The sequence below is a fragment of the Cydia amplana genome, chromosome 6 (genome assembly GCF_948474715.1).
Source record: "Cydia amplana chromosome 6, ilCydAmpl1.1, whole genome shotgun sequence".
Taxonomy (NCBI): Eukaryota; Metazoa; Arthropoda; class Insecta; order Lepidoptera; family Tortricidae; genus Cydia; species Cydia amplana.
In genome coordinates, this window is record NC_086074.1 from 10,196,856 (window position 1) to 10,309,312 (window position 112,457).

The 112,457-nt window shown below is 39.7% G+C and overlaps 9 protein-coding genes across 12 annotated transcripts; 6 read left to right on the plus strand and 3 right to left on the minus strand.

The window, feature by feature from the left end:
- Window positions 1-1,857: 1,857 nt before the first annotated feature.
- LOC134648787 (protein RER1) lies at window positions 1,858-4,560 on the plus strand. Its single transcript, XM_063503343.1, has 5 exons — window positions 1,858-2,153; window positions 2,354-2,458; window positions 2,878-2,974; window positions 3,466-3,689; window positions 4,362-4,560. Exons 1-5 carry the CDS (start codon window positions 2,076-2,078, stop codon window positions 4,443-4,445), a joined length of 588 nt encoding a protein of 195 aa, XP_063359413.1. The 5' UTR covers window positions 1,858-2,075; the 3' UTR covers window positions 4,446-4,560.
- Window positions 4,561-10,829: 6,269 nt separating this feature from the next.
- LOC134648788 (serine/threonine-protein phosphatase 2B catalytic subunit 3-like) lies at window positions 10,830-13,828 on the plus strand. Its single transcript, XM_063503344.1, has one exon. The coding sequence runs from the start codon at window positions 11,047-11,049 to the stop codon at window positions 12,532-12,534; it is 1,488 nt and encodes a 495-aa protein (XP_063359414.1). The 5' UTR covers window positions 10,830-11,046; the 3' UTR covers window positions 12,535-13,828.
- Window positions 13,829-18,911: 5,083 nt separating this feature from the next.
- Window positions 18,912-20,490, minus strand: LOC134648789 (phosphatidylinositol N-acetylglucosaminyltransferase subunit P). Its single transcript, XM_063503345.1, has 3 exons — window positions 20,375-20,490; window positions 19,790-19,918; window positions 18,912-19,672 (listed from the first exon to the last, which is right to left on the minus strand). Exon 3 carries the CDS (start codon window positions 19,553-19,555, stop codon window positions 19,082-19,084), a length of 474 nt encoding a protein of 157 aa, XP_063359415.1. The 5' UTR covers window positions 19,556-19,672; window positions 19,790-19,918; window positions 20,375-20,490; the 3' UTR covers window positions 18,912-19,081.
- Window positions 20,491-24,567: 4,077 nt separating this feature from the next.
- On the minus strand, window positions 24,568-61,830 carry LOC134648820 (vigilin). Of its 2 annotated transcripts, XM_063503385.1 has the most exons (18): window positions 61,759-61,830; window positions 61,620-61,683; window positions 58,778-59,041; window positions 57,481-57,696; window positions 55,557-55,763; window positions 54,608-54,823; window positions 53,624-53,807; window positions 52,316-52,446; window positions 51,609-51,792; window positions 50,642-51,375; window positions 49,882-50,104; window positions 48,393-48,679; window positions 47,221-47,463; window positions 33,060-33,197; window positions 30,786-30,880; window positions 28,032-28,245; window positions 25,884-26,096; window positions 24,568-24,846 (listed from the first exon to the last, which is right to left on the minus strand). In XM_063503385.1, the coding sequence occupies exons 3-18, from the start codon at window positions 58,991-58,993 to the stop codon at window positions 24,568-24,570; spliced, it is 3,780 nt and encodes a 1,259-aa protein (XP_063359455.1). In that variant the 5' UTR covers window positions 58,994-59,041; window positions 61,620-61,683; window positions 61,759-61,830. The 2 variants fall into 2 exon arrangements, with proteins under 2 accessions (XP_063359455.1, XP_063359456.1); XM_063503386.1 differs by lacking the exon at window positions 61,759-61,830 and having other exon boundaries at window positions 58,778-59,039; window positions 61,617-61,752.
- A 153-nt stretch (window positions 61,831-61,983) lies between these two features.
- Window positions 61,984-79,531, plus strand: LOC134648790 (splicing factor 3B subunit 1). The gene is made up of 21 exons (XM_063503346.1): window positions 61,984-62,143; window positions 62,563-62,834; window positions 63,486-63,612; window positions 63,821-63,900; window positions 63,979-64,170; window positions 64,532-64,724; window positions 65,343-65,593; window positions 65,968-66,157; window positions 66,846-67,129; window positions 68,387-68,590; window positions 69,067-69,265; window positions 69,841-69,999; window positions 71,142-71,434; window positions 72,128-72,286; window positions 72,867-73,055; window positions 73,536-73,718; window positions 74,526-74,704; window positions 76,517-76,762; window positions 77,590-77,802; window positions 78,192-78,408; window positions 79,299-79,531. The coding sequence occupies exons 1-21, from the start codon at window positions 62,116-62,118 to the stop codon at window positions 79,455-79,457; spliced, it is 4,017 nt and encodes a 1,338-aa protein (XP_063359416.1). The 5' UTR covers window positions 61,984-62,115; the 3' UTR covers window positions 79,458-79,531.
- Window positions 79,532-81,280: 1,749 nt separating this feature from the next.
- Window positions 81,281-88,259, minus strand: LOC134648791 (tectonin beta-propeller repeat-containing protein). 2 transcript variants are annotated; one of them, XM_063503347.1, is made up of 7 exons: window positions 85,237-88,259; window positions 84,925-85,121; window positions 83,660-83,869; window positions 83,101-83,187; window positions 82,423-82,744; window positions 82,174-82,248; window positions 81,281-81,824 (listed from the first exon to the last, which is right to left on the minus strand). In XM_063503347.1, the coding sequence occupies exons 1-7, from the start codon at window positions 88,040-88,042 to the stop codon at window positions 81,640-81,642; spliced, it is 3,882 nt and encodes a 1,293-aa protein (XP_063359417.1). In that variant the 5' UTR covers window positions 88,043-88,259; the 3' UTR covers window positions 81,281-81,639. The 2 variants fall into 2 exon arrangements, with proteins under 2 accessions (XP_063359417.1, XP_063359418.1); XM_063503348.1 differs by lacking the exon at window positions 82,174-82,248.
- A 625-nt stretch (window positions 88,260-88,884) lies between these two features.
- Window positions 88,885-91,853, plus strand: LOC134649233 (mpv17-like protein). The gene is made up of 4 exons (XM_063503951.1): window positions 88,885-89,220; window positions 89,383-89,516; window positions 90,070-90,201; window positions 91,341-91,853. The coding sequence occupies exons 1-4, from the start codon at window positions 89,094-89,096 to the stop codon at window positions 91,533-91,535; spliced, it is 588 nt and encodes a 195-aa protein (XP_063360021.1). The 5' UTR covers window positions 88,885-89,093; the 3' UTR covers window positions 91,536-91,853.
- A 1,549-nt stretch (window positions 91,854-93,402) lies between these two features.
- LOC134648792 (VPS35 endosomal protein-sorting factor-like) lies at window positions 93,403-104,071 on the plus strand. 2 transcript variants are annotated; one of them, XM_063503349.1, is made up of 18 exons: window positions 93,403-93,533; window positions 93,688-93,778; window positions 94,020-94,124; window positions 94,688-94,829; window positions 95,079-95,248; window positions 95,684-95,856; window positions 96,059-96,401; window positions 96,782-96,972; window positions 97,307-97,410; window positions 97,785-97,966; window positions 98,246-98,392; window positions 98,771-98,940; window positions 99,721-99,880; window positions 100,546-100,717; window positions 101,043-101,182; window positions 101,994-102,162; window positions 102,770-103,035; window positions 103,955-104,071. In XM_063503349.1, exons 1-18 carry the CDS (start codon window positions 93,514-93,516, stop codon window positions 104,033-104,035), a joined length of 2,826 nt encoding a protein of 941 aa, XP_063359419.1. In that variant the 5' UTR covers window positions 93,403-93,513; the 3' UTR covers window positions 104,036-104,071. The 2 variants fall into 2 exon arrangements, with proteins under 2 accessions (XP_063359419.1, XP_063359420.1); XM_063503350.1 differs by having other exon boundaries at window positions 95,094-95,248.
- Window positions 104,072-107,150: 3,079 nt separating this feature from the next.
- Window positions 107,151-110,749, plus strand: LOC134648794 (uncharacterized). Its single transcript, XM_063503351.1, has 3 exons — window positions 107,151-107,442; window positions 107,523-107,628; window positions 108,568-110,749. Exons 1-3 carry the CDS (start codon window positions 107,422-107,424, stop codon window positions 110,469-110,471), a joined length of 2,031 nt encoding a protein of 676 aa, XP_063359421.1. The 5' UTR covers window positions 107,151-107,421; the 3' UTR covers window positions 110,472-110,749.
- Window positions 110,750-112,457: the final 1,708 nt, after the last annotated feature.

A 112,457-nucleotide genomic window follows, 5' to 3' on the forward strand; every position in this document is an offset into this window, starting at 1 on the left:
GTTATGGCGTCAGCCTTTTATGCTGGAGGCTGAAGGAGTGGTTCGAATCCGGCTACTGCTAGTATACAACATTAAGTTAAATGCTGCATTAAGCACATTAAGCTACTGCTAGTATACAAAAAAGTAGGTAGTTAACTTACCCATAATAACATAATATGAATAACCTTTACCTGATCTGTGTGCAAACGCATGAACCCTGAGTCGCGGCTTGTAATCTCTATTTGCCTCTCTTCCTAACACATTATTTAACTACATCTGTGCCATACAAGCATGTTACAGCAGTGATAAGCTGTTGTCGTAGCCTATATACCATATGCAAATCATGCAGCAATATTGTCAGCAGCAATAGTTGCTAAGCGGGCGAGGTGTTCAAAATAATCTTGACGCGACTTTATTGTTAAGAGAATAAGAGCGCGTCAAGGTAATTATGAACACCTCGCCGCCCGCTTAGCAACTTCGGCTGCTGACTGTACTATCGATATTCGGAGAAAGAGATGGGTTGTTAGAAAGAGGAGTTAGCCCTTTTCGTTTGGCATCTTGGAGGATACAACTAAACGGAGTAGCCCTTAACAGGCTTTCCCCTCTGTCGAAAATAGGCGGCCAACGGTCATACACAATGTATGGACTGACGTTTATCTGACATGGCTATTTTTACGTTACGCCAAATGTATGCGTTCCCCTCCCCCGCAAAAATCGGCAGACTGTTTTGTACAGAAAATTACAGACATGGCGTCTCCGTTTGATTATATCCTCCAAGTTTGGCATATTGAGAAGAGAGATGCGAATAGTGCAACTCATACAAGCGGTTTAGACTCTCGCGCGAGCCACGAGACGAGCCACGAGACGAGAGTGTAAGCGGTGGGCTCGTGGCTCACAAGCTCGTCGAGCTAATATAATTTAAACACTAACGGTACGGCATAAGGTTTATAACCGAATGACAAGCCGAACGCGAGTGTAAGCGGTGGACTCGCGTCTCGTGGCGCGGCTCGCGGCTCGTCTCGTGGCTCGCACGAGAGTCTAAATTGGCTATAAACTGCTTTTCAAATTGCAAAAAAAAGTTGAAGGCAAATTGTTAAGTGGAGTCCAGACGAGACAATTTTTCGCCAATCTGATGAAATTGTCCGATCAAATCAGGACGTGCGGACGCAAACTCCAATTTGGCTCGCCGAATTCGACCGCTGATTATGACCGATATTACCGATAAAATGGGGTGCGTCAATTTGTGACTCTAGTATTTTCGTTTTGGGGCATTTTTTTTACTTAAGGCCCCTGTACACTATGGGCCATCGCCGGCCAGTCCAAGGGACGCAGCCATGCGGTAGAATGAGATAGCAATATCACTTGCTCCCTCTAACGCATAAATGCGTCCCCCAGAATGGCCCACGCTGGCCCATTGTGTACTGGGGCCTTTAGAGGGCTTAAATATCACCATAAATCTTAAATTGGAGATTGGCGCCAATTACATTCCTGATCAAATCGGTCGATTTACCCAGCTCGTCTGGACACGGCTTTAAATCTGTATATCCCCTGTAGCATAGTGATTATAGAGGAGCTACGCCACGTAACCTTCTTTCAAAAAAAAACTTGATTGGTTATTTTCATAAATTAAATAAACTAAACGACCTCTGATTGGTCAAAAAATTGCTACTAGTGAAATTTGGAATCTTTCTTATACTGGGTCAACCAAATTTTGTCAGTAAATAGTAACAAAAAAAACTATACTCATCCTTTTCTTTTGGGTGCTAGTACTAGTGTTAGACAAAGATAGTATGATTCTCTCTGTCTATGTTTGAAATCAAACAGACCTTTGACACACTATATCTGTCACACTTGTGTCATGCATGTCATCATCATCATGGTTTTATCTGTGGGCCGAAGTCGGATTTCCTTCTTATAATATATATAATTTATTCGGCTAGGATATCAATTTATATTAATAAAAGTAATTAATTAATTAGTTCAGTGTACATGTTCTTTAATTATATTTCTAGTACAACAATTGTTAACTTTTAGTAATGTGTTTAAACTAGTCCAACAAGAATCTTAGATCCTTCTGCCAAGTGAAATTTGTCGATATGATGGATGGAAATGATTTAACGTCTGAAACGCCGCGGAAGGGCATAATTTCACAAGGATGGACGCGTATATCCCAGGTAATTAGATAGTTATTAAACATTTATATTCTCCTCTAGTCCTAGCAATGTATAATATGTTACTACAAGTATAATTTCGTAGACATGATACCTAACCTACTTGTGGAACGGTAATTAAATCAAATAACATTCGACCAATATCAATTATATAAAGTATACGTTACCTAGTTAGAAATTAACCACATCTTTTGTTTATTTAGATATACCAGGGCACACTAGATAGATGGACCCCATACACAAGAGGGAGATGGATTGGAACTATCCTTCTACTTGCAGTATTTATGCTTCGAATATTTGCTAAGCAAGTGAGTAATAACAATGTCATGTGGCACTTGTGTCTGATTTAGGAAATATTTTTTAAGCTACTGCAATAATTATGTCAAACAGAGCTTATCCCTATTTTCCTACATTTGACATTAAGTATGTATGGACTCTGAAGACTACCTATACTGAAGGTCAAAAAACTGGCTGGTGCTCTTTCCAAATACCTTATGTTTAATTAACATGGGGCTTAATTGTGTAAAACTTATGTTTATTTCATGTGATTAAGTCCCATGTTAGTTTTAAAATTATTAGTCAAAATCGTGTTAGTTTAAATCAATATACCTTATGTTTCGACTTGTATTTTGTACACTATCTTCGCAAAATCGTTTATGGGATAGTTACAGAGCTATATTGAACACTTAGAGCTAAGCAGGTACTTACTAATACATTATGTTCACAGGGTTGGTACATAGTAACATATGCACTTGGTATCTACCATTTAAATTTATTCATTGCATTCCTTACACCGAAGATTGATCCAGCTATGGATTTTGATGGTAAGTTAATAAATTTAGATTAAGGAACTATAGATATGCATTCCCATGTAGACTTGTACAGTTGTGTCAAAGTATTAATTTAGATATTAATAAAAGTATTTTTATTCATATATTATCTTTGCAAGGTTTATCAGTGGTATTATATATATCCTGCCTGTGACTGGTGTAATGACCAATATCTGTTTTATGTTCCTATGGAGGTTAATAAAAACTAACGGTTAGAGCTATAGGTACCTACATCCATGAGTAGCAATAATCCCCATCGCATTCATTTTAATTAGAAATGCACGCTTGTTTTTCCTCATCACATTTATTTTATTAAAAAATGCACTCTTGTTTTTTTGTCCCTACCTATACACAGATGATAATTAAATGTTTATTAAACTAAATCTCCCGATCAATATCTTCATTTTGATGGAAAGAATTACAACACAATAGATAAAAGTATATTACTACTCCAAACACATTAAAAAATGAATACATGATTTCAGGTGATGATGATAATGGGCCAGCCCTTCCAACACGATCTAGCGAGGAGTTCAGACCATTCATCAGGAGATTGCCTGAATTCAAATTCTGGCTGTCGGTCACCAAGAGTACAGTTATTGGATTCTTTTGCACTTTCATTGATGCTTTCAATGTTCCAGTATTCTGGCCTATTTTAGTCATGTATTTTATAACCCTATTTTGTATTACTATGAAGAGGCAAATTAAGGTAAGCTATTTTTATTTTTACACTTTTGAACAATCTTTTAATTTCAATAGTTTACTTGTGTTAAATTTACATCAAGAGTAATGTTAAAAATTCATGAGGCTGAGGCTTAGTATTGCAGTAAAAACATTGTAAATTACATATTTTTTAAATTCCACATTCAATTTCAATTTCAAAGCCTTTTATTATCGAACATACAGTTAATAATATTTAATACAATATTTATTTATGTGTTTGCAACAACCGTCGGCTCGACGTGTCCTTTTGACACAAAGGCCTCCTCCATTGCCTTCCATGCTTCTCTGTCTCTGGCTAGTCGGTTCCATAGTGGACCAGCAGTTTTCTTTAAATCATCTGACCATCTCTTGTATTGTCTGCCTTTTTTTCTTTTTTTGTCGTAGCGTGGGGTCCACTCAGTCAGTATGTTTGACCATTTCTGCTTTTCCCTGAGCATGTGGCCCGCCCACTTCCATTTTAGAGTTTTTGATTTTAGATTTTTAATTCCACATACTTAGTAACAAATATTCATAGAAAATTATAAACTTGGGGGGTGGGGTGCCCTCCAACTTGAGTTTGAACTTTTCCTATGCAAAATTGGACCACCCTATCGTACCCATACCTGTTTAGCTACACATATTTATTAGCTGCTTAATACAATTTTTTTTCTTGTTTCAGCATATGATCAAGTACCGGTATTTACCTTTTACCCACAGCAAGCCAAAGTACAAAACTATTGACCCAACAGTTTCTATAAACTGACGACAATATTTCATGTAAGCAAATATCTATGGATAACAACTGGGAAGATAGACAAATTTAATTAAAAACCATTGTATTCTATTATTTCAAAAAATACAGTTTTTATTATCATGTTTACACATTTTTAATTAATAGTGAATATTGAAACTCAAAGACCTTCAAACTGTGAGGTCATACCAATTTGTTGGGTGTTTAACTGGTACGAATGCAAAAACTAAAATATAATACAAGTATGTTAAGGATAAATTGAATCATCCATTTAAATATTTTTTCAAGTGGTTTTAGTATTTTTGATAATTTTTAAAGCAGTTTACTGAAATGAAACACAACAAAATTTATTGAAAAAAATTGGTTGTGTCATACATTTTGGCTGGTCTGATGTTGATATTTGTATGGGAGAGTCAATTTTTTTATCGCGATTTCGGTATTGGTTCCACAGTAAAAGTTGTAAATGATTGCAGGTGACTATAAAAACATCCTGTATTTATACTTTCTTTATTATTTTGGTGGTAACTAACTACTGGGAAAAAAATCCCATCTTTTACCAGTGGTAACTACTGGGAAAAATAATTCCCAATCCCAACCACAACTAGGTTTGGTGTCAACCTCCTGACACATCCTGATAACATCCTGAAGCCATTATTTTCACCTAGGATGTTTTATACCAAAGATAATTAATTTCGTTTTTTATCCTTTTCAGATTGAAATTTAGTGGATAATAAATCAGTGATGTGAACAAGCAATTTCATTACTTGATATATTATGTAATTGATATTTATTAGAAGAAACTATTTTAAGTAAGATCTTTACATACAGGATGTTTGGTACCTAATTAATATTATCTACCTAATACCGTAATAACTATCAACTATCCTCTTTCTACGAGTATTAATTTATTTTATTTTTATTATTTATTTATTCAAACATTACAGAGTATTACAGTGAGACACTAAGGCACTGTGGAATGCATACAATATCATTATTACTTATCCTAAAACGTTAACATAAAGTTGTGTTATACAATAACAATAATCTTAAATACTAACTGAAGACGGACGATCATCCATCGCCTCACATAACCTCTTACATTCGTCACATACCATCTTCCAACTACTGGCAAAAACATCGCAGTCGGGTGTTGACTTGAGAAGTGCGTTTAGGTATTGTAAGGCGCGAACTAATAGCGAGTTCTTATAACGCCACAGTGCGCGCTTTAGGAACTGCCAGTAAGTCGCGATTACGTGGCCTAAAATGAGTTTTGGATTGAAACAGAGGAGGCACAAGAAGGCGTACCAGTTGCGAGACCAGCTGTGGACAGTCTGAATCCTCACGTATTACTCGGCACGCCCCGGTCACGAGAGCATAATTACGCCTCACTTCCAGGGAGTTAAAGCCCAGGGTACCAAGCAGAAATTTAGTCGGGTAAAGGAAGGGAAAGTACCCATAGGTATGTATATGTAGGTACGTAGCAACAGACAGTACTAAGCCATTATGCCTGGGTTATAATGCGTGGCAAGCCTCGACATCGACAAGCCTCAAGGGACGCAGCAATGCGGTGGAATGAAATAGCAATATTGCTTGCACCCTCTAACGCATAACTGCGTCCCTGCAGCTTGCCTTGCCACGCATGTAAACCAGGCATTACGTGAATCCACACACACATCGTGGCCTCGCATTCGATGTCAACTTGTCATCGAGCGAGACATGTCTATGGATTATGGACCGAGCTGATTTGCACGGCCGCGGCAATTTTGTCGCGAGGTGACTTGTTGTGTAGGTAGAACTTCATGGCTCCTCTACACGATGGGCCAGCGCCGGCCACTCCAAGGGACGTATTTATGCGTTAGAGGGAGCAAGTGATATTACTATCTCATTCTACCGCATGGCTGCGTCCCTTGGAGACCTTCTAGACCAGCCTATAGCTATCATAATGATTTTCTGACGGTAGCGTATTATATTTAGTGATGGCAAGGCGACGAATAGGGATGAAAACCGGGGATGACATTTACGTAACAATATCTTAAAAACCGGCCAAGTGCGAGTCGGACTCGCGCACGGAGGGTTCCGCACCATCAACAAAAAATAGAGCAAAACAAGCAAAAAAACGGTCACCCATCCAAGTACTGACCCCGCCCGACGTTGCTTAACTTCGGTCAAAAATCACGTTTGTTGTATGGGAGCCCCACTTAAATCTTTATTTTATTCTGTTTTTAGTATTTGTTGTTATAGCGGCAACAGAAATACATCATCGGTGAAAATTTCAACTGTCTAGCTATCACGGTTCGTGAGATACAGCCTGATGAGCGCCTACCGCAAACCACGTTCGACGTGTTGCCTCTCTGTCGCACTTGTAAATTCGTACGTAAGTGTGACAGGGAGGTAACACGTCGAACGTGGTTCGCGGTAGGCCCTCTGGTGACAGACGGACGGACAGCAGAGTCTTAGTAATAGGGTCCCGTTTTTACCCTTTGGGTACGGAACCCTAAAAATGACTTACATAATTGTATCATGCGATTAAAAATAATACTAAATTTTGCATGATACAATTTGTATTGGTAGTTTTTACTTTTTAAGAAATTATCAGGTAAAACACTCCGATTAACTGTATATTAATAGCTCAATAAATAGTAGCGGAGGGCCGTTTTGTCAATAGAGTCTGTGCGGAAAGAGAAGAGTCGTGGAATGTAAGGGAGCCCATACATTCCACGACTCTTCTCTTTCCGCACAGACTCTATCTACTTACCGTCACAACATTTGCCGCAGGCGGGTGGCTCACTTACGAAGATCCGGAGTTCCAGTATCGCAAGTTATAGTCTGGCACGAGGCAGTGAAATTTTAATTGAGTACTTTGTTTGAATCAAATAACGAATTAGGAAATGTACGTACAACCCGCCCCAACTTATAGTAGGTATGTAAAGCCTGACCAGTAATATATGATCATTGTCAAGAGGGCGCTGTTATTCTCATGTATAGAGTGACAGTTCAGTATGAGTATAGTATGAAAAAATAGTTCCAGTGAAATTCCGTAACATGGCGCGTGATCATAATGTTACTGGTCAGGCTTTACCTACCTACTTCAAAAGTTCCAAAATATGGCAGGTACCTAAGTACTTCAAGCATCGGTAATTCGGTGCCAACTTTATTCGCGCACGAGTGTGGAGGGAGCTTAAACCTGGGACGTGGACATTAGGTATTACACAAATTGACTAAGCTCAATAAGGCTCGTGCTGCAACAAATATCAGCTCCCCACACAAATAAATGCTCGTACCAGGATTTGAACCCGGGACGATTGACTTCGTAGACAAGGTCACACCGACTAGGCCAAACAGGACGTCAACAATATAAGAGTAGGTACATAGTCTATTGGGTCCCTGTGTATTCCGTTCAAATTGTTGTTTCCAACAAAAGAGCAAAGTTATTTATGTTGCGAATGTTGTTTTTTAAATAGTCTAATCCAGCGGTTCTCAATCTTTTTTTTTCACGGAACCCTTTTGGAAAGCGAAATACTTGATGGAACCCTACAATAAAACAATAGTTTTTAGAAGTGTATTATTTTATTAATAAGCATAATAATTATGCATATTTTATTATTCTAAATTATTGCGGAACCCCTGCAGGGGTGTCGCGGAACCCTAGGGTTCCGCGGAACACACTTTGAGAATGGCTGGTCTAATCAAACGAAATATTCTACTTAATAATCATTGACGTATAATAAATTCACTAGCGTGGGGCTTTAAGGCATGAGTAGCTTCCAATTTCCGTTTACGTTCTCTTACACATTCGCATTCCGATCCCTAGACACCAGCTCCAGCCTAAGTCCAACTGCCTAGTGGTGGCGCCAGTCCCAGTCGGAATCTGATGAAAATTAGTATCGAAACCAAAACCATTATTTGAATAAATCCAAATATTTCAAATTGGTAATACATAATTATTAGTGTCCGACCGAAACATGTTATTTTGCCGAAACCGAAACCGAAACCGAATGTTCGGCTTTGGCTCTAGTTTCGGCCGAAACCGAAACCGAAACCGAAACTTTAGAAGACTTGTTAAAATCGTTGAAAAAATGTCATAAAACCGCTTTTAAACTCATATTAAGGGGCTGTCAACCCTAATGTCCTTGAAATTGATGTTACTTAAGGGGCTCCGCCACGCCAATGACCTTCGATCTGAATCCCTTAGTTTTCTTGTTTTTGTAGCTTATCATATTAACAGCAACGGCTTTAAGCAATATATAGTATTCCATATTTACTTCAAAGTTCATTGTCTTCGAGATATTTGGCATCAAATTTGAACAATTTTATGTGTCTGAAATTAAAATCAATTTGTCAAAACATTTACTTACTTATACCTAAACCGCTAACGAGTACCTAATATTACACAAATAATCCACATTTATTTTTATTTCAATAGTTTTCTTATAATTCGCTTGAGCGCTGGTGGCCTAGCGATAGCGGTGAGTAAGACCGTGCGACTTACAATCCAAAGGTCGCAGGTACAAATACTACAAACCCCGGCTCGTACACCAATGAGTTTTTCGGAACTTAAAAAAAAAACTTATGTACGAAATATCATTTGATATTTACCATTGAGGAAGCCGGACTAGCCCGATAAAGCCTAGTTTACCCTCTGGATTGGAAGGTCAGGGCAATGGCAGTCGCTTTCCTAAAAACTAGTGCCGACGCCAATTCTTGGGATTAGTTGTCAAGTGGACCCCATCCCCATGCTCCCATGAGCCGTGGCCAAAATGCTGGGATAACGCGAGGAAGATGATGAGTTTTCTTATTATTCCCTTGCCCAGGCCCAGTAACATGCGACAGTGCTATCTCATTTACTACGATACAATTAGACAGTGTGCGCGTTTTAGGTATTGACAGCCTCTTAAGACTGCGTCGACCGTTCAGTGGCCCCATGATTAGTGGAATTGTGTTTAATAATAAACCGATTAATTTCTGTGTACATAAATCAGTAGGTATATGTATTAATACTATTAATATTGTTGTCTTACTTGTTCCACAACTTTTATTAGTCTTTGTCACATAGTTTAGTTTCATAGAACGAAGTACCATTGCGTATGTTTCGGCTCGGCCGAAAGGTTCGGCCGTTTTTTGGCCGAAACCGAAACTACGGCCGAAACATTATTTTTTGGCCGAAACTGGCCGAAACCGAACCTTCGGTCGGACACTAATAATTATATTATACTCCACACTTTGAAATGCCAGTATAATTTTATCTCACGCTCGCAGTAAAATGTTATTTTAGTTATATTAAAGTATCGTAGCCCTCTTGTTCAAACAGTTGAGGTGAAAAGTATTCATCCCCACACCAGCTCGCAAAAGCTCTCTCTGTACTTCAAAAACTGATAAGAAAGTTGCATTTTATCCACATGTGTGGCAAAGGACTTACCTCATGTTATTTACCTCGCGTTAGTGTGGTGCAAGATTTTGTTTCACTCGGGAGTAGTTTGTGTATAACCCTCGTGCCTTGAAACCCTCGCAACGCTCAAGATTCCACTTTTCGAACCGCTCGCTACGCTCATGGTTCAATTTTTGAATCTTTCGCTTGCTCGGATATCAATATTAGCACGACGGGTTAAACAATAACTTCGCCTCCTTGTAAAACAAATTACTATTGCAGTTATTAACAAAAAAAACAACGATTAAATTCGAATCTTAAAATAAAATAAAATGAAATACAATAACTCGTTGGCTGTGAAAGTATCGATCTAATTTTGTGAAATCGAATTGAAAGTATAAAATCATCGATTCGGCTCCGCCTAGTTATTTTACACTAGCAACATAAAATGTAGCCGCATGCCTCATCTTTATTTCGCGAATAAAAAAAAGATGTTTATTAAACCGTTATTTATTTTACATAATGTTGATATGTTTGCGACTTTTAGCCATTTCATATTAAGTAGTATTATTTTTTTGTATCACCAAAAATTGCATAAACGGCGGACACGAGTAAAAAGTTACCTAATCATTTGTTTTTGAGTTGCCGCCGCTGCCGTACCAGTGTGGCTGGGATATACCTCGAAGAAATCTAATCTAATCTTAGACAACAGCTAGCTAGTTTCATTGAGAGCAGCTCGGGGAAAATTTAATGTATAGATAACGAATGAGAGTTAAATTTTAGCTAACTCCTACTTAACCTACCTTCTCAGCGATTAATTATCATAGATCTTATTAATTAAACGACTATGATTTTGCAAGTTATTTTAGGATCTCGTATATCTCATTTTTCTTGCCATATAAAAGAAGCGGCCAGAAATAAAATTATTTCTCAGTGATGTCTGGATTTTAGATAATAGTTTGATTTTTATGATAAAATGTCCTAAATTAGATTACGGTTTAGTCGTACTGGCAACTGTTTCTTCAAAACTCAGTGTTACTATTTAATGATATTTTCAAAAGTAATAAAACGCGCTCGATATCCCTGTTTATTTTATTGACCACTCGCCAGATGTTTGCGCATTGTTTTCCAGTGCGCAGTAGTTTCTCTGTCGTGAAATCGGGATTCTGTTTTAGTATTATATCTACTCTGCCATTTTGAAAATAGTGGAGTGTATGGATTAGACCTAGTGTTTTTTATGTGACAAATATGTCCGGGAGCAATGATAAAGTGTCGACTACGCAGCGTATGATCCAAAGTGTTGCTTTCCCTCCAAGCCACAAGCTCACTGTATCGGAAGTATTCGATGAGAAAACTGGACAGCCTCTGCCAGATGTACTGAAGCAACATTTTATCTTAGAAGGTCGAATCGAGGAAAATGCAGCTTTACGAATCATTCAAGATGGTGCCACCCTATTACGATCTGAGAAAACGATGATCGAGATTGATTCACCGGTGACTGTGTGCGGAGACGTCCATGGCCAGTTTTATGATTTGATGAAATTGTTCGAGGTGGGAGGCTCTCCCTCTTGCACCAAGTATTTATTCTTAGGCGATTATGTCGACCGAGGTTATTTCAGTATAGAATGTGTTCTTTACCTCTGGGCTTTGAAGTTGTGTTATCCGAAGACGTTATTCTTATTACGCGGCAACCATGAATGCCGACATTTGACAGAATATTTTACCTTCAAACAGGAATGTAAAATCAAGTATTCTGAGAAAGTGTATGATGCTTGCATGGATGCATTTGATTGCTTACCACTAGCTGCTCTTATGAACCAGCAGTTCCTATGTGTGCATGGAGGGCTCTCCCCGGAAATTAACAACTTAGATGATATCCGTAAACTAGATAGATTCAAAGAACCACCTGCATTTGGAGCTATGTGTGATCTACTGTGGTCTGATCCCCTTGAGGACTTTGGCAATGAAAAAAATGCAGAACATTTCTCGCACAACTCTGTCAGAGGTTGTTCATATTTCTATAGCTATGCAGCATGCTGTGATTTCCTGCAAAGGAACAACTTGTTGTCTATCATTCGCGCCCATGAAGCTCAAGATGCTGGCTACCGAATGTATCGTAAAAGTCAAACCACTGGTTTCCCAAGTCTTATTACTATTTTCTCCGCTCCAAACTACCTGGATGTCTACAACAACAAGGCGGCTGTCCTCAAGTATGAGAACAATGTCATGAACATCAGACAATTCAACTGCTCTCCCCACCCCTACTGGCTGCCCAACTTTATGGATGTTTTCACCTGGTCTCTTCCATTTGTGGGCGAGAAAGTCACAGAGATGCTGGTCAATGTCCTTAACATTTGTTCAGATGATGAGCTTATGACTGAGGGTGAGGATGCGTTGGAGGAAGCTAATCTCAGAAAAGAAGTCATCCGCAATAAAATCCGCGCCATTGGAAAAATGGCGCATGTGTTCTCTGTGCTTCGTGAGGAGAGTGAATCTGTTTTGCAGCTCAAGGGCCTGACCCCCACTGGAGCTCTGCCTCTGGGCGCTCTCTCAGGTGGCAAGACATCTCTCAAGAATGCCCTGCAAGGCTTCTCTCCCAACCATAAAATCACTTCATTTGCTGAAGCTAAGGGCTTGGATGCCATTAATGAGCGCATGCCCCCAAGGCGTGACGGGCAGCGCACACCTGATCCTCAGGACAAGAAACCTCATGTAAACAGCAATGCACACTCGTGAAGTGTTAGCTCCATCTTCTCTTCGATCCTTACTTTTTGATCCACATTATAGTGGTAGTGAAATATGTGTGAAGGAGACTCAGCTTTTGGAATGATAATATTTCACATTCATAATACTAGGTGGATTTGAAGGGAATTGTAATAGATACAAAATATTTTTAAATTTGGATTTAACTTTTTTTCAATAGTTGAAATTAAAATTTCTCTTAAGATATTACCTCTCGATATTTAAAGTATGTCAGATCTGCAGGCAACAAATTTATTTAGTCAATTAAATATTAAGGAATGCACATTTATTTATAATGCGCTGCACTGTTTAATTTTTGGTAATGTAATTTTAAATTTTTCATATGAAAAAGACATGATATTGTAATGTAAATTTATTCAGATTATCTACTTATACTCTACATTGTTATCTACATTAGTGAAAATTAGACATGTCTATAATTTTCAAAGCATAATTAGCTGTGATATTAAGCGATGATCAGTGTATTATTTAATAGCGATCCGCTAGTGGAGTACAGGCATGTTCATTGGCTAATCATGCATTGAAATATGTAAAGTAAGCAGAGAAGTTCTCGGCTTTGGGCGTGTCTTTATATTCTATTTAAGTAATAAAAATAATTATGTACTATAGTGTGCAGCACATGGTGTGTCGTTGCCGTGCGTGTGTGCTGTGTAAATATGCCTCGTGCGTACACACACGTTATTGCAGCTTTAACACTTGAGATAAATATTACTCTCTTTAATATCTTTGCTACAAGTTGTACTTAATTGTATTCTATTGTACAAAATATACTAAAATTACTATCTATGAACTATTACTTAAATTTAATTTATATTTGGGTGTATGCTGGCCCCTAGTTGCCTGCATGCAGCTGAACTTGTATGCTGGAACATCACATATTAAAGTTTCTTAGCCATAATGTTTCGGTATATAAGGTGTAGTGGCTAGTCTAATTGCAGATTTTCTTACAGCTTCTATTCCAAATTTCACTTATATAATAATATATGGTTAAATGACCTATGCACTGTTGGAAAATCTCTTTTGGTCTGCCAAATAATTATTAATCGATGCAATAAGTTCATATGTGAATACTAAAAGTGGCTTACATCATTTTCAAAGTCAGTACTAAGTATTTTATCTCAATTCAGTGTGTAGTCCTTCATATGTTCTGTACTTTTAAATAAATTTTACCTATGTAAAAAACTAACCATATATTTAATTTTATTTTGTACTAATCATGGGAAGTGTTGTTTTATCCTTATAAAATATATTAACATTGAGCTCCATACATTATGGTTTTAATAAATTAGTAGATATGTTTGGGGCAGGTATAACCTAAAAAGGAAGTTACGAATAGTATTCCGTTTGTTAGCAATCTACCTACCTACCCGGGTACTGCTGATCCTAAGTTAGTCAATAACTTTGACTAAAAAAAAACTAGCAAAAACAGTAATAACTAATAGAACAAGTCATGAAACCTAATAACATTTTCCCTGGGGCGTTAATCTTTGACTATTTCTAGATGAAAATGCCGACATTTGCTTATAGCCTTCGCTTCAATCATACCAGTATTGTATGACCTCGGGACCCGTAACCAGTATTCGAAGTGGGAGTTCACGATTACACTGGATTACTTATGGCGGGACGTAAAAGGAATGAAAGGCCAGCATCAACCCGACAAGTGTCTTTTTTGTCGCTGGGAATCTTGCAGTCCGTGTAATCGGTGTAATAGGTAACAGCAATGTGTAGTCTCTATTTTGTCAATGACTCATCGAACGGCAGGCACCATGTCGTAATAGTGTTGGCAGACTTGCAGGTAATTAATTTATTCGTGAGGTATGTATATATAGCACATTATTAAACACGCGCCCCTCGTAGCGTTACTTGTCTTATATCGCCAGTAGGCAATAAGTATGTAGGTATATTCGTATTACTATGCATTGTTACAATTTACGAATTAACTACCTACCTGCATTATCTGTAACTGCTTTGTTGGAATAGATTTAACGAGTTTGTTTACCATGCTGCGATTATGAAGCGACCTACAAAGTTTGCATGTCAGAAAAACATAGCGTGTAAAACAAAAGCTTTTAATAGCCGCTAGCTAGACCTAATACAACAACAATAAAGTTGAATATTTTTTCCTATATTCAGTTGCATTATAGGGAAAATGTCGGTAAGTATACAGACATTCAAATATGTACCTGCCTCCTACACCTGCTACTTACATTACACAAGCATTTAATTATAATAACGCGTAATTTTTCTTAAACTGTTATTGCACTAATTATACTTAAGTAGGTAAGGGTGGTATTCCACCTATCCATCCAAATTAATTTGTCCAATGTGTATTTGCGTGTCCCATTTTGCTTAATGAGAGAGTAAGGTAGCATGCAATTACTGTACTTACCTACTCTTTTTTGATTTAGGCAAAGGGCATGGCCTGTCCAGTAACGTTATTTTAAATCCTAACTACCGAGCTCTCATTATTGGATTTATCACTAGACTTGTAATCACGATCAAATGGTCTCAATTAATTAGGCAGGATAAAATAAAAACTTGTTTTTTTTTATCAATTAATTTGCACAATTGATTTTTAATGGAGTTTAGTTTTCCATTTCAAATATAGTTACCAACACGTGTCAGCGTCCAGGAAGAGAATACCTAATGTAGGAGGCTCTTCTCTAATCTCTAATAAAATAAAAAGATTTATCTGTCGGATATTTGTCTTTCCTGCCGAGATGCTGCCATCCTAGGCGCAGAACGTGAAGTTACATGTATATGGATAACTATATATTCCTAGTTGGTTTTATTGGTAGGTACCTAATGTTGGCCATAAAATTGATTATTACCCAAGTATATATACCTACAGTTTAAACTAAAATCTGAGACTTTGTAAGGTCGTCAAAGCTGCAAGTCATATTCGTTACTTGCTTCATCCAGCGCTAAAATGCACCAGAGGTCCCGAAGATCGAGTAAGTGTATAGTGTCCGACCCGAACATGTTTTTTTGCCGAAACCGAAGGTTCGGCTTTGGTTCTAGCTTCGGCCGAAACGAAACTTTTGTAGACTTGTTAAAATCGTTGAAAGAATCGATATTAAACTTACGTGAGACATATTTTAAACTGTTTCTAGACGACAACGGTTTCACTCACTTGAATTTTTAGTCGCTATTGGACAACACTCGAGCCTGAAGAAGGACCCCCGAAGGGCCCGAAACATGTCGCCAATAGCGACTAAAAATCAAGTGGGTGAAACCGTTAATGTCGTCTAAAGTTTAGACTAAACAGTCGTTGAAAAATGTCATGAAACCGCTTTTATAACAGGCTTATGGAACTCCGGATTTATGCCTACGAATCTCTCGCCGGCGGTACAAATACTAGCCACATTGCAGGGTTAGTCGTCATCTAACTGTAGGTACATGTAGGTACAGTCAGATGCAAAAAGATTTACTCACGCTGTTTAATGAATTCAAAAAACATATTGACCCCTACCTATTCTATAATATATACCCACTGATACTGACTGCTAGATTGTTTCACTTAAAACTGGAATTCCTTCTACCGATTATAATTCTGTGGCCCTATAGTGAGTAAGTGTACCTACAAGTCACGGGCAGCACAGTTGTAAAAAGGCGTAAGTTCCACGTAACACTTATGCCCTTTTAGATCTAAGCTGCACGAGACTTGTAGGTAGGTTTTTCACTAGGGCCACAGAATTTTAGTGCGATATATATACCTACCTACCTATTCGCGAATGAGTGAGTTGCTTACTACGCTCACCACGAAAACAATAGAATACAAAAAGTTAATTTAAAAGGCATTGAGCAGACTGTGTACCTCGGTCCCCCGTGAAGGTGCAAATTACCCGATCGAATCCGGGACCTCTTGGCGGCTCTTGCAGCACGTTGAGCAAGGTCAAGCACTGCGCCGCTTATCGAGCGAACGATTAGCAATTCAATCAATAATTTGCACGAGTAAGTATGTGGTCCTCATTCTAGCCAATGATAGTGCTAGCGGTTCGCCAAATACTTTTACTTGAAGCAAAAGTATTATACGGCATCTGTAATAATCAGTTTGACTGTATTGCTCTTAACAACAAACTCAGTTATAGAGTACCCAGTCGCAGTAGGCAGCGAGAGGCGCGCCCGCACCAGCTGTTTGTAACCGGCCGCTGCCGCACGCACGCTGGTGAGCGCGCTCCTCTACGCAGACTTGTCTATACTTAATTACTTACAATAAAAAATTTAATCACGTAGATATTTTTGGTTGTAGTTTAGGTGTTTATAAAAAACGTATTATTGATGTTTTAACAAACCCTACAATTTAAGTAGGTACTTCTTCTAGTTTCTTACTTATAATGTATTTCCAGTACCTACCAAATATATAAATATAACTAACCATTCTATGTTGTTGTTGACACCGGGAGCCCTTAAGACTAACGGTGATTAGTTTAGCTCTGAATGAACATTATTCATACTAATTAGTGGTAAGCGCCGTGGGCCACACATATGGTAGATATTATGGTAATTAGTGTAATAAGTATAACTTGTAGTGGCTGTTTGTTTATAAATGAAAAAAAAAAAAAAAAAAAAACGCTGCAAATTGTGTTAAAAGCATGAAAATCGGTACGATTTGAATCAATTTGATCCGACAACCAAAAAAAAGGGAGTTATGACGTCATATTTTTTGTATGGGATAAAAAAAATTGTTTAGAAACCTATATTGTGTAAAATTCAAGCGCTTACCTACCCTGTACAAATTGTACAAGTTTACTTTATTCGCGATTAAGCAAGGGAAAAATATATTTATTATTTATGTTTAACAAAGAGTATGACAAAGATGAACGGTATGCGAAAATTAATCCACATAAACAGATGCATTCGTAGGTAGTGAAACAAATATGGAAGTATTTTTGTACTTCTTATGTATGAGTATAACCTATGTAATAGTCTGGTTCTAGCGAGTTTCGGAAGAGCGTATGGAGGAGTATTGATAACTTGGTTGAGAGTGTAAATATAAAAGGTGTAGATAATAATGGGTATGAGTAATGACCTCGACTATGCTCTTATCGCGCGTTTTGGTGGCCATGTTAGCATAGTGGACAGTAAAGCTAACTAGTGTACATATTGCTACACTAATAATCATTAAGCTTACGACTGTCTTAATTAGTTGTCTACTTATAGGTTTACAACGCAAATACATATGAGATACGCAAGTAGGCAGGTAGGATCAGCTCACTCGCAAATCGCCAGTGTGGCCGCTCTCTAAGCTAAGATCCCACACAGATCACAACATTCACAACAGATCAGTGAAGATCGCCCTTACTTGAGATCCTCTATTAATAATATAGCGCAACGGTTTGAATGAAATACCTTCCTATAATATTTGGTTTGAGCTATAGGGAGTGGAAACATAAGGTGCCATTTTCAACCGAAAGGTAATTTATTGCCGGTTCTCAATAAGGTTTTACGTTACTCCCATTAGGACTTAATTATAAATCGCCCCCCGATGAAAAGTAGGTACAGTCAGCAGCAGAAGTTACTAAGCGGGCCAGGTGTTCAAAATGACCTTGACGCGGCTTTATTGTTAAGAAAATAAAAGCGTGTCAAGGTAATTTTGTACACCTCGCCCGCTTAGCAACTTCAGCTGCTGACTGTACCTTTACATTGTATAGATAGATGGTCAAGCAAATCTTGTCAGTAGAAAAAGGCGCGAAATTAAAATTTTCTATGGGATGATATCCCTTCGCGCCTACAATTTTCAAATTTGCCGCCTTTTTCTACTGACAAGATTTGCTTGACCATATATTATAATGTTGTCTTAAATCGTAAATCAAATTATTTGTTATAAGTGAGGGCCTACCTCAAGTTCGAAAGTTGTGAGCACCTTTCCCTTTTCCTCCAATTAAGGCGTAATTAGAGTGACAGAGAAGATGCCCCCAATTTGCTGTGTTAGTTGTAGGCCCTCTGAAATTCAGACTGGATTTATTATGCTATTCGCTTATAATACACTATTTGGCGTTTTGCAAATGCGCTATGATGCTATGCTATTAAATTTCAGAAAAGCTCCGTTCTCAATTGTTTTGATTAATCTAACTTTGTATTAGGTTAGCTAATTACTTATATAATTAATAATTAGGTATCTGATTAGTTATTACAGTGACAATAAGTGGCTTTGAAAAGACTAAAATTTAATTCTAGTAAAGCCCTCAGGTCATAACTAAGGCACAGACCAGGTATGTCATAGGAGTACAATAGGTATGGTACAATACGGCTTGGCCGTAGCGCAATGAATGACAGTGGAAACTAAACAAAAGTGTGATTTGCATTACAGCATAAATGTCAGAAGCATATAAATGAAACAATCAATTGTTCAACATAATAGGGTTATTCTCAGTACTTACTACCCCCAACCGGCAGTAAACCTTATGCCAATGGCATAGAGTTTCCTGGTTACTATTTAATATGATTGTATTTCTCAGTTATACCTGGGAATAACCCTACATTTATTTAACAATGCAACTTTATACATACTTACATATTACCTATTCAAATACAGTTTCTTGCAAACATACCGAATGTCCAGATCATGTAGGTGGGGCACAGAATTTTCTTTAATCTCACTATCAGTAACAATGTATCTGCTTTTGAAACAACTATCTTTTGCAGTACAAACACACGTGTCTGGCACTTTGAAATGAGTATCCATTTTTGTAACACAATAAATAGAATGGGGATCTGTTATAGTGTTTATGCAGTTTATGTTACTGGTCATGCACCAATTGATGCTGGGATATATAAAAAAAACGAATAATGTAAGGGTTAGTAAACATTGAATTGGAACTGCTGTGGCCCAATATTTTTGTGGGTAGTAGTAAATATTTAAATAATTAAGATACTCGTCAGGAACAAACGCCCATATACAATATATTGCAAGTACTGTTTTACTGAAAAAGTACATAAAAAAACCATATAAAGATCTTGCAGGTGTAGGAGCTGGAGTGTGTTCCGGCATTTTGGAACCTTTCACTGTTGTTCAAACTGGTTAAATGTTTTTGTTATAAGAATAACATTCTTAAGCATAGAATTAGCAGATACTCTCAGTCTTTTCAAATCTTGTCCATTTAAATTTCTGTAATAAAACAATGAGTAAAAATTACTGTGGATATTTGGTTTGTTTTCCATGATTATTCAGGTATCATGAACCATCTAAACATTTAATTAAAAAAATACTATCTAGCACACTTACATTAGAAGACTTTCACTATTTGTGGATATATCCCGTGAGACTCCACTCCCCTTCAATTCTTTGTCAACATTCAAAACATCACGAGCCAGTGTCGCATACTCGGCTGATTGAAACGGTATGGTCAAACATCTGAAATATTAAGATTAAATTGTATCTATTTCCTTAGGTCTCAGAGTTTATTCCTATTAAATAGTATCTATCCTCCTGATACCCAGAAGCAGTTGTTTCGTTTTTGAATTTGGAAGTTTGGAACTCTTAAGGTTTCCCCATAAAAGTTCAGAATAAACTGTGGAATATGTATGCAGGGTCTCAGGAGGCTAACATCAAAAATAATGTTGTATTAAGGTTAAGAGAACTCAGCTCAATATTAGCCTAAAGCTATTCAGTCAGTCCTCAAGAAGAGCAATGTGTATTTGATAATTTAAGATTGCACTTCGACATATTATGATTCGGTGTTTATGTTCGACCAGGCGCTTTGTGTTGTAGGATCGTTGGTCCAAACTCAAGAATTGTATAAAATATTTTAACTAAACAAAACTAACCTAATCATGATTTGTATTGGTTAAACTTTCAAGATATACGTACAAATTGATGTCAGGGCACTGTTCTTGCATTTTAACTCGTATTATTACTGTCCAAATCGATAGTTACAGAAAAATTTACATAGTCAAATTAATGAAATTAAACCATCAATAAACTTACAATTTACAAAATCAAATCCACGGGTCTTGAGGCCTTCTTACAATCAGTCAGAAATGTCAGTGTCATGCGTCTGTCATTTGCAATATTTTTTTTATATGGCAATATGGTGCATTTAAAGCCATCACACACTACCTTACCGCACCAAGGTCAAGTGGTCACTTGGAGGATATAATCAAACGGAGACGCCATGTCTGTAATTTTCTGTACAAAACAGTCTGCCGATTTTTGCGGGGGAGGGGAACGTCAAATGTATGCGTAACGTAAAAATAGCCATGTCAGATAAACGTCAGTCCATACATTGTGTATGACCGTTGGCCGCCTATTTTCGACAGAGGGGAAAGCCTGTCAATGGCTACTCCGTTTAGTTGTATCCTCCAAGAGTGGTCACGGTGCACCGCACCCATACGTGAGAGCGAGAAAGAGTTATATCTTTCTCAATTCAAGGTCCCGGTAGTGTGTTATTGCTATTACATCAAAGAATTTATAGTTTGTCAAAGGACTGTCTCATTTCAAACATAGACAGAGATAATCATACTATCTTTGTCTTACACTACTACTAGCACCCAAAAGAAAAGAATGAGGATAGTTTTTTTGGTTCTTTTCTTACAAATTGGTTTGACCAACTATACTTGCTCAAGCCTTAAGCCAACCTCAAGCTTAGCTCGGCAAGCACATAACTTTTGCATTAGAACGAGCCGGATATATGTGGTTCAGCTATTGGAGCATTGAAGTGTCTCATACTATCTTTTCCAAATGTTATACATATTCTCCTGCCATTAAGCTTTGGATTCCTCCGAAAACGGTGCCGTCATATTACGGCCGCTATATAGCGTTGACTGACGTCACTAGAACGTTGTCTATGTAAACAAGATGGCGCGGTTTCCTAGACGGCGTTACGTTACGTTGATTGTCAACGTAACGTAAGATGACGGCCGTCATGACCTTGTCGATAGTTTCGTGAACGTTTTATTAGATAGCGGTGACGCCATTTTGAATAAATGACACCAGATTTGAATAAATGATTCCGCACTACGATTATTTTCCTCTTCTGATGATATTTCATCCTCCAAGTAAATTATAGATGATCAAGCAAATCTTGTCAGTAGGAAAAGGCGCGAAATTCAAATTTTCTATGGGACGTTATCCCATCGCGCCTACATTTTTCAAATTTGCCGCTTTGACCTTGGTGGATGACGGTGTGTTATGACGCCGTGGTACTTTCCACATGTCGCCACCGTAAAGACGGCCGTCTTTTGCGGCCGCTATATGACGGCACCGTTTTCGGAGGAATCCAAAGCTTTACGGCGGTCGAGCGCTTATTCGGAACCATACAGGTTGGAGTGTGGGGTGAGGCAGGGAGGGGTGACCTCGCCCAAGCTCTTCAACCTGTATATCAATGCACTTTTAGAGGAGCTCAGCAGCACTATTATCGGATGCCACATTGGCGATACTTGTCTGAATAATATAAGCTATGCAGAATGCAGACGATATGGTGCTGCTGAGTGCCTCTCCTTGTGGTCTGGCGAAGCTAATAAATATATGTGAGAAATATGCACTCAGTCACGGTTTGACATATAATGTCAAAAAAAGTGAATGCATGGTCTTTCAAGTTAGAGGTAAAGAACTACCACCAGTACCACCTATTAAGTTAAACGGAACTCCACTGAATAGGGTGAACCGATTCAAATACCTTGGGCATGTGGTAACCTCTGACTTGAAAGATGATGCTGACATTGAAAGGGAGCGGAGAGCGTTGTGTGTTAGAGCGAATATGGTGGCCCGCAGATTTGTTAGTTGCTCCACTGAGGTGAAAAAGACTCTTTTCAGAGCATTCTGGACCTTTTACACTGCAAATCTGTGGGCGTGCTATACGCAAAAGCAGTACAACGCTCTTCGTATACAATATAACAACGCCTTCAGGGTGCTGATGGGACTACCTCGTTTTTGTAGTGCGTCGGGGATGTTCGCGGAGGCCAGGGTAGACTGTTTCTACACTACAATGAGGAAACGCTGTACATCCCTGGTGCGCAGAGTGCGGGCTAGTTCCAGCGGCATCTTGAGGGCGATCGCGGAGAGGTTTGACTGCCAGTACCTGAATCACTGTCATATGATTCACGTACTGGTGTCCAAGCCACTCTAAAGCTTTGTGTTAGAATAGGTAATATAATTGTTATATTTTAATTTATGTTAATGTAATTTAGTTTAGTTTATATTTAATTTTAATGTAATATGATCCTACGTTGGTCGAAATAAATGAATTATTATTATTATTATTACTTAACTTATAATTCAGTAACTGACGACAGGAGCGCTTCTTCGTACTCTTGCGTCCCTGTGTTCAAAATATTCAAAGCGCTGATGAGTCATACGGTAATCGTTGTGATGTTGTCGGTAGATATAACGTCTATATTTTTGAAAGGAAACACTAATTCAATTCTTGTAAAAGATTTATTAATATATTTCAAACACAATTTGCTATGTACAAATTACTTTGTAAAAATATTCATTCTCGAGTTTTATATTATTACTGATTCATTTTATTGTTATAGGCAACACTTACAAAACATAGTATAGAAAAAATAAGATATGAAAATTATTATGGAAAAAATAGACATTTTATTATAATTTTAAACAATAAGTACACAGAAACATTTAAATTATGTACTCAACTAGGACAAAACACGAAATGTATGGTAAGGATCCTCCGGAACGACGCGAGAAAGAAACTTATGGAATATTGTATGTGTATATAGACTATTGATAGGTTTAGATTAAATAGGAATAGCTTTTAATACCTTAAAATTATCCAACGTGTTATGAAAATAAGCCGTGTTAGTATATCGATAAGATAGCATAGATCAAGGCGGTTCAGAGGATTCTTAAAACAAAGCGGGTATATTTCGTATATATAGAGATATTAACAACTTAGTCAAATGGCATCTTCCATATTAACATTACATGGTATATTATAGTTCATTAAAAATAACATCATGCGTACACAAATACGTTAAAATAACTAATCGATCAGCCAATTTCGTTGCTAAAGTTCGGAACGAAAATGAATTATCGGAAAATGCAGCAATCTCACTGGACGCGTAAAAATAGATTGTCGCCTAAATAATGACAGCTAATCTATCTAATAAGTAAATCATCATGTCCCAGAGCGGCCGCGCAGTCGAAATAGGCCGACCGATCGCGTCGCGGCCCGCACACGTCGGGGAATCAAAAACCTGATTTCATAATAATCGATAATTAATAATAATAATCGTTCTATACTATGAACAAAAATACATAATTTTATGTAAATAGAATTATAACATTCGATTATATAAGTTACGCTCCTTTTTCGTGTAAATCTTTTTAGAACAAAAAATTCCCGCTCCCTCCGGCACAGACGCGGAGGCGGAACGCGCGCGCGAAACATAACCGCGCTACAATTTCGAGGAGGCCACAACCGCGACGGTCGTCCCCGCACGAGTCACCAGTGTAAAGCTTTGGATTCCTCTGAAAACGGTGCCGTCATATGACGGCCGTCACATAGCGGCCGCAAAAGACGGCCGTCTTTACGGTGGCGACATGTGGAAAGTACCACGGCGTCATAACACACCGTCATCCACCAAGGTCAAAGCGGCAAATTTGAAAAATGTAGGCGCGATGGGATAACGCCCCATAGAAAATTTGAATTTCGCGCCTTTTCCTACTGACAAGATTTGCTTGATCATCTATAATTTACTTGGAGGATGAAATATCATCAGAAGAGGAAAATAATCGTAGTACGGAATCATTTATTCAAATCTCGTGTCATTTATTCAAAATGGCGTCACCGCTATCTAATAAAACGTTCACGAAACTATCGACACCGTCATGACGGCCGTCATCTTACGTTACGTTGACAATCAACGTAACGTAACGCCGTCTAGGAAACCGCGCCATCTTGTTTACATAGACAACGTTCTAGTGACGTCAGTCAACGCTATATAGCGGCCGTAATATGACGGCACCGTTTTCGGAGGAATCCAAAGCTTAAAGGAAAGCAACTCATATAACGGCGGCTCGGGGCGTGGGGCGTGGAGTACCTAGCGGCGCGGGCCCCAGGCGGCGACGGCGGGCGCGGTGGCGGCGGCGGGCGGCGCGGCGGCGGCGGCGCGCGGCATGGTGGGGAAGTCCCGCGTGGACGCCGTGTCGGGCGCGCGCTGCTCCCACGGCCCGCCCTTCACCACGAAGCCGGCCGCCGGCGGGCCGCCCGGCGCGGAGGGGGCGGCGGCGGCGGCGGCGGCCGGCTCGCTGGCCAGCGCCTCGCCGAAGTCGAGCGACGGCGCCGCGGGCCGCGTGTAGCGGTCTGCGACGTCTTGCAACTGAGGGAACACGATCGTAGCATTACATGGTGCCCTGGCTTTTTAGGGTTCCGTAGCCAAATGGCAAAAAACGGAACCCTTATAGATTCGTCATGTCTGTCTGTCCGTCTGTCTGTCCGTATGTCACAGCCACTTTTCTCCGAAACTATAAGAACTATACTGTTGAAACTTGGTAAGTAGATGTATTCTGTAAACCGCATTAAGATTTTCACACAAAAATAGAAAAAAAAAACAATAAATTTTTGGGGTTCCCCATAATTCGAACTGAAACTCGAAAATTTTTTTTTCATCAAACCCATACGTGTGGATAGGTCTTCAAAAATGATATTGAGGTTTCTAATATCATTTTTTTCTAACTGAATAGTTTGCGCGAGAGACACTTCCAAAGTGGTAAAATGTGTGTCCCCCCCCCCTGTAACTTCTAAAATAAGAGAATGATAAAACTAAAAAAAATATATGATGTACATTACCATGTAAACTTCCACCGAAAATTGGTTTGAACGAGATCTAGGAAGTAGTTTTTTTTTATACGTCATAAATCGCCTAAATACGGAACCCTTCAAGGGCGAGTCCGACTCGCACTTGGCCGCTTTTTTAAAATATTGTCTCGTGAGCTCCGAATGGCGAGATCTGTTTCGGTATCTTGATTTTATCGTATTATACTACTGGAGTTGTAGCAAACGGCTCCGCTTAAGTACACTCGGTGTCCTACCTATATAACATATTGTAAGTATCTTCATAGAGAAAAAAATACATAGAGTGCTCACTCCATACATCAGTTCAGACTATTAATTTCAGTGTCTACATCTAGCATCGAGTAGCGGAACTATCAGTACTGCTACTTGACAATAGATGTAGCACCGACCGGAAAGTCTTATCTCAACAGCATAGGACTTTCCGGTCGGTGGCTACATCTATTGTCAAGTAGCAGTACTGATAGTTCCGCTACTCGATGCTAGATGCTAATAGTCTTTTTGGTACTAAAACTGATGTATGGAGTGAGCACTCTCTGTATTATTTTCTCTATGGTATCTTACGTATTCCTCGGCCACGTTGAGCAGATGGTCCTTGGCGTCGAGCACGTTGTCCTCGTCGCCGGTGATGACGACGACGCTGTCGTCGCCCTGGCGCGGGAAGCGGATGTCCACCTTGTAGTCGTCCATGATCTTGCGGATGTTCTTGCCGCGCTGCCCGATCAGCCGTCTGTGGACTCGCGGGTCGATGTCCACTTCCTCGCGGTATTGGTTGTCCTGATGATAAATAAATAAATAAATATTGGGGGACATCTTACACAGATCAACCTAGCCCCAAACTAAGCAAAGCTTGTACTATGGGTACTAGGCGACGATATACATACTTATATAGATAAATACATACTTATATACATAGAAAACATCCATGACTCCGGAACAAATATTAGTGTTCATCACACAAATAAATGCCCTTACCGGGATTCGAACCCAGGACCATCGGCTTAGCAGGCAGGGTCACTACCCACTAGGCCAGACCGGTCGTCAAAGGGGCGAGTTAGTGATTTTGTAGCTTCCTTATACTCATTTGGGGGGCTCTATCCCTTGATTTCGTCGGATCTGTATCTAAATCCCTAGTCTTTTCTCCTATCGATGCATTCCCTAATATTGTTTGTCATAATGATCAGTTGTCCTAACACTAAAAACACTAATTTTGGTTACCCTAATATTGATTACTTATCCTAATGTTATTATGCATATTTTCTTTTTTGCGAGGGTCGCAGTTGAACCCTAACCTAACCCACTTTTGTGGCAGCAAGTTCGGTTCAAAGATCTTTATTTCTCAAAAGAATTGTAACAATGAGTGAGGTGAGGAGTGTACTGGAGTATGGTTCCCCTATATGGACCCCGCATTACTCTGTACACAGCTCCGCTATAGAAGCGGTACAGAAGCAATTTTTGAAAGTTCTTGCGTTTAGATTTAAACTGGGACGTACATACAGATCGTATACTAGTCGACTAATCAAGTTCAATATCCCCACACTAGAAGCTCGTCGTAAGATGTATGACTTTTTGAATTTATATAAAATTATACACTCAAAAATTGACTCTGCTGCACTATTATCATCCATTACCTTTAACACACCTAGATTTAGAGGTCGTAACACTAAACTTTTCGCACTTAGAGTGTACAAAAACAACACTTCCTTCTATAATCCAATTACAAGAATGTGCCGCCAATATAACGATTTAACAGCCGGTGATCATCGCGGTAGGGGCATTGATATTTTTGACCCTCACATCGCTAGGTTTAGGAAGTGCTTGGCTGGCGTCCTCTTCTCCTCTTCTCCCACTAAACTGATGACATCTGCCTTAATCCTCTAAGTTTGTTTCATCTGTGATGTTTAATAGTCTTTATATGTAAAGTTCGTTACTCGTTATATTGTAATGTTTAGATAGTTTTTTCTTCTCTGATATTTTTCACTGTAGCTATAATATGGTGTTAATTAGTTTGTAATATTTCCGCTAAATTGTAAAACATGCTGTGTACACTTGTTTTGGATCTCGTGCTAGATTTAAGCCATAATGTACAATTGTATTACCCATGATATTGTACGATGTCTGTTTAGTGTACCTAATAAAGTAAAATAAAAAAATAAAAAAAAAATTCACTTATATGAGAAACTTATAATTATATGGATTTAAACTTATGTAACCTAAAAACTAAATATTTACAATATGTACAAAGTGAGCGCTAAAACAAAACAATTTATATTTAGTGCCGCAAGTTCTAAAACCTAACCATTTTTCAGAACCTTACATTATGGAAAATAATCGTTATGACAATTGATCGTTATGGCATGTGCCCATTAGGACAAACCAGTTAGGGCAAGTGACTTTAGGACAAACGTTGTTAGGGATTTAGAATGACACCCGATTTCGTCACGTGGAGCGGGACATGGGACAAATAAGAATATATGCACAATCTTAAACTGTTATTTTTACATTTTTAGTTTTTTGGTTGTTTCACAACTCTGTCATCGTTAAATGTTCCATCAAATGTTGTCAATGCGCTTGCCTTGATTCGCGTAATATTTATTTATATATGAACTCAAAGTAGAAGAATGCCAACATAAAATATATTCTCACTCGTATATTATTGTTTCTTATATTTTTCTTGTAATTTGAAAGTGTATTGAATGTTTGGTATGTTACCAGCTGATGGACGATGGCCATGATGGCGTCCTTGGCCTGGTGCGCCTTGTCCTCGTAGCCCTGGATGGTGATGACGTCATCGTCCGGCTCGCCGCGCTTGGGCAGGTTGATCTGCACGCCGTAGTCGGTGCGGATCTTGGTGATCACCACGCCGCTCTTGCCGATCACCAGGGGGTGGTATTCGGGATCCACCTTGAACTTTAGCTCGTATGACCTGTGGTGGGAGAGATGACGTTAGATTCCTGTGGGGTTATTGATAAAGGTCTGTAATATTGACATTTATTTTTTCTACTCGTCGACGAGTTGAATTAAGATTTCGTATCCCAATCTGTAATTGGGTACTTTTCATGTATGGGCTCCCAATTCAACTATAATATTAATTTCGAAACGGTTTAGTCAACTATAATGAAATTGGCCAATCACAGCTAGCCGCGGTCAAGAGGATAAACAAAAGAATAGCTCAAATAGGTTATTAATTTTAGGTTGTATATTAAGCCCCCTCCACACTAGTGCGCGAATCGCGGCGCGAAGCCGCGAACGCGAGTGTGTCGTCCAAATCGACTTCACACTCGCTCGCTCGGAGGGGGCTCTGTAGAAACAACTCGCTCAAAACACAGAATATTTAACCCCAATACAGTTTATTTCTATATATTGCATACGCGGTAAATTTGTGACAACCGAGAGAACAAAGGTACTTATGGTTTCCAGTTTATTTTTATGTCGTGTTCTTCAAAACACAAAGAAGAAAAAACAATGGTTACGAAACAGAAGTGAACATAGAATTTAAAAATTATGCAGAATGTTTAATTATACGGCCCTAATCCATATGTATGAGGGCAAAGACGACACTCGCGCAATTTGACGTCTACTTCAAATAAATGTTTGTACGTTATGAGAAGCCGTTAGTAACACACTAGTACATTTAAATAAATAAATTTGTACAAATAAATTGAGGAAATCTTGAATACAGACTAGTTTTAAGGGGCCCTGTATTAAAGATTGACCGTACGGTCAATTAAATTTTTTCTAGTACATTTTTGTCGTGTCATATTTTTAATTTGAATGCCCCACTTCACGGGGCTGTGTAAGTTTTTTTTCTTTAGGTCGCACAAGTGGATAACATTATCCGCCATGTAGTTTTATTTCTGACGTCGCAGAACCTGCGGCACTCGACATGGCGTAAGCATTCTAACGATGCCTTACACAGATAAATTTGTTTAATCAAGGCATTTAGTTCTGGATATTTATTATTCGAATAAAGTAAAATCACACACAAAAATATTGATATTCTAGACATGAATCATGAAAGTCCGTATTTGGGAAACTATAAATAAATAAAAGTCGGTAAATTCGATTGGAATAAATTTAAAAACCGGAAAGGTCTTCTACGGTCATATCCGGGTAGCGGGCACATGAATTAGTAGCCGTCGTCACTGACATATTTGTCAAATAATCTATTCTAGTTAAATTTCGACTGGCCTCTAATAATGATTCCTTCTAGAGTCAAACCAAAGAAAGTCTGCAGCGCAATAATTTGACGGCGAATTAAAAAACTACATATGGCAATGTTTTTTAGCAGTCAGTAAATGTCATGCACTATGGTATGTGTTTGTCAAAATCGTTTAAATATTCGTTGTGTTTTGTGATGAACGGAATAAACATGGTGAAACCTTACAAAACCAGCGTGCGGGAGTTACTTTTCCGCATGACGAATAATTTTACACTTGTAAAAAGTCAGCACGAGGCGATTCAAGCTGAAAAACGACAATGTTTACAAAATTTGGAGTTGATGACGGGTAAGTGGAATGAAACATCTTAATACTTCACCATATGTACCTACTTAGATAATATAATTTTGGTTTAGACTAAGGTTTCACAGCAAATTGAACACACCTAATAGGTATAGGCATACTTATGAACTTCCTCTAACATTTCGAGAAACTCATTGGTACTAGCCGGGTTTTGAGCTCGAACCCACAACCTCCATGCTTATGCTCACGGCATGGGTACCTACTAGTTAAAGCTAAAATTTATTTTTAATATATGTTTATTGTTTTAATGGTTTATTTCGTTTTTCCGAAAACTTTAGTTCGCAAATTGCGGGCAATTTCTCTGTCAATCTAATTACGCCTTCATGGGAGTAAAAGAGAATGATGCCCGCATATTGAGAACTTCGGTGTTCGCGGTAGACCCTCTGTACCTATTTACCGCCGTCGCGGATATTACCTACAAAAGCTTATTAATTTTGATGAAGCCAAATGTCACATTCTCCCAATATTATTTATCAATATTAGTATATGTCTACATATTAATAGTGACATCTATTGTTGGAATGAAATATATTTTACCATAAAAATTAAGCTGTGCATACAGCTTAATTTTTTCATAGACGGTAAATATGGTAGAAATTTCACAAGTATCAAGACTATTTAATCCATTTTCTGTGGTGTTGTCGCATACTGATTTTTAAAAACTACTTTTAATCTAGCGCTGCAGACTTTCTTTGGTCTTACTCTATTGATCATGTCATTCATGTCTGGGCCTGTGGGGGGCGATTTTTGAATTTCGATCGCTCGATTTCGTCACTCGAAAATCGGTGGAAAACGACGAAATGCTGATTTTTGAAATACGAGCGATAGAAATTGGGAATCTAGTGGTACATATTGACCACTCGTTTTCAATTCTACTAGTAGTGGAGATATTACTGAACGAAATGCACGAAATCGAGCGGACAAATTTCAAAAATATACGTACCTCAAGGCTCTGTCTTCCTTTTCTTTTTCCATCTCAACGATCTTCTCGACAAGTGCTTCTTTCGCTTTTTCAACATTTGTAGGCGTTCCAGTTACCTGTTTGATATATTTTTTTTATTGAATAACACATATATTTGACGACTTGTCTGACCTAGTGGGTTGTGAACTTGTGACCCTGCATATGAAGACGATGGTCCCGGGTTCAAATCCTGGTAAGGGCATTTTATGTGATGGATGAGCACGGATATTTATTGAGCTTACTGTGGGACTTATAATATTGATTTATTTATAACATAAAGGACTTAAATTCCACTTAATACAAGTGTCAACAAAACTGTTAAATTGTAGAAACATTACCGTGTTACTGACATGCCAGTGCCCAATAGTTGACATCCTGTAGTCACCCCTATTGCCATAGAGAAATATAGTAAGACAAGAGTGCTCACTCCATACATCAGTTCAGACTATTAATTTCAGTGTCTACATCTAGCATCGAGTAGCGGAACTATCAGTACTGCTACTTGACAATAGGTGTAGCACCAACCGGAAAGTCTTATCTCAACAGCATTGTCAAGTAGCAGTACTGATAGTTCCGCTACTTGATGCTAGATGCTAATAGTCTTTTTGGTACTAAAACTGATGTATGGAGTGAGCACTCTATGTATTTTTTTCTATATGCTATTGCTAATGATGTAAGTTTTAAGGTGACATGTACTTTTGTCTACCTAACCTAAAATACAATTTATTACGAATTTGTAATTAATTATGCAACTTGCTTCGTTGGGTAGGGTCAAGACGAAAGTTAAATGAAGGTCAGGGCCCTGACCTGACCTTCATTTAACTTTCGTTTAAGTGCATGTGATGCAACGAACCGAGTCGTAAATATTTAACCCTTAAATGCATAGTGTTGCCAAATGTCTACAAAGCATTCGACAGCTCACAAATTAAGAGTTAAACAAATTCTATTTGTTTCTATACAGGATGGCCCATTTAGATCGGTCAGTATGGGAAAATCTGAAACTATAAGACAACCGACGATTTCTTCTTAGGAACCATGTCTACGATTTTAGTAACAAGAAAAACTGCATTCATACATTTAAAAAAAATGTGTACTCGGCTCGGGAATCGAACCCTCGAAAGTCGGGAAAGGAATCGTTTTGAATAATAAAACGTGTAGGTCTTAAGCAGTAAATGTTACTATGAAACATGATGTCTGAAATGAATAAAATGCATTGTTTGCATATCCTTTAATTTATTTTAGTATGTTTTCGAAATGACCACCATTTTTTTCAATACATTTTACATAATTTTTTTTAAATGTATGAATGCAGTTTTTCTTGTTACTAAAATCGATGACATGGTACCTAAGAAGAGATCGTCGTATGTCTTATAGTTTCAGATTTTCCCATACTGACCGATCTAATTGGGCCACCCTGTATATTATTTCAATAGTAAAACTAATACATTTTCCGAATAATTACATAAATTTACGCAGTATTTTAATTTATAAAAATTACATTTGTTTATAGACGAAATGTCGGAAAACTTGGAGAAACCTGGAAGTTGATGATTTTTAGTATGTCATTTTGGGCAGATTTTTCGGGGTTTGTAATTATTTTATATTTAAAAACTTTATCATAGGTATATCACAAATAGTGTACCTTTCTAATGGTAGTAAAAAAATCATATATCTATTACTGAAAATTACATATTTACATAAATATGATATAGCCAATTCAACTTCTAACACTGATTTCGCAGTGAACATCGAAGTTATATATTTTTTACTATTTTTCCTAGAATCGGCAAACAATTATGTGATACATATATTAATTTCGGGCAAAAAGAAAAAGTCATGCATTTAAGGGTTAAACAAATACATACAGCCGTCATCAGATTGTATATCGAAGCGGCCAAGGAGCTCTCAAATTTCTGAATACGCCTTTTACGTCAAGACATTATAAAAGCATGTTTCAACTTATATAATAAATCATCTTTTACCGTAGTAGCCATCACTTAACACGTTCATGGTCTCGTGCCCCACATGTGGGTCACGGCAAGTCTCTATTAAAAGGCCGTAAGGTTGACAGTTAACAGTTGGCACAGTGAACGTGTTAAACAACTAATGTTACTGACAACCTTAATAACAACCGTCAAGGTTTGGACCTTTTTGCCTTTTACATATGTTTTGTAAAGGTATGTCCAGGTCGGGCGCGTGCAATACGCAACAAAATTGTGACACACTAGATCTTAATCAAAGGGTCTTACAACGTACCTTAACGATGTCCGAGGGTTCATCATTAGGCGGCAGGAGCAGATGGACGTCGTAGGTCTGCATGAGCTCTCGCCGCTTCTGGCCCGCCAGGAGTCTGTGCAGGTCGTTCGGGACTTCCACTTCGATGGTGATGGGGACCTGGCAATAGGGATGATGACACATGTTGAATTTTATAACAAAATCTAGTAAAATAAATAGCAAATGAGCAATCTATCACAATAATGTGGATATTAAAATAATATATGGAAATAATAGAAAAATACAGGACCTACTTCCAAAAATTAAATAAGTAAGGATACCATTCGATTCCTTACAGTTTATATCCAAAAAGATTGTATAGCAACTATATACATAAACGCAATATTTCACCGACAAAAATGCAATTTTCTTGATTTGTCCATAATTCAAGATGGGCTCTCAGTGACAGTGACGTCAAGTTCACTTATCGTTTTGTTAGGAGCGTTTAGCAAGTGAATTACGACTCTCGGACTTTGACTATCATTTCTGACTTTTGTATTTCTTTAATGCAATGGGTCCCATAGTCCTATATAGACATTTGATCCTAAAAACAATCCTGATCGATTGATACCATAAATGAAAATTTGTCATCTAGCCTATACCCTATACTCTAATAAGCTCTCATTAGCTCTACCGAAGCGAAGTCAGGGTTTTCATTTGTATTGTGGATATTAACTAAGCAACGGTCTAATTATACTCTTACGCGAAAGCGAGGATCAAACAGTACAGTCAGCATCAAATAGATAGTAACGGACGTAATAAGAATGTGTATCGATATATTTGGCGATTTTGGCCGCCACTATCAATTTATTTTTGTTTTGACTCTGTAATTTCTATTTGTATGTTGAAATGAAAATGAATGGCCATAAATATCATTTATATTTGATGCCGACTTTACAAGAAATGGGTGACAAACAGATTTGGGTTTAAATTGTCTATTTAGAGGTCCGAGCCTCCGCTTGACCCACCTTGAGATTACGATCGGCTTTTCCCCAAGTAAATTGTCCTACAAACTCCCTATAACCTACTTGCAGCCACCTTAAGTGGCAACACTGGCGTGACGTCACTACCGGAACAGGCACCAACGCGAGCCGGCTAGCTGCTTGTTCAGTACGCTTTGACTTTTCCCCAAGTAACGACGTGTGTTCGTTCGCAAAGCGAATATAAAAAGTGAACAATCTACGTTTAGTTCTACAAGTGAAAGACTAAGGTAAGTCTATTTCCCTTTCTTTTAGCAACCTACGAGTTAATTTTATTGATGCCCCGGACGGCTTACCGCCTCCGAGAGCCATCAAATCACATTACGTTATTAGACGTATGCGAGCAGCGTGTATCACATCACCTGCTCCTGCTTTTTAAGTAAACGTGCTTTATACGCACTACAAAAGCAAACCAGGAACGAAAGGGATCATATATCCCTATATCTGACCCGTCGTCTCAATTGAGCCGTCGGCTCCTATCAGTTCCACACTGGACCCGTCCGACGGGCGGTCCAGCTGATCCGACGGATCACTGTACATACTTAACGGTTCCGCCCGTCGGACCAACGGCCCGAAGCTTCGCGCGGCCGTCCTCTCTAAGCCTAATTGATCCGACGGATCATCAGTTACAGCTATACTCAAATAGTATTCCTTTTTCAGGAATATGCCAACAATCCGAGAGGTCCTTCTGCTCACGGGCACCACAGCCTCCTCCTCAAAGGACCCGATCGACAAGCTGCATGACGCCGTTCTACCGCTTATGCCGTTAGACTGGAAGGACTGGCAAGTAGAAGAGGTCAATATTCGGGAGCTCATTGGTGATCCACCCGATCCTAAAATAACCAACAAATTGCGCTATGCGATCCCGACAGCGGACATAGCAGCAGCTTTTAATCTGAAGGAACTATCCGAAAAAACATATAAAAGTATAAAATTGAAGATGCTTGAATGGCCTTTTACCAGAGCTCTAATTTATGCCCCTTACTCATTGGCTGCTAAAATACACGGCAATAACGTGGAAAATGTTCTGAATGCAGTTAGAATGATGAAATCACATCTTTGTAGCAGAGAAGAAACCGATAATTTCTTAAGAGGGCGCTCTCTGTCACGAGCCTCAAAACGAGCTCCAAGCACTCCAGCTCGATCCCCAACCAGAACGAAGCGATTGAGGACCCCTGGGAACACAGAGAAGACACAGAGCGCCAGGCCGGACCCTATTGCCGCTGCACTCGAAAAGCAAACGGAAATGTTCAGCGCTCTGATGCAACAAATGTTGGCTGCCTCCAACAACACTGCCGAGCGCATAGTACAAGCGGTAAACTCAGTTAAAGACGTTAAAATGGCTGATCACACTATCGCTGAAGCGGACACGTCTTACTCAGACATAGACATAGGGTCAGACAATGAGAGCGAGGAGCGCCAAGAGGAGCAAACAAGCCCACCAACACCAGTACCAACATGGGATGACAAGACAGAAGCCATAGCGGGTCTTTGTTTTGACACGATCACAACAGAAGCTGAACCTCCTGTCCCAGCGGCAGATGCACACATGGTAGCAAAAGGAGCTAAATGCCAACGTCTTGGCTCTGACACATGGAATAATCTGCGTTACAAAGAAGCAGAAAAACGCTACATGGAACTCCGGTTTTTACTGCACTAAAAATCAACCCTCAGCTAAGCAAGATCACGCCGAGATGGTGTAACCCAGATATACCCCTAAAAATTGACAAAACCCTAGGAGTGCTCACACATTCTTTTCTGTTGGAGAGACGAGCCTTAGAGGATGGCCTTCAACAAATAGCAAGAGAGGTAAATGACCCTCTGATTATCAAATCAATACACCAGAATGTGCTCTCAAAAGAGTCCGGGTACAGGCGTATCTCCGACCAGGCGCTACAATACGTCTGTGGCCGGCGCTCCGAAATAATATCGGCCAGAAGAGCGTTCTACTCGTCCTCGGATATGGCGTGTGACACCGTCATGCAGAACATCCCGCCTTCTAAGACACACTTGTTTGACGAAGCAATGCTAGAAGCTTTCAAGCAATATGGCGGATATGAAAAGTTTTTTCCCCCGAAGAAACCTGAGTTCAAAAACAAAATGCAAAACAAAACTCCCAACGCACCCAACTTCAATAGGACAAGACAACCTCGACGAGCCCAAGAGCCAGCCAAATCGTCTAGCCATCAAAAGAATCGCGCCAAGGACGCTCAAAGCTCGAAGAAGGACTCCAGAAAGCGCCCCACGCGAGCTGCGCATAATAAAAAATATTGACAGTCAGTTTCGAGCCGGGGTACTACGTCTAAGGGTAAATCAGTGGAGAAAATTAGGAGCAAATCAAACTCTACTAAAGATAATAAAAGGATACAGGATCCCCTTTATCAAAAAACCCCCGTTAATGTGCCTCTCCAAGAAAGACATCAAATCGCTGGAAACGACGCCCAGCCTTACCATGGACTCGGAAATCCGGGGCCTACAAACAATTGGGGCGATAGAGCCGGCATCGGCTCCAACGGGGTTCCTGTCCCCTTTATTCCTGAAAAAGAAACCGGACGGCACTTTTCGGCAGATTTTCAATTTGAAAAACCTAAACAAATTTTTAAAACCAAGAAAGTTCAGACTTATAAACTCCCAAAAAGTTCAGAACTTCTTACAACCACAGGATTACCTACTGAAAATAGATATTTCAAAGGCATATTTTCATGTGCCAATAATAGAGCAGCACAGGAGATTCCTGATGCTAAAGGTAGGAGAAAGCCTCTTCCAAATGACGTGTCTGCCCTTTGGTCTAGCAACTGCACCTCAAGTCTTTGCCAAACTGACGAACTGGGTAGCAAGTATCCTAAGAAGCGAAGGAATCCGCGTGGTCGTGTACCTCGACGATTTCCTTATAGCGGGGCAGAATCCGTCACAACTAACAAAACAAGGAATTCGTGCCTGTCAAATACTAAAGTACCTCGGATGGCAACTGAACTCCGGAAAGACCAGCCAAACTCCATGTCAAAAACAAGAATACCTCGGGATTATTTGGGACACGCAAGCGGACGTAAAGAGTATAGACCACAAGAAAAACTTGCTTACGAGGAAACAACTATCGAAAATACTGAAGGAACAAAAATCCACCTGGCTAGAAGCAAAACGTCTGCTAGGACGTCTAACTTTCGCGTCCTTTGTCGTGCCTTACGGGCGACTGCACTGTCGGCACCTCCAGAGAGACAACAACAGAATGAGAAGGTTCCCGACAAGCAAAAAATATGCTCTGTCCCCAGAGACTCTATCCGATTGCACGTGGTGGCTAGAACACCTGTCCGACAACTCTGCCATCTTTCCAAAACCAACGACAATTTTTATATCGACAGACGCATCGGACTGGGGATGGGGCGCATCCATAAATGGCAGACACCAAAAAGGACCGTGGAACAGCAAGCAAAAAACATGGCACAGCAACAGGAAGGAATTGTGGACAGTGTTCATAGTCCTAAAGAAGAACAGGGAAATAGTACGAGGACAAACGTGCCTTCTACAATCAGACAACCAAACTGTTGTAGCTTATCTGCAGAAACAAGGGGGCACCAAATCTTTGGTCCTGCTGAAGCTGACGAGAATGATATTCCAGCTCATCAATCAACTAAATATAACGCTTACAGCGAGACACATCCCGGGTCGATACAACGCTACGGCGGACAGCCTCTCTCGCCAACAAGAACTTCCAGAGTGGTCCCTGTCGAATTCAGTCATGGACATGATATTCAGCAAATGGGGAACACCGCAGATCGATCTCTTTGCGTCAGCTCAGTCGAAGGTGGTACCAGTGTACGTGACCGAGGACATACGGGATCGAAATGCATTATTCGTAGATGCTTTCTCCAGACATTGGAACTGGAACCTGGCGTGGATATTCCCCCCACCATGCCTAATGCCGAGAGTACTTCGCCACCTGAACAAAGCTCGAGGAATCTACCTAATTGCCTGCCCCAGGTGGCACAAAGTACATTGGAGAGCCGATCTCAAATCTCGCGCAACAGCAGCCCCCTTCACGATTCGAGATTTACAGTTCAATTTAATGGATCGCAGAACCAACCAGCCACCTCCAGAAGTGAGAGACCTAGAATTGGAAGTCTGGAGGGTACGGGGTGGGCCTCCGAAATAAACACCTGGCCACAAGAGTACAAAGACCTCCTCGAAAATTCCTGGCGAAAAAGCTCTTTACGAACTTACCATTCAGCATGGATCAGATGGAAAAAATGGGCAGCTGAAAATTCCTGTTCTATTAATGACCCGTCTCCAGAAAAAGTAGCAGAATATCTATGTTTTCTTCATCATAGAGAACATCTAGCCGCTGCAACAATATTAGTACATAAATCAGTGATTTGTACCTTTGCCAATCCATCGAGATCAGAATTAATCTCCAGTCATCCGCTAGTGAGAAACATACTTAAGGGCATATCAATATTTAAGCCTAAGGTTAAGAAACCTATATGGAATTTGGATGACATTTTAGTTGGCCTGAATAAAAGTATAGTAGATGAGGATAGCTTATATCAAGTATCCAGACATACGGCTCTGCTACTGCTACTGCATTCAGGTAGACGTATTCACGACTTGACGTTATTAGATATATCACCTAGCAATTGCCATATTAACGCTGACTCTGTCATCCTTCAACCGAGGTTTGGATCGAAAACAGACTGCACAAAATTTCGTCAAACCGGGTGGGCTCTCAAGGCCAATCATATCAAGAATCTTAATTCAGTATACTGGATTAAAAAATTATTAGAGGTATCGTTGCCTCGGCGTAACGCTAGGCAATCTTTGAACAGTCTGTTTATCACAACTAGAGGGAAGGTACGAGAAGCCAGTAGATGCGTGATAGCCGGCTGGATAAAAAACTACTTCAAGGAACTTCACATAAATGCTCCGCCTGGGTCCACCCGTGCTGCAGTGGCAAGTGACAACTACTCTCTGAGCGGTTTAGACATAGAAGATGTCTTGTCTAAAGGAAATTGGAGATCGCAAAAAACATTCTTCAGACATTACTATAGGCAAATCAGCCGACCATGCATGATTAATACGGATAGACCTTCCAATCATTTCAATGCGGTCTAATATATTCTAAGAGGTATCGATTTGAGTTTACCCTTTAATTACTTGTAATAAGTAGAAATAAAGTGATTTCTAACAATATCTTAATATGAATTATTATGGAAATCATCACGATACCATTCACAGTACACCAATCGAAAAATGCCGGCAGAAACCAAACACATCTCAAGGTGGGTCAAGCGGAGGCTCGGACCTCTAAATATAACCGTTTTTCCCCCGAAAGGGATAAAAACGAATATTTCGAGTCCAGCCGAAGCTTGACCCACCCAAGTTTAAATGCCTTGCCGGCATATAAAGGTACTGAACAAGCAGCTAGCCGGCTCGCGTTGGTGCCTGTTCCGGTAGTGACGTCACGCCAGTGTTGCCACTTAAGGTGGCTGCAAGTAGGTTATAGGGAGTTTGTAGGACAATTTACTTGGGGAAAAGCCGATCGTAATCTCAAGGTGGGTCAAGCTTCGGCTGGACTCGAAATATTCGTTTTTATCCCTTTCGGGGGAAAAACGGTTATATTTTGTTCTCGAAAGTTAAGAACTATGGCGAATCAAACGCCAACAATTTGGTTATAGGCAAAAACACATACCCAGTCTATAAATGCCAGTTAATATGTGTGAAAAACGTGAAAGTTTTAAATATTATACATACCAATTGGCCTTATCAACATATAGCATATTATTATTATCGTGTTTGTACCTATTTAGTTTATAAATGGAACAATATTGATTGTTGATTTAGAATCAACTGAACTTAATTTACGTAAACTGTTCATGATTATTAATGAGCTTAATGCGTTCGATTAATTAGTCCAGTAGTGTTAATTATTTCGACAACTACATAAGTTCTTATTAGGAAATTAATGAATTTCCCCGATGTATTTCTTCAACATGTTTTTGAACCGCTTTATTTCTTCAACATATTTTTGAACAGTTTGTTCAATTTATTGCTCAGTCAGAATAGTAAATTTATAATAATTATAATATTTTTCAGCTGTGCAAATACAAACGAAATACACTTGCGTATAAAACGATTCCGTGTGGCTAACAACTAGCTCTGTCTCACTCACGTGATAGAATTTATTGTGTCTTTCGCAAACGTGAAAATTTACTTAATTTACGAAGTCTCGTGGTCACCGTGAACGGAACTGCTATCATACTTATCATAGCCACCAGTAGGTAAGGTAAGTGAATCATGGTTAGCAGTCCTCAACAGGGCGTTCCTTCAGAAACCTGCCTCGCACAGCTACACTGTGGAATGAAATGTCTTCTGAGGTATTTCCGGCCGATACGACCACCTTCATTCAAACTTCAAGAAAAGAGCGTATTCCTTTCTCCCATGTACTCCCTCATCCCCTGTATTTCAGAGCGCACAAACCTTACAGTGTAAAGGGCGCCGCAGGTGCCCCTGTATGTAAGAGCGTGCTTCGCGCACTCAATCGCCCGACCGTATGAAGGGCGCCCCTGATGCCAGAGCGCGCGAAGCCTTAAAGGCCAGCAACGCGCTTTCATCTGGTGTTTCACAACCCATCGCTTACCATTAGGCGAGGCCGTCTGCTCGTTTCCTCCTATATCATAAAAAAAAAACCGGCCCAGTGCGAGTCGGACTCGCGCACGGAGGGTTCCGCACCATCAACAAAAAATAGAGCAAAACAAGCAAAAATACGGTCACCCATCCAAGTACTGACCCTGCCCGACGTTGCTTAACTTCCATCAAAAATCACGTTTGTTGTATGGGAGCCCCACTTAAATCTTTATTTTATTCTGTTTTTAGTATTTGTTGTTATAGCGGCAACAGAAATACATCATCTGTGAAAATTTCAACTGTCTAGCTGTCACGGTTCGTGAGATACAGCCTGGTGACAGACGGACGGACATCGGAGTCTTAGTAATAGGGTCCCGTTTTTACCCTTTGGGTACGGAACCACAGAATAACTAATAGTACTACCGTACAGAAAATTCACTCCTTCACAAAAGTCAGATTTAGGTATAAAATTACACCTATATCGCCGCCTGCAAGCAAAATTGAAACTTATAACCGCGCACAAACCGTGAATCTCCTTTGCGCGCGGCAGTTTTATAACCGAGCTGTGAGTGTCGGCACGGGGGTTATCACTTGCAAGTTTTTATACCTATACCCACTGATTTATTATTTTTAAGATAAATATGTAGGAATTACAAACGTTGATTATGTAAACATACATTTAGAGGTCCGAGCCTCCGCTTGACCCACCTTGAGATTACGATCGGCTTTTCCCCAAGTAAATTGTCCTACAAACTCCCTATAACCTACTTGCAGCCACCTTAAGTGGCAACACTGGCGTGATGTCACTACCGGAACAGGCACCAACGCGAGCCGGCTAGCTGCTTGTTCAGTACGCTTTGACTTTTCCCCAAGTAACGACGTGTGTTCGTTCGCAAAGCGAATATAAAAAGTGAACAATCTACGTTTAGTTCTACAAGTGAAAGACTAAGGTAAGTCTATTTCCCTTTCTTTTAGCAACCTACGAGTTAATTTTATTGATGCCCCGGACGGCTTACCGCCTCCGAGAGCCATCAAATCACATTACGTTATTAGACGTATGCGAGCAGCGTGTATCACATCACCTGCTCCTGTTTTTTAAGTAAACGTGCTTTATACGCACTACAAAAGCAAACCAGGAACGAAAGGGATCATATATCCCTATATCTGACCCGTCGTCTCAATTGAGCCGTCGGCTCCTATCAGTTCCACACTGGACCCGTCCGACGGGCGGTCCAGCTGATCCGACGGATCACTGTACATACTTATCGGTTCCGCCCGTCGGACCAACGGCCCGAAGCTTCGCGCGGCCGTCCTCTCTAAGCCTAATTGATCCGACGGATCATCAGTTACAGCTATACTCAAATAGTATTCCTTTTTCAGGAATATGCCAACAATCCGAGAGGTCCTTCTGCTCACGGGCACCACAGCCTCCTCCTCAAAGGACCCGATCGACAAGCTGCATGACGCCGTTCTACCGCTTATGCCGTTAGACTGGAAGGACTGGCAAGTAGAAGAGGTCAATATTCGGGAGCTCATTGGTGATCCACCCGATCCTAAAATAACCAACAAATTGCGCTATGCGATCCCGACAGCGGACATAGCAGCAGCTTTTAATCTGAAGGAACTATCCGAAAAAACATATAAAAGTATAAAATTGAAGATGCTTGAATGGCCTTTTACCAGAGCTCTAATTTATGCCCCTTACTCATTGGCTGCTAAAATACACGGCAATAACGTGGAAAATGTTCTGAATGCAGTTAGAATGATGAAATCACATCTTTGTAGCAGAGAAGAAACCGATAATTTCTTAAGAGGGCGCTCTCTGTCACGAGCCTCAAAACGAGCTCCAAGCACTCCAGCTCGATCCCCAACCAGAACGAAGCGATTGAGGACCCCTGGGAACACAGAGAAGACACAGAGCGCCAGGCCGGACCCTATTGCCGCTGCACTCGAAAAGCAAACGGAAATGTTCAGCGCTCTGATGCAACAAATGTTGGCTGCCTCCAACAACACTGCCGAGCGCATAGTACAAGCGGTAAACTCAGTTAAAGACGTTAAAATGGCTGATCACACTATCGCTGAAGCGGACACGTCTTACTCAGACATAGACATAGGGTCAGACAATGAGAGCGAGGAGCGCCAAGAGGAGCAAACAAGCCCACCAACACCAGTACCAACATGGGATGACAAGACAGAAGCCATAGCGGGTCTTTGTTTTGACACGATCACAACAGAAGCTGAACCTCCTGTCCCAGCGGCAGATGCACACATGGTAGCAAAAGGAGCTAAATGCCAACGTCTTGGCTCTGACACATGGAATAATCTGCGTTACAAAGAAGCAGAAAAAACGCTACATGGAACTCCGGTTTTTACTGCACTAAAAATCAACCCTCAGCTAAGCAAGATCACGCCGAGATGGTGTAACCCAGATATACTCCTAAAAATTGACAAAACCCTAGGAGTGCTCACACATTCTTTTCTGTTGGAGAGACGAGCCTTAGAGGATGGCCTTCAACAAATAGCAAGAGAGGTAAATGACCCTCTGATTATCAAATCAATACACCAGAATGTGCTCTCAAAAGAGTCCGGGTACAGGCGTATCTCCGACCAGGCGCTACAATACGTCTGTGGCCGGCGCTCCGAAATAATATCGGCCAGAAGAGCGTTCTACTCGTCCTCGGATATGGCGTGTGACACCGTCATGCAGAACATCCCGCCTTCTAAGACACACTTGTTTGACGAAGCAATGCTAGAAGCTTTCAAGCAATATGGCGGATATGAAAAGTTTTTTCCCCCGAAGAAACCTGAGTTCAAAAACAAAATGCAAAACAAAACTCCCAACGCACCCAACTTCAATAGGACAAGACAACCTCGACGAGCCCAAGAGCCAGCCAAATCGTCTAGCCATCAAAAGAATCGCGCCAAGGACGCTCAAAGCTCGAAGAAGGACTCCAGAAAGCGCCCCACGCGAGCTGCGCATAATAAAAAATATTGACAGTCAGTTTCGAGCCGGGGTACTACGTCTAAGGGTAAATCAGTGGAGAAAATTAGGAGCAAATCAAACTCTACTAAAGATAATAAAAGGATACAGGATCCCCTTTATCAAAAAACCCCCGTTAATGTGCCTCTCCAAGAAAGACATCAAATCGCTGGAAACGACGCCCAGCCTTACCATGGACTCGGAAATCCGGGGCCTACAAACAATTGGGGCGATAGAGCCGGCATCGGCTCCAACGGGGTTCCTGTCCCCTTTATTCCTGAAAAAGAAACCGGACGGCACTTTTCGGCAGATTTTCAATTTGAAAAACCTAAACAAATTTTTAAAACCAAGAAAGTTCAGACTTATAAACTCCCAAAAAGTTCAGAACTTCTTACAACCACAGGATTACCTACTGAAAATAGATATTTCAAAGGCATATTTTCATGTGCCAATAATAGAGCAGCACAGGAGATTCCTGATGCTAAAGGTAGGAGAAAGCCTCTTCCAAATGACGTGTCTGCCCTTTGGTCTAGCAACTGCACCTCAAGTCTTTGCCAAACTGACGAACTGGGTAGCAAGTATCCTAAGAAGCGAAGGAATCCGCGTGGTCGTGTACCTCGACGATTTCCTTATAGCGGGGCAGAATCCGTCACAACTAACAAAACAAGGAATTCGTGCCTGTCAAATACTAAAGTACCTCGGATGGCAACTGAACTCCGGAAAGACCAGCCAAACTCCATGTCAAAAACAAGAATACCTCGGGATTATTTGGGACACGCAAGCGGACGTAAAGAGTATAGACCACAAGAAAAACTTGCTTACGAGGAAACAACTATCGAAAATACTGACGGAACAAAAATCCACCTGGCTAGAAGCAAAACGTCTGCTAGGACGTCTAACTTTCGCGTCCTTTGTCGTGCCTTACGGGCGACTGCACTGTCGGCACCTCCAGAGAGACAACAACAGAATGAGAAGGTTCCCGACAAGCAAAAAATATGCTCTGTCCCCAGAGACTCTATCCGATTGCACGTGGTGGCTAGAACACCTGTCCGACAACTCTGCCATCTTTCCAAAACCAACGACAATTTTTATATCGACAGACGCATCGGACTGGGGATGGGGCGCATCCATAAATGGCAGACACCAAAAAGGACCGTGGAACAGCAAGCAAAAAACATGGCACAGCAACAGGAAGGAATTGTGGACAGTGTTCATAGTCCTAAAGAAGAACAGGGAAATAGTACGAGGACAAACGTGCCTTCTACAATCAGACAACCAAACTGTTGTAGCTTATCTGCAGAAACAAGGGGGCACCAAATCTTTGGTCCTGCTGAAGCTGACGAGAATGATATTCCAGCTCATCAATCAACTAAATATAACGCTTACAGCGAGACACATCCCGGGTCGATACAACGCTACGGCGGACAGCCTCTCTCGCCAACAAGAACTTCCAGAGTGGTCCCTGTCGAATTCAGTCATGGACATGATATTCAGCAAATGGGGAACACCGCAGATCGATCTCTTTGCGTCAGCTCAGTCGAAGGTGGTACCAGTGTACGTGACCGAGGACATACGGGATCGAAATGCATTATTCGTAGATGCTTTCTCCAGACATTGGAACTGGAACCTGGCGTGGATATTCCCCCCACCATGCCTAATGCCGAGAGTACTTCGCCACCTGAACAAAGCTCGAGGAATCTACCTAATTGCCTGCCCCAGGTGGCACAAAGTACATTGGAGAGCCGATCTCAAATCTCGCGCAACAGCAGCCCCCTTCACGATTCGAGATTTACAGTTCAATTTAATGGATCGCAGAACCAACCAGCCACCTCCAGAAGTGAGAGACCTAGAATTGGAAGTCTGGAGGGTACGGGGTGGGCCTCCGAAATAAACACCTGGCCACAAGAGTACAAAGACCTCCTCGAAAATTCCTGGCGAAAAAGCTCTTTACGAACTTACCATTCAGCATGGATCAGATGGAAAAAATGGGCAGCTGAAAATTCCTGTTCTATTAATGACCCGTCTCCAGAAAAAGTAGCAGAATATCTATGTTTTCTTCATCATAGAGAACATCTAGCCGCTGCAACAATATTAGTACATAAATCAGTGATTTGTACCTTTGCCAATCCATCGAGATCAGAATTAATCTCCAGTCATCCGCTAGTGAGAAACATACTTAAGGGCATATCAATATTTAAGCCTAAGGTTAAGAAACCTATATGGAATTTGGATGACATTTTAGTTGGCCTGAATAAAAGTATAGTAGATGAGGATAGCTTATATCAAGTATCCAGACATACGGCTCTGCTACTGCTACTGCATTCAGGTAGACGTATTCACGACTTGACGTTATTAGATATATCACCTAGCAATTGCCATATTAACGCTGACTCTGTCATCCTTCAACCGAGGTTTGGATCGAAAACAGACTGCACAAAATTTCGTCAAACCGGGTGGGCTCTCAAGGCCAATCATATCAAGAATCTTAATTCAGTATACTGGATTAAAAAATTATTAGAGGTATCGTTGCCTCGTCGTAACGCTAGGCAATCTTTGAACAGTCTGTTTATCACAACTAGAGGGAAGGTACGAGAAGCCAGTAGATGCGTGATAGCCGGCTGGATAAAAAACTACTTCAAGGAACTTCACATAAATGCTCCGCCTGGGTCCACCCGTGCTGCAGTGGCAAGTGACAACTACTCTCTGAGTGGTTTAGACATAGAAGATGTCTTGTCTAAAGGAAATTGGAGATCGCAAAAAACATTCTTCAGACATTACTATAGGCAAATCAGCCGACCATGCATGATTAATACGGATAGACCTTCCAATCATTTCAATGCGGTCTAATATATTCTAAGAGGTATCGAGTTTACCCTTTAATTACTTGTAATAAGTAGAAATAAAGTGATTTCTAACAATATCTTAATATGAATTATTATGGAAATCATCACGATACCATTCACAGTACACCAATCGAAAAATGCCGGCAGAAACCAAACACATCTCAAGGTGGGTCAAGCGGAGGCTCGGACCTCTAAATATAACCGTTTTTCCCCCGAAAGGGATAAAAACGAATATTTCGAGTCCAGCCGAAGCTTGACCCACCCAAGTTTAAATGCCTTGCCGGCATATAAAGGTACTGAACAAGCAGCTAGCCGGCTCGCGTTGGTGCCTGTTCCGGTAGTGACGTCACGCCAGTGTTGCCACTTAAGGTGGCTGCAAGTAGGTTATAGGGAGTTTGTAGGACAATTTACTTGGGGAAAAGCCGATCGTAATCTCAAGGTGGGTCAAGCTTCGGCTGGACTCGAAATATTCGTTTTTATCCCTTTCGGGGGAAAAACGGTTATATTTTTTATCCGGAGATAGTATGTCTGATTCTCACGGAAGTAAGTTTCGAAGCTATTGTGTATTTTCAATTTTGCGCGAGCGCCGCGTGACACGACTATCGTGCGCGCCGAGCGGCAGCCCCACTGCCATACGCCTGTCCGATGGGCGCGCCGGCCAAATGTACCTAAACTGCGGAGTGACACCCCCCTGACGGAACCCTAAAAAGATATGACATTACCTGTTCGAGCAGCGCCTTCTTGGCGGCCTCGCAGTTCTCGGGGCGGCCGGTGATGCGGATGACGTCGTTGGCGGCGTGCTCGCCGTCGCCGTTGCGCACGGGGATGTCGGCGCCCTCGGCCGTGTCGCGCTCCGGGAACTTGATCTGCACGTCGCACTCCGCCGTGATGTCCTTCACCTTGGAGCCGCGCGCGCCCATCACGGTGCGGTGGTGCCTTTGCGGTATCACGCATTCGATCGTCACCTGTGCGTGATAATGCTTTGGTTGGTTGCAAAGTATGTTAGCTGGATGTGCATTCGCCTAACATAGACTATAGTTCGTTTTTTTTAGCATTAGAAAGAAGGTAAGCGATCTTGACATGTCTTTAGAAAAACGCTTTTTAAAAATCAGTAACTATTACTTATGGAAGCAGAAGAATATAAATGATCGTATTAGATTCATAATTGTTACATATTTGCCGTAACTTATTTTTAAAACGTGTTTCAAGATGCCAAAAAAAACGAACTATAGCTTGGATTTTAGGCACAATTTTCTGAAAAAAGGTTGCACAAGAAACTAACGTTTGCGATAAATGTTCTATAAAATATTAAACTAAAGAGCAAAAAAATTCGAAGCATGTAGCGTGTAAGAGATCCTAAAAATTAAACTGGCCTCAGGTCACATAGGTACAGTCGATTGCAAAAATATGTATGCATATAGCTTACTCAAAAATGTGCCCCATAGACTGTTAATTCGTCGACATAAGAGCTGTGGAACATATAAAAATATAAGATAGATGTAGATGTAGAGAAGTAAGATGTGTGCACCCAAATGTTTGCACTTGACTGTACCTCTTTATGGGAATTATGAGACCTGAGGCCCGTTCCATAAAAGCTACCCCAAACGGAGCCTCTCATGATCTATTTCTCTCTCTCTCTCATTATAGTTCGTTTTTTTAGCATTAGAAAGAACTTGAAGGTAAGCGATTTTAACATTTCTTTTAATTGAAAAACACTTTTTTAAAATCAATAACTATTACTTATGAAAGCAGAAGACTATAAAAGATCGTATTAGATTCATAATTGTTACATATTTACCGTAACTTATTTTTAAAATGTGTTTTACAATTAAAAGACACATCAAGATTGTTTACCTTATTTCTAATGCTAAAAAAACGAAGTATAGCAACCGACCTTGGCTTCCAAGTCCTCGATGATCTCGTGGATCCTCAGCTTGGCGGCCTCGATGCAGTCCTTGGGCCCCTTGAGCACGACGCGGTCGCTGTTGACGCCCTGGCGCGGGAAGGAGATCTGCACGCCGCCGCAGTCGTCGGCGATGCGGCGCAGCACCTCGCCGCGGCGCGCCACGAAGTGCCGGTGGTGGCGCGCCGCCACCGCCATCTCGCTCTCGGACACGTTGCTGATCTCAGCCACGGCCGCTTCCAGTTGCTTGCGAGCGGCTTCCACTTGCTCCTCGCGCCCTGTATACAACAATAGTACATTATTGTCGAGGCTCGGAAGTAGCTACTTGCTGTCTGAGGATTCGTTTTAAACGGACGACCTTGGGAGTCCGTTTAATTGAATCCGAAGCCGGCAAGTAGCCTTCCAACCGAGTCATATATAGTGCTTTTCTCAAAAATGGTGCAAGAAATAGAAATATTTTACGGAAGCAACGTTCTAATTTTCACAAAAAAAAGTAAAACCATTAAAAAGATATGCTTGCCGCCTTTAAAAAAAACCAGAAGTGTATTTTTCTGCTGAAAATACGCCAACCTATTTGAGACACCTAAATAGTCGCGGTACCAACATTATAATAATAAATGCTGATCATCTGTTTGGCTGTTTAATGGACCTATGCCTTTGCCTTCATTTGATATGGCCATTTAAACTTTTAAAAAGTTTGGAACTCGTTAAATAATGGAATTTGTTTTAACTTTTTAATTTTTTGACTGACCATAAACTACGCACTTCGCGACCTATTTTTTAACCGGCAACGTCGACTTTGCCGTCCATTTTTGAGAAAACATAATTCTCGTAAGTGACACTTTTGCAAAAAGACGAATCTATCAAAATGTACCATTACGTTCCGACTGAACGTCTAGCGACCTTCACCAAGGAGTTTTGGCCGAAGGGTGTCAAGTTTCGGCGGTTCTGCGGCCGGCTCCCTGACACAGCGGAGTTGCGAAATAAATCGCAGCCATAGTGTATGTTTTAGTTTTTAAGATATGTTGTATATATTTTCAAATTCAAATTACCTTCACACAAGCAAGAATGACTATCGAAAACACGCAAAAAATATAATACTCGCAATATTAACCTTATGGTAATTGGTAACATAACAATAGAAAATTTAAATGGATGATTAACTAACGACGCTTAACTTGTACTCTCCACAAACTATTTAATCTGACGACGGGTAGTAAAGTAAAAGTTCTCATTCACTCATGTGGTCATAGCAAAAGAGAGTGACAAAGTGACATGAGCTCGGCCCTCAATTGAGTTTGCTTGCCTACTAATAAAAAACAGTGAGAATAAGGGTCGGTTGCACGAAAATGTTTGTCGTCGTCAAAGACTTCGCTAAATTGTATTGTATGGAAAGTTTCATAGTAAACCGCCGCGGCGCGCCGGATGAAGTTGATCAGTCTGCCAAGTGCGGATGGTGCAACTGGCACTAAGAACTCACCGATGATAAAGATGGCTTCTTTGTCCTCATCCTTATCAGTGGGGAAGATGATGCGCGCGCCGGTGTGTTCGCGGATCTTGCGAATGTTCGCGCCGCTCTTGCCGATGAGGAACTTGTGGTGCTCGGCGCGAGCGCGCACGGTGGCCGTGTGCGATGTCAGCTCGCGTTCGGACGCGTGGGCGAGCAGCTGCGCTTTCGCTTTCTCCACGTCTTCACCTGGCCCCTGAAACAAATATGTTACATTCAGATACGTGATTTGGGAATAATGTGAAATGCAAAGAAGAAAAGTGTTTTTCAAATATAATAGAGACCATGTCTAAGATCGAACAATCACAATTATAATGTACTGTAAAGCTTAGAATAAATTTAAAAGTGGAAAAATTACTGTCTTGGGTGAGACTTGAATTCACGGCCTCTGGATCGATATTCCAGCGCTCTGCCATCTGAGCCACCAAGACCTCATCCACAGCCAGCAAATCTTTCCACCATATTATGGGTCTAGGGGACCCTACCGACATCTACCGTAAGAGCGTTACACTAAATAATGTACTGTAGTTTAACGGTGAGGTAGAGCGACGAGAGATGTCGAATATTAGGCAAGGATTTTATGAAAGTAGAATGGACAAGGAAGTATATGGATAAACGTAATTCCTCGCTGGTAGTGGCGAATTCAATCACTTGCATAGTATATGTCGAAAGGTTTGGACGATACAATACAAAAAAATATCTAGATAAACAGTGTGATACCGGTGAAAGTTACCTTAATAACGACTTTGTCGCTGTCGCTATCGGCCGCGGGGAACTTAATGAGCACGCCGCCGCACTCCTCCATGATGGAGTGGATGAGCTTGCCGCCGGCGCCGATCAGCGAGTTGTAGTACTTGGGCGGGATCGTCACTTCCTCGGTGACTACATTCGCCTTCTCGTTGTGGATCTGTTGGATCTTCTTCACCGCTTCCTCTACGTTCTCTCGCTTGCCGCGCACCGTGATCACGTCACTGTCATCCCCCTCGGCCGGCAAGTCGATCTGCGTCTGCGTCTCGTCCCTGATCTTCCTCAGGTTAGCACCACCCTTCCCGATGATAAACTTATGGAACTGCTTGAAGATTGGCACTTCTTGGACGTATGACGATTCTGCGATTTCTTTGATCATCTTGTTAAGGTGTTTTTCGCATTTCTCGATGTCCTCTTGAGGACCTCTCAGTTTGATCGGACTTCTCTTCTGTCCCTGGTCGGGTAGGGTGATCAGCACGCGCTCGAATTTCTCGCGTATCTCTTTAATCCTGTCCCCTCTTACGCCGATGAGGGACTTAATATACCTATGGTCGACGTAGACTTCTTTCGACCTTTCATTTTCTAATTTCATGACCATTTCCCTTAACTTCCTTTCTGCGTCAGCTACCCCTTGGTGGCTGCCTTCAATACGAATTACATTGTTTCCTTCTGCTTCAATAATATTAATAACTACACCAGTCTCATCCTTCAGTCTGTTAACTGAAAATAAAATAATCAACACGGTTTATTTTACTAATTTAACCCAGAACTTAATTCTAAATGGAACAATAGGATATTTTTTTCTAATATGCTATTTGTTCAGTCATCTGTCTGCTCAATGTAACGGAACAAACAGTATCTGTCAGTCAAAACTGGGATTTAAAAAATGTATAACACTTTTCGAATATGATGCACAAGAGAATACACCTATACTATAATGTTTGGTTACTTACTGTTAGCTCCACTCTTGCCAATAATATGTTTGAAGAACTTGGGATCGACGGAGAGCTCCACGTATGTGAGTGTGGCAATCAGATTCTTGACAAAGTCGTTGAGTTCCACTTGCGCGCGCTCCACCTCCTCTGGGGGCCCGTCGATCTTCACCTTGTCCTCGGAATGCGTAATGTCAACATGCACCTACCAAATAAATATTACATCAATTGTACAAATTGTATGGCTTAACCATACGAGTTTTGTAGCGTTGTAGATATTAGTTATTTACGATACAAATGCGGAGAAGAGGAATATCTGGCTGAAGGCAGTGGCCACCGTCTGCGTTCGAGCGCGAATTTATCACTTGACATCGCACGAAAAGTGCTATTTCACACACTAGTGTGGGAAAATAGGACCATATGTACTGTAATAGTTATTTTCGATACAAGTGCGAAAAAGAGGAAATTCGAAACGAGTGGCGAATTACCTATTCGCACGTGTATCGAACAACGTTTTACAGTACATATGGCACTTTAAAGTTTCGAGATACGCACGAAAAGTGCTATTTTACGCACTAGTGCGGAAAAGTAGCCCGATATGTACTGTAAAATATATTATAGAAGACCATGAAGGCGTTATTAGACTCATTGAAACACCTTTTTCCTTCTTTATCAGTAGTTACTTATTTATTCCCGTATGATATTAGCGTACTAAAATGTGAACGTACCTTAGAGAAGTCCTGAGTAATCTTTTTAATGTTCGAGCCGTTCTTTCCGATGATGTATTTGTGTATCCATGTGGGAGCGTCAACTGTTGCCGTTTTCACTGAGTTAGCTTTTTCACACACCTTCGATAAAGCTGTGAAAGAGAATATCATTTAATAAGCTACTTTGTGATTAGAGAGAGATAACAACACAATTGCGGTAATGGTCATGCTCCCACGCTGGCAGTGGCTGGGTGTGTTGTATAACAGTCAGTGTTGGAGCTTGGAGCACTTTAACGCCAAGTTAGAAAATATGTTATGTGGCATATAATTAATTAGACAAGGTACGGCACACGAATGGAATGCTTACCGATCGATATCGAATCGATCGGTCGAGCATACCAATTGAGTTGGTTGATAAATATCACAAATAAGTAAATAGGTACTTCTAGTTCACTCTGAACATAAGCACTATTTCCGCGTAGTAGTGAAATCTGGATATATGTGTTTATATCAATATGCTTTATATGTATAGATCATGAATTATTATTATTATTATATGTGAATGCACAGGCAGCTTAAAGCTGATACGTTAATTATAATTCATGACGTTATTAGGCATAATTAAATCAGTTGTCATTAACATGAAAGACTTGCGTCATTGAATATCACAGATGCCATATGTGTAATTGTTTTCGAGTAAACAAATCGAACAAGTGTCCGACCGCGCTAAATTATCACGCCAAATGCTAAGTCAAATAAGGCGATACAGGTGTTAAACCAGTTTAAACTGGTATTTTTACTTTTAAACAAAAAAACTATAAACTTAAATAACTTTTTGACCCCTGGTTGATCATTGCAAATGAGCTATGGAATAACCTCTTTCAAGGAATACGTCGAAATTTCAATCACCCTGTATAAATGTCCCTTTAGTGGATTGAATTCTAATGCCCTGGATGGCGGACTGGACGCACGCGATCGGCGGACGCATAGCCGATCGCGTGCGTTCAGTTTGCGGCCTTATGGTTTATGGCGTTTGACGCCAAACGCGGTATCAAGGCTTAAGGACGACCGGTCTGGCCTAGTGGGTAGTGACCCTGCCTGCTAAGCCGATGGTCCTGGGTTCGAATCCCGGTAAGGGCATTTATTTGTGTGATGAACACTAATATTTGTTCCGGAGTCATGGATGTTTTCTATGTATATAAGTATGTATTTATCTATATAAGTATGTATATCGTCGCCTAGGACCCATAGTACAAGCTTTGCTTAGTTTGGGGCTAGGTTGATCTGTGTAAGATGTCCCTCAATATTTATTTATTTTAAGTAACTCACCAAGTCCGATTTTGTTGTGAGGTCCGTGCAGAGTGATGGTGCCGGTGGGTGAGTCCGGAGGCGGCATCTCGACGGAGACTCCGGTCTCCTTGAGGATCTCCTGGATGGTGGTCCCGCGGGCGCCGATCACGTACTTGTGCTGCGACTTGGGCACTTCCACGCGGACCGTCGAGCATTTCTTGGCCTGTTGGCGATGGATTTGTTACATTAAAGATAAAGATAAAAGACAGTTTATTCAAGTAGGCATAATTACAATGCGTTTATGAACGTCAAATAAAGCTAGGTAGACCGGCTCCAACCCTACACCTCTGCCCCGAGAAGATTTACTACGTTTTTCAATGTTTAAAATGCTTCAGATAATCTTATTAAGCGTCTTAGTCATTGGGTGATAAAGCTAGATGTAAATGATTACAAGGGTAGCCGGTAAGTCCACATAGCAAAGAATTATTGATTGAAGTAGAGTTGTGAAGTCCAAGTAAAATCGTCCCTTTGAATTTGACAGCTGAAGTAAAAGTGTTGACGACCAAAGTTATAGTTGATCAAACCAATTGGTCAGTAAATAAGAACAAAAAAAGCTATACTCATCCTTTTCTTTTGGGTGCTAGTAATATACTACGTTTTTTTTAGCATTAGAAATAAGTTAAACAATCTTGACGTGTCTTTTTGTTGAAAAACACGTTTTAAAAATAAATAATGGCAAATATGTAATAATTATGAATCTAATACGATCATTTATATTCTTCTGCTTTCATAAAAAATAGTTACTGATTTTTAAAAAGCGTTTTTCAATTAAAAGACATGTCAAGATCGCTTACCTTCTTTCTAATGGTAAAAAAAACGAACTATAGTGTAAGACAAAGATAGTATGATTCTCTCTGTCTATGTTTGAAATGAGACAGTCCTTTGACAAACCATACCTAGTCTGAACATTATGCGATAACTTTGGTCGTCAACTGCGTCTGAATGAATTGGGAGTCTACATACCATGTCCTCAGCGATCTGCTCAATCTGTGCCTTGGCAGCCAGCACGCCGTTCTTCTCCCCGGCGACTACAATCTCTTCGCTTGGCGTGGAGGCGGGCGGGATGTGCACGCGCGCGCCCGTCTCGGCCGTTAGCGCGGCCACGCGCTCGCCGTAAGGGCCCTGGATAAACGGGTGGTAGATCTTCGGGACGGTGATCCTTTCAAACGCCTTGCGCGACTGTAAAAATTAATGTTAGCCAATAAACAACAATAATAGAAACACAATACTAAATCCAAATAGCTGACGTGGCTGAAACAGCCACGCTGAAGTGGGACTGGGCAGGACACGTTTGCCGTATGCCAGATGACTTGTGGGCTAAATCAACCACCAGTTGGGCCCCACAAAATCGAACTCGAGGTCGCGGCAAACCTCGACGGCGTTAGCGGGATGACCTCGACGCCTTTGACAGGAACTGGTGGGAGACGGGTCAAGACCGGGACACGTGGAAAGGGAGGAGGGAGGCCTTTGCCCAGCAGTGGGACACTCTAGGCTCATATAAATAATATAAATAAAAATAATTATTTATTAATTAATTGAGCTTTGAAAAGCAAAGGCAGGCCAAGCAGATGGGAAGGTTTAGAAAACTATAAAAGTCATAGTCAATTAAATATCATTTGTAAAAATATACAAACATGGAGCATGATACTCATGTAAGCAATAGTATGAAGCAGTGTGAAGTTACTTAACCGTACCACCGACCTGGTAATAGTAGACTAGAGTAAGCAGCGCGGGAAATTGCAAGTTGTGCAGGCTACCAATACAAACAGTTCTTAGGTCCAGTTTACCATGGTCAAAACACAAAAGTGCTTCAGAAGTATGATTATTATGTGATTAGCCTTAGCACCACAAGACTTTTATAATAATACAATAAGGAAATTTTGTCAAGTTGAAAGACAAACTGATTCCTCACCTGTTCCTCCGAGCAGACTCTGATCTCATGTTCGGCTTTTTCGATTCCCTCCTTAGTGCCGGTGATGGTGACGACCTCGCTGCTGTCGCCGATGGCGGGCACGCTGATCTTGGTGGCGGTCACCTTCTCGAGATCTTTCAGTTTCTGGCCCTGCTTGCCGAGAATCCAGCGGTGGTGTTCCTTGGGAATCGAGATTTGCTTGCTAGCCTGGAAAAGTACAAAGTAGATATAGCCATAAATTATAGTAACAGTCAGTATAATTATTAAAATATTAATTCGGTGGCTTTATAAAAGCGAGGCCTCTCATTTTCTTGAATTATATAAAATCGTGTGTTCAAGCTTTGTTTACGCTAATAAGAGGTAGACCAAAAAAAAGGATATAATAAACAGAGATGTACAAAATGGTTTTAAAAAAGCATTTAAATACAAAATGCAAAATACTTTTCAGATTTACTATTTCAAATGCAAAATACCAAATAGTTTTGCGTTTTGTATTTCAAATGCTAAATGCAAAATAGGTATTTTCAAAATACTTTTTCAAAATAAAATACCTTTTGAGCAAATCTCAGATATTTTTATTTATTTTAGGTATTTAACATGAGAAATAGAGACACAATGCCGAGCCAAACAAAAACGTCTAATATCATGGCATGGCACCTTATGCATGACATTTTGGTCATATTTATCAGTACGCGTATCAATAAATTCTGTTATGGTATTAATAATGGTCCGTCTCTCTGCGGCCCTGACCACCGGCAGCTTGGGCCTTGGGTGCTGGTTAGGTTTTTTATAATGTGTTTATAATATTTTTTTATATTATTTTTGTAAGTGTTTTTATATTTTAATTTTATATACATATTGTAAAAAACCAACCTAAGAAGAGAAATAAATAAAGGAAATAATACTCACTTAAAATAATGTAAAAAACTAAAGTCTATTTTTTTATTCCGTAGACTGAAATGACAGTTAATTGTATGAACATGAAATGTCATTTCATACTATTAACTGTCATTTCAGTCTACCGAATAAAAAAATAGACTTTAGACTAACGAAAAGAGAGCCATGGCTCCAGTTTGTGACTTGTGTGGCCATTTATTTCGGTTGATTGTGCATCTAGTTCTTATTTTATTATTATTACACTTTTCTTTTATTAATTAACAACTGGACTGGTATTGTTAAAAAGTGAAAAAACATCAGTTTTTATTTATTACGCTTTTTAACAATACCAGGGGGCCGATTTTTGAATTTCGATCGCTCGATTTCGTCACTCGAAAATCGGTGGAAATCGGCGAGATGCTGATTTTTGAAATACGAGCGATATAAATTGTGAATTTAGTGGTATTGACCACTAGTTTTTGATTCTATTAGTAGAATTTACATGCCTAGTAGTGGAGATATTACTGAACGAAATACACGAAATCGAGCGGTCGAATTTCAAAAATCGGCCTCCTGGCGCTGGCGCCAGGCGCTAGCAGGCGCCTCTATCGGTCAAATTCGGCAATACAAGCGTCATTCGTTCATTTCATTTTGTTTGACTGGTAATGTTGGCTAAACTTAATCACAAAGTATTTTGCATTTTGAAATGAATATTAAAAATGCAAAATACGTCTCGAAAAGTATTTCAAATAAAATACAAAATGGTTTTTACTAAAAGGCATTTAAATGCAAAATACAAAATAGGTATTTTGCATTTTGTATTTGCATTTTAAATAGAAGTATTTCAAATAAATCGCATCTCTGATAATAAATATGTATCTTATAAGAAACAATTAATCAAGAAAATGGTTAATCCAAGTAAGCAAAGTAAAAGCATTTGCTTTCATTCGTAGTTGTTGAATTGGCAGTTTTTCTTTTTACTAATCCCTCATCTCATAATACTAAACATAGTATATATTTTTCAGTATAAATGGGATTAAGTAAATACCTGTTGCTGGAAATGGGTCAAGATCTTGCGACGAGCGTCCAGAACGGCACTATGTTTCCCAGTTAGGAGAAAAGTGAGGCTGCCGTCCTTGCTTGTAGATATCTCGATGTGTGCTCCGGTGTCCTTGGTGATGGCTTGACATGTCCGCAACGATTCACCCTCGCCAAACGTGTTGGCGTTATCCAGTTTCCGCTCTTCATATGGCACATGGAAAACCTACAAACATAATACATTTATATAGAACTAGCGACCCGTCCCGGCTTCGCACGGGTTAACAAATTATACATAAACCTTTCTCTTGAATCACTCTATCTATTAAAAAAACCGCATCAAAATCCGATGCGTAGTTATAAGGATCTAAACATACCTACGTAGAGGCAGACAAACAACGGGAAGCGACTTTGTTTTATACTATGTAGTGATAGTCCATCTTCGAAAACAAAACATTCAGTCCGATACACGCTACTTAGGCTTTTGTTGCATCCTAGATTTGAACGTGAATTTCTCACAAGTATTCATAGCTAGACATTTACTATCATTGTCCCTATACTGCGCTACCAAGCAGATAACAATTGAAGCTAGAGGCTACACTTGAATCAATTTATACACAGAAAGGCGGTACGGTAAAAATACCGATGACGAGAACGCGATTGATTATCAACTTTATGCGTACACAAAAAAGTTGTTTTCACTTGTCGTAAATTGCGCAAATGAAATTAAAATATCATAGTGATTACGTAAGCGTGTGAGCGGCGTGTCGACGCGGCACGTGGCTGAGCCGGTACCTGGAGTATTTCACTTTTCTCTTCTTGTTACAAGTAAAACATCTTATCTTCATGTTACCATTAAAATATTGGACCTTACTCCATTGTCATAAGGCATAGGCATATTGACGCCGAAAAAAGCATGTTGAATTCTGGGCTACTTAGTATAGATTGTACCATATCATATTTAGAATAAATATGATGTTGATTGTTGACGACATTGATTAAACGTATCATAATATTTCATACTATCAATATTTTTTTAAGCCTACAGTGGCTTTTCACTTTGACATCATGACTAGATTAATGTTATGTTGAATGATAATTGTATAAAAATTAAAAATTCATCTGTTGGATTGGTCAGGTAATATTGCAATGATAGTAAGAAATGAGTATATTAGATAGTAAAGGTGTCTATTCTGGATACTTAGTGCTCTTGATGTACCTATAGCTACACAGATGAGCGGACACGACTTAGATTGTATGGCATAAACTTATACTTAAAATGCATGAAGGAAATGTATTGTGATTACCTGGGTGTGCAGCGAGGAGCCAACACGCAACTTGCTAGTAGCCTGCTGGATGTGGCGCTGCACCGGCGGCGCCGAGTGCGGCAGCGCCGGGAACAGGTCGTCGTAGGCGTTCGCCCCGCTGTTCTCATAGCCCACGTTGTTCATCTCCTCGCCGTGCGGAATCTCCGGGTGAACCGGCAACATATCCCCAACCATCATGGATTGCTGATGCATCATTTTCGTCTCCTCCAGCAGTCCTTGTCCGCGCCAAGTCGTTACAGTACTACAGAAAGATAATACAATTTAATGCTCCAATTCTGACACAACCAAGGTCATACTGCTTTCTCATTTACACTTAGTTTTAACATGTGTAAAAGAGATAGCCTCATATCCTTGATTGTCAGTTTGCACAGTGGCCATTATAGTGAGCTACATTATAATACATGCACATTAAAACTTTTCATCACCTGATGTTTGAACAACTGTTTAAATAAAATATAGTTATGTGAAAATAAAAAAGTTGAATATGTAGTTGTGACATCAATTTAAACCATATATGTGTCCAAATGTATAATAATAAATAAATAAAATAAAATAAAATAAAATGCATTTAATTCAGACAAACATGGTCCATATTTTGTTAGTACATCTTAATCTAAATTTAATACTTATAGCTAAGGTTAACTTAAAATAAACTTAAATAACTATCTTAGGTACTAAAGATAAATGCAGAGAGGACCAGTGCCTTATCAGGCCACTGTCCCACCTGCCAGCCACGACGGCCAGGAGACTGTGGCGGCTGTCGCGCACCCTGCGGAGCGTCGCGGCGCAGCGCTTGCGCAGTGTCGCGTGGAAACCGTCCACATGAGCATCAGCGAACATGCCGGACGCACTGCAGTACCGAGGCAGCCGCAACAGTACCCTGAACGCGTCATTATATTGTACGCGCATCGCGTTAAAAGCCCTTTGCGTGTATCGAGTCCACAGGCTGCAGGTGTACAGCGATGTACAGAACGCTCGAAATAATGTTATTTTTACTTGCGCTGTACACCGGCTGAACCTGCGAGCTATCATATTGGCCCTCACGGCCAAGGCCCTCCGCTCCCTCTCGATATCAGCGTCATCGCAGAAATCGTCGGTTACCAAGTGCCCAAGGTATTTAAAAGAGGTAACCCTTTTCAGTTGCATGCCATTCAAACAAATGTGTGGGATGTGTGATGGGCACTTGCTTCCCGCTTTGAAGACCATATACTCGCTCTTGCTTACATTATATTTAAGGTTATGCGCTAGGGCATATGACTCACACCTCTCAATAAGCAATCTCAGACCACCGACCGACGGGCTCAACAGTACCATGTCATCGGCATAGCTTATGTTATTGAAGCATACCCTATCTATATGACAGCCCACACGTGTACTGCTGAGCTCGCCGATCAAGGCATCGATATACAAATTGAATTATAATTATAATAATAATTGGGCCTATATACGCCCCACTGCTGGGCACACTCCTCTCATGCGCGAGAGGGCTTGGGCTATAGTCCCCACGCTAGCCCAATGCGGATTGGGGACTTCACATACATCTTTGAATTTCTTCGCAGATGTATGCAGGTTTCCTCACGATGTTTTTCTTCACCAAAAAGCTAGTGGTAAATATCAAATGATAGTTTGTACATAAGTTCCGAAAAACTCATTGGTACGAGCCAGGATTTGAATGTATTACTAAGAAATTCAGATTCAATTCTTCATTAAAATTATATTTAATCAAACTTTTAAGTAATTTTATGACAGTAGCTAACATTATTCTAACACCAGATGTGAAGATGGGATATAAAACATCCACTGACAGTGACATGATAGGTACTGACTGACATGACATGCACCTAAATGATAGGTATGGGTATTGGGTACAATGTAACTTCATTATATTACCCCTTGACTTTTCAAGAGTAATAGATAACCCACATGTATGTGACATGTTGTTATCAGTCAATTATTACAATCGTAAGAAGAGCAAGTATGACATTATCAAATGGCTCCCAAGATCACATTCATAATCTTATCTAATGAAAGTAATTATGTTATCTTTTGATTTAGTTTTATTGATCCAGTTCTAATCATGTAAATGTATTTGTTAAATATGTATAAGGTATTACAAATGAAAGAGTCAAGATTACCATGTGCAATTGTGATTTCCACACAAACAATCAGACAATTAATAGGTATTTCCCTAATTAGGTAATAGGTGCTATTATCCCTTAATGTCTTCAATTTACTAAATATGTACCTATAATTATAGAGCAGAGATAAGAACATTAATATATGTATAATATGTTATTTTATGTTTCTAAAAACTTCAAACACATACCTACATAACTAAAACAAATGTAAACAGGACATTCAAATAGAGTTGAGGAGAAGTTTAAAGTCTAACAAAATAGCTTCATTTATTTACAAAAAGCTTGGGTATAATTCTAATAGCATAAGTTTAAATTATCAGCCCAGAAATAGTAATGTAAAATCCTCTACACATGCAGGATAATAGCTTTTGCATTGATTGAGAGACGGTTAATTGAAACAAACCGCACGCAGTATTTAGTTATCTGATAAAAGTATACAAGACATGGCACACATTCTTGTTTTGACATGCTTATAGCATTTTACTTAGAATCAACGTAATTTAAGAAGATGAGAAGGCAAGTAGGTTATACAGTTAAACGTACATAAATTACTGGTCTACGGTGCTACTTATATGAAATAATAAATATCAGCATCCCGAATTCGTGATAATACGTGTCACCTTCTTTCTCCCAACACATTTGACGTGGAACTCGTCACGATATAATAAGTCAAGACTTACCTAAAGTACTGTAGCCAATCAACCTGAAAGTTTATCCTGTAGACGCCAGGATCGGGTTTTCTCCTTCCTGTGCGAAAATATATATCAAATTAATTAAGTATTTCGAAGAAAACAAAAAATTATCTCCGCTACACACACGTACCCTGTGCTGCAGCAAGTGAGCGAGCGAGAAAGATGTCAAAAATTCTGGAGTTGCCAACGCGTAGAATGTCATTGGCCAATTAGGATGCGTTCAAAAATCAAGTGATGACAAACAGACTAGGCAGTGGGAGTGAGTAGCCTATGTTGGCACTACCGTTTTTTTACAGTTATTGTAAATTTTTTTTCAGTATATGGCAAAATGCAAATACACGATACGATTTTGTTTATCTGTGGCTGCACGATACGCGTCTCGATCGGTATTTAGAACGTGTTGAGTTTATTAGTGTGAATCGTTATTATTTTATTGCAATTGTTCTGATTTCGAAATATTTGTGCAGAATAATCTCCATGAGAAATCATGGAGAAAATACCGAGAACTCATGAAGGTAAGCTCAATGATTGCTTTGAAATCACAACCAGCCATTTTTGCCACCTTTGGTTTATATTTTTATAATTATATTTCTGTATTTTTTTATTTATATTAGGGCAAAATGTGCGTAAATTCCTGCTAAACACAAGACATATATTTTTCCACTGATTGTTGATATTCTCAATTTATAAACATTAAATGTGTGGAACTCTCGTTCGAACCTGGCTGAAATAACTAATTTTGTACTACTCGGTGGTAAAAGTGGTTTAAATCAATCCCGTTCTTTATTAGATTAGATCATTCGATCTTGTTGAGGAATATAAATATTACAATAAATCAAAACCTATAATATAAACTATGTAAACTTCTAAATGCATGGTTGACAAACCACATTCATTTTTTTATACTGTACACTATGTAATCCTTTTTTTACAGCGATTGAAGCTCAAATAAAAGAAATTCAATCAAAAAAGAAAGAAATTCAATCTGAAAATGGCAACAACAAAGGTGTTTCCCTTGGTGAAACATACTATGACAGTGATATTTATGATAGCCAGGGCCAGGGTGGCAAGTCCAGATATGATGGATATGTAACTTCCATCGCGGCCAATGATGAAGTGGAAGATGAGGATGTGGAGAATGTTCCCATATCCCAGAAAAGACCAGGATACACAGCACCAGCTTCATTATTGAATGATATTGCACAGGTAAGTGCAACATAAGTACATTTACATGAATATGTTGTAAACCAGGGGTCACCAAAGTTTCTTCGGGGTCCAGTTTTTAAAATAAAACAATTATCATGATGTGTTTCTACTTGAGTTTATTAAATAAACAAATTTGGTGTACATCACAAAATAGGACAGCATACCCCTGTTGTAAACAATGAAGAAAACTGCTTGTGTACAACATAGGTATACTTTCATTTTTACTACCATCTGTCCACATTTTTCCCAGATTAGTTCATATTGAAGCCCTTTCAAAAGGCTGGAAAAGGAGTGTTCTGATATTTATCTAATCACATTACTGCAAGAGATTGCTATTGTTAATAAGTTAATACATAAATACCTTAAGGTTGTAATATTATAACTATTTGATATCAAACTTACAATAACAGACTACTTACTGCAGGCAAGAGTTAAAAATTGTCTTTTCTAACCTCTAATTTTGGTCTAAAATAGTAATCAAAAATTTTTTTGAAAATCACTATATCCATCCATCTGTGCCTATATTATTTAAAGTTAGAATGCTAGAACTGCTAATTTAATTCTTGTAAAAGTTACAAATCAGAATTTTAACTTACTATTAGAAATTTGCAAAAAAAAATTAATTTCCAAATAAATATCTTATGTTTTCAGAGTGACAAGGACTATGACCCATTTGCAGATAAACGCCGCCCAACCATTGCAGACAGGGAAGATGAGTACAGGCAAAAGAGGCGTAGGATGATCATTTCTCCGGAGCGTATGGATCCTTTTGCTGAAGGTATAATCATTTTGTAATGCAATGTTTAAATTACTGGCATTCACATACAAACTCGTCAACAAGAACTTATTTAATACACTTCTTGCTGCCTGGATTGGCTCAGTGTTTTTAGCATGAAGAGAGACAAAAAAAACAGAATTGCACTCTTTTGTGTAATATTAGATAAGAAATTATTACTGCAAATATTTACAATATGACTGAATTTCAGGTGGAAAAACTCCTGATGTGGGATCCAGAACATATACTGAAATTATGAAAGAACAATATTTGCGCGCTGAGGAAACTGAGGTAAGAACGAAAACCATTTTAAATATTTTTTTTGTGTTTAGTCTCGTGGATTGAAACCATAATACAATTTATTTGCAGTTACGAAAAAAGCTGCTTGAAAGGGCAAGGGAGGGAACTCTTAAGCCAGTCGCACAGTCCAATGGAGAAGCAGTTAAAGCTGGGGCTAAACGCAAAGGTCGTTGGGATCAGAGCTCGGACGATACTCCCTCGGTGAAGAAACCTATATCTGCTACTCCGAGCTCGCAAGCTACGCCGTCGTGGGATAATGAGGTAACTGAATGCACCTGACTAAATATATACATATGATTAACATAAATGTTATTTCTTGTTCTGAATATGTAGTGTAATTTTTATGCACTAAAATAAAATGGTATAGTATAAGGAGATATTATTGTCATTAAATATGCTAAATTAATCAGTAAATAAGGTTTAACAATTGCAGTAATTGGTAATTAGGCTATTCTTGTAAGAAGTATTTCATCTTTTTAGAAAAGAACATAACACATTTTGTATAACAATAGCACTATCAACAAGAATTAATAAACCATTAAACTCCTTACAAAACTTATGGGATCGATGGGTGAACCGATTATGAGCAATTTTTTAGGTCTTAAATTAATTGTTACTTTAGAGAGGCGCATGGGAGGAAACGCCCGGCGCCGCAGGTCGGGGCGGCGAGACGCCCGGCGCCACGCCGTCTGCCCGCGTGTGGGACGCCACGCCCGGCCACATCACGCCCGGACACGCCACGCCGGGCCGCGAGACGCCGGCCCAGCACGCCTCCAGGCGTAACCGCTGGGACGAGACGCCCAAAACTGACAGAGGTGATACTGATGCATATCATTCCTTGTCCAACCGTGTCGTGACGGCTTGGAACCGTTTACCGGATAGTGTTGTGACTGCCCCCTCGGTCAATGTGTTTAAAAACAGATTGGACAATTGGCTTTTAAACAATAAGTTAGACTGATGATTACTAGTGAAGTGATATGACTATACAAACTTTGAACTATATAACACTGGACACTGTGTGACATACGCCCATCAGCTCAATAGCTGCTCGCCTATAATTATATAATAATAATAATAATATGACCACCGGCAGCTTGGGTCTTGCCCCGCTGCTGGCGGCACCCTAGGTTAGGTTTTTTATAATATGTTTATAAGTATTTTGTATTGTTTTTGTATTTTATTTTTATATCCATATTGTAAAAAACCAACCTAAGAAGAGAAATTAATAAAAGAATAATAATATTATTATTTTAGTTTACGTTATAATCAGTGTATTTTTCCCCAAGCGACTTTACATGTGCTACGCCGTAACACGTAGATATTTTACTTTGTATAGAAGCAAGAAATATTCAAACATTGAAAGGCACATACGCGCTGGCCGTTGCAACCGCGACCTATCGCCGCGGTTTTTCACCTTTTACTTTTATTTACAGAAACTCCCGGGCACAATAGCGGGTGGGCCGAAACCCCGCGCACGGACCGCGGCGCCGGCGTGGACACCATCCAGGAGACTCCCACGCCGGGCACCAAGCGGCGCTCGCGCTGGGACGAGACGCCCGGCGCCACGCCCGCGCCCGCCACGCCCACGCCCAGCCACGCCACGCCCAGCCACGCCACGCCCAGCCACACGCCCGGACACGCCACGCCATCCACTCCGCACACGCCCGTCTTTACACCTGGAGGAGTAAGTATATACCGAAACATATTTTTCAGGAGCACTCCGTAAATCCTGACCTGAGACGACTTTTTCGATTAAAATCTTGGCCACTAGCTGACTTCAAAAACCCTATAAAATACCTCTTTGGATTTTTTGTAATAATTATGTTAGTCATACAAACAGTGATCTTGAGTGTCAATCAAGTATGCAGTTAAATCTCTCATTTGAGGCTAACTCCATAACTAATTTAACAATTAGGGAATTAGGTACGTGGACGGGTAGTATGGTGGGACAACTTAAAAAAAAAAATTAGGGATAAGTTCGCCTTTGTACCTTTACTCAAAGATAGACATGTCATACATCAGATGTGGAGATATATTAATATGTTTATATTTTTTTAGTCAACACCAGTGGGGATGAAAGCCATGGCCATGGCCACGCCGACGCCGGGCCACGTGGCGGCCATGACTCCGGAGCAGCTGCAAGCGTACCGCTGGGAGAAGGAAATAGACGAACGCAACCGGCCCTACACCGACGAAGAACTAGATTCCATGTTCCCACCAGGGTACAAGGTTTTGCCGCCGCCTGCCGGTACGTACATAACTACCCGCCCACTCCTTACTTCATTTCTGTTTTTTTTACAATGTTGTCTTAACAATACTTGATCAAACGAAATTGAGACGTTTTTAAGGCGAACACAGTAGTAAAATTAATTCCCGCTTTAGTTTCAGGACACATGTATTAAACAAAGCCAACTACACGTGGAAAACGACCATCGTAATGAGAGTTAAAAAATACATGTGTTGTTGAATTTAAAACAGACAGAATATTCTATTTAATACTCAATTTTTCTTTCAGATGATTGATGACAATAGGACTTTATGGTCTCATGCCGTTGGACTGCCAGATTTTGCTTTAACAATGAAATGAATAGCTTATATTAGTTTCAGTTATACTGTGCATGTTATATTGTTTTTTTATGCGAATGCCACGCCGGTGCGACTGCGGGGCGCGGGGATGGAAGGAATGGAAACTGCGTTTGCCTTCCTAGTGCCACGTCGAGGCGGCCGCGTGTGTCGTTAAAAACCTGATAAATCATTAACTTTGTATAAGGCAGTAACATCAAAGGATAGTCGCCGTTGCCCGAAGTCACGCCGGCCGCGCCGACACGGCACTCGCTGCTAGCATTGTTACATTAGCAACACGTCGCGCCCGCGTACATTCGCTAAGCGTCCAATGGCTCCCGACCGCCTCGTTAATTGTTTATGTTGTCGCCCAGGTTATGTTCCGATTCGGACGCCGGCTCGTAAGCTGACCGCAACACCTACCCCCTTGGCTGGTACCCCAATCGGCTTTTTCATGCAGACGGAGGATGTGGGCGGGTCGGCCGCGGCGGCCGCGCGCCTGCTGGACCCGCAGCCTAAGGGGAGCCAGCAGCTGCCCTTCATGAAGCCGGAGGACGCCCAGTACTTTGACAAACTGCTCATTGACGTCGACGAGGAGACGCTCTCGCCCGACGAACTCAAAGAAAGGAAGATCATGAAACTGTTGCTTAAAATCAAGGTAAATATTCAGGCAACACTCGTTTAACATTCATAAAAAAATAAAAAAATAAATGTTTAAAATGTGTTACACTATCTGTTAACTCTGCAACTTCATGTGATGTTGAATAAAACTTTTCTATGTCTATGTCTATGTCTATAACTTTTCTGCAGATTTCCGATTTATAAATTTGATCCAAACAAAAACTAAAACAGATAAACTAAAACTATTTATTAAGTTGTGCTATGTAACAGATTAATGGTACTCTTTTCGTACACTGTTTATAGTTCGTTCTTTTTTAGGGTTCCGTAGCCAAATGGCAAAAAACGGAACCCTTATAGATTCGTCATGTCTGTCTGTCTGTCCGTCTGTCCGTCTGTCTGTCCGTCCGTATGTCACAGCCACTTTTTTCCGAAACTATAAGAACTATACTGTTGAAACTTGGTAAGTAGATGTATTCTGTGAACCGCATTAAGATTTTCACGCAAAAATAGAAAAAAAAACAATAAATTTTTAAGGTTCCCCATACTTCGAACTGAAACTCAAAAATTTTTTTTTCATCAAGCCCATACGTGTGGGGTATCTATGGATAGGTCTTCAAAAGTGATATTGAGGTTTCTAATATCATTTTTTTCTAAACTGAATAGTTTGCGCGAGAGACACACTTCCAAAGTGGTAAAATGTGTGTCCCCCCCCCCTGTAACTTCTAAAATAAGAGAATGATAAAACTAAAAAAAATATATGATGTACATTACCATGTAAACTTCCACCGAAAATTGGTTTGAACGAGATCTAGTAAGTAGTTTTTTTTTATACGTCTTAAATCGCCTAAATACGGAACCCTTCATGGGCGAGTCCGACTCGCACTTGGCCGCTTTTTTTTGCATTAGAAATAAGGTAAACAATCTTGATGTGTCTTTTAATTGAAAAACACATTTTAAAAATAAGTTACGGTAAATATGTAACAATTATGAATCTAATACGATCTTTTATAGTCTTCCGCTTTCATAAGTAATTAGTTATTGATTTTAAAAAAGTGTTTTTCAATTAAAAGACATGTGAAAATCGCTTACCTTCTTTCAAGTTATTTCGAATGCTAAACTATAGAATATATGTATACCCTTTACCCATGTATAGTAGAACTGTTACGTATATTGAGAAAATTTGCGCGGGTCACTTTGTCAAAATCCTTCAGCTTTGCTTCGTGTCTCTGATACCACTCGTTTAAAATGATTACCACTCGTTTACACAATATTTAGATTGAACATGTGATTTCAGAACGGCACCCCGCCCATGTGCAAGGCGGCGCTCCGCCAGATCACGGACAAGGCGCGCGAGTTCGGCGCCGGGCCGCTGTTCAACCAGATCCTGCCGCTGCTCATGAGCCCCACGCTCGAGGACCAGGAGCGCCATCTGCTGGTCAAAGTTATCGACAGGATTCTGTACAAACTTGACGACTTGGTGCGCCCGTATGTGCACAAGGTTTGTAATACTATCATTTGTTTCTTTACCTGTAACGAAAAAAGGCCTAATCACTACATAGTATAAAACAAAGTCGCTTCCCTGTCTGTCTGTCTGTCTGTATGCTTAGATCTTTAAAACTACGCAACGGATTTTGATGCGGTTTTTTTTAATAGAGTGATTCAAGAGGAAGGTTTGAAACTGCATTGCAAACAAGGTGCATTGAAACTGTGTACTATGTATTGCCACAAAATTGTATGCTAACTAGATAGTATAAAGTTCAGTTTTAGTGATAAAAACATGCTTACAAAAGCACCTATAAAATTCAACAAGAATCCTCTTTAAAAGTCACGCTGTATACCTTCAGCTAAAGTAGAAAACCTCTTATTTCAATCAAACAGAGTTAAGAGACTTGTAACTTAAGCCATTGTCACGACTTTAGCCGATCAGTGATATGCAGTTGTTTTGTTTTATAAAATAAATATTTATTATTTTAGATTTTGGTCGTGATTGAACCTCTTCTCATTGATGAAGATTACTACGCGCGTGTGGAAGGTCGTGAGATCATCTCTAACTTGGCCAAGGCCGCCGGTCTAGCCACCATGATTTCCACCATGAGACCTGATATCGACAACATCGATGAATACGTGAGAAACACTACAGCCAGGGCTTTCGCCGTCGTTGCTTCAGCTTTGGGTAAGAATATACTTCATATAAAAAGGACGTTAAGGACGGAAAATTTCGTAAATTGACCTGCCATTTCCTATCTCTATCGCACGCGTGTAATTATGTTGCTATCTATGAGCAATCTATGTATTTTTTTCTCTATGATATGGCGGAAGAAAATATTTTTTTTTTTGCATTCCCGCCGACATCATTAGTTAATGATGTCGGAAAGTTAATATTTTCTTCCGCCATGTCATAGAGAAAAAAATACATAGATTGCTCACTCCATACATCAGTTCTGATACCAAACAGACTATTAATTTCAGTGTCTACACTGTGTGTGTAGACACTGAAATTAATAGTCTTTTTGGTATCAAAACTGATGTATGGAGTGAACACTCTTGTCTTACTATATTTCTCTATGGCCATATCGTAAGTTCCATGCAAGACGCAGACTTTGTTTTTGACAGAAGGATGTTTGTAGAGATCGTGCCTCAGGCTTGTCATGTGGACACCGCGTTCAAACAGATTGGTAGAGTTTGTATTTCATAAATTGTAATTCAACCTTTTAATATTTTTTAACTATGTTTTAATACATATTACAGGTATACCTTCTCTACTGCCCTTCTTGAAGGCTGTGTGTCGATCAAAGAAGTCATGGCAGGCGCGCCACACTGGTATAAAGATCGTGCAACAGATCGCCATTCTGATGGGGTGTGCCATATTACCGCATCTTAAATCGCTCGTCGAAATTATTGAACATGGTGAGTTACTACTTTTATAATTCATTCATAAAGTGGCCATTCACTTTTGCAGCTACATTAATTAAATTACAATCTTAATCAAAGCTACATGGTACCAAGTGTTTTAAAGCAATACGAATTAAGAGTGAGAGCTTAATACCACCAAGTAGGAGCCATCTTAATGTATGGGTAAACAATAAGTTTGCTATTTTCATCGTGCAATTGAAATTCAAGGAGGAGGATTCAAGATTGTCCGCCTACCACAGAAGAGTTTAAGTGTATGCATGTGTTTGGATCAGGGATGTTGCGGATGCAGATTTTTTGACATCCGCGGATGCGGATGCGGATGCGGATTTTTAAAGGCTCACATCCGCGGATGCGGATGCGGATGCGGATGTCAAGATTAGGTACTTAGAGAACGTCAAATATTACATTTTTAGTATTTTTTTATTAAAAAAACCAAACGTTCATATCTATTTGTTTTATGATATATATTGAGTATTTATTTATTTATTTAATTTAGGTTATATTTATATATGTACGCTTTATTTTTATTTATTTAAGTATTTCTATTTATGTTTATGTATATTATTTGTAACAATGTGTATTCAAAACTTGCATTTCATTAACTTTAGTGATTGTACACTATTGTGTTGTTTGTCATTCATCGTTACTTCTGTTTTGTTTTATTCGTTTCCTCAAAGGTTAACTGGAAGAGATCCCATACAGGGATAAGTTCGCCTTTGTTGTATTTAATTTACTCTGTAACTATGTTTCTCGTGTTTTTATTTCTATGTGCAATAAAGTATATACATACATACATACGTTTAGTATTTGAGCAAGAATATAGGTGCGTTATATTTAATAAACAGTAACTTCGCCGACTTTTCTGGATCTAGACGATTTCGTTATAGGTAATGACGAAATTACCTAGCACTTACGCCGCCGCTAAGACGTTCCTGTACCGACTTGTTCAACATCCGCATCCGCATAAGCTCCGCATCGATTTTATGCGGATGCGGATGCGGATGCGGATGTTGAAAATATTGCGGATGTTCCGCGGTTGCGGATGCGGATGCGGATGTTCGCAACATCCCTGGTTTGGATGAATGAAAAAGAGAGTGTAATCATGATTACTTACTACATATTTTTGTACCAACTAGGTTTGGTCGACGAGCAACAAAAAGTCCGTACTATCACTGCGTTGGCGAGCGCCGCCTTGGCCGAGGCAGCCACGCCGTACGGCATCGAGTCCTTCGACTCGGTCCTCAAGCCCCTGTGGAAGGGTATCCGCACACACCGAGGCAAAGGTCTGGCCGCCTTCCTCAAGGCCATTGGCTACCTCATCCCATTAATGGATGCCGAATACGCCAACTATTACACGCGTGAAGTGATGTTGATTCTCATTCGTGAGTTCCAGTCGCCTGATGAGGAAATGAAGAAGATTGTACTAAAGGTAAGCAATTGTTTTACAACTACACTTTCCATTTATCTAGAAGATTATGCTATACTTTAAATTGGGAAATTTGAATCTAATTGTGTAGTAAATTAAGTTCAATTACATATGTACCAAAAATAAATTTATGGAATGTTGGTACTCTGTTGAAAGAGAGTGTATTATATTGCATTACAAGGCAAAATGGCAGCTCCTAATTGAAAGAAACGATGTTCGGCAGACATTGTCAAAAAATGAATCTGAATCGGAATGGGTCTGATGAATGAATGACTTAAGGTAAGGAGAAACACTTACTTTTTAGGGTTCCGTACCCAAAGGGTAAAAACGGGACCCTATTACTAAGACTCCGCTGTCCATCCGTCCGTCCGTCTGTCACCAGGCTGTATCTCACGAACCGTGATAGCTAGACAGTTGAAATTTTCACAGATGATGTATTTCTGTTGGCGCTATAACAACAAATACTAAAAACAATAAAATAAAGATTTAAGTGGGGCTCCCATACAACAAACGTGATTTTTGACCGAAGTTAAGCAACGTCGGGCGGGGTCAGTACTTGGATGGGTGATCGTTTTTTTGCTTGTATTGCTTTATTTTTGTTGATGGTGCGGAACCTTCCGTGCGCGAGTCCGACTCGCACTTGGCCGGTTTTTTTATTTTATGATTTACATTTCTATAATTTACAAACGATTTCAGGTAGTGAAACAGTGTTGCGGCACCGACGGTGTAGAACCGCAATACATTATGGACGAAATCTTGCCACACTTCTTCAAGCACTTCTGGAACCATCGTATGGCCCTCGACAGGCGTAACTACCGACAGCTTGTTGACACTACGGTGGAAATTGCTAATAAGGTCAGTTTTTAATGTCTTTTGATTTAGTCTTCTAGAGTAGAGAGGTTTCTTCTTGTAAGAAAGGGCTTGTTTTATTGATACTTTCGTTACTTAATAAATAAAGGTCATAATATTCTATTCTGTTCCCACACATATTACACACGTCCTGTCCAAGTGCCCCCAATGTGGGCTCATGAAGCTTTTTTTCAGGAGTCTGTGCTTCCACTATGGGTTCACAACTTCAAAGTGGAAGCACACTTGGACGTGTGACTGTCATTACAGTTTCTATGGGGACAGTGAACATGTTAAAATTGTTAAATAATAACATTGTAGAGTTTCCTCGGGAAAAAAAATGAACATTCAATACTCAATCATTTATATTCATTCTTTACCTGTCGTCTGCGTTTATTTATTTATTTTTTGCAATTTTAAAGGATGATATTGTTCTATACACCTATATGTGTGTATAGAACAATATCATCCTTTAAAATTGAGATTTTATACAAATAAAGGTTGCGTTCGCAACATATAGGTAGCGCTTGTTTTTAATTACCTCCTACACGAAACGTCAGTGTGTAATTGTATTTGTTATATTATACAGGTGGGCGCTTCAGAAATCATAAACAGAATAGTGGACGACCTGAAAGACGACAACGAGCAATACCGTAAGATGGTGATGGAGTCGATCGAGAAGATCCTCGCCAACCTGGGCGCGGCCGACATCGACTCCAAGCTCGAGGAGGCTCTCATCGACGGCATCCTGTACGCCTTCCAGGAACAGACCACTGAGGTAATACATAACTTGCGTTGTTTAATGCAGCATTAGGAAAATGCCTACATCAGTCACAAACACTTATGATGATTAACTTGTCCGATCCCGCGACCCGAAAACTAATTTTGTCGTTGTCTCCCAGTATGGCTCACATTTGAGCCGTGGGAGTTGAAATTTTGAATATCGTGGGAAATCTGGAAAATTTATTTACGGCTCCTATTTGAGCCCTTGGGATATGACAGGTTAAGTGAATACTTGTAATACTTTTTTTCCCGCAAAGCTTTTTGCGTATCCTTCGAAAGTAAAACTGGATAAATAGAATCATAATAATCTGATAGCTTAGCACGACTTGCGTAGTCGCTCTGGCGGTCTAGCATGAGTTGCGTTCTCGCGCGTGACTCCCTGAATCAATGATAATATGACAAACAATCATTATGACTTAAAAATTTATGGGAAACAACGGGACCCCAAGCTTTATCATAATTTTTTGTTGCACAGGATGTGGTAATGCTGAACGGGTTCGGCACAATAGTGAACCAGCTGGGCAAGCGCGTGAAGCCATACTTGCCGCAAATCTGCGGTATCATCCTGTGGCGCATGAACAACAAGTCGGCCAAGGTGCGCCAGCAGGCCGCCGACCTCATCTCGCGCATCGCCGTCGTCATGAAGACGTGTCAGGAGGTGCGTCTCTAGTTATCATGATAAACAAGCTTGTAGCACAGAATAAATAATAGTAGAAGACACTCTCGTTCGCGTCTCAAAATGAGTCTGTTACGATCAGCACAGATATGGCCGCTAGGTGGCGACAGCGCCACGCGCGGTTTTGGTTCAGAAACGCGTCACTTTTCAGGATTGCCATAAAACAAACCTAACCTAACCCATCTATAGGATAACCTGACGAAAATTCTGAAAAGTTAACGTTTCAGTTTTATGACTAATGATAATATGAAAAACAATACATTATGACTTAAAACTTTATGGGAAACAAAGGGACCCCGTAAATAATACGTCATGACAAATCCTTCATAAGAATCGTTCTCTGAGAAGATGTCTGCGGTTGCGTCTAATGGCCACGACTCATTTCATACATTTTGTATGGGTCGCGGCAATTAAGTAGACCGAAGACCTATTTTTTGAGAATGGCCGACAGACCGCACATCAACAGCTAGGAGTTTTGAAGACTAAATAAAAGTTCATTTTGAAGGATATATAAGGATGGATAACGATGTTCATCGGCTGCATCAGATTATGCCTATATATTACCTAAATGCATATAATATGTCCGTTCCGTCGCTTAAAAGTAAACGAACTTTTAATATCAAGCTAACTGACACCAATTAGAATTGTATTTGTACGTACACCCAACCGCAATATTACATCAGTTGATGAATGAATTCTATATTCGCTAATTCGCTGTATATACAGCTTTATAGCCTATATTGGCTAACATAAAATAACTTTATAACGAATACTCTTTCTTCTTCCCAGGAAAAATTGATGGGTCATCTTGGAGTTGTCCTCTACGAATATTTGGGTGAAGAGTACCCGGAAGTGCTCGGTTCCATCCTGGGGGCGCTGAAGGCGATCGTGAACGTGATTGGCATGACCAAAATGACGCCGCCCATCAAGGATCTACTTCCGAGATTAACACCCATCTTGAAGAACAGGTAATTTATTTACTTACAAACTATTTATGATTTACGAATGCTAGTCGGTCAAAAATCAACAACAAAGTCCGAATGATGGACTACTAATACACTCTTGAGACGAAGACGTCTTATTTTTTCAGGATGACATGGGTTTAGATGTAAAGCTTTGAGTGGAAATAGTAGGCAAGATACTAAATTACAATTAGAGTACACAAGTGTATATTTTTCGTAGGTTGTTAAGTTTTTTTAAGAATTTCCTCGAGGTAGTAAAAAAGCGGCCAAGTGCGAGTCGGACTCGCCCATGAAGGGTTCCGTATTTAGGCGATTTATGACGTATTAAAAAAAAAACTACTTACTAGATCTCGTTCAAACCAATTTTCGGTGGAAGTTTACATGGTAATGTACTTCGTATATTTTGTCTTGTTAAAAATGTCTATATCATTAAGCGATTCATTTTCCTATTATACATTTTACTCCAATTTAAGTAGGTATAGTATCAAAATCTGGAATTATAATATGGGCGTGTTTTAAATTAAATCGACACCGAGTTGCGAATTTACTTTTCGCACGTGTATTGTACAACGTTTTATACAGTACATTTGGCCCTTTAATTTTTTCCATAGGCACGTATTGTCCTTAATCCCGCCCTATGGCGGTAAAGTGGCCCCATATGTACTGTAAAATACTTTACATCACCGCTACGCCAGGAGAAAATCTCACTTCCTGGCCAAGGCAAGACGTAAAACTTTAGACAAACAGATCGCATGTTTATGGCCCTCACCTTCGGTTCGGGCCACAAACACTTGCGATCTGGAACATTCACGATTTCACCTCCCTAGGTATGTAACGTATTATTATAGTAATTAATACTAGCTTCTGCTCGTGACTTCGTCTGCGTGGGATGATGATGATTAATAAAAAGCGGCCAAGTGCGAGTCGGACTCGCCCATGAAGGGTTCCGTATTTAGGGGATTTATGACGTACTTAGATATTAAAAAAAACTTCTTACTAGATCTCGTTCAAACCAATTTTCGGTGGAAGTTTGCATGGTAATGTACGTACATCATATATTTTTTTTAGTTTTATCATTCTCTTATTTTAGAAGTTACAGGGGGGGGGGACACACATTTTACCACTTTGGAAGTGTCTCTCGCGCAAACTATTCAGTTTAGAAAAAAATGATATTAGAAACCTCAATATCATTTTTGAAGACCTATCCATAGACACCCCACACGTATGGGTTTGATGAAAAAAATTTTTTTGAGTTTCAGTTCGAAGTATGGGGAACCCCAAAAAATTATTGTTTTTTTTTCTATTTTTGTATGAAAATCTTAATGCGGTTCACAGAATACATCTACTTAGCAAGTTTCAACAGTATAGTTCTTATAGTTTCGGAGAAAAGTGGCTGTGACATTCGGACGGACAGACAGACGGACAGACAGACAGACATGACGAATCTATAAGGGTTCCGTTTTTTGCCATTTGGCTACGGAACCCTAAAAAGCCGATTTTCAAAAGGTTACAGTTAATTTTGGAACAATGTAAAGTAATGCGGAAAATTATAAAAAAAAAAACCAAAATAATTGATCTAAAGTTATAGTTTTCTTTTAATTTTCATTTTCCTATTGACTGCTCTATTATATTGCACACAACTGTATGCATAATCTATAGCTGGTCAACCAAATCTTGTCAGTAAAAAATTCGAATTTTCTATGGTACGATATCTCTTCGCGCCTACATTTTTCAAATTTGCCGCCTTTTTCTACTGTCAAGATCTGGTTGACCAAGTATACGTTCCATCTCGATGTTGATGATTATTTTGTTTCACAGGCACGAAAAAGTCCAAGAGAATTGCATTGATCTAGTCGGACGAATCGCAGACAGAGGTCCAGAGTTTGTCTCGGCCAGAGAGTGGATGAGGATATGTTTCGAGCTATTGGAGCTTCTGAAGGCGCACAAGAAAGCCATCAGAAGAGCCACTGTCAATACGTTCGGTTACATCGCCAAAGCTATCGGACCTCACGACGTGCTGGCGACGTTGTTGAACAACTTGAAAGTTCAGGAGCGACAAAACAGGTGAGTGAGACCCTTTTATGGCTGGCTACTCAAACTAATTTGAACCATGTAGCCTTTTAACACAGGCTATCATGCGATGGTTTTCTTTTATGGAAAGTATACAAAAAAAATCGCAAACACCATTTCCTTATCATATCTTATGATTTATCAGGTAATCATAAAACATACCAAAAATACTAACGAAACGTTTGAAAATAGTTATGCCAAACATAAAATAGTATTTTATGCAACCGTTGTTTAGGAGGGGTCAAAAAAGGCGAGTGGCGTGAGTAACAATTTGAGGCGAAGCCGAAAATTGTTAATAAAGACGCCACGAGTATTTTTTGACTCTGTTAAACAACGTTGCATACAATACTTTTTCTACGACCAAGCACTTACTTTTAAATAAAATTGTAAAAACAAATATTTTTAATTCAACAAGTAGCAAAGATGGAGGACACGGGCGGGAAAAGAATGAATGAATGAATGAAATTAAAAAAAAAAACATGTCTATGGTTCACTTATTTGTCAGGGATGACATTTAAAATAAGGTTGGCAACACTGTATTTAATTCAATATTTTTAAAGTGGTCATTACACGAAGTATCGTAAAATCGCCAAAAAGATACTGCGTGTATGCACAAATTCTTTTTTGGGGCATAGGCTAGACTTGTCTTGACAACTATAAGGTAGAGTTTTAAAGGTGTGTGCACGACCCTTTAAATGACAAATAAAAGTACGGGAGTAGAAAAATGGTTTTATGTGATGTTCTTGATCAGTTTTATTCTATAATATAATTAGTCTTGTATAATTTTCATATATAACATTTAATTTTTACTTTTATTTCAGAGTGTGCACAACAGTCGCCATTGCGATCGTCGCCGAGACCTGCTCACCGTTCACAGTGTTGCCGGCTCTCATGAACGAGTACCGGGTGCCAGAGCTGAACGTCCAGAACGGCGTGCTAAAGTCCTTATCTTTCCTGTTTGAGTATATCGGTGAAATGGGCAAGGATTACATTTATGCTGTGTGCCCGTTGCTCGAAGATGCTCTTATGGACAGGTTGGTATATTTACTATCGGATTAACTCTGAAAGCTAATAACGCCTTAAATCGTCATGAGCTCGTTTGCCCTATTAACTCGCGGAATATATAAATTCTCCTTAGTTGGAAATAAGGCTGAAATTAGACTTCTTGTTCGCGGTATTTCATAGTATCATTTTTGTTACATCTAGGACTAAGTATAATGACCGTTCGTAACCCTTATTGAAACAAGTAAGGCCTACCGATGGCCAGAAGCGTGGATATTTTAAATATGAAGAAAGTGGTTCAAACCGTTAAGAAGCTTTTTGCAATTCTTATGTCATGATTACTTTTTCTTTAGTTATACATGACACCTGTATCCATTTTGAAGAATATATTGTTACTTACGTATACCATTTTATTTTGCAGAGATCTAGTGCACAGACAAACGGCGTGCGCGGCGATAAAGCACATGGCGCTCGGCGTGTACGGGTTCGGGTGCGAGGACGCGCTGGTGCACCTGCTCAACCACGTGTGGCCCAACATCTTCGAGACGTCGCCGCATCTCGTGCAGGCCTTCATGGACGCCGTCGAGGGCATGCGCGTCGCGCTGGGGCCCATCAAGATACTCCAGTACGCGTTACAAGTGAGTAATCATTTTAGGAAACTTTCAAGGCACATGGAAAAAATTCGGAAACTTCTCATATTTTTGTATAAAGCTTTGGATTCCTCCGAAAACGGTGGCGTAATATGACGGCCGCTATATAGCGTTGAATGACGTCACTAGAACGTTGTCTATGTAAACAAGATGGCGCGGTTTCCTAGACGGCGTTGATTGTCAACGTAACGTAAAAAGCGGTGCCGTCATTTGGAAGACGGCCGTCATGACGGTGTCGATAGTTTCGTGAACGTTTTATTAGATAGCGGTGACGCCATTTTGAATAAATGACACGGGATTTGAATAAATGATTCCGTACTACGATTATTTTCCTCTTCTGATGATATTTCATCCTCCAAGTAAATTATAGATGGTCAAGCAAATCTTGTCAGTAGAAAAAGGCGCGAAATTCAAATGTTCTATGGGACGTTATCCCTTCGCGCCTACATTTTTCAAATTTGCCGCTTTGACTTTGGTGGCTGACGGGGTGTTATAACGCCGTGGTACTTTCCACATGTCGTCACCGTAAAGACGGCCGTCTTTTGCGGCCGCTATATGACGGCCGTCATATTACGGGCATTACGGCACTGTTTTCGGAGGAATCCAAAGCTTAAGTGGCGAGAGTACAGCGGCAAGTTCGGTGGGGCGTGTAGCGTGCTAGCGTGGCGTCGAACTTCCGAGAGATTTGAACAGTGTGCAATGGGGCCGCTCGCAAACGTTTGCATTTGTTTCACATGGACGCCGAGCCGCAGGAGCCTCTAGCTCTAGGGTCACCTCGATCGCTCGCTTATCAATTGACCTTATTTTTATAATATCAAGTGATCATCAGAAAGTTACGTAAACTACTACTAGCCTAAATACTACGTTAATTTTTCCAGGGTTTGTTCCACCCAGCCAGAAAAGTCCGCGACGTTTACTGGAAGATCTACAACACGCTTTACATCGGCGGCCAGGACGCGCTGGTGGCCGGCTACCCGCGGATACAAAACGATCCAAACAATCACTTCATAAGATATGAATTAGATTACTTGCTGTAAAATTAAGTCTAGACATTATAGTGCGTGACGCTATTTACTATAGTTATGGTTTTATTTTGCCGAGAGTTAAATAATTTAAAGGACTTGTACGTCGTTTATATTATTTACGTCACGCTAGGCCCGTAAGTGGGATAGTGGGATTTTCTCCCCGCTACGCGAGGAGAAAATCTCACTTCCTGGCCAAGGCAAGACGTAAAATAAAATTTTAGACAAACCACGGGCGGTAATTCGTAAAGCCCCAGATCGCATATTTATGGCCCGAACCGAAAACACATGCGATCTGGAGCATTCACGAATTCACCTCCCTAGGTATGTAATGTACTATTTTATATTTCAATAGCTACTTACTGTCCATGCATAAGTGTAGCCGCTGTGCACGAAAAGTTTCATATAATAGTCGTGCAAATGTGATCAGTGACCACGGCCGGATTTCCGCCTAGGCCCGGTAACCTAGCAAAGGTTTTGAGATGGAGAGGGGGTCCCCTTAAATTTAAGAGCCATACCAAGTGCCTAGGAGCCCTAGGTCTCTAAGTCCGGGCCTGTCATTGACCAGTGACCACCTTGCGCGACGGTAATATAAAATAGTATGCAAACGTCGATAGACTCGTCGTCGTCGTGTATCAAATTCTATATAAGAAATTATTTTTGCGGGCAGCCGCACTTTTTCAGTCATGTTGACAACACCGATACATTGAAACCGTAAGTTATAACTCATTATCAGTCAAATCCCATTGCACCATTTTTATTTTCAAACTCTTAAGATCGGTTTTCCTAGGATAGCGGTGCCGTCATATAGCGGCCGTCTCCATACTAAATAATACGGCTTAATATGGATGTCGTAGTATTTGTATGGAGACGGCCGTTATATGACGGCACCGCTTTCGGAGGAAACCAAAGCTTTAGCCACTCATAGAACATGTAACATAATGTAATCACATACTTCATTAATTGACTTCAAATCTGGCCAGTCACCACGGAAGAAAGAATGAGCGCGCCGCGCTCTACCAGTCACCAACATAATAAAGATCATTTTACTGTCACGAATGAAATACGCACTACAATAACTCCGTCTTACTATCTGTCTGTACCATGTATTTTCTGCCTGTACTAGTAAACCTATGACTCCTGTGAGGTTATTTGACTCATATTAGGTGCAATTGTTAAGAATAAAGAGTATAAAAGATTCCGTTTCTTAATTATCCTTCAATACATTTTGTATGTACCTGTAAGATTAAAATGTTATCATTTCACTATTTGAAAATTAAAGTAATCTCATTCATTTTGTATCCAACACATGTTTTGATGATTTTGTGTTGGGCCAAAGGTCAATTTTAAAGGTCTAACCATGTCACCACCACCCTTGGACTCTCGTCATGTGTGTGATTGCTGTGGAAGACGCCGCTCTGGTATTGGACTCTTCAGACATCGCGGACGTTGCAATCAATGGACAAATATTAACACATTGTTAAATGCATTATTATATTATGGTTCTGCTCAGGCTTATATTTAAAATGAGAGCTTAACGTTAACAATTTCCTTAATGACTAGAAATACATTTTACACTCATAATATCACTGGCGTCGAAAAAATAAATATGTATCTCGAAACAACATAGGTATTAGGTACGTACAATTCTATTGTTAAGCCTTGTGTGCGAAGTGACCTATTTCAGTAAACTGCAGGATTTGATAAGCCGATACATAAAATACTGAATGCGAATAGGTGTATTCAGTCAAATACAGTTTTAAGTTCATTGGGTCGTTTTTTCTAATTATAATTATTATATACTAATCACTTACCTAAAGCCTTGGGGCGTACATCAATTTAATACGATATGAGCATAATAAATAAAAGCCTTTTAGCTGCAGTCTAACTTGGAAGATTATATCACAAGTATTTTTTTAGAGATCCTTATAGGGACGCATGGGACATGGGCCAATTTTTCCAACCATAGACTGCGAAAGACATGAATTCGGATAAATTACAACAGTCATACATAATAGTTCATATAAAGCGGGGGCAGCAGAAATATGGAAGTGTCACTGTCTTTAGCATTTTCTTTGGTAGAAATATTTAAGTTGGAAGTTCCTTCGTTCGACAAGTCGATAAAATCGGCCACAACTTAGTCAAGCTTTGGTACACGATTTCACATGACTAATAATAAATAAGGTATAGAGTATATTTAAAGCGGGCGTCCTCGGGCCGAGACGTGCAGTAGGGCGCCGCCGCCGGACAGCACGGGCTGCCACGCGATGCCGACCGGGTTGGTGGCCGACACCCCGAGCCGGCGGTGGAGCACCCCCTCACTGTCCACTCCCCACACGCCTTTCTCCCCGCTCGACACTTGCTTGAATGTCATCTCGTTATCTACAAATGTACCGGGCAGGTTAACTAGTGCATTTATCCACTCGCTTCACCATGTTCAGTATTTTTACGTCGCTACACCCGTGCAAAAGTAATAGTATAATGATCGTTGTCGAATACTTTTTATACTATGTTACTACGTACGCGAGTAGGTAACGTACTGCAGACGAACGCCATTCTTCAAAAAAATGCTACATTTAGATCCTTTCAAGATAGTAGTGTGCCCTTGCAAACAATTTTATTCTAATAGTATAAATAAAATGCCCAGTGTATTGACGTACCAATTAGTCTCGTAGGTGTAGCGAATGGATATAGAAATTTAATCAGAATATTTTCCAGTATAAGTACCTACCAAACAATTGCATTATTAATCGATGCAGTGATAAAGCTTTTACCGAATGCATGCTCTTGTCGTCCGTAAATGGAACTAAAATTTTAACATGGTTATTATATTCAAGCATATATACACAATTAATGCACCATATTATTATTAGGTTAGTATAATTTTGCCTAAGCTAGCTCTACAACTACAGGGTAACACTCATTAGTAATTAGTTACGACACTTACGACTACATATTCATTTTCAATGGTTATAAATACCTGTGAGATACTTCCAGTGTGTTCCCTCCTGGCAGGTGTTGGTTATGCCCGTTCGGACAACCACTATACCGTTAGTTAGGATAATCCAGGCCGCTCCATTACATAACGAAACTGACTTTACAGTAACTTTCGTTTTGTGCGAAAATCCAATAGTGCATTTAGGTGCTTCAATCAACTTCCAGTTGGAACCTGCAGGGTTGTCAGTGGAGACTCCTTCTCTATAGTAAAGTTCTCCTTTTCGGCCTACGGCCCAGACAACTCCGCAACTCGTGCTTATTGCGATTAAAGATTGTGGGTTGCTAATGTGTTCCCAGTGAGTACCCTAAAATGCAGTCATTTGTTCATTATTGTATAATGATCCCATCGGAAACGATGCTTAGTAAAAAAAATATGTTTGCTTAACGATAGCTATCACTAGCTGGACTGATAAAAAGTTAAATGTTATAACTTATAGTTGACGAAATACAATTTTCACTGATCTCATGACCAACTTTTATGGCAAATCGGTGCAAACAATTTCAAATACATACGTTCATAAATTCAATATATAGTAAAAAGACAAACAGTTAATCGTCAAAATTTCAAAAACGAAGCAAAGTCTAAATTACGTTTTAACCATACCTCTCATCTCATCTGCCAGTTATCAACTGATAAGGTACCTTTTTTCCTAAAACTTACCGCGGGAGTTGTGACTGTGACTCCGGTTCGGTATATTGCATCTCCACCCAGTGTGACGGCCCACACTGAAGTTGTGTCACCTTCATTCTGAGCAAAAATACAGAGTTAAATAATTAGTAAGTTTCGGCTATGACCTGACACTGAGGTAAACAACTAAAACAGTCAACTTGTAACATGCCTCCTCCTTTTTGAAAGTTGGTTAATAAATTTACATTATTTAAACCCTTTGAACGCCCCGCGTATCATCTATGACGCGCAATGCGCCATCGTATACCTTATTGTAATTTGTAATGCATTAATATTGCACTGTAAACGTGCGCGCTTGTGACCGTCGTTGGCGGTCAAAGGGTTAACTTTTTTATATTATAGAAGGCAGCCAACTAGGAGACGAATCGCCTGATGGTAATCGATTCCCGTTGCCCATGGACAACCGCAACACCGCAGAGGGGTTGTAAGTGCCTTGCCGGTATTTAAGATGGGAATACGCTCCTTTATTTTTGTACTACCATTATACCGTTGACCGAAAATATTCTAGCTACCTACTAATCACATTACTTGCCCATAAAGATATGTCCAGTAGCGGGGTACTTCCGGCTCGGACCCACGGGCCTTCCGTAATAATCTGAGCTTTCCTGTACCACCGTCGGCGCCGAACACAATCCGTGAATATCTTCTTTCCATGGTACGGTGCTGGGAAATCGGTCGCGTACTGCCAGCCGTCGCTGTCCACGCCTCCTGGAGTATTGTAGTCCACCATCCATTCTGATATCTGCAACATTATAAGTGTTATTAACTATGTATTATACTCGTACTTGTCTCCTGAATCATGGTCCTATATATCTCCTATACATCAAATTAAATTGCTAGAGAGAGTTCGCGCGGGGGGGTCAGTAGCTTACTGTATATTGGTGTTATATTACATTGCACACACATACGTTGTTGTTGTTGTTGTCCTATGGGAACCATGACAAGGGGAGAGGGGGGGGGGGGGTCACAAACTTTGTGACGTCACTTTAACTACACCAGTAACCGAAAATGGTTTTGATTTTTTTATTCACTGTTAACAGTTAAATAACTAGTTTTTGCAATGATAATCGTTTTCATGGGTGTATTTTTATTCCTAATCGGCTTCATGTTATACATTTCTAACAATGCTTTTATCAGTAATGTTTTTTGTTAAAATAATAAAAACTTATTGATTTTTTTTTGATTTCGCTGAAATAGTAGATTGTGTAACAATACCAATCGTACCAATGAGTTTTTCGGAACGTATGTACGAAATATCATTTGATGTTTACCAGTCGCTTTTCGGTGAAGGAAAACATCGTGAGGAAACCGGACTAATCCCAATACGGGCCTAGTTTACCCTCTGTGTTGGATTGGAAGGTCAAATGGCAGTCGCTTTCATAAAAACTAGTGCCCACGCCAACAACGCGAGGAAGATGATGAGTAGATTGTGTAACAAGGGAGCAAAATTATATATGTATTTAGGGAGGGATTCAACCCAACACGCACACTGCATTCGAAAATTCATCCTGTTCTTGCGAAAGAAGGTACACATTCGAATTATATTCAAGATCAATGAAAACGGAAAGTGCCTTATAATGTGGCCCCTTATTATTGATTTTCAGTGTCATGCTGTTACGGTTATGCATAGTTTGGTAGTTATGTATGATTTGTTTAAACCCTTTGAATGCCACGCCTTTCGAGCGTGGCGCGCCATCATGAACCTTGTCGGAATGCACGAAGGTAGAAGTTTGGTGGATTGGGCTGCAGTCGTGCGCGTCAGTTGACGTCATTGGCGGTCAAAGGCTCAATACTTACCCAGTGCCAATGGCGACTCAACAACTTTGTGTGTTCTCTTGTTCTCTTATGTTTCCCAGTAATGTCACTCCACATGTAGCGGTCCGTGGGCAGGCCGACTGACGTGTAGCCAGTTAGGGGGTTCCAACGCTGGTTCTCGTATATGCAGTATGTTTGAGTATCATTCATTGAGTTGATGCCATCATTGCTGCCTATTCCTGTAATGAAAAATAAGAAATATTTATGATTGATTCTGAAAATCTGACTACTTAGTTTCTACTAAGAAAAAAATATAGGTACTGTTTTTAATAAAAAGAGTATGCATTTAGTTACCTTTCAATATACCTCCACCCCATCCTCCAGTGTAGACCCAGACTCTGTGGTCGTGTGTTATTCCCCAAACGATTCCATTTTGACCACTCTCTATCCTTCTTAGGTATCCTCCTATCATCCGCCAATACATTTCATCTGGACCTATAATTGGACTTGTGGAGGTGTATTCCATTGTATACAGTTTCATAGGGCCTAAAATTTGTGCTGATGTTATGCTATCTGGAGTTAATCTGTGCCTATAAAAACAAACTTTCTTCTCATTAACAAAAACCTTGAAGCCCTCTCTAATACAAATAATGTTGATTGTAAATTCTTGCCCAGGAGCTAGAGGTAAATCATAACGCTCTTCCAGACCCCAGTTACCAGATGTTTTTGTATTGCATACAACTGTATTCTGATCAAATCGAACGTTAAAATGAAAGTGAACTTCAGTGACTTCAGTTTCGATTTTATGCCTCTGTTTTTTTACCTCTGGACCTTGTAAATTTACATGAAACCGACCAACTTCATCAAATAAGCTGCCAACAATTTTGAGGGAGGTGCCTGGTGGGAAGTTGTTGTCCAATGTTGTAACAAATCCTGGCACTATATTTTTTCCTATCAGTTGGTATTCCTTGCTATAAGACCCTTTATTTTCATTGTTTTGTTGGGATGGCATGGGATCCCAGTTCAGTATGTCCCCAGAACTAGTAACAGCCCACACAGAACTTGCAGAAGGCTTGCCAGAGAGTCCGTTTATTTGCGACGTGATATCCACCAGCACATTTAGCCATTCTTCTTGTTCCATTTCTGTCATGAACTGTATTTTAATAGCCTCTTTGTTTTGTCGTGGTACTGTTAAGGCTAATCTGGGACTTCCTGGTTCAGAGGCTGACATAACACTTGTAACTTCACCCAGGTTTAAAATAAATTTAATTGTACCATCAGGCTTAAACACTGACAATGTCCCTGTATTTTCTAAGGCATGCCAGTACAGTGAAAGAATACACTCCTCTCCAGCATTGTTAGCAGTGATTAACCTAGCTTCACAACTGCGAGTCCAGCCCTTCTCATCGATTGCTATGCCATAGTCAGAGAGGTCAAGATCTTGATTATTTCTATTTTTTAAACAATCTAGTATCTGGATACGCCAATTAGCATTCAAGTCTGAATTTAGTGAATTTTGACTATCTGTAAACCAATGTGGCACTTGTACGGGATCAATGCAGCAAGCCCCAGCCTCTACAAAAGTCCAATTTGTGTCACATGTTCCCCATGCAGTCTGACTAACCTCCTCATCAAAATACATGCCAGAGTCTACATCAAACACGCTGCTGTCGCTGTCTGGCTGGGCTTCCATCCCCACCACTGAGCCCACACTCCGCACTGGACTCCAAGCTCGAGGATTTTTCAAAGTTGTTTCATAACTTTTACCTGTTAAATCAATATCTGTAGCTGTTGTAGTCTTTTTGGAAATGTGTTCCTTGGGTGGTTTTATTGGCAGTGTGTGCTCTATTGGTGCCGAATGGGATTCTTCCCAAGAATTCTGAATATTAATATGAGACTTTAGTTGTGTAGTTTCATTCAGCATGGTCAAACTATGGTGCTTTGCATTATTAGATGCTGATGATACCATGCTTGCAGAACTTGATGTTCGACTTAGTTGCATATTGGCTTGTACCATTCTCCACCTCTTTCCAGTTAGTTCCGCAGGTGTAATTCCACTGCGCCAATATATGCTCTTGTCTGACTCTCCTATAGCAAACACCTGATCGTTCACTCCCACCGACACATGAGTCATGTTTCCTGTGATCTCTAACCAGCCAGTGCCCATTGCCGATACTTCAGAAGTGCCAGCAGTGTTGCCTTCCACACCTTTTCTAAACCAAACTTTACTGTCAGAACTCACCACCCAAACAGAATTATATCCCACAGAGATGACAGTGAGCTTTGTTTCACTCGGTGACTTCACTTCTAACCAAGCTTCTCCAGTAGGTGAATCCTTTGTAATACCCTTTCTTACTATGGCTCGGCCAGTCCAAAGCAGAGCCCATACTAAACCTGTAGCTCCTACAGATATTTGTTTAATATCACAATTAGGTGGAATGCTAATGTTAATCCACTTCAAGCCCTCAGGGGATGTGGCACTTACGCCAGCTCTGTACATGACTCGCCCATGAGCCGTAATTGCCCACACTGACAGTGTACCAGGCCCTGCAAATGGTATTTGGTTTCCTCCAATGCTTACATCAATAAAAGGTTCCTGAGTGGGGTCTTTGTGAAGGGGTGCTATAGCACACCAGGAGTTCATAGCACTAAACTTTCTGTACCTGAACCATTTTCTCCTCCTGACACAAGACTTCCACTGCTTACTGGGCCCAAACTGGGCTGGGAAGTCAACTGCATACGTCCATCCATCATGGTCTAGAGGGTGGCCATCTAATGTAAGTTCGAGTTGCCATTCTCCTTCCCATTGCCAAGCCATGGAGGGTAACCTGATGCGTTGTATTGCTCTGTCTTGAGTGCCATCTTGAGAAGAAAAGTGATACCTATCAGTTGGCAGGAGCCTTCCACTGAACCCTTCTAGTGGCAGCCACCGTTCATTTTCGTAGGACTCCTCTTGTACCCGGATAGGGATTTCTAATCCATGAACGTGGAGGTAGATTTGCCGGTCCCCTCCTACTGCCCAAAGGAAATGTGGCACAGCTGATAAAGTTTTAAATTCCAAACCGAGGTACATGAATTCCCTCCAACATGATCCACTTGTAGGTAATGCATACACTTTGCCCTCATTATTAAGAGAAAACAATAAAGAGTTACTCGACATTTTACAAAATAATATACAACCTTTATTTTAAATATTTTTTCTACACAGAGCTCCCTTTTAACTTCGCAACTTTTCAAACTTCATTTTATCTTTGCAGCAAAACATATTAACGAATCCTTTTCGGAATCAAGGTTTGATATTTGTGTTTTTCCGAATAGTAAAAAATCGAAGTTTCAACAACTCAACACTGCTCAACACTTGAAATCCAGAGTGCCACAGATAATAAAACATGATACACTTTTGAACTGTCAAGTTGTCAACAACGACTACGTTCCAAAACGCATATACTTGCGCACGGTGCATAAGGTTGCGCAAGTCAGCATAGTTATAGCCAATTTAGACTCTCGCGAGAGCCACGAGACGAGCCGCGAGCCGCGCCACGAGACGCGAGTTCACCGCTTACACTCGCGTTCGGCTTGTCATTCGGTTATAAACCTTATGCAGTGTTTAAATTATATTAGCTCGACGAGCTTGCGAGCCACGAGACGAGCCGCGAGCCCACCGCTTACACTCGCGTTTCGTGGCGCGGCTCGCGGCTCGTCTCGTGGCTTGCGCGAGAGTCTAAACGGCTATAAGGAATGTGAGGATAAGCGCAATCTTGGAGGATATAATCAAACGGAGCCGGCTCGGACGCGCCGCGAGCCGAGCCGCGAGCCGCGAGTCTAAATGGCTATCACACTACCTTAGGAGGGGAATAATGGGTAGGGCACACCAAGGTTGCGGTTCGGTTCGGTTGTGTGTTAGGGCTTTTACATCTACGGTGATCGATCAAATGCCGCAATGTCACAAATTGTAGCAACTATCAGTGACACCTGTGGAGGCCTTTGCTGTCACGCTTGACACTGACATTGACATTGCAATTAGTCTGTTTGGCATATAACCAAACAAAATTGTCATATTTATAATGATTTCCTACATTGCTGAGGTTCATTTCCACGGTCGTTTCCCGTTAGAAAACACTGAAGGCCGAGTTTTATTTTTCTATGGGAATAATTACATAACAGGAGTAACTTTGTGATATCCGTTCGAGCCCATCAATCGCCTTTACGACATGACTGTTTATAGTAAATGCAAAGTGCTTTTCAAGAAGTATCCTCTTTTACGAGGAATGGCATCTTATAGTATTATCTGGCCTACATCCAGCCTCATACAGCAAACGTTTGAGGGCAAGGATTTAGGTAAAGTACTTTGAAACCATTATCCAGAACAATAGAACATTCTAGAATAATATTACACATCATATTGCCAAGTCATGAATTGTAGTTATTGCTCATTTTGTCTGGAGTAAATTAATAACTATAGAATATGTGTGATTCTCTCAGCAATCATTTCTATTTCAGAAAGCTATGACTGGTGGAGGTGTGCTCGTTATGGCCTGTACGGGTCTTGCTATGTTGCACCTACACTCTACACTTGGTTGACAGTTGCGAGCATAATGTGGCCTGGAAATACAATAAGAGCTGGCATTATTAAGGTAAATACAAATGTAGCATTTACACTTCCATTATATTATCAAATATAAACTATAGAAAGTCCAATGATGCAATAATGGGTTTTATTAGTCAATGAGTATATTTATGTGTCATAAAAATGGAAACTATTGCCACGACTTTTTTGTGTAATGTATCATATCCATAATTTATTCAAGGTTAACTATTAGTATGTAAAGGAAAGAAATTACCTGAAATTTACTAACATATGCCACAGTAATTATATAAATTATTTGTAATTGTAGTGTTTGATGGTTGTCAATGAACTTATTGCTAATTGCATCTTTAGTTTTAACCAGCTACACCCTAAGTATTGACTACCAATAATGTGATATCTTTGGTCACTCAGACTCTAAAAATACCAATTAAGCTGGAAATGAGGTGGTCATCATACATCTGCATCTATAATTCTATAAAAAGCCACATGTCCTTACTTAGGTGATGTTCATTGGGTTGTATTGCAATAGAGGTTTAATAAAAGAACACAATATCAAATATGATGCAGGTATTTTATTTATAAATTGTTTTACATTTCAGACATTTGTTGAAACTATCACATACACACCATGTGCAATGTGTAGTTTTTATTTTGGAATGAGCCTTTTGGAAATGAAGCCTCTGAATGAAGCTATAGCAGAAGTGAAATCCAAATTCTGGCCTACCTATAAGGTAAGAAAACTGAGCATTTAAGATAAGAATTAAATATCAGCTTTACTTATTTGTTTTAGTGTGCTATCTGTGTAATCTAAATATATATGTATAGTTTAGTATATGCATATTTGAAAGTTGCATCATATTATTCATATTCAACATTCAGACTTGCAAGTAGGCCGATTCCATGTCATATACATATCTAATACCTTTAAACGAGCAATTCTTGTTTATTTATTTATTTATTTATGTATACATATATATATTTCGGGGATCTCAGAAACGGCTCTAACGATTTCGATGAAATTTGCTATACGGGGGTTTTCGGGGACGAAAAATCGATCTAGCTAGGTCTTATCTCTGGGAAAACGCGCATTTTCGAGTTTTTATATGTTTTCCGAGCGAAGCTCGGTCACCCAGATATTTATACATTAATGTAAATTAATTAGTTAGAATTTGATGAACAGGACCCCTGAGAAATCAACATACCTCCACTTGCCTATCATGCTCCTTCAGCCCCCAACTCTTTCTAGGTTACAAGCAGACTGCAGTTGTATAGAACCGAATATAGAATAGACGTACATGTACTCACACTCTTTCTCTCTCTCACACACACACACACACACACACATATTTTAGGAAATTTGTATTAGATTAAAATTTATACCAATCAAATCAAAACAAATAAAATTGTATTAGTAAAAGCTAAGTAATTAGTTAATATTCCCAATATTAAGTTTATATTATTTTCTTCTTAGACAACAATATTGTTGTTACTTATATTAAATTTGTTAATTAAGTTCTAAGCCTTAGATAATATGGAAGAGCGGTGTCTTCTGTTACAAGTATTTTATACTTACCAGAAGACTCCAACCTTTACAACTGTACCCTCTTTGTTAACAAATAAACATTTTTCATTTTCAAACATTTTTCATTTTCAAACATTTTTCATTTTCATTTTCATTTTCAGTTGTAATATCAACATATTTTTTAATTGGGTCCTATTTTCATAAAAATATGTGAGATGTATTTAAACCATATATCAAGTACCTAAACCAGATTGTCTTGCATGAGTTGCGTTCTCGCGCGCACTTGAAGTCGCGCAAGATGCAACTCATGCTAGCAGGTTTGGTATAAACAGTTTAATTATTTTTCAGGTTGGAGCATCAATTTGGCCCGCTGTAGCCATGATCAACTTCTGCCTGATCCCTGCTAGGAACCGTGTGCCTTTCATCAGCCTGTGCAGCCTGGTGTGGACCTCCTTCCTAGCCTACATGAAGCATTTAGAAAAGGAAAAAGTTCCTGAAAGTATGATGCCGTCGTCTACAAAACTACTAAAAATTCATATATAAAACAGCTTTAATGTAATAAGGAATTCAAACCACCTGTGCCTTAAAAAGGTTGCAGTTGTAGCTAGATCAATTGTAGTTAAGCATAATGATGAGTGTGATATAATTTATTGTTAAGATTGATATGAATACTAGTATTAATCTGTATTTATTACAAGTATTATTCTTTGTATTACTAAGAATGCATCATTATTGTTAGAAATGGAATTGTTTATACTATATATAACATGTATAAGATACTGTTAGGTATCTGTGATATTATTTTTATATTTATTTTAGAATTACAAAAAATACTGGGATCTGATGTACATTGTAGATTTTAAATCTATTTACGTGTTTAACATGTGTAGGTACTAGAGTATATTATAGTTGAAAATGGTATTTTTATTGGTGTTGTTAGTACCAAATAGCATTCGTGACCAAGCTATTAATTCGGAAAAACCATTACATAATCACTCAAAATGACGCAAGCATTTTTGTACATCCAACTAGATATTTAATGCTTGTTATCATAAACGTTTGTATCTATTAGGCCAGTTATTACCTAGGGCAGAATATGACTAGGGGACCTTTATCTGTGACACGGGTCGACACCGCGTCTGACAAAATCGGTCGATTTCGTTCAGCAAGTCACAACACGTGGTTAACAGGAAGTATTTGAGCTGCTTAAACTACACGCGTCAGCCGATTCTGCCAGATATATTGAGCGCAGATTGGCAAGGTTACGCCACTTGCGCCTCATAGTCTGACGCCGATGCCAACTTGTGAATAAGCGGGTTTGGAAGTGATTCCTTCAATGTTAAATTTATAAATAAAATTTACAAGTACCTATTTAAGATATGGATTTTATTTGTCAATTAATTTCATCATAATTGATTAAATTAAACCCAATGAAAATAAGGATCCATTGAAAGGAAGGCGCCTCGTGGTCTACCGCGGTCCTAAATATTTCGTCGGCCGATAAAGAGGTAGATACCGAAATTTCGCGGTTCGCGGTAGGCCTTCTGCATCGGCATCGGTGGTGGGGGAACTGATAGAACGGGATAGTCTTATTATCTTTGTCCATCACAGTCTCACTTTTTTTATACTGCCAGCCTATTATGGATAGCTTTATCCATCTTTATCCACGTGATAAAATAACTGTCACTGTTTAACACCGTGGGAAAGAAAGTGACGGACACCGTTTTATCACGCTGTCACGTAGACAAGAACGACCATCAAATCTTGTCAGTAAATAGGAACAAACTTTTCTTTTGGGTGTTAGACAAAGATAGTATGATTCTCTCTGTCTATGTTTGAAATCAGGCAGACCGTTGACACACTATAAATCCCCACTAGTATTAGGTTTAAGTGGAATCCAGACGAGACTATTTTTCGTCAATCTTATGAAATTGTCCGATCAAAACAGGCCGTGCAGACGTAAACGTCAATTTGATTCCCCGATCAAATCAGCAGGTGCGTCCGCAAAAATGCCCATTTTCGAAGTTATCTATGGAATGCAAATTGGTGATTAAATTGTGTACGTGTGGACGCTAGATGAGATTGGCGCCAATTATTTTCCTGATCAAATCAGTCGATTTGCCTAGCTCGTCTGGGTACGGCTTGACCGACCTGAGTACATTTCGATACTTCCCTAGGTTTCGCGAGGAAGCCTAAAATGCTGAAACAGGGGTATTTTTTTAAATGTTTTTGTCTTTATGTTTTATATTATATAATGCTCGTGTAAATTTAAATGTTTATATACTTCTTGTTGTTATGCTACTTTGTACGTTATGTCCAAGTTCTGTCACGTTATGCCTGCTAAAGTATTGTGATAAAAAAACGCTATTATTTAATGAGAGATAACGTACATGATAATTGACAATTGACATGATATTCTTGACAGCTCAAGCAAGAAATACAAATAAGAGGCGTAAATATATAAAAGTCTTATGTTATCCTAACATTTTATAGCAATTAAAAGTTAATAAAAATTTTCACTATGCCTAGTTACTACGAATGGTAAGATTATCTTATCGTATAATTATTTAAAAAAACACTTAGCCTATCTATACGGTTGTTTTGTTTATATACTTTAAAATGGTGTGGGTAACATGTGGGTAATAACTGTTTAAATGGTTTTAAATCAAATAAAAAATATTTTTACTTATTACAGGTGTTCAAAGAAAAATCGTAAAAGTGTTAAACATGAATATCCTAAATTTGAAGTAACAAATCATCCACTTAAATCGAATATTGTATCAGCAGTAAGTAACAGTAACACTTAACTATCTGGAGATAGTTATACAATCCACGATTACACTATAAATTTTCAATTTATTTATGAACAGAACAAGGTTTAACATAAATTAAACATTGATTTTATTTATTTATTTATGTCTATAGGTACTTGAAAAAAAATATTTACATGACATTACAGTGTATAACTAATGCACCATGAAAGCTAGTTACATTTAATTAAATTATCCCATATTCGAATTATTTCAGAAAATAAGTTCAAGTACAAGCTTTATTGAAAACTTGAATAAATGGAGTTCTGCATTTGAAGAGGTTGATCCACTACTTAGGTTTGAGCAAATGGACCTGGCAGAGGTAAGATTTTCAAAACGTTACATCAGTTCCATTTGTAAACTGGAGGTAGTTCTTTTTAGATTAATATTATATTATTGTTCTTTCATTTTGTTTTACAAACTTTCTGTTTTTTATTACTTGCTAGTTTCTGACTGATGACTTGTTTAATGATGGATCAAATATGGAATAATGGGATTCTGTAACAACAATGCAATCAATGTCATAAAGGTATCTCTGGTCTTTGGAAAATTTATTAGTTGATTGATTTATTAGATTACAGAATCCTAGCTATGCTGACACACACTTGGAATAAGGGATTGTGTCATTTTACCCCCTTTGTTTCCCTATACCAATGCCACATATTTGTTGACTTTGAACAATTTATTACCTTGATGTGTAGTGTGTAGTTATTGACTATACAAAGAAAACTACAGTAATACAATCAATAAAATGTTGTAATGAAAATACACATTTTTTTGGTTATAATTAGAAATTTATGTTTGTAACTAGTAATGACAAAAAAAATACATCAATATAAAATAATTATATATTTTTTTTACATAAATCAATTGCAAAATTTTTAGGAGTCACTACCTGTGGAAGTATCTGATGGCAGCATAAATTATTCTAAGGCTTGGACATCCAGGCGTGCCGTTATTCTGAACAAATATACTACCGGAGAAAAATTGACTATTATCAGCAGTTTTCTGCCAGGTGGCGAAAAAGGTATATTCTTTATTCTTATATTATTATGGAGGTTCATTATTTCTGGTATAAAGACCATTAGGCCTATAGTGTGATGCCGTGGGTGGGGCTCACAATGTGCCTTCACATTACTAGAGCTTAATTACAGTATGTCATTACAGCTTGAGCTTGTCCCCGCTGCTGGCAGTACCCTTGGTTACGTTTTTTAATATTTGCACTTCACATTATTTACTAATAAGCACTTCTTTTTTTTTTGTTTTTTTTTTTAAGTTAGTTCCTTTTCAGCTCTTATCCGCCAGGTTTCCAATTTAAATGAGAAAGTAAAGCACAGGCTTGAACAGTTGGATGACTTTGATGAAGACACTGTGCGAAAGACAATGGGTTTATCACAGCAGGAATTTGTCACCAAAATCAATGTGCTGAATGAAGAAATCAAAAAGGTATTTAAAAAAACAAGTTAACACATTCAATATGTTGGATATGTCTTAAATTACGAAATCCATTCAGCATTGTGTATATGTTTTAGACTTTAGACTATTATTTTTGAAAGCCATTTGAAGCCACTTCCTATACTTATGTCAATTTAATAAAAGCTTTGTAAATGTGGGTGCTCGACATACACTATTATTATGATAGTATAGATATTGCATGGTTTTTCGAGTAGGTACTGTTTAATTTTTTGTCTGGCTGTGAATGTATTAGGTAAAGACAAAGCAAGATCCTTTAACCACAATTGTGTAATTATCACAATATTATCCTTAAAATACAAAAATACCTGTCAATGGAGAAAACATAATACATACTTCTATATATAAATAAGTCAGTATTATACTGTATAATATATTATTGTCCCTGTTTGTTTTATTATATTTTAGGCGTGGGCTAGTGAACAACGCGTCAAAGCATTCAAAATCGCCATTCAATGTTCTAAATTATTATCTGACGTGAATGTAATGCAATTCTATCCCAGCAAGTTTGTATTGATCACTGATACTTTAGACACATTTGGTAATCTAGTCTTTTCTAGACTCAAAGAGCGGAGTTATGGGTAAGTTTTCTTTCTCTATTATAATGTGTATATTCATATTCAAATAACACCTTTATTATTACATGTAATATTCAAATAACGCCTTTATTCTCTTAGCAGAAAGATTCAAATTAGTAATAAAAGTCACAGTTTTCATTCATCTTTATTATTTTGTTCTTACAATTCTTACACGTGTATTTAATTATTCACTGTCTTTTTTTAGCACCAACGTTTCAAAAAAAGTCCAAGACATTGACCCCACTGAGATTCCTGATGCAGCCAAGGAAACATGTCAGAATTGGCTATTCAAAATGGCTTCAATAAGAGAGTTGTTGCCCAGGTTGTACATGGAAATGACTTTGCTAAAATGCTACTCATTTATTGCCAAAGACGAAATAAAGCCAGCCATTGCCAGGCTCACCAAGATGATCAGAGGCATAGGCAACCCATTGGTCGCTACCTACCTGAGGCTTTACCTCTGCAAAGTTGCTTCTAGTTTACTGCGGAATGAATGTGAGGAATTCTTTTACAGCAATTTGAAAGAATTTCTTGAAGAATATCAACAGGTAATTACTAATTATATCATACATTAGTGAGCGTTTCGGAAAACATGTCCTTTTATTAATAATTAGGTATATGGCATATACAGTTTGTCAAAGCACTGTCTCATTTCAAACATAGACAGAGAGAACGATACTATCTTTGTCTTACACTAAGTACTAGCACCCAAAAGAAAACGATGAGTATAGTTTTCTTTGTTCTTATTTACTGACAATTTGGTTTGACCAACTTTAATATACTCTGGAACAGCGGCCTTGTCAGTAGAAAAAGGCGGCAAATTTTTAAAATGTTGGTGCGAAGAGTTCCCATAGAAAATTTGAATTTCGCGCCTTTTTCTACTAACAAGTTGAGTGTGTTTCAGTATATTACTTAAATCTCATTTCAGATTTTTCAACCAGCCATTCGAAAAAAATATGAGGTCCAGTTATTGACCCTCGACAGGTACTTGAGCCTGTATGTGCCCGCAGTGGACTGGTTGATGTATGGGACCGTCAACTCCAACAAATGCAAGCTAACTCTATACTCTCTATACTCTCTAGAGGACTTGCTCCAAAAATGCGAGAACATGGAAAATAAGTATGAAAATTATTAAATATTTTTTGTTCAGACGCCATCAGATGTATCGGGGCGGCTAAAGCGCTCACAAATATCTGAACACGCCTCTATTGCCAGGGCGTTAGACGCACTCTAATATGTTCAGAGGGCCTACCGCGAACCACGTTCGACGTGTTACCTCCCTGTCACACTTACGTACGAATTTACAAGTGCGACAGAGAGGCAACACGTCGAACGTGGTTCGCGGTAGGCGCTCAGATATTGTGAACACCTTGGCCGCTCCGATATATCTGATGGCGACTGTACAGTACACTGGTGTCGTGTAACTGTAATTTGATTAATTTATATTTTTCAGTGAGTTATTACTGTACTGTCTGGTTTCGGCTTTTGACTCTACAAGCGTTAATAAGAAATCTACAGAAATATTGGAAATGGTACAGAGTTCCGCAGAGAAAATGGGTATGTTTAGTGTATCGTTTTGCGTACTCGTTCATATATTAGGTAGGTATTTAAAAATCAGAATATTATTTAAGACTTAAGCGCATATTTATTATTATTTTTATCTTCGCCATATTTCAGTATTTTCCCCAAAAAACACAGTTTATATTTCTGTGACAATATTTTCTTTATATTTCGCTATTTCTCCCAGAGGCTAAGTCTAGCCGTACAACGAGCCAATGCGGCCAGTGTCTTGGGGCCAATACCTCTGGTTATGTTAGGTTTAGTCGACATTGTGTTGCCTAGTAATATTTATATGTGATAACACTGATAACAATTTTAGATAGTATAAAAAAAGTACACAAAAAAATATTTTCATTTCCTATTTTGCGTAGTAATGCTAAGCGAAATCCTGACGGCCTTGGGTGAGCACCTGTGCACCGCCGACAGCCACCACCAGATGGCGTCCGAGGCGCTGATACAAACCTGGTGGAAGATCGCCAACAACATGAAGTCGACCACCAACTTCCTTCAAGTGCTGGGTCCTTGGCTACAGTTTGCTTGCATGCATCTGTCAGTAAGTGTATAGCCATTTTATTGTGCACAGTCCTAATTTGAGAAAGTATAGTCTTTAGAAAATTGTTAATTAAACCCGTAAGTAGTCCGTTCAATACGCAACTTTAACCTGTATATTATAAGGTTCACATTCATATACAATTTATGATAGGTGTTATCTCTTAGGGCCCATGAGTTTAGCTTTACACACACACACACACACACACACACGCTCACACTCTTTTAAATTGGAAATCTGCAAAATCAAAAATATATATAAATAATATGTGAATGTTTTCAGACACAACACGTGAACATCATCCTCCGCGGGACCATCAGGTACATGATTAAATGCGGGAAGCCCGCCGATGAGTTTTCTGGGAGCTTCCAATTCGTTGTTCGGCGGATGCTCAACTCGATTCCAGATGTCGAGGAGCTATTTTTGATGGTAACTTACACTATAGATTCGTTTTATGTATGTATATTTATACGTCCGTCCCTACACTACATCTATGTACCTACATGTATATCTATACAGAAAAATAAACACGAAAGAACCCTAGGTACATCAGTAGTTTGAGACGTGTTTCCTTAAAATAAGGTCGACATACCCACAATCAAATATAATGTTGTGTAGATTTGACATAGGTACGTAGGTAACAATATGAACCGTATGACGTAATGATTCACTGAATGTATCAGTTGTGTAAAGTAAAACTAAAAATTATGCCCCTTAGATTGATAGGTAACTAAAAAAGTCACATCTAGTACAATCAATGAATCTTTGCAAGGATCTACTCGTACCTAATTAGATTTTTCTTTGCAGGATGCTTTCATGCCGCTTGTGGAACTCGTCCAAACGTCCAACGCTCGCACTATGATGGCGAAAACGGTTCTGTCTATATTCTTTGCCAAGTACAAATTGGTACAGATAGAGGACCCCATCGTGATCGGGAGCCTAATGCGCCTGTGCTGTATACTGCACGAGTCTATCAAGTAAGAACGACCTACTTTACATAGCATAAGTAAAGTTTTAACATCATAACATTTTTCATCTTGTATTAAAACTAGAGATGCCCCGAATAGTGGTTTTGGCCGAATACCGAATATTCGGCCCCTCTCTCGGCCGAATACCGAATATTCGGCATGACATGCGAACATTTTGAGTTACAATTATTATGAAAACGGATCGCTAACAAAGCTCAACGTTAGATGACGTTAGCTAAGATATATTTTTGTTGAACAGCATTAATGAATAGAGTCAAACAAAACAGACTCATGATAAAAATAAAATGTTGTTTAATCAACAAATGCTCAAAAAAGGGTCTTCGTATTTAACAACATTCCAAAAACACATTCTAAATATACCTACATAGTTTTTGGTTATTTTTATTGTGCAATTTTTCTTTTTAGGTAGGTGCAACAGATATTCGGTATTCGGCCGAATAGTAGGCAACATTCGGCCGAATACCGAATATTCGGCAAAGTGGCCGAATAGTTGCCGAATATTCTTGGCATCTCTAATTAAAACACGTTTTTCAAAAATAGTTTAAAACAATAATAATGTTAGTTTAAATTCGATTAATAGTCAGATATTTCAATTGAAATTGTACTAGAGGGCATGCTCACTTTTTATTTCATACTTAAATATGTAGGTATATGGCATCAGTTTCAATTTACGATTATTAGTTTAAAACCGTGAGATATGTCTATAGACCTTTGTTGATTTGATTTCTACTGATCCGTAACGACATTATAAAGAGATTGTGTTTGCAGCGCTGTGACAGTGGAAGACGAAGTGAAGCTGTGCGCGGAGCTGATCGCGAAGTACGTGCGCGCCGTGAGCCACGACGACCCGGAACAACAGCTCAACTTCTACGTCGAGAGCCGCGCCGCCTTCATCAAGCTGGACGCCGTGCTGGTGGCACTCGTTCATGTAAGTTTTACAGCTAGGTGCGTAAGAGAGTAAGGCTTAAAGGCCGAGCCACACCGGCTGCGTGTGCAGCACACTGCGTGGCGTGCGCTGCGTCATCGTCAAACACAACGTCATCACTGCACGCAACGAAGCGACGTTGCCGCTCCGCTGCGTGGACGCGTGCACGCAGTACGCAGCCGGTTTGTCTCGTCGGAGCTGCGTTGCGTGCAAGTCACGCGTACGCGCACGTCACGCACACGTCACGCAAGCGGTGTGTCCTCTCTTATGTGTTTTCGTATTCTACAACGCAGCGGGACGCGTACGTGTACGTGCACGTCACGCACACGCATCCGGTGTGGCTTGGCCTTTAAAGACAGTATCGTCCTGGTTATGTTTTGTGCAGATTGATTTATAGAATAAACCTGTTGGCTTATATTAACACACCACAGCCTATAACAGGGGTCGGCAAACTTTTGAGAAGAACAACCAACCGCAGTAGAACTCACCAGTTTTAGGAAACTCAAAGAGCCGAAAATGTGGTTTTCAATGATCTAAGAACGCCAAGTGCGATTTTTTTGCCTGTACTTTCAACGAGCCGCGATTCGTCGACTCCCGGCCTATAATCTCAAACAACTTCCGTTAACGTTAATTCTTGTTTAACAATGACAGAGATGGTTTGTCGGCAGTGTGTAAACGCGCTGGGCGCGCGGGGCGCGGCGGGCACGCGCGGCTGGCTGCAGCGCGCCTGCGCCGCGTACTGCTTCGTGACGGTGCCGTCGCTTCACTGCCCGCTCGCGCGCGCGCAGCTCTACCTGCTGTCCGGCCAGGCCGCGCTGCTCAATAACTGCGTCGGACAAGGTATCACTCGTACATAATCAAAGCAAAACCATCTATTGTATTACAAGTTTCAAGCGCTGCGGGCGGCGCAGAGCGCTTGCGCCGCGCGTACTGCCTCGTGACGTGTCGTCGCTGCACCAACCGCGAACATCGTAAATCGAGATTTCGTTATCTGCCTCATACGAATTTGCAAGAGCGATAGAGATGTATATAACTAAATCTTTGCGGTAGGCCCTCAGGTTTGACACTCAGGTTATAACTTAATTTTAAGTTATATCAAAAGTATGGTCATCCGCCTGTTGTCTATATCTGGAGAGGGTTATAACTGGTGTTTGTATAATTTCAGCGGAAGCCAATTTCAAAGCGCTCATCAGTTTAATACCAGACATTCCCGAATTCATCATGGAGGACGGTCAAAAGAAAATGACCCACTTTAAAGTTAGCAGTCTGATGAGTGACTTCCTTTCAACTCTTCTCATAATGCCGGTGAGTAGTGAATGATAGGTCAAAACATGTCTGTCTTATACACAGGTACTGTCATGCATATTAGTGACGGCCAAGTGGCCAAATATATCGGGACATTCGGTACAGATCCTTATTTTTTTAAATTAAATTAAATTTATTTAAGACCAACAAAGGATCAATTTCGTTAGTGACACATTTAATTTAATTTATTTGGATGGTAACGGTATGAGAACGATGGTAAAGGCGTGTTAAAATATATTTGGCTACTTTGGCAGTCACTATCTATTTGATGCTTACTTCAACTACAGGTATAGGTATCGTGAGTCTGCCAACGTGACCTAAGCCGAAACCTAATATTGATACTTCGCGCCAATAAGCAGGTGCAGTCCACACACGCTATATAGGTATATTACCTAAAAAAAACCGGCCAAGTGCGAGTCGGACTCGCGCACGGAGGGTTCCGCACCATCAACAAAAAATAGAGCAAAACAAGCAAAAAAACGGTCACCCATCCAAGTACTGACCCCGCCCGACGTTGCTTAACTTCGGTCAAAAATCACCTTTGTTGTATGGGAGTCCCACTTAAATCTTTATTTTATTCTGTTTTTAGTATTTGTTGTGATAGCGGCAACAGAAATACATCATCTGTGAAAATTTCAACTGTCTAGCTATCACGGTTCGTGAGATACAGCCTGGTGACAGACGGACGGACGGACGGACGGACGGACGGACAGCGGAGTCTTAGTAATAGGGTCCCGTTTTTACCCTTTGGGTACGGAACCCTAAAAATATTACATTGTCAACTGTCGTTCTAATGGGGTATATTTTCTAGGATAACATGGACAGCAGTGTGAAAGCTTATATACTGAGTGGCTTCATCAAAACCATGGAGAGAATCCATTGGAGGAAGACCGACCCGGTGTACTACATGTCACTTCTGCGCACGCTGGACCTGCTGTGCGAAATGACTCGTGAAACTTATGCTTATGGCATAGAAGGAGGTTGGTCTTCAATGATTTCTTGTATCAGTTTATGGTTTGATTGATTGATTGTAAATAAACCATAGACGGCGCCGGCCCGAATACTCGATCAGGGTAGAGCGAGATTAAGTTTTGGCGCTCTGTGCATTTTTCAAGATGTTTGTTTTCACAATATTGGCCATTTTGGCGCCCCAATACCATTTGGCGCCTAGGGCGGCCGCTCCACTCGCTCTACCCTAGATCCGGCCCTGGCCATAGAGATATGCCGTAAAGGGGCCAATTTAAAGTTAATGGTATCGTGAACGCATGGCTCACTACCTCTATACTTCAAATTGAAACGTTTGTGAATACTATTAGAATTAAATTTAGAGTGCGGCGGAATGTGCTTCTACCACTTGCGGTCAAATTTGAATTAGGTATACTTATATTGGTGGAGGCTGAACATAGAGCGAATAACACCGCTCACATTTAGACTGTGTTTATGACATTTAGTTTACCGCCAACCGAACCAACCAATTGAACTTTATGCATATGCACGTAGGTCTGTTGCTCTTTGCCGTTGAACCTACGGTGCGGATATATCGGTCATTGGCGTCCAAAAGGCTTAAAATCGTCTTTTCTGTTTTAGTGCTATCCAATGACAAGTTATACGGATCTGAGGCCGAGTACATAGACAGCATCGAAAAATATTCCACAAACATATGCCAAGAACTCCTCGTCGTGTTGAAAGCGCTGGGCGACGCCAAGGAGACTCGGAAACAGCACGACCTAGCCCTCGAAGTGTTCTGGAGAGTTGTGCGCCGAGGTGACTTGGACAACAGCTCGATGGCTAACCTGGCAGCTAATTTGTGGATGCTCTCGCAAAAATTACAGGATACGAGTCAAAGGCTTCCTGTAAGTTGGTTTAGCAGAATATGAATCTCTTAAAAAAAAAAATATTTACCGTCGTATTATATTTTATAAAATTATGTGTATACTTCCTCTTTTCAAATTACACCTAAAAGAGTGTGTACATCTCCCGAAAAAAATATTCAAGTAAAGATCAACTAAATTTCGAGTGCGATTATTACATATTGTTTAACTCTTTACCAGGCTAAGGGCCACTTGCACCATTTCACTAACCCGGGATTAACCGGTTAAACCTAGAGTTACCATGGTTACCAATACAATTTGACACTGGGTTAACGTTTTAACCGCTTTACCCCGGGTTTAGTGGGATGGTGCCAAGTGGCGCTAAGGCGTAGGTATACATTTCCCACATACGGCACTTCAAACATGTGTTCTATTTCGATGAGTAAGACATTCCATTTTTGAAATGTCAGCCTGGTAAAGGGTTAAATACATGAATCTAGTATTTTAACTGGATCTGGCATGAGGGGTGGGGGAAATGACCGAACGGGATAGTTTTATGTATCTTTCAGTAGGAGTAGTCGCGAAAGCGCTATTATTGTTTGTCCTTGTCACAGTCTCACATTTTTTTTATTCCCCACCGTAAATTTAGTATGTATTATGGTGGGCAACAAATAAATTCGACCAATCATAGTGTCGCATTGCCTATGTTTTGTCCCTCATGGAGGCACGCGTATACAACTTCTATAGGATCCTACCTTCTATGGTTAAATAGCTGCTTTGCGGTACACACAACATAACAAATTAAAACATGGACAACCTCATAACATTCCTGAGATTCGTACGCAGTTCTGGCTTTTATTGCTAGCACATCTTACATAGCTGGACTAATCTTTGAGCGTTAAAGCGTCACTGAACTCACGCAGTTGCCACTTGCCCCGACTGATGATACTTTTCTTTTCAGAAATCCATGTTGATGACGTTGAAGAATGATAACAGCAGAGCCAGTCAACAGCTTCTTCAAAAACTAAAGGAGAGCGCGTGATCTGATCGAATAAAATGTATCTATCAAACTTATTTATTACTGGATTACATTATTCGTCGATGCATTTATTGAATGTATGTATATTACTGTGATTGTGTGAATTATTTATTTATAAAATAAATGTAATGTAAATTGAACGAATGTTTCGATTATTTCATAAAAATACCATAACGAGGGCAAATAACTGTGCCTATCGTATCGTTACCGTTCATTCCAGCCTATAGACACTGCGACTGGTGTTACGAACGCGTTGCCGACTCCCTTGCACCTAATGTAGTAATGTAGTCGGCTGCAGAGAAAAGTGACCGCCCGACATAGAAGTTTGTATGCAAAGGTGCTAAGCAAATAGTATTGCTGACTGTACAATGTATAATCAATTAATCAGCACCAATCGTAGCGTATGAAACAATGCTCCACGTACTTTTCCAAATAGAGATATATCTCGACAGTTCACGTTCAAAAGTATCTGTCTCAGTCTACTTATTCTACATACAGGGACTCATTGACCAGGCGTTAGCGAAGTCAGCTGCAGAGAAAAGTGACCGCCCGACATAGAAGTTTGTATGCAAAGGTGCTAAGCGAATAGTATTGCTGACTGTACAATTAATCAGCACCAATCGTAGCGTATGAAACAATGCTCCACGTATTTTTCCAAATAGAGATATATCTCGACAGTTCACGTTCAAAAGTATCTGTCTCAGTCTACTTATTCTACACACAGGGACTCATTGACCAGGCGTCAGCGAAGGTCTCCGTTTCAGCTAAGGCAAAAAAAATCGTATGTCCGAATTATGTTCTCTTCTACAGGTCGCATTCTCAACCGATTCTCGTTAGATTTTGTGAGCAGGTTCGATGATTAAAGTTTTTTAAAATGGCGGAGCAATAGTATGAATCAGTATCAGTTTTAAGTTGTTTGCGAGGTCTACAGCTCACAAAGCCAGTAGTATATTTTTCTAAAGCTATATCAGAGAACGGTAGAGACTTTTGACGCGTAGTCTGATCCGTTACTTTTGATGTTGACTGTATCAACCTATTAACTTGTGTTGATACGTTGAAAAATGCAGATTTTTTATCGACAATATAGGTAGTAACTCACATTTATAGACGGGTCTAACGCGAAATTTATTTAATTACCTTTATTTACCGACGTTTCGACACAGGTTTCACTGGTCATGGTCGCGGCTAACCTAACCTACCTACCTACCTAGTTAACCTGTGTCGAAACGTCGGTAAATAAAGGTAATTAAATAAATTTCGCGTTAGACCCGTCTATAAATGTGAGTTAATATGTGTTCAAAACGCGAAGGTTTTAAATATTATAATATAGGTAGTGCATCTTGGAGAGCTCTGGCCAGCGGACCCAAAATGCCAGAACTTTTTGCTGTGTTCTTCTTTCCTACTTCTTCTGTTGGGCTGCTCAAAGAGTAAAGTAAGTATATTAGGAAGGGCTGATCCAGATTTCGCTAATGGCCTACATATTGTTACATAAATTAAAATCTCTATGAAATAGTATGGAAGGTTGTATGTAGGTACAGTCAGGGTGTTAACACCTTCACAGTTCAGTGCTCGATACTATATGGGTCACGGCGAACTATCTCCACAAGTCCGTGCCCCACATATTTGGGTCACTAAGATACGACAAACACGCCTTACAAACCTAATTAACGCTAATCCTTGTTAGGGTTCCGTAGTCAACTAGGTTAAGCTAGGAATCTTTATAGGTTAGTTAGTTTAGCGTAGAGCAAAGAGATGTCCGTCCGTCTGTCTGTCTGTCTGTCTGTCCGAGGCTTTGCTCCGGGGTCGTTAGTGCTAGAACGCTGTAATCTTGCATTACAGATGCATTGCGAGAGAACAGTACAATAAAATCTAGAAAAAATATTTTTAAGGTATACCTCCCATACAAAATAGTCCTTTATGAATTTTTTTTTCGCTTTCACCCAATGGGCATCGATGGATAGGTCTTTCAAAATGAATAGGGGTCTTAAACAACCACTTTTTGATAAAGTAAATATTTTCGGAAATAATTGTCCATGAAAACTATTGAACCATGGGTACAAAAAAATAATCGTAAAATAAAAACTCAACAAATACTTTCAATGAAAACTATAGCGAACATAATAGGTCCAACCGTTTTGGAGTTATTACAAAAAGTCTTCTCTTCTTAGTAAAAATACGTAAGTAGGTACCTACATTACAAAGCGTTGCGAAAGTAAGTAGGTACTCCCTTTTGCTTGTCCCTAATGATATAATTACTAATAGACCCCGTTTAGCCTATTCTGATAGAATACTACCTACGGAACCCTACACTGAGCATGGCCCGACATATATACTCTTGGCTAATTTTTTTTCCCAGTTACTAAAGTCAGTTGGGTTGCCCCAATTTCTACATCCGATCTGTCATTTTATTACAAATATAAGCAGATTTGATTGGTGGCCAACCGAACTGTTTTTTTTTGCGTCTAGGATAAAAGTAGAGCTTTTTAAAGAAGAAATTGAAAAGTATAAGTACCGTAAAATGGAGTGAGTAGGGGCAAATTTTTACACATGCAAACTGAATGGTGTATATAATAAGTGTTCCGGACGTTTGCATTTTAGTTTTTATTTTATTTTGGGTAGTTCCATTTCATAAATTTGACGATAAACAGGAAGTCCCACCTCACCCTCCCTCCCTCGTAATTGGGGTGAGATGGAATTTCATACAAAGGTGATTTTGGAAGATTGCTGGATCGATTTTTTTATTATGAGTATTACTATAGCTCCATTTAAAATTGGAATACATTATTTTTGTAGCAGTAGCCTTAAAAATCCCATCTCACCCCCCTTTAATCCCTTCTCAACAATAGAAAACGGGATGTCAACTATTGGAATTAGGCTGTCAAACACTAGGACGCAACCTTAATTAAAAAAAAACAAAATCTACTTTACACTGATAGATTCATAAGGCTGAACTGGTTGAAGTTAACTTACACAAACACAGATCAAATCAAATCTAAATCACGTTCTTTCTCTGTATTGCGTAACTCCTATCGTAGTTTTGCATTTGCGTGCATGTGCCTATGGGAGAACGCTCCGAGCAACCTGAGAGCAAAACGTTTGCGAAACGCCGAGTAGAACCCCCGTGAATATCTGGGAGGACTTGCAGCCCGGCACCCCATCGGCAGGTCATGACCGCGGATGGAGTAAGCGGACATTGTGCCGAGATACGCTCGAGCGCGCGCTCTCGGTTGCACCGATCTTTCACCTGCGCAATATTCACGCCTATAAAACCTTGTCTTTGTAATATTGGCGCGTTACTTTCATTCCAAGCAGAACCAGAAAAGCAGCTCGAACTAGCGAGGAGTAGTGGACGCCTAGGGTTCTCACTTGGGTTTTAACCCATCTCTAAAATGTCTAGACTCGGATGTCTGGTATGAATAGTTTTATCTTTTTTAACGACGAGTAAAGATCTAAGTTTAGTGATTTAATTTTCCATTAATTTTATTTGCAGTTGTTGATTTGGACGATATGTCAAGCAGTGCTAGCCAGCGAAGATGCCGAAAAAGGGTTCGTTCAACCTTTGGATTTTTCTCCGATTTTCGCCAGCGATAACTCTGGTTAGTAAGCCGCATTTTATTTATGTATGTCTTTTAAGTATTTTTTAACTATTAGATATTATGAGCCCGTTATCGATTTTAGAGCCAAAATGTGAAATTGATAGATTTGACTCCTTTTGTTACGTAATATCTAAATAACAAGTATTGGTTTCTATTAGCATGTCTTTTCTTCTTGCCTTTTAATAATGAGGTCCCGAGCGTGCGTCACCGGCAATATATGACGAGAAGGGGAAATTTTTAAAAATTCATCAAAAATGTAGTGGTAAATTATAAAAAAATGATGTATAAGAACAGTTTCAGGAAATGTTGTAGATTGTATCAATATTACGTTGAAATTAAGTCGATTTTCACGAAAAATGATCACTCGTTTTGAAGTATATTCTGGTGAAAATTGATGTCGTCTAACTTTTATTTACTGTTGTTAAATATCATATAAGTAACAAAAATGTAGTCTATGAAAGTTGGAGTACAGGATATGTGAAATACAAAATTACCATTTTGAGCAGTCCAAACTTTACGAAATTTACAAATAAGATCGACTAAATCAGTGCTTTACGCGCGTTTACCTAAACGTCCATCAGAAAAAAAATCATTACTAATTTAGCGAGTCTGTTTTCAAAAGTTTGTTTGTAAAAGTGCAAGATAAGAAGACGTGCTAATAGATACCAGAAGGGCTAAGATGGCCGGCTCTATATCATTTGTCACCATGCCTGTCACGTTCTAACAAGTATGTAAGTGCGAAAGTGACGCATGACGTGACAGGTGATAAAAACGCGTCCATGATACCGCTGCAGTACTTGTTATTTCTATTACGTAACAAAAGGTCTACAATTTCATCGACTAAATCTATCAATTTTACATTTTTGCGACTAAGATCGATACCGGCCTCTTATGGCTTGCAAATTAACAACCAAATCTTTAACGATATGGTTTTTTCAGGCCTGGCTTCAAGTCCCGTTGCCGCAGCTTTGCTTAAACTAGACACGAGCCAGTACCCCCACTTGTTTGACTCTGTCGTCAGTAGTTCTCTCGACTCCTTGCAAAGACGGGTAGGCCCTCAAGATAGGACTTTCGCTGCTGAAAATTTCGGTTTCAATCCGATTGCTAGCCAAAGTTTCCTTCCTCCACCGAAGCCGGCGCCGCTCGTGGCGCAGCTCGCACCGCGGGCCCCGGTGCACCTGGCACCGCGGGCCCCCGCGCAGTACTCGGCGGCCTACCGCCAACCGGCCCTAGCACAATACGACATTAGACAGATACACGATGCCGACTACAAAGTGTACAAGCCTGAGAAAGACGAACAAGGAGACATCCTATCAGCTTTAAAACAGAATCCTTCAGTAGCAGCATATTTTAAACCCGCCGTAACAAATTTAGAAGTAGCTCACCCGCTTAAATACCGCAAGGAGGAACTGTTAGAAAACCCTGAAGCCGAACAAAACTATAAGCCCAATGGTTATATTGCAGGACCGCCCCGCTTGCGGCGATACACGGGAGAACACAGAAGCCAAAACTTAAGAAAACGCGCAGACGACGAGGAAGAAGATGACCCCTATAATTATAAATCTGAGTACGTTTCCAGACCTAAAGCGTTTGACAGTGGACCCTACAACAGTGCGTACAAAGAAGAGAAGGACCCCAACAAGGATTACGAATACCCTTATGGGGGTTACGATTCTGGCTACGACCACAAGGAATACGAACGCATCAAGGAATTGTCAGAAAAACAAGCAGCTGAGATAAAACAAAACCCTGGAAATTGCAAAGAAGTCACCAGAGATGGAATGACATGCAATGTGTGCAAGGATCCTAAAACTGGAGGAAACTACGAATCCTGCTCCTATGTTGCGGAGCCAAAAAATAATAAATATGCTTACTCGAAAGAAAAAAATTTCAACAGTAATGACGAACCCGACGAGCCGGAGGGTCAAAAGGAAGAGGCACCTAGAAAATCATCAAAATATGAAGAAGCGAAAGAGGATGATAAGCCCTCCGAGGAATACGCAAAATTAAAAGCACCAAAGGAAGAAAGTGTAGAGGACGATTCAAAAGAGAAATATAAAGCTTATTATGTGCACAGTTCTCATCCCACACCGAGCGAAAAACTACGCGCTGCAAGTGACGAAAGCTCCGAAGAAAAAGCTGATCCGCTAGTGAAACCTTATAACTATAAGCAAGCTTTGCCCGAGTTCTACACTGACAACGAGCCCAAAAAAGACGTTGAGCACGTATTAGCTGAATTCAAGAAAAAGGATAGATCGTCTTGTAAACAAGTTCATAAAAACGGCATGACCTGCTTCCAATGCGTCGATAAGAATGGCTTGAAAAATGAAGAATGCATGTTCGTATCTGAATCGGCACCAAAAAGGAGTCATCTAGCATATCAGGAACTCAAAGAATTTCAATCACAACCCCCCGTACCTCCGGTTGCTGTAACTACAAGCGAAGGCGCCGAGAGTAAAGTTGTAGCTGCCAACGCAACTCCTACACAGAAATCTGCGGCATATGTAGTGGCTACTACCGGGTATGGAAAAAAACTAAAACGGAAAAAAGCAAGCCAAGCCACACCGTCCACCGCCGCTGCCGGCTCGGTCGCGGCGGCGCCGCTGCCGACCGCTGCGCGCCGGCTGAGAAGGAGCGTGGACGCTGAGGCCGAAACTGCCGCCGAAATCGCCGACGAGACTGAATTGGGGCCTGAAGAGTTCGCAGGCGCCGATTCGAAAGCAGCATATTGGGCGGAAACTATGCCTCGTTACAGTGCGGCTTTAGGTGTCTCCTTGCCTGAATTCATGCTAGCGAGGTCGGAGCATGAAGCTTCGTTCGATGAAATTGTCGCAGGCGCATAGGAGATTAAGGCTGAAATTATTTGCTAATACAGTGTTAGTAGAGCGTGTCCGTTGTCAACACCGTTTTTGATAAAGCCTAAACAGACGGTAACGGGTACTTGTTGCGTAATCAAACTAAGATTTCACTATTTGCCATGCTTGTCGACGCAGCAAATCAGGCGTGAAATTTCAAACAAAAACAAAACCAGCAAGAAATAAAAATAGAAAGTATTGTTAAATGTGTTCTTATATCAAAATCCAATAATTGTCGGTTTAGGAAATTTTCATTTTCAGTATTAATGATACCTAAGTATATGTTTACTTGGTAATTAATTAACTAGCCAAAAAATGTTGAGTAGATACATATTTTTATATTCATGGATTGTTAATAATTGTTAACTAGTTTTAGATGTTTTTGAAATAAAATGACTATGTTATTGTTATGTTTACCGTGGTTTTATTTCTCCTTTTATTTATAGACAGATTACCTGTAGATATATTTTTAAAAACTTTGTTGGCTGTTCTGTTAAACTTTCGAGATTTCGATATACACAAGTATGTTGTAACATAAAATTGATCTGTACGGATAATTTGAGCAATACTGCCGGTTTATTTCACACACTGTCATAGTCCTCCAACAGGACTTAAAATTTCTAGTATTCATCAATCCGGCTAGAAGGACACAGACTAATTCGCGTAATAAGTTGATGACGAATCTTTTTCACTCTTGCTTTTATCATGAATTAGAAATTTTACGATCCCGGTTTATGGCTAATATAAATAAATACGTTCCCTAAAGTCAGATATTGAAACTTGTGAATGTAACATATTTTCTGTCTTTACTAGTACCCATGAATGAAGCCTATAATAATTTCGTCTATTTCAATGCCAAAGGAATAGGTGCGCATAAATAAATCGAACATTAAGTACCTAACAATCAATTTAACGGTAGTATTAGGCTATTCCCGTAGCAATCACGTTAATTCATATAGCTACATGTAGGCATGATCCAAATGGAAACTACCAGGCGTCATTGTATCTTTAAATTGTTGGCACGGATTTCGGCCAGCGTCCCAGATGTCAATAATGGTTTGAATGTTCCTATTTTACTGGGAATTGTCCAAGTTATCGTCATGAAGGCACTGTTTTGCCTGATCGCAAATCCACTGGGGAGAAAGTAATTAATTTCAGTCGTGTTCCGTCCGTGCGTCGGCACACTGTTCTGCGAATATAAATAAAACTGCTTCAGATTGAAAGCCAATAATAAAATTGGTATTGGGCAGCGCATGTTTTGAGCGGCGGACGTTTTGCATTGTGATAACAGAGGATTGTGATTCTGAACGTCATTACAGTAAGTGGTAAATGATTAATTAACAAAATCATACATAATAAGACATTAATGTTTTAAAAACTGTTTAAGTACCTAGAACATGCATGACACATAAATAACTACTGACAGTTACACCCTAGCCTTAGCATAGGTATAGGCTCTATGAATGACTTGGTCATCGTAACCAAAAAATTACACCGTGAAAAAATAGATCTACTACCTACCTAAATCTACTTCATGTAACCCACCTAATTTGCAATCGTCTCATAAAAATGCTTTTGATATATTGCCAAGTAATATGTAAAAAAAAAACGGTGTCTAAATGCGCAGTTCTTATTGCAGCTTCATGACGTTCTATTGACGTTTTTTGTTATTTCAGTGCATCTGGACAAATATGTCTGTTGTTGTCTGGATCTCATTCAATGTAGGCATGCAACAACGACAACCACTTTTTGTTTATTTTACTGAAAGTATTTATTTTACTGAAAGTAGGTTAACCTAAATGCTGCTGAAAACAGACTTGGCTACTAGATTTTTAGTTAGGAACTAGTTTAGATTTAAACACTTCCATCACGGTCACCGTGATCATTGGTACATGTATTTTTCAACCGCACTAAAATGGTTATAGTACATATTTTTTCTTCTCCTTCCGCATTATTGTGTTCTGTTTTTCATAT

Excerpts from the sequence above, each read along its gene's own strand:
- LOC134648787 (XM_063503343.1), top strand. The coding sequence starts at position 2,076 with ATGATGGATGGAAATGATTTAACGTCTGAAACGCCGCGGAAGGGCATA. Across the intron at positions 2,154-2,353 it reads GATGGACGCGTATATCCCAG|ATATACCAGGGCACACTAGA; the intron begins GTAATTAGATAG and ends TTGTTTATTTAG. Across the intron at positions 2,975-3,465 it reads TCCAGCTATGGATTTTGATG|GTGATGATGATAATGGGCCA; the intron begins GTAAGTTAATAA and ends ACATGATTTCAG.
- LOC134648788 (XM_063503344.1), top strand. The coding sequence starts at position 11,047 with ATGTCCGGGAGCAATGATAAAGTGTCGACTACGCAGCGTATGATCCAA.
- LOC134648789 (XM_063503345.1), bottom strand. The coding sequence starts at position 19,555 with ATGCCGGAACACACTCCAGCTCCTACACCTGCAAGATCTTTATATGGT.
- LOC134648820 (XM_063503385.1), bottom strand. The coding sequence starts at position 58,993 with ATGATGCATCAGCAATCCATGATGGTTGGGGATATGTTGCCGGTTCAC. Across the intron at positions 55,764-57,480 it reads TGACCCATTTCCAGCAACAG|GCTAGCAAGCAAATCTCGAT; the intron begins GTATTTACTTAA and ends GTACTTTTCCAG. Across the intron at positions 54,824-55,556 it reads GAGTCTGCTCGGAGGAACAG|TCGCGCAAGGCGTTTGAAAG; the intron begins GTGAGGAATCAG and ends TAATTTTTACAG.
- LOC134648792 (XM_063503349.1), top strand. The coding sequence starts at position 93,514 with ATGCCTAGTTACTACGAATG. Across the intron at positions 94,125-94,687 it reads AGCAAATGGACCTGGCAGAG|GAGTCACTACCTGTGGAAGT; the intron begins GTAAGATTTTCA and ends CAAAATTTTTAG. Across the intron at positions 98,941-99,720 it reads ATACTGCACGAGTCTATCAA|CGCTGTGACAGTGGAAGACG; the intron begins GTAAGAACGACC and ends TTGTGTTTGCAG.
- LOC134649233 (XM_063503951.1), top strand. The coding sequence starts at position 89,094 with ATGACTGTTTATAGTAAATGCAAAGTGCTTTTCAAGAAGTATCCTCTT. Across the intron at positions 89,221-89,382 it reads GTTTGAGGGCAAGGATTTAG|AAAGCTATGACTGGTGGAGG; the intron begins GTAAAGTACTTT and ends TTTCTATTTCAG. Across the intron at positions 89,517-90,069 it reads TAAGAGCTGGCATTATTAAG|ACATTTGTTGAAACTATCAC; the intron begins GTAAATACAAAT and ends TTTACATTTCAG.
- LOC134648791 (XM_063503347.1), bottom strand. The coding sequence starts at position 88,042 with ATGTCGAGTAACTCTTTATTGTTTTCTCTTAATAATGAGGGCAAAGTG. Across the intron at positions 85,122-85,236 it reads GGGTGGAGGTATATTGAAAG|GAATAGGCAGCAATGATGGC; the intron begins GTAACTAAATGC and ends TTTTCATTACAG. Across the intron at positions 82,249-82,422 it reads ACACTGGAAGTATCTCACAG|TTCCATTTACGGACGACAAG; the intron begins GTATTTATAACC and ends TTAAAATTTTAG.
- LOC134648790 (XM_063503346.1), top strand. The coding sequence starts at position 62,116 with ATGGAGAAAATACCGAGAACTCATGAAG. Across the intron at positions 73,719-74,525 it reads TCATGAAGACGTGTCAGGAG|GAAAAATTGATGGGTCATCT; the intron begins GTGCGTCTCTAG and ends TCTTCTTCCCAG. Across the intron at positions 77,803-78,191 it reads GAAGATGCTCTTATGGACAG|AGATCTAGTGCACAGACAAA; the intron begins GTTGGTATATTT and ends TTTATTTTGCAG.
- LOC134648794 (XM_063503351.1), top strand. The coding sequence starts at position 107,422 with ATGTCTAGACTCGGATGTCTG. Across the intron at positions 107,443-107,522 it reads TGTCTAGACTCGGATGTCTG|TTGTTGATTTGGACGATATG; the intron begins GTATGAATAGTT and ends TTTTATTTGCAG. Across the intron at positions 107,629-108,567 it reads TTTCGCCAGCGATAACTCTG|GCCTGGCTTCAAGTCCCGTT; the intron begins GTTAGTAAGCCG and ends TGGTTTTTTCAG.